Source organism: Callithrix jacchus, chromosome 20, assembly GCF_049354715.1.
Source record: "Callithrix jacchus isolate 240 chromosome 20, calJac240_pri, whole genome shotgun sequence".
Lineage (NCBI taxonomy): Eukaryota > Metazoa > Chordata > Mammalia > Primates > Cebidae > Callithrix > Callithrix jacchus.
Window position 1 is genome coordinate 16,131,245 of NC_133521.1, and position 105,617 is coordinate 16,236,861.

Genomic DNA, 105,617 nt, shown 5'->3' on the forward strand with positions numbered 1-105,617 from the left:
AGGTTTTCTTAAACTGGAGTTAACACGCCGCCAAGGACACAGTAAGCACTGAGAAACAGCAGCTGCTATTATTACTATCAATTTAAGAGTTATTGTTAAAGAAGTGAAAGTGAGCGCGCTCAGGTGTGCGCTCGAGGCCAGCAACCTGGCTGGGTCCGCGGGGAAACCTGCGGGGCAGCACAGGGCAGGTTCGTCGGAAGCCCCACCTCTTTCCTCGCGTCCGGTCGCCCGGGCAACGCACCGCCGCGTCGCAGCCAGAGTGACGTGTAGGCGCTGGCAGCCGGAGTTCCTGGGCACAGTCGGCTTTGGCGGGGACCGCTACGGCAGTGATGACTGATGATGACTCCGAGAGCGTCCTCTCCGAGTCCCATGAAGGGTCGGAGCAGGAGCTGCCTGTTATCCAGCTGTGTGGGCTGGTGGAGGAGCTCAGGTACCGCGGGCGTGCCTGGGGGCCGCCCCTTCTCCTCCTGCGCCCTCCTCCCCGGGCGGCCTCGTACCTGGGGACCAGCATGGAGAGTATACAAGCCTTCACTGGGGAGACTTTTCCTCTTTACCTCTGCGTCTCCGCTACCTGAGCCAACAAGCCATTGATGGAGCTAGAATGGGGTGGTGTGAAGAGGGGGTGCGGCCGGTGGTAGGAAGCCCAGAGGGTAATTAGGGAAGTGAGAGTTTCAACCGGATTAGTCTCTGTTGTGCCAGACGGTGTGCTTAGCAGATCCACAATTCTGCAGCGGCAGGTTTTTCTGATGTTAAGATTCTATGATAAGGCCGGGCGCTGGGGATCCCGCCTGTAATCCCTGCACTTTAAGAGGCGGAGGCTTGCGGATCACTGGAGGTCAGGAGTTCGAGACCAGCCTAGCCAAAATGGTGAAACCCCGTCTCTACTAAAAATATAAAAATTAGCCAGGCATGGTGGCGGTCGCCTGTAATCCCAGCTAGTCAAGAGGCTGAGGCAGGAAAATCACTTGAACTCGGAATCCGGAGGTTGCAGTGAGCCGAGATCGCACCACTGCACTCCAGCCTGGGCGACAGAAAGAGACTACTGTCTCAAAAAAAAAAAAAAAAAAAAAAAATTCTGTGGTAAAACTAATACGGCAGCAGAATAGAAAGCACGCTATTGAGATGGTTTTAATATGCGGCAACATGTGCTGAACCTAGGTAAACAGACAGTAAAGAATGAGTGGCCCAATATTCTACATTTATTTTATTTTGACAGTTTGCTTTATATCTACTACTATAGCAAGTAAATTGGCTATTAAGATTCCATGATGTAGTTAAGATTAGTTGTACAGCATACTGGTCTTGCACAGAATATCCTAGCTTTAGCAGCTGAAGTACATCTACGAGTACCTTAGTTCAGAACTGAGGTATATTACTAAAAGCTATCATTTGTTAGTGCTTCTGTGTACCATGCCTTTACATATATGACCTTATATAATGACACTGCAACCCTAGGAGGTGGGTAAGGAAACAAAGACACAGAGGTTAAGTCCCTGCACTAAGTTTACACAGCAAGTCAGTGGTAGTGCTGGGCATCAAACTCAGGTGCATCTCCGCAGACTACATACACCTCGAAAAAGCAAGATACTTTGATGTATTGTGCTTTACATTCAACCAGTTTTTTTGTTTTTTTTTTTTTTTAGACAGAGTCTCACTCTGTTGCCCAGGCTGGAGTGCAGTGGTGTGTTATCAGCTCACTGCAACCTCCACCTCCCAGGTTCAAGCGATTCTCCTACCTCAGCCTCCTGAGTAGCTGGGATTACAGACACCCACCACCACACCCAGCTAATTTTTGTATTTTTAGTAAAGACAGGGTTTCACCATGTTGATCAGGCTGGTCTCAAACTCCTGACTTCAGGTGATCCCCCTGCCTTGGCCTCCCAAAGTGCTGGGATTACGGGCATGAGCCATCGCTCCTGGCTTCACTAGTCTTAAAATTCAGCCAAACAGGAATATTAAAAGTAATAACAAAAACTGCAGTTACTTTCTGACCAACCTAATAGATCAATAACACATGAAAACATCAAAGTTGTTCTTTCTCTCTTGTATACATACATATACATACTTGTATGTAACACACACATACATATGAGAAGTTAAAAAGTTGGCTGGGTGTGGTGGCTCATGCCTGTAATCCAAGCACTTTGGAGGCCAAGGCGGGCGGTTCACCTGAGGTGGGGAGTTCAAGACCAGTCTGACCAACATGGTGAAACCCCGTCTTTAAAAAAAAAAATTAAAAATTTTTTAAAAATACAAAAAGTTAAAAAGGTTATAACCTTGGCATATACAGGATAAACTAGGTATGTTATCTGTTGCTCAGTTCAAAGTTTTCCACAGTTTATGATAAACTTCCAGTTAATTATTTTTATCTATTGGGTGCTGGAAATTAAAAAAACTGAAAGACACAAACCAAAGGAAACATCTGAAGATTGTGAGTGTGTATAACTTCAAGAATATAGTCATTCAGGTTGGGCACAGTGGCTATTGCCTGTACTCTCAGCACTTTGGGAGACCAAGGTGGAAGGATCACTTTAGGCCAGGAGTTCGAGACTAGCCTTGACAACATAGCAAGATACCACCTCTACAAAAAAAATTTTAAATTAGCCAGGCATGACGTTGTGCACCTGTTGTCGTAGCTACTCAGAAGGCTGAGGCAGGAGGATTGCTTGATCTAGGAGTTCAAGGTTACAGTGAGTCCAATAGAGTGAAAACCTGTCTCTCTCTATATATCTATATCTATATCTATATACATATATGTGTGTGTATGTATATATATATTTTTTCATACTATATATATATTCATACATATATATTCATACTACATATATGTATATATATGTATAGTAATTCAGAAAGAATTTCCCAAATGGGTTCAATGATCTTTCTTTCTTTCTTTCTTTCTTTTTTTTGAGACGGAGTTTCACTCTTGTTACCCAGGCTGGAGTGCAATGGCGTGATCTCGGCTCACTGCAACCTCCACCTCCTGGGTTCAGGCAATTCTCCTGCCTCAGCCTCCCGTGTAGCTGGGATTACAGGCATACGCCACCATGCCCAGCTAATTTTTTTTGTATCTTTAGCAGAGACGGGGTTTCACCATGTTGACCAGGATGGTCTTGATATCTTGACCTCATGATCCACCCGCCTCGGCCTCCCAAAGTGCTGGGATTACAGGCTTGAGCCACCGTGCCCGGCCGGGTTCAATGATATTTGACAATTTTCAATGTAATACTAGTGTTCTGCATTTTGTAGCTCATTAAACAGATTAGTAAAAATATCAAATATATAGCACTTACTGTGTGTCAGGCCCTGTCCTAAAGGCTTTGTCTTCCTTATTGGATGTACCCTAAAATTTAGGTGCTATTCATATACCCATTTTATAGGTGAGGAAACTAAGGCACCAAGAGGCTAAGGGGTCTTGCAGGTCCTCTAGTTATTAAACACTAGTTACTTGGGGTTTAAACTCTTATTACTGGAACTTACTCAGGTACCCTGTCTTGCAGCTATTTAAACTCTGCTCTCAAAACTGAGACAGAGATGTTTGAGAAATATTACATTAAGCTGGAGCCCAGGGATCACCAACTTCCACAATCATCAGAAATTAAAATGTCAGCAGCAGATTATGCACAGGTACGCAATGGAGATCTAGAACGTTCTTTTATTTGTCCCCTTAAATGCAAGTGGTATTTGTATATCTGCCTTTGGTGTGCCCTCTGTGGCCAGTTGACCATGGGACCTTCTTCTCCCTGTTTTACTTTTGATTCTTCTTTGCCGCTCTAGGTTTCTCTTTCAAGTGAGTGTGAAGGGAATCGGGTTCAGTTAATAGTGGATTGACTCTCCCAGCATATCTTGGTTTACTTGAAAGAATTCCCTTTGGCTAGGTGCAGTGGTTCAGGCCTGTAATCCCAGCGCTTTGGAAGGCTGTGGTGGGAGGATCATGTGAGGCCAGGAGTTTGAAACCTGCCTGGACAATATCGCAAGACCCCATCTGTACAAAAGGAAATTCTTACATTAGCCAGCTGTGGTGACATGCATCTGTAGTTTTAGCTACTTGGGAGGCTGAGATGGGAGGATTGCTGGAGCCCAGGAGTTTGAGGCTGCAGTGAGCTATGATCACATCACTGCACTGCAGCCTGGGCAGCAGAGCAAGACCTTGTTTCAAGATCTTGTTTCAAACAAACAAGAATTCACTTAAATTGAGGGACTCAACTGTTTACAAGAGCCAGCCAACCACCAAAAGAAGGGAAGCAGTCCCGGCATGGGCCCTTGTCTCAAAGGGCTTTCTGTGTAGGCTTATCCTTTGACGGCCAAGCAAACCTGTATGTACCCTGGACCACCCACTTCCAACCTTTGCCTTAAATGCATAGAAAATCCAAGATGTTTATTTGTCTGTTTTGCTGAACACAACCCCCGCCCCCTGACCCAGATGCAGTTTCTTTTCTGTGTTCAGCTCAGCAAGCACCTCTGAGCTTCCCCTAACTTTGACTTGAATGCTAGGCTATAATGGATTCACAGCCTTCCCACCCTCAAGATGTTTACCCTTATTTATTTTCAGTTCATTGTCAAACCTAGGCCTTTGAAGTATTTAGTGCAAGGGCTTAGGATGGCTTGAGAAATAAACATCACCTTGGGTCTTTGTTCTCCCTGGCTGTCACTCTGGGGAACTTCCAGCAGGTCAGAGGATCATGCTGACGCCCACCTTGGGCTGTTTCATTACTAATTCCTCTTTGACAGTGACTGTTTCTCTTGGGTTGCAGTTTCGAGGCAGGCGTAGAACCAAATCCCGGACAGGTGTGGATCATGGGGTGGGCCTGACTGTCGACCAAAAACTCGAGCTAGTACAAAAGGAGCTGGAAGACACAAAGGATGACCTACAGCACATGCGGGCAAATGCAGAACGCGACCTGCAGCATCATGAGGTACACCTTCCTCCGGGTGCAGCCCGAGATGCCCAGGCTCCCCACCTCCGCCCTGGTGAGACGTACCTAGAGTGCGTGTATGTGATTGTTGGGGCTTTGGAAGAAACACTAGTAGAATGAGGAGAATCCAGAGCCTACCTTTGAGGAACTTACCACCTGCTTGAGGGGACAACACATTTTTAAACTTTTTTAATGGGAAATTTAAAAAATACACAAATGTAGAGAGGCTAGCACAACAAACCCCTATGTACTCAACACCCGGGTGCAGTGATCATCAGCATAGGGCCTCTCTTGGTTGATCAACTTTCCCTTCATCTGGCTGGGTTACTAGGAAGTGAATTCTAGACATCCTATTTCTCTGTACATATTTCAGTATATATCTTTAATATATGAATTCTTTTAGAAGACATAATCATGATAACCCTAAATGCTCTTAAATTTTTACAAAAATGTCTTAATAATACAGGCGGTTTGAGGTTTAAGTCAGCGTATTAGGGTTCTCGAGAGGGACAGAACCAATAGCATACATGTCTGTATGAAAGGGAGTTGGTTAGGGAGAAGTGGCTCACATGATTGCAAGACAAAGTCTCAGCTGTCTGCAGGCTGGGAAAAGAGAGAAGCTGGTAGTGGCTCAGTCCAAGTCTGAATGCTTCAAAACCAGGGAAGCCACAGTACAGCCTTCAGTCTGCAGCTGAACTTCCTAGAGACCCAGAGAAGCTGCTGGTACAAGTCCCAGGGTCTCAAGGCAAAGAACCTGGAGTCTGATGTCTGAGGGCAGCAGGAACATAAGCTATTGTCAAGCGTGGGAAGAAGAGGGAGAGCCAGAAGACTCAGCACACAAGCTTATCCACCTTCTTCTGCCTGTTTTGCTCTATCTGCTCTGGCAGCCAATTCGATAGTGTCCACCCACACTGAGGGTGGATCTTCTCCCAGTCCACCGACTCGAATATCAATCTCTTCTGGCAACACCCTCACAGATACAGCTGGAAACAATACTTTGCCACCTATCTAGGCATCCCTGAATCCAGTCAAATTGACACCTGATATTAACCATCACAGTCAGTGAATGGAGTGAAAAGTCCCTAGGTCAGCATTTCTATACAGCACACGTGCCCATGGTTCATGTCCTGTTACAGACCAATATAGTGCCTCTTAGTCCAATACGGTTTCCTTCAGAGAAGAAACATCACTGTTAATTCGATTGCCCATAGGATGACGTTGTTGGCTTGCATTTGAGAGCCATGTTGCGTGAAAAATAGATACTTCGGTTCTATTTTTAAAGTTTTTCTATTTTTCTGTTTCTAAATGTGGACATTCACAGAATCACACTCGTCTCAAGAGGGACCAGTCTGTAGACTCATGTCTCCCACTGATAAAACCATCTGTATCACATCAACTGATCCCGCTCTCTCATCCCTCTCTCTTTCCAAACATGCATGGTTGAATTCTAGCAAGTTAAAGGAGCTTGGGATGTGGCAGCATTATCCTGACCTGCTACATTGTGCAGTGTAAGCATCAAGTGCAGGGAGAGAGATCAGTGTGGGCTAGAGTGGTCAAAATGAATTTGTTGAGGAGGTAGGGCTTAACAGGGACTTGGCATGATCTTGAAGAATGATGGCATCTGTTTAAGGCACAGGGAAAGAAGGGCACCCCAAGTAAGAAGAATGACATGAGCAACGCAGCAGAGGTGGGCACCAGCATGGCGAGCTCATGACGTTGAGGAAGACGGTGCAATTAGAGAAGAGGATGCTTTGGAGGCTGCGTTAGGAATTCAGGTTGAGTAAGGCAGCAATTTCTTGACAGCCATGCCAAGGAGTTTATCTTCAATGTCTTAGAAAGCTGGATACTTGAGTAGGAGAGCAACATGTTGAAAGCAGCATTTCAGGTGGATTAATGTTCTACATGGAGATGATGGGGCTGGGAAGAGGCTGGTGCCTGAGGCTGGCCAGTGAAAATGGTTTTGCTCCTTGGTGCCCAGAAAAAAAGCCTGATTTAAGATGATTTGCAGTCTGGCTACAGGTATCATTCCATTTTACTATTTAAAGTAACTATGTGGCTGGGCATGGTGGCTCATGCCCATAGTCCCAGCACTTTGGGAGGCCAAGGCAGGCGGATCACGAGGTCAACAGATCGAGACCATCCATGCCAACATGGTGAAAAAAAAAGTTATAATTGTGTGTGTGTATGTGTGTGTGTTCTTATTTCAAGTCAATCTATGTTGTAGAATATTGAAAAATACAGTTAAGCTAAAAGAACATTTGAAAAAATTCACAATTTACCACTCAGAGGTAATTTCTGTTGATTTTCCATTTACCTCCTATAGATAATTTTCTATGCATATATGAATTTCTTTTAAAAAATAGTAGCACATGATTTTGTAAACTGTATTTTTCATTTAACATCTGTTTATGTCAATACAGATGTTTATTTTGTAAAATCCTTTTTTTTAGTTTTCAGAGATGGGGCCTCGATGTATTGCTCAGGCTGGAGTGCAGTGGCCATTCATGGTCGTGATCATAGCACGTGACGGCCTTGAACTTCTGGCCTCAAGTAATCCTCCTGCCTATGCTGGGACTACAGGCACCATATCTGGCTTTATAGTATCTTCTTTATTTTTTTTCGATTCCCACCCCCACCCCCAAATACTCAGGCTTGGAAATATAACGTCTTTTTAAAAAAGTAACAGGAGTTTGGGAGGCCGAGGCAGGTGGATCACGAGGTCAAGAGATCGAGACCATCCTGGTCAACATGGTGAAATCTTGTCTCTACTAAAAATACAAAAAATTAGCTGGGCATGGTGGCACGTGCTTGTAATCCCAGCTACTTGGGAGGCTGAGGCAGGAGAATTGCTTGAACCCAGGAGGCGGAGGTTGCGGTGAGCCGAGATCGCGCCATTGCACTCCAGCCTGGGTAACAAGAGAGAAACTCCATCTCAAAAACAAAAGTAACAGAAGTATCTAGTAAGAGTGCCTCTTTATTTCCCCACTAATCCATCTCTCTGGATGTAACTATGGTTCCTGTTTTGATGTATATCCTTTCAGATATTTTAATGGATAAATAATTTCAAATATGGAAATGCATATTTAGATAGATAACTTGGCCAGGCATGATGGCTCATGCCTGTAATCCCAGCACTTTGGGAGGCTTAGGTGAGTGTATCACCTGAGATCAAGAGTTCAAGACCAGCCTAGTCAACATGGTGAAATCCCTTCTCTACTAAAAATACAAAAACTGGCCTGGCGTGGTGGCAGGTACCTGTAGTCACAGCTGCTCGGGAGGTTGAGGCAGGAGAATTGCCTGAACCCAGGAGGTGGAGGTTACAGTGAGCTGAATTTGTGTTATTGCACTCCAACCTGGGCAACAGAGCAATGGATTGAGACTGTCTCAAAAAAAAGAAAAAAAAAGATAGATACCTGACACCCTGTTTTTGTTTGCTCTGTTTTTATGGATTCTATTTTTTGACGAATACTTTTAACTAATACCATTGAAATAGTCAAGTTTGTATCTTAAGGATATGTTCCTAAGACTAAGAAGAAACATAATATTTTGGGACACAAAGAGGCCTGGGAACTTAGGTTTCTCAGAGGACACATCCTTGAAGAGTTTTGGAAACGCTCTTCTCTCTTTGTGCTGACTCCTCCAGGAGATCATGGAGGAGGCTGAAATTCGATGGAATGAAGTTGAGAGAGCAGTGCATGAGTTTGAAAAAGATATTCTAAAATCCATATCTAAGAAGAAAGGGAGTATTTTGGCCACTCAGAAAGTGATGAAGTACATCGAGGACATGAACCGCCGGAGGGTGAGTTGGCAGACGAGTTTGCAGACAGAGCTTGGAAAGGGAAAACATTCTTCCAGGGTTATTATGGAAATCATCCATGTGAAGCAGCCTAGCTCCATTTGGTCCACCATAAATATTGCCCACATATGCAGATTTTTTTGCATCCCCTAAAGTGTATGAGTATATGCATGTTTTAAAATGTATGTTTGTGGCTGGGCACATTGGCTCACGCCTGTAATCTCAGAACTTTGGTAGGCTGAGGCAGGCGATCATCTGAACTCGAGGACCAGTGTGGCCAACATGGTGAAACCCCATCTCTACAAAAAATACAAAAATTAGCTGGACATAGTGGCACATGCCTGTAATCCCAGCTACTCGGGAGGCTGAGGCAGGAGAACTGATTCAACCTGGGAGGCGGAGGTTGCAGTGAGCCAAGATTGCATAACTGCACTCCAGCCTAGGTGACAGAGCAAGACTCCTTCTCAAAAAATAATAATAATAATAAAAATAAATGCATGATTATCAAGGCTAACACCAATAGTACTTCAGATTGATTTCTGTTTGTTTGTTTTGTTATTCGTTTCAAGATCTGATGTATTTTCTTGAGAAAGGTATGAGGCTGGGCTGGTCCAACCTGTCTAGAGAGGTGACTTGGGAGTAGGACAGGTAAATCTCTTTTTCAAATTTTTTTTAAAACTTTGAAAAAATTGTTATAGAGATGTGTTGCCAAGGCTGGTGTCGAACTCTAGGGCTTAAGCAGTGAACCCGCCTTGGCCTCCCAAAGTGCTGGGATTACAGGGTAAATCTCAAGCTCTTTGAGTTCCTTTGTTATCAGGAAATGGACGTTGGGCTGTTATGAGAAAAAAGGAGAATTTGGGGGTTACTCCTTCATTTCCAGAGACTTTACAACATGTCAAGCTACAGATCCTGGAGACAAAGTAGGGTTACTAACCCTAACATGTTAAGAGTGATAAGGGCCGGGCGCGGTGGCTCACGCCTGTAATCCCTGCACTTTGGGAGGCCGAGGCGGGCAGATCAGGAGGTCAAGAGATGGAGACCATCCTGGCCAACAAGGTGAAACCCCGTCTCTACTAAAAATACAAAAATTAGCTGGGCATTGTGATGCACACCTGTAGTCCCAGCTACTTGGGAGGCTGAGGCAGGAGAATTGCTTGAACCCAGGAGGCAGAAGTTGTGGTGAGCCAAGATCATGCCACTGCACTCCAGCCTGGTGACAGAGCGGGACTCCATCTCAAAAAAAAAAAAAGTAATAAAAATTATATAAACTACCGTGGGAATACAAGACCAAGAAATCATAAGATAATTTTGTCAGGAAAGGCCCCTACAGTAGCATAGACTCAAATAATCTTGAATTTGAAAGCAGTATAAAATTTGCATGGTGCAAAACCAGTGTCCTCTGCTTCTTGGTCATGAAATGTCATAGCAGCCCCAGCCTGAATAGAAGTAAAAGGACCTAAAATAAATGGCAGAATGTTAGGGCTCAAGGTTCGGTTTGCAGCCCCAGAACCGTCCACTTTTCAAACCAATAGGAAAGAGGAGAGAAATGGATTAAATGCATTAAAATGTGCCTTTATTTTTTAGGACAATATGAAGGAGAAATTATGTTTGAAAAATGTTTCTCTCAAAGTTCAGAGGAAAAAAATGGTTTTACAATTGAGGCAGGTATGTGATTCTTTCTCTCTCTCTCTCTCTCTCTCTCTTTCTTTCTCTCTCTCTCTCTCTCTCTCTCTCTCTCTCTCTCTCTCTCTCTCTCTCTCTCTCTCTTTCTTTTTAAGGTTACCGTGGTAGGCTGAATAAGGTTCTCACCCCCACTCCAAACTGTCCATATCCTAATCCCTGGAATCTGTGAATACATTAACTTATGTGGCAAAAAGGATTTTGCAGATGTGATTAATTTCAGGATCTTGAGATGGGGAGATGATCTTGAATTAACTGGGTGGCCCTATATAATCTCCCTCTTTACCAAAGGGAAGCAGGAGGGTGAGAGAAGCTATGATAACAGAAGCAGAGATCAGAGCGATGAGCATTCACGATAGGGAAAAGGGGCCAGGAATCAAGGACTGCAGACAGCTTCTAGAAGCTGGAAATGACAAGGAAACAGATTCTACCATAGAGCCTTGGGGAGAAATGCAGCCCTGTTGATTTGAGCCTCCAAACCCATGTCAGACTCCTGAACTCCAGAACTGTAAGGTAATAAATTTGCATTAAAGCCAGTAGGTTTGTGGTGATTTGTTACAGCAGCAACAGGAAACTCATACAATGACTGTGCAGGCAAATCAAAGCTTTTCTGTAGACAGAGTTGGCTTGAATTTAAAAGACCCTCAAGACATGCTGGTTGGCCCTTTCTGCAAAGTGGCCTGGGTGGCACAGTGGCATGCGCTTTGGTTGGCATGGCATCGCTACCAGCTGACCCTAATGGCTCCTAATGAAAGGCAGTAAGGCAGACATGGCTCCATCCTTTCCTAGCTCAATATTTTTATCACTAACTCGAACTTGGGCACTGATGGCATGCTCATCAAAGGGGGCTCGTGACAAGGACACAAAACTGGGTAGGAGAATTAACATGTCGGGAGCCTATTGCTTGGGTGACTTGGGATCCAGAAAGACCTCAGCAAGCTGGGACAGATTTAACAGCAGGACGTGACAAAGGACAAGCATAAGACCCTGTACTTTTGATCCCTCAAAATATCTGCTCAGGTACAGGATGGCTTAGTCATAGAGTACGTGATAAAGTCAGCTCGGCTGGTGGTGATGCTGTGGCCTAGGCTACGCTCATAGAAACACAATGCCCAGACCAAGGAAGGGGTAGCCTTGCTCTCCTCTGTGTACACATCCCCCACCTGGAGTGTCATGTCACAGGGTGAGCTCCACCCTTGAAAGAATTGGCAAACTAGAGTTCACACAGAGAGCAGGCCAGTTGTCGAAAATAGAAACCATGTCCAAGAGCCTGAGACTGATGCGGAGAGAGGGCTCAGGAAGGCCACAGCCACTGTCTCCAAGTGCTCAGGGCTGCAGCAGGAAGGGAGAGCAGAGCTGGGGCTGTGGATGGAGGTGTCAGGGAAGGAGATTTGAGTTCAGTGCAAGAAACAGTTCTGCAGTGAGTGGTCCCAGTGGAGCCGTCTGCAGATCGTCAGTTCCTGGTACTTGGGGATTCGTGCAAGCACAGGCATCTTGAAGAAGGGTTTTAAGCTAGAGATGGAGAAGAGATGGATGATCTTTAACTTTAAGGCTGCTGCTGCTACATAGAAATAACACAGACACGGGCCCTGCCCTTGAGAGCTCATAGACTAGTGGGCAGCAGTGTATGAGAAAAGGTGTGTATGTATAATTGTGTATACAGAAGCTACATACCAAGGACCACAGAGTTAAAGCTTCCAGGGGCTCAGCAGAGAGAGGGGTCACCCTCTGGTGTGGAAAACAGGTTGGGAGCATTGGAGTTAGAGGAATGATTGTATTGGGGCTTAAGGAAGTTGTGTTGTTTTGGGAAGGGGAAGAAGATGAATCCCCGGAGGAAGGATAGACAGCATGAGTGAGGCGTGGGAGTGAGGACAGCAGTTCCCAAGTTGGGCTATTGTCTACCACAAATATAAAATGGCTTAGGCCTGGCAGGGCTGGTAAGGGGGCCAGGTCAGGGAGGGAACCTTATACACGCAGGCACTGCAGGGCAGAAATAGCAGATGATCAAAGGAGGGAGAATCTATGGGCTGCTTTTCTAGGGTTTTTCATGTTAAAAACAACCTTTAAATGGCCTGATTCTTACTCTTCCTTCATGGCCCTGTTTAGGCACCACCCGCTGTGGGATGCCCTCTGTGCATGACTCAGTCTTTCATTGTCCCATGGCCTGGCTCAGGGACTTCTGTGTGCCCTCTGCCCCACTCCCCAACGTTCCCCCCGAACAACACATCCCACTGCACCATGCTGTTGAGTCAATGGCTTGCCTGTAAACCCTCAGATGCACTCCATGGGGCCAGGGAACATTGTGTTTACTGAAATCTCTATTCCCAGATGCCTAGTATGTGTTTGTTGAATGACTGAAAGATGACTGAGCTTCAAAGTCTTATCAAGAGTTGCAAGATATGAGCCATATATTCAAAATCACAACTGATGTATTGTCTTTTCTTTCATCTTTCTGAGCTGTAGAAGGAAGAGGTGGGTGAAGCCCTTCATGAGGTTGATTTTCAGCAGTTGAAGATAGAGAATGCTCAATTTCTAGAGACAATTGAAGCAAGGAATCAAGAACTGACCCAGCTAAAGCTGTCATCTGGAAACACTCTACAGGTCCTCAGTGCCTACAAAGTAAGGCCATTCCTGATGCCTCCCTGCCTCCTGCCACAAGGCTTTCCACACCCATCTTTCTGGCCAGAGGGAGGTACTTGTGCATTGCAGTTTCATACAGCGCTTAGGTGCCCCCTCGCTGTCAAGCCATGTGTCCTAAAATTCCCTGAATGCTCCCACAACCCTGGCTGTGCATGAGAACCAGAGTTTTTCTTAAAAAAAAAAAACAAACCCTATAGATAGGTAGATAGATAGATGATTCATGGATAGATAGATAGACGATAGGTAGATGATAGATAGATAGACGACAGGTAGATAGATGATAGATAGATCTAGATAGATAATAGATGATAGTGATAGATGATAGATAGATGACTGATAGATAGACAGACAGACAGACAGATAGATAGATAGATAGATAGATGCCCGAGTCCCACCCTGACTAATTGAATTGGGGGGGCATAGATAGCTAATAGATGATAGATAGTGATAGATGATAGATAGATGACTGGATAGTTAGATAGACAGATAGATAGATAGATAGATAGATAGATAGATAGATAGATAGATAGATAGATGCCCGAGTCCCACCCCGACTAATTGAATTGGGGGGGGGGTGTATCTTATTTATTTTGTTTTGTTTTTTTGTTGTCATTGTTAATTCTCCAAGTGATTTTTATTCATGGTGAGTTTTGAGAACTAACCACATTCAGAGTCCTGTTTAATTTGACTCTAAATGTGGTTAGTTCTCAACTCACCATGAGTAAGAATTGCATTATAAGCACTTTCCTGTAAATCTGCTATAAATCAGAAAACTACTAAATAATTTGTCATCCAAACAGAACCCTTTTGGGAGGGAAAAGAGGCACTATTAATAACTAAGCAGAGACTATAGACACACACAGGGCCTGGCCCCAGCAGACCAGGCCATCTGGGCACCCAGCTAGAGACCATCTAACGCAATATTCAGCAACTGCAGGCCGGTGTATCCCACCCACTGCCCTGTAAGCTGAGAATGGTATTACAGAAGAACCTTTATAATTGATTTGATGATAGAAAACACTAACTTGAAATCAAATGAAGCAAAATTGGTTTCTTCCCCAGAAATTCCGTTTCTTTCATTAGTAGACCTGTAGTCTAAAATATTGTACTCAATGATTATCTTTTGAATTGAATCAATAAAACATTGGTAGGATTTTTTTCCTATTGTTAATATAAGTACATAATACCCACAGTTTTGCTTCTGGGTTTGCAAAGCCTAAAATATGTACTGTCTGGTCCTTTACGGAAAGGTTTTGCTGACCCCTCGCATAGTGCCCAGGTGGCAATGGTGGCTGTGGCTTAGGTAGCTTGCAGGTGGGCTCTATTTGGCCCACACAGTTTAAAAATGTAAATGTGAATGTGTATAGACCAGGTTTATGTTTGTTCAACATTTTCCTTTTACAAATGAAAAATCTGAGGGCCAAAGATACAGAATAGACAGGACGCAGTGGCTCTTACCTGCAATCCCAGCACTTTGGGAGGCCTAGGCAGGCTATCACCTGAGGCCAGGAGTTTGAGACTAGCCTGGCTAACATGGCAAAACCCTGTCTCTACTGAAAATAACAAAAAATTATCTGGGCATGTTGGTATACACTGTAATCTCAGCTACTTGAGAGGCTGAGGCACAAGGATGGTTTGTACCCCTGGGGGCAGAGGTTGCAGTGAGCCAAGATCATGCCACTGCACTCCAGCCTGGACAACAGAGCAAGACTCAGGCTCAAAAAAAAAAAAAAATGCAGAGTATTAGCCAAATTCAAGCAACAAGTTACTGACAAAGCTGGGACTCCCAGTCTAGCATGCATCCCACCTAACTCAGTGTGTATCCCACCCAACTTCCTTTCCCAGCAAAAAGTATGTAGAAAACAGTGTGTCAGCATTCTGAAATTTATGTTTCATAAACATCCAACAATTTTCCACTTTTAGCTTCTCTTATCAGTTTTTAGCTTATCTGATCACTGTTATTTCTAGAGGAGGCCAATTCCTGTGACTTCCAGGCGCTTGTTGCCTGGAGAGCGAATTGTACTTGGTTAGATTACATTGGACCTTGATCTCGTCCTTCAGAATCAATTAAGTAGCACAGGCCTGCCTGGTCTTGTGCAGGGAAAGCCAAGGGTTTTGGAAATGGAGCTACTGATTTTTAAAATCAAACTCCCAGGCTGCGGGATCTGACCTCTTGAGGATGGGTCTAAACGCACAGTGCAGATTGCTTGCAGTACCCGAGATCAGCAGCACAGGCCACAGTGGGCAGAGTGAGTCATTCCTGGGGGAAATGGAGGCAGCACAACTGACTTGTGGAGTCAGACCTTGCCTGTGCTTGAATAGGGGCTCCTCCTCCTGAGGGAGGTGCTTCATCTGGGCAAGATTCTTCCCCTCTTATTTTATTTTTTTTGAGACGGAGTCTTGCTCTGTTGCCAGGCTGGAGTGCAGTGACACAATCTCGGCTCATTGCAACCTCTGCCTCCCGGGTTCAAGTGATTCCCCTGCCTAAGCCTCCCAAGTAGCTGGGACTACAGGCCTGCGCTACCACACTCAGCTGATTTTGTATTTTTAGTAAAGATGGAGTTTCACCATGTTGGCCAGGATGGCCTCAATCTTTTGACCTTGTGATCCACCTGCCTCAGCCTCCCAAAGTGCTGGGATTACAGGCGTGAGCCACCATGCACAGCCCAATTCTTTACCTCTTAGAGGCAAGTTTTGTGCCACCAGGATGGTGCTCTGTCTAGTATATCTTGTGTCCCCAGCATCAAGGACAGTGCCTGGATAAACCAGGTACTTGGCCAATATTGTTGAATGAACTGCTCACAGTATAGGTGCGTACTTAGTAGGCATGAGAGAGTGACAGGAGGGGCCACTTTGATATAAATATCAAATATTCATTCTCCCAGCAATCAAAAAATGAAAATAAAGAAAGAAATATCAAACACCCAAGTGTGAAACCTTGTTAAAGGCATGCAGAAGAACTTTTCTCTATACTAAAAGTACCAATACCTCCAGTAGGGTAGGCACTGGGCTAAGTGCTAAGGGTACAGCATTTAGACAGCACCATGCAGAAATGGGCTCTTCTCGTCTGTGAATTTTATGTGTGAGCCTGAGTCAAGGTGGTAGCTTTTTCTCTGACTTTATGCCCTCAAGCCCTGCCTGGTGGAGTCTGGTGGAATATAAGCATGTGACTACCGCTGTGCTGAGTCACTCTGGACTGACTATAAACTAGTGATTTAGGGCCTTGTAGATAGAATTCTAAGACGTCCCCAAGACTCCCCACCCACTGGGGTCTACACCTTGTATAATCTCCAGCCAGGACTGTGAATATGATGGGTTCAGTTATTAAGTTCTGTTCTGTTCTATGATTCAGTTACACTGTATGGCACAGTTGACCTAAAGATAGGGTGATCACCTGCTTGGGCCTGACCTAATCACACTAGTCCTTTGAAAGTACAGATTCCCCCCAGGTGCATTGGCTCACGCCTGTAATCCCAGCACTTTGGGAGGTCGAGGTAAGTGGATCACCTGAGGTTGGGAGTTGGAGACCAGCCTGACCAACATAGAGAAAGGCCGTCTCTACTAAAAATACAAAAAATTAGCCGGTGTGGTGGTGCATGCCTGTAATCCCAGCTAGTCAGAAGGCTGAGGCAGGAGAATCACTTGAAGAAGTGGAGGTTGTAGTGAGCTGAGTTTGCACCATAGCACTCCAGTCTGGGCAACAAGAGCATAACTCCATCTAAAAAAAAAAAAAAAAAAATTCTCAGCTGGGTGTGGTGGCTCACCCCTATGATCCCAGCACTTTGGGAGGCCAAGGCGGGTAGATGATGAAGTCAGGACATCGAGACCATCCTGGGCAACATGGTGAAACCCTGTTTCTACTAAAAATACAAAAACTAGTCAGGCGTGGTGGCATGCACCTGTAGTCCCAGCTACTTCAGGAGCTGAGGCAGGAAAATCACTTGAACCCAGGAGATGGAGGTTGCAGTGAGCCGAGATCTTACCACTGCACTCCAGCCTGGCGACAGAGTGAGACTCCATCTCAAAAAAAAAAGATAGTACAGAGTTTCTCTAGAAGAGGACATCATAGATGCAAAGCATGAGAGGAAATTGCTGGAGGAAGTGTTCTCCATTGTGGACTTGAAGACAGAGGAGCTACATGGAAGGGATCTAAGAGGGGCCTCTGGGAGCTGAGAGTGACCTCCTGCTGACAGCCCAAAAGAAAACAAGGGCCTTGATCCTGCAGCTTCAAGGAAGTGCCCTTCTGCCAACAATAATGAGCTTGGAAGAGGACCCTAAGCCCCTGACAAGAACCACAGCCCTGGCGAACACCTTGATTTCAGCCTGAGGGGACCAAGGGGGAGAATCCAGCCACACTGTGCCCAGACTTCTGACCTATGGAAGCTATGATGGGTGTTGCTCTAAGCCACAAAAGTTTGTGGTAATTTGTTACATAGCAATAGAAAGTGCATATGGTTGTTTTCAGAAGTGGCCTCCTCATATCTTGACTCAGCGTCACCAATTCCGTTCTCATCAACCTTCGTGAAGACCTGCCCCAGCAGAGCCAGTCATGGCCTCACTGTCCCCTGGAAGTTCCATCCTTCCTGCCCTGCCGCTGTAAATTGTTGACCGCTCGTCTTCCCTCTGCTCTCCTTCCTCCCACCTGAATTGCTGGTTTGCAATAAAGTTTTGCCCCATCTCCCCAGCCCCACAGCTGACCCCATCAGTCTGGTCTCATTCACTTTTGCTTTCCTTAGCAGAGCAATTTTCATGCAGGACATGGAACAGGAAATGAGCCTTAAAGAAGTGAGGCCTGGAAATAGGAGTGCCAAAGAGAATGGTCCCTGGGTGCCAGAAGGTCCCCCACGCAGGTGGTTCTGGGCTCCCCTGTTTTGACACCCTGGGGCAATGCCCTTGCCCCCTCCTCCTGCCTTCACTTTGACTGTGGCCCTGCTGTTCTCCACCCACTCTCCCAGCTCTTATTAGATCCTCCTCTCCTCAGTTCTTTCCTTATCTTGGAATGTTCTCTTCTCTCTTCATCTTAACATACTGACTCAACCTTTCAGCTTTCTTTCTAGCATTTTTTTTTTTCCAGGAAAACCTTGTCCAGCCACTGCCCTGGTATTCTCACAGGGTGGCACAATTGCAGTCTTACATTTCTTCTTGAAATTATTTGACTGCATCTCCCCCACTGTGCAGGCCTTGAGCCAACTTCCTGATGGCAGAGCCTAGTTTGCTTCACTAGCCAGTGCTTGGTGCAGGGACTGGCACCTGGTGGCTGGGTTTTCAGGGTTTGTTGAGCGAGCTCCCCCAGATCACTGTGTCTCTCCCTTGGCCCACTCCTCTGCCTAGCAGAGCACATCCCAGCTCCTCTGGACTGACTCTTCCCTACTGGGAGAGAGTGGCCAAGAGAGGGCCAGTCTAAGAAGCAGGGGCCAGCAGGAGTTGGTGAAGGGCAGATGATGCCCTGGAAATCTGCAAGGCTGCTCTTTCAGGACTCCTCTAAAACTAGTAGGCCCAGCTTCATTCGGAGATGAGACAGTGGTGGAGCTTGTGGGCTGTGGAATTTTACTGTCTGGGCTCAATTCCTGTCCCCCCCCTTGTCTCTGTGACCTTAGGGAAATGGTTTTTACCTCCCTAAAGGTCAGTTTTCTCACCTATAAATGGAAATACAGTAGCACCCACCTCATGGGAGAACTCCCCACTCTCCATCCACATGAGATAGTCATAGCAGCTGTTTGTTGAATGTTCTCCATGTGCCAGGCACTGTGCTCAGCACTCTACAGCAGTAGTGCCCACCTCATGGGGAGTACTTCCCACTCTCCATCCACATGAGATAGTCATAGCAGCTGTTTGTTGAATGTTCTCCATGTACCAGGCACTGTGCTCAGTGCTCTACCAGGCCATCTCCTGTAAGCCTCTCCACAACCCTATGTGGTGACTGGACCCAAGTTTAGAGAGGTTCTGGGACCTCCCCAGAGATCTCCTTAGTGAGTAGTGGGGCAGGATTTAGGTCCCCATATGCCTGATGTCTCTGCCTCTCCTGCTGAGGACAAGACCCTAAGGTCCTCTCCTCTCAGACATCAGGATTTGGAAAATCTGGGCAACGGTGAGAAGGGCAATTTGGACTTCCTGGATGGTCCTGCTTTTCTGTTTATTAACCAAGAGCTGTCTCCCCTTCACGCGGTTCTGAGAGGTCACCTTAGCTCAAGACTTGCCATGTTGTTATATTCCAGAGCAAGCTTCACAAGGCAGTGGACATGTGCATCAGTCTGGACAAGGAGATCTTGCTGAGGAAAGAGCTACTTGAAAAAATTGAAAAAGAAACGCTACAAGTAGAGGAGGTAGGAGAGGTCCAAATGTGGTATTTCTGATGTTTGTCTCCTTGTGTTTATAAGCGCTTGAGTCAAGGTCCGCCAAGATCTAAGCCACCTTGCTGGTTTATCTAGAAAAGCTTAGACCATAAAAATCAAAACAGCTCTGGGCCATCAAAGCACAGAGTAGCACCTGGAGACCTACAGTTCAGGTGTGTCACATTTTACTGCTGGGTTAGGTTCTAGAGTCAGCTCAGAAAACAAAAATTTCATAGAGTCCAAATAACGTTTGGGAATTCCTTAAGTGACCCATAAAGTACAGTATTCAAAGTGTTGTGTCCACAACCCCATGAAAAATGTTCAATGCATATAGTAATGTATCTGATGGGAAAAAAAATACACATGACAAAATAGAACGTTTGATGTAAAGGAGAGACAGAGAGAGGTCATAACCATATGACATCTCACCCGGTACCCAGGCTGGATGCTCACAGCCTGAGTAGCCTGTAGCAGAGACCATCTGAAGAACCGCAGACCTGTGGCCTCTGTCCTGGGCTCACTCCAAGGCCTGTGGTCACTGTGTGAAGAGGTGGGTGGAGGAGTCTGAGCTCCCTGCCTATCTGAATTGCTGTGTACCTCTCATTACTTTGCTGAGCATTGCTAGCTGAATTTCCATATGGAATGAAATTCCATTCCATAAATGTACATAGGATGTAATGCAAAGAGAACTTTTTGGGGAGGGCGCAGGAGAAAGAGTGCTGGACTCATGATCAGAAGGCCTGGCATCAGGTTTGGTGCTGCCAATTTCTAGTCTTGAACAAACTTTTAAATAGATGGGACCGTTTCCACGTCTGTGAAATAGATCTATTGCCCTTAGTGTAGTGGCTAGAGAGGACCACATATAATGACGCTTTGTCAACCCCTAAAACTGTTTGTATGATTATTAATGTCATTGTCTTGTGTGGGCCTAAAGTGTCTCCCTTAGTGTGTGTGGCCCCAAATTTGCCTACAGTGGCCCCAAAGCTACAGGATTATTAACGTCTAAGTTTTGTCACAGCATACACATTATATTCTTGATGGAGAACTAACACCTTCTGGGAAAAAAAAAAGAACACCCCGTCTCAATACAGAGTGGCAAGTAACAAAGTTAAAGCAAAAACCCGTAAACTCTCTTAATGCAGAATTGCTGTGGTTCTTGTTTTTCCCTTGGGCTGATAGTTATTAGATTACAAGTAAAACTTAAAATTGATTTTGTTAAAGCCTGGCATTTACTCTTTAGTATATTGTAGCTTTCTTATTAACATCTTGCAAATAGCTTTATTGGGATTCAGTTTATATACCATATAATCACCCATTTAAAGTGTATGTTTCAGTGGATTATGATATATTTAGAGTCGTGTAACCATCAGCACAGTAATTCTCGAACATTTTTATCACCCCAGAAAGAAACCCTGCACCCATTAGAAATCCTTCCTCATAGGACAGGTGCGGTGGCTCCTCCTGTAATCCCAGTACTTTGGGAGGCTGAGGTGGGCAGATCATTTGAGGTCAGGAGTTCAAGACCAGCTCGGCCAACATGGTGAGACCCCCGCCTTTACTAAAAATACAAAGATTAGCCAGGCATGGTGGTGGGCACTTGTAGGGAGGCTGAGGCAGGAGGATTGCTTGAGCCTGGAAGGTGGAGGTTGCAGTGAGCTGAGATCGCACCACTACACTTCAGCCTGAGTGATCGAGGGAGACTCCGTCTTGGGGGTGGGGGAGAAGAAAGAAAGAAATTCTTCTCCATTCCCCACCACAGCCCACTCCTGCCCTCCAGCTCTCAGTGGCCACTAACCTACTTTCTACCTCTGTGGATTTGTCTGTTCTGGACATTTTATGTAAAAGAGATTATACAATATGTGGTCTTTTATGAGTGGCTAATCATGTGTTTCTTTTTATGGCTGAATAATATTTCATTGTGTGGACAGACCGCATTTTATTTAGCCCCTCATCAGTTGGTGGACATTTGGGTTTCCACTTTGGGACTATCACGAGCAATCCTGATATGAACATTCTGGTACAAGTTTTTGTGTGGATACGTGTTTTCTTTTCTCTTGGCGTGTTTTCTTTTCTCTTTGACATATACCTAAAAGTGGAATTGTGGTTATACATGGTAATTCCATATCTAACACCTAGAAAAACTACCAATCTGTTTTTGAAAGTGGCTCTACCATTTTGCATTCCCACAGTGTATGAGGTATCCGGTTTCCGTGCATCTCTGTTATTCTCAGGTTTTCTTTCATGGCCATCCTACTTGCCATGAAGTGATATCTCATTATGGTTTTTATTTGAATTTGCCTAATGACATGAAGCATCTTTTCATGTGCTTACTGGCCACTTGTCTCTTTCTTTGAGAAATGTCTAGTCAAGTCCTTTGCTCAGTTTATAAGTGGGTTATTTATCTTTTTAACTTACCTATTGTAAGTTGAAAATACCATAAGTCAAAAATGCATTTAACATATCTGACCTAAACATTATAGCTTAGCCTAGCCTATCTTAATTGTGCTTAGAACACTTACATTAGCCTACAACTGGGAAAAATCTTCAAACACAAAGTCTGTTTTATATAGGGTGTTGACTGTCTCATGTAATTTATTGGATACTGTACTGAAAGTGAAAAACAGAAGGGTTATACCAGCACTCGAAGTGTGGTTTATACTACACGTGTATTGCTTTTGCACCATCTTAAAGTAAAAAAACTTAAATTGACCCATTGTAAGTCAAAGATCACCTGTATAAGGTTCACAAATATTTTCTTCCATTTTATGGATTTTCTTTCACTTTCTTAATACTTTTTTCTGTAACGCAAATGTTTTTAATTTTGATAGAATTCCAGTTTATCCATTTTTTTATTTTGAGCTTGTGCTTTTGGTGTCATGTATAAGAAACCATTGTTTTACCCCATATCATGAAGATTTACTCCTCTGTCTTCTTCTAAGAGTTTTATAATTTTAGCTCTTATGTTTAGGTTTATAATCGATTTTGAGTTGATTTTTTTTTTTTTTTAAGACAGAGTCTCACTCTGTCACCCAGGCTGGAGTGCAGTGGCATGATCTCAGCTCACTGAAACCTCCTCCTCCCAAGTTCAAGCAATTCTCCTGCCTCAGCCTCCCCAGTAGCTGGGATTACAGGCGCCCGCCACCACACCAGGCTAATTTTTTTGTATTTTTAGTAGAGACGGTGTTTTACCATGTTGGCCAGGCTGTTCTCAAACTATTGACCTCGAGTGACTCCCAAAGTGCTGGGATTACAGGCATGAGCCACTGTGCCCAGCTGATGTTACTTTTTAAAAAATGCTTTCTATTAAAAGGGCTAATTAATTTTACCATATGATAATTTTTTAAATAAATATTTAAGAGACAAAGATTACTCAAAAAATGGAATTACCATTAGTTCTAGCAATTCTGCATCTGAGAATATACCCAAAAGAATTGAGAAGGGAATTGAACAGATATTTGTACACCCATGTTGACAGCGCTGTTCTTCATAATAGCCGAGAAGTGGAAACAACCCAAGTTTATCCAATCAATGGATGAATGGATAAACAAATCAAACGAGGTGTATCCATACCTTGGAAAACCACTCCACCTGAGTAAGGAAGGACATTCTGACACATACTACCATGTGTAGGAAACTTAAGGACATTATGTTAAGTGAAACAAGCCAGAAATAAAAGGACAAATACTGTATGATTCCACTTATATGAGGTAGTCAGAGCAGTCAAATTCATAGAGACAGAAAGTGGAATGGTGGTTGCCAGAGGCTGGGAGAGGAGGGATGGAGGAGTTACTGTATAATGGGTACAGAATTTCAGTTTTACAAGACAAAAAGAGTTCTGGAGATGGATGGTGGCGATGGTTGCCCAAGAATGTGAATGTACTTAACGCTGCAGAACTGTATAGTTAGAAAGGGTTAAGATGGTACATTTTATGTCATATAAATCTTATAATTAAAAAAAGACATGGAAATGAATTGAGCCTGATCAAAGTATACTTAAGTACACAATTTTTCACACACAGGAAAACCCTAAGTCATCAAAATAAGTACAACATATTCCTTAATAAAGAAGAAGAGGAAGGAGGGAAGGGAAGGAAAGGGAAGGAGAGAGGAAAGGAAAGAGAAAGGAATGGAAGAAACAACACTGTTTAGACTACACTAGGTGTTTCTGAACTGGATTAAAACATGTTTAGCAAAAAGTCAGAATCTTGTGATTCTCACCCCTCCCCAACCTCTTTGAAAATGTAAACATCGGCCCTGTGCAGTGGTTCACACCTGTAATCCCAGCACTTTGGGAAGCCTAAGCAGGTGGATCACCTGAGGTCAGGAGTTCGAGACCAGCCTGGCCAACCTGGTGAAACCTCACCTCCACTAAAAATACAGAAATTAGCTGCGTGTGGTGGCGGGCACCTATGATCCCAGCTACTCAGGAGGCTGAGGCAGGAGAATTGCATGAACCCAGAAGGTAAAGGTTGCAGTGAGCTGAGATCGGCCATTGCACTACAGCCTGGGCGACAGAGAAAGACTCCGTCCCGCCCCCCAAGAAAAATATTTTTGAAACTCTATTGGAACTGTGTGGAGAGATGGCAGGGCCAGTGAGTTCTCAAAGCAGGAGCTGCTGGGGCCCCCTGGGTGTAACTGCTCCTTTCCAACCCAGGACCGGGCCAAAGCCGAGGCAGTGAACAAGAGGCTCCGGAAGCAGCTGGCCGAGTTCCGGGCACCACAGGTGATGACTTATGTCTGGGAGAAGATCTCAAATGAGGACCTGGAGAAGAGCATCAAGATGTGGGAAAGGAAAGTGGAGATAGCAGAGGTGAGCCACGGGGAGCCCCAGGATGGGCAGTCTTTTATGTCCTCAATGTTTTCATTTAGGATTTTGATCTTTGGGCTAAGAATACAGATGTTTGGATGTATAATTTCTGAAAGAAATCTCAGCAGTTGCTTTAACTATTAAACCAAGATGAAGGATGATTTTTTTTTTAAAGTTCCCCCTTTTGTATTGTTAGGGGCAAGGTCTTCTCAGTTTTCAGGGAGAAACTCTGTAGTAATCATGTGTTTTTAGTTGCCTGTTTTCTTAATGAATTCTAGAAGTCTCTGAATCCCTCTGCACTGGTAATTTAGTAATTGCTACTTTATACATGGAGAAGCCAGTTTTTTAAAAAATGAGATAATGATGGATTTTTAAATATCACTCAGCCTCATTCCCTGCATGTACATAGTTGCCGTGGGTCTTTCTGCTTTTGAACGAATCCTGCAGACTTTGAATATTGTACTGTGTGACAGAAAGCACGCTTGCTCGTGTGAGCTGTGGAGATAAATGGGCAATGGGAAAACATATGCTGGTGTCAGAAGAAAGACAAACACCCAGGCTGCTGTGGCCAGGCTGCAAACTGAGGTCACTCACACCATCATTAGAGTCGCTTAGAAAGCCAGTCAGGTCACTTGGGAAACTGGGACCTTGGTGTTTTCACATCTAGCCCCTGGCTCCCATTTCCTGTGTTACTTTCTCCCATGTCTCCTGTGGCCATTTTGTAGCAGAGAGTAAATTAGGATCCAAACTTGAGCCCCTCAGATCTGGAGCTGAGAAATAGCAGAATCGTGGCAGGAACATGCAATTTCTCACTTCACTGAACAGAAACATGCTCTACAGAAGGATCTTCCGGGTGGGTGCTGCCCTTTGGTGGCCCCTGCACTACATTGTGCATGGAGGGCACACTGCCCCACACAGAGTCACCTGCACCATCACGGGGCTGGACGAGGGTTGCATTCTGAATAGCCACAATCAGTTTTTCCCAAGTGACCTTCTCCCCCGGCTCCTTTATCTTTTTTTTTTTTTTTTTTTGGCAGATGTCCTTAAAAGGCTACCGTAAGGCTTGGAGTCGAATGAAAACAACCAATGAACAGTTGCAGGCAGATTACCCTCATGAGAAGTAGCCAGAGGCAGGCCACTGCTTACAGACCCAGACATCAGCTATTAAAGTAATCAGCTCCTTTCTAGTCACAGGCTCCTCTCACTGTTCTGTGTCTGCCTGGTGTTCCCAACTTCCTGGCCAGGCTGAGCATCACCTCTTGGGCCACATCTGCTCATGGGGAGCGTTTTCACAACCTGGTCCCTGGAACTGTTACCACTGAAAGAACCACAGCGTACTCTAATGGTTTGACACTTGTTAGCCTGCATTTAGTTCACAAGCACAATGAAAGTGACCTTCCCACACATGGAAGTGGGACAGAGGAGGGAGAGCCAGCCCAGTGTGCACCATGGGTGTATCCGTGGCAGCTCTGGTGTGCCACTATCAAAAACAGACACCAAAACAGCATGGTGAATGCCTGGCACCCAGCGTTCTGAGCTTACTCTTCAGTTTGGTGGGGTAGCCCCTGGACTAGATATTACTGCAAAAGAAAACAAGCACGAAGGAAACCAAGATGATTTCTTCTGGCTGATGCAGCCTGTTCTGACCTGCAGAAGACCCACCTTCCCCTTCCTCTCCACCGTAATAGTCATAGTATAAGGGTTGTACAGATGGCTCAGGAGACCTGCCTGATTCCCTTACACCCTTCTCCCTAACATCTAGATCATCTCTAGATGCTAGCTGTGAATGCATGGTGGTCCTTCTTTGTCCCTGGAAGTATGATCCAATGTGGCTCAGTTCAGAATCAGAATATGTCTTCTGTGTCATGGCATTTGGTCCATGGTGGGAGAAAGAAATCAACTTTTCCCAGTGGTGAAGTGAAGATAGGGGAGGGCCGGCCATCTCAGCCGTGGACGTGATCCAGTTGCTGTAGTCTTCCACCTTGGTGTACAGAAACAGGCCGGGGCATGGCTCACCACCGAAGTTCAGGACTCCTCTCAGAACCCACATGTCGAACTGCTGTAGCTGGCACATCACTGGGCTTCCTGGCTCCCCCTGTGACAAAAGACAGAAGGCTTCAGGGCTTAGAAAAACTAGGTTTTGTTGTAAGTCCATCTTGGTGCAATATACTTTTTGTCCTAGAAATGTTTATACTGGTTCTCACTGGAAATGGGGCAAATGATAGGATGCGATTTCAAATCTAGGCAGCCACCCACCATGGATTCCAACAAGATGACTTTTCCTTTTATTATGCAAATTAGCTGTGACTTCTTCGGGTTGCCGATACCTTCCTGGTTCATATTTCATTTTCTTGCCCCTTTCCAGTCCTTTGGCCAAACCCTCCCTCTCTTCTGGCTTCTCATTCCTGAAATGTTGGTATTTGTTTCCGTTCTGGCCTGAAATGCTCACCTTTCCCCTTCTCCTCTCTGCCTTGCTTCGACCCTTAGTTTAAGCCACTTCCTGCCACCTGGCAGCTGCTCACCAGCTGGCTGGCTGTGCTCTTGGTTTTCACCATTCCCAAGGGAGCAGGCCTCTGGGACCTGGGAATTCTGCCACACACACTTTACCTAACTCAAGGTGAGGGAATAGAAGCTTGGCATCCTTAGCTAGATATGGGACCTTGGCAAGTGACCAAATCCTCTCTGAGCCAAAGTGAGAACACAGTTATATGATCCCACTGTAATACCTGGCACAGCACACACTAAATAGAATATTAGCTACCATCCTCTTGATGTCTCTACAAAAGCCATCGTCTTTCTGAAAAGCTGGGGAAAATGGAAAGGCAACAAGGCAATTACTAGGCATCCTTTACCTCACCCACCGCGACCCCACACCCCTAGGTCTCCTCTCAAAGGAATTCCTGCCCCTCCCGTGGCCCATCTTGGTCGGGGAAGAGGGTGGTCATCCCCAGGTTAGCCAGCTGGCTCTGACCTATGTGGCCTGCCTGGCTGGAAGGCCTGGGCAATGAAACGTTGTTCTCATTGTTTAGAGTGGGGCTGCAATTGACCACAGGAAGCAATCTGAACAGACTCAACCACAAGCAGCAGAAAGGCAGAAAAGTGGCCGCCTCAACGGCCCCAGCCCCGGCATTTGTTTTGAGATGGAGTCTCTCTCTGTATCCCAGGCTGAAGTGCAGTGGTGCAATCTCGGCTCACTGCAACCTCCACTTCCCAGTTTCAAGTGATTCTCCCACCTCAGCCTCTTGAGTAGCTGGGGCTACAGGCATGTGCCACCACACTCAGCTAATTTTTTTTGTTTTGTTTTTGAGATGGAGTCTTGCTCCGTCACCCATGCTGGAGTGCAGTAGAGAGATCTCGGCTCACTGCAACCTCCTCCTCCTGGGTTCAAGCAATCCTCCTACCTCAGCCTCCCCAGTAGCTGGGATTACAGGCACCCACCACCATGCCCAGCTAATTTTTGGATTTTTCACCATGTTGGCCAGGCTTGTCTCAAACTCCTGACCTCAAATGATCTGCCCACCTCGGCCTCCCAAAGTGCTGGGATTACAAGCATAAGCCACCATGCCCAGTGGGGTATTCTATTTCAATAAAGCTCCCTTTTTTCCTCGGGATTCACACCAGAACAGAGATGAAGATGAGTGAGAAAAGAAGGGAGCAACTCCATGAGCAGGGCGGCAGGAAGGCCGAGCTCTAAAAGCTGCCGTGATTCCCTGGTGGTTTCTCAGCAGGCCAAAGCCAGACGCATGAGGAAGGCCTTGTGGACTTCATTCTGTGCCTCTCCTTGGACGGAAGCGTGTGCTTTAGTGCGGAACTCTTGACTTTTCAGTTGACTGGTGAACAAGCCCTTATGTGCACCTCACTGTGTCTGTCTAGGACATGGGGGCTCCCTGGCTAAGAATGCCCCCTTCATCAGTCCCATTTGCAGTTTGTCTTAACTGTAGTGATATAGCCAGAGCAAGAAAAGAATGCAATTTAGGACAAATGATTGGATGAATGATTGGCAGATGTTCTGGGCTGTGACATGGTTTTGCAGGTCACTGTTCCACCTGGGCACAGCATATGCGCTTTTCTCTTCCCCATAATTCTGTAGGGGCTGTGACTTCTGAAGCATGAGTGGCAAAGGCAAACAGCTTCAGGTGCCCCTCTGGAGCTACCCTACCTCATCTCCCCAGGGAGCAATCACAGCCCAAAGTGGGGTCTTTGATTGTGTGATCTTTTCCCTTCATGTTCAGCAAAAACCCTAAAAGTGGTAGAATAAAGACCGGATGGGCAAGTGCAGAGCAATTCTGCTTCGTTGGGTTTCGGAGAAACCCACAGGCAGATTCTGAACCTGGTGGTTCATTCCACATGTGGGAACTGTGGCTTTGAAGACCTCTGCACATGAGAACATATTTCCAAGAGAGAGAATTCTAAGGGGACAGGTCACCATTAAATGGCATACAAGCATAATTCTGTTCAAAAATTAACACCTGTTTAGAGGTGTGCCACAGTTAAAAACCAACCTGAACTTTGCAGTTAGATTTTAAAAGATGATCACTTAGAACCTAAGTAGCTTAGGATCTTCCATTGAGTCAAACATACAGTTAGAAATCAACGTCTTTGAAATTAGGATGTGTGGTTTTTTTTTTTTTTGAGACGGAGTTTTGCTCGTTACCCAGGCTGCAGTGCAATGGCGCAATCTCAGCTCACCGCAACCTCCGCCTCCTGGGTTCAAGCAATTCTCCTGCCTCAGCCTCCTGAGTAGCTGGGACTACAGGCACACACCACTACGCCCAGCTAATTTTTTGTATTTTTAGTAGAGATGGGGTTTCACCATGTTGACCAGGATGGTCTCGATCTCTTGACCTCATGATCCACCCGCCTCGGCCTCCCAAAGTGCTGGGATCACGGGCGTGAAGGATGTGTCTTTGAATCAGTTGACTTCAGAGTTGAACTGGCAGCAGTTATTTCTTGAGATTACATAACATGATGGTGCATTCTATAATTGGCAGCATCTTAGATCTGATGAAGTATGACACTTGTTTGATGGAATGGTTGAGGGCAGAATTTTGTTAAAAAGCTGTATCTTCACTATATTTTAACACATTATCTAATTTAAGAAATTGTTAAAATCCCCAACCTGGCGGAGGACCCAGTACAGAGTAGGTACTCAATAGATGTTACACCAACTTTGGAAGGGCAAATTTATTTCTTAGTGAGAGGCAGTCCTTCATGCTTTTGCAATAAAAATGACTTTTAGAAAGAATTATCTGTATATATGTATTTTTTTCCCATTTTCTAAAAATCCTGCCCTTCTGGATTCTCTAGGAAAAAAAAAAATTCCCCATCAGGGTGTCCTGAAGGTTATTTAGAGGAGAGTGGGTGATAAGCCTCTTAGAAAAGCGATTCTAGAGTAGAGGAGAGAAGCTCTATCTGGATATTTATCTGGTAGGCCTAGGTTCTTGTCTTTGCTCTAACTTTTATTCACTGAGTGACCCTGCTAAGCCACACTTTCTCCAGATTTGGATATGAAGGAGCCTGAACCAGTTGTGTGTGACTTCTACACATTGCTTTGGAGGCAGTAAGATAGCCACGTCTGTATAGCCCTCATCTGGGTGGAGGGCAGGACTTCCCACAGAAGAAAAACCCAGTAACTGATAGCATCGGGGGGGAGCCTAGGTTCTGTCGAAGCTAGATACAGCAGCCGCACACTGTAAACCTGCTCAAAGTGTATCTGCCTGTGTGGTTTGGACTCAGACTTTCACACTTTAGCTAGTTAAAAGGCACCTGTGACTTACAAAGCTCCAACATTGAAAATCATGACTGGTTAGTTCATTCAGCAGATTTTTATTGAGGGTGTACTGTCTGCCGAGTGCTATTCACTCCAGAAACAGCCACTAATCCCAAGCCCTAGTCCCTGCCCTCACAGAGCTCCCCATCTAGGGAGGGGGAGTCCCGAGGCTCCCCTGGATGTGACCAAGGCTTACTCTCAACACTTAGCTTCTGCTCCATGATGTTCTTACCAAGCAGACAGTCTTCGTTTCCTCTTTCATGTGGCTGCCGCATTCTGTCTTCTGGAGTTTGTGTAGGGGACACTTGTCAACATCTTTCACGAAGATTTTCCTCAGGATACTCATCGTCATGTGATTTCCTGTCTAGACCATGCAACAGAGAGCCCAGGGATTATTAACGAGAAGGCAGTCTGCTAAGTCAACACAATTCCCAGTCACATAGCCAAATGAGAGTGAAATTTTTTTTTTTTTTTTTTTTTTTTTTTTTTTTTGAGATGGAATCTTGTCCTGTCACCCAGGCTGGAGTGCAGTGGTGTGATCTTGGCTCACTGCAACCTCTGCTTTCCAGCTTCAAGCAATTCTCCTGCCTCAGCCTCCCAAGTAGTGGAGATAATGGTGCACACCACAATGCCCAGCTAATTTTTGTATTTTTAAGAGACAATGTTTCACCACAGTGGCCAGGCTGGTCTCGAACTCCTGACCTCAAGTGATCCACCTGCCTTGGCCTTTCACACCTGGGATTTCAGGCATGAGCCACTGTGCCCGGCCTGAAATGTTCTTATATATCCCTTTTCTTCATAGAAATAAGAACCTGTGACTGAGTTTTTACTGAAAACTACCTCCACTTTGAACTTGAATGTATAAACAAGCAGAGAATACTCTTCCACCTCTTCTAGAGAGTATCCATTAAAGGTGGCTTAGACAAGAGGACAGTCAGCTGTAGTTCAGGGACTAATCCGCTCGCCCCTCCACAGCCTTGTACTCATTCCAGGCTGTCCATTGCCTCTGGACTTCCAATTTTGGTGTAGGGCTAACAGTTAAAGGACCAATGTGATATAAGAATGGCCACTGGCTGGGCACAGTGGCTCATGCCTGTAATCCCTACACTTTGGAAGGCCGAGGTGGGAGGCTTGCTTTAGCCCAGGAGTTAGAGACCAACGTGGGCAACATAGCGAGACCCCGTCTCCACAAAAAATAAATTTAAAACAATTAACCAGGCATGGCGATGTGCCTGTAGTCCCAGCTGCTCAGGAGGCTGAGGCAGGAGGATCACTTGAGCCCAGGAGCTCAAGGCTACAGTGAGCCATGATGGCACCACTGCAATGATAAAGACCCTGTCTCAAAAGAAAAAAAAAAGGAGTGGCCACAGAAAGGGCAAGCTCTCAGAGTCTTGACTGATTAGGTGAGGGTTTCAGCCAAACTCTAGAACCTCAAGCAAGCTCCTTTACTTATCTATTTATTGACAGAGTCTTGCTCTTGTCACCCAGGCTGGAGTACAATGGCTTGATCTCTGCTCACTACAACCTCCACCTCCTGGGTTCAAGTGATTCTCCTGCCTCAGCCTCCCAAGTAGCTGGTATTATAGATACCCGCCACCATACCCAGCTAATTTTTTTTGTATTTTCAGTAGAGATGGGGTTTCACCAGGTTGTTCAGGCTGGTCTTGAACTCTTGACTTTAGGGGTTCCACCCACCTTGGCCTCCCAAAGAGCTGGGATTACAGCCGTGAGCCACCGTGCTTGGCCGCAAGCTCCATTATTAAATAAGGATAGGCCCTAGATTGGATTATCCAGGTCACCCCCACTGCCAGCACACACGCAGCCTCCTCTGGGAGGAGGAATGCCTTAACTGCAGATGTGGGATTCCATCCTGATACCCAGCAGTTCTGCAAGACTGGTGGTGTATGCAGCTTTTTGCCAAGGAAGCAGATGGACCGGACCAGGTTGCTGAAATGCATCGCTGTGTCTGTCTTCAGGAGGGCTATGTTGTTGCTCATGGAGTTGTTATCAAAGTCCTCATGGATGATGATGGTATTAACTGGATACTCTGTGTGACCAATCTTCCTGGGATCCATGTTACTTATACCCACCATAACAACAATGTCCTTCCTAGAGAGAGCAAGGGAATCTTGAGAAGCCAAAACACCAAGGAAGCTTCACACTTCCATGTTTTCCTATTTATATTTGTTTTTAGCCTGGAACACTCATCCAGTTCATATTCCCTGTTAATTCTTCCTCACCCCTTTGGACTTAAGTTTCTAGGAAATCTCTTATGAGCCCCTAGGCTTGCGCCCTCTTTTTTGAGCCTGCAGAACCCTGGAGATTCTTCAATCTTAACACCATTTGCCCCCCGACCAAAGATAATCTGTTAACATGTTATTGCTGATGAACTGCTTTTCTATGAATAGGTTTTTGTTTGTTTGTTTGTTTGTTTTTACATATTGTAGTTTGCAAAAGTAGTAGTTGCTGTTCTACGAAAGATGTCATCTTGACTCCTGCTTTTAGTACTTGACATTTTAAAACAAGCATCTTTCCTTATATATTCTGTAAATATATTTTGGAGAAATTGAAGTTCTAATAACAATAGAATTGAATTGGGTGTTTTCCCTTTCCCCTCTTGGGAATCACTCAAGAAACAATGAGAATGAGGAGCAAATATAAGCACCATAAAACCAAGAGACACTGGAGAATCTCAATCTCAGAGTCAAAGGAAGGGCTGATGAAAGGAAGGATGGCAGGTGTGCAAGAGTTATAAATGACATTGACTGCCACAGAGCTCAGAAAAAGCTGGTCAAGCATGTTCTCAGCAAAAAAATGAAAAGAAAAGAATCAAGACCATCACCATAATGAAGGCCACATCAAAAGCAGCATAAAGAAAAATAGGGCCCACAGAAAACACAATTGGGTCATTGAGAAATGTGACCAAAATGAAATGAAAATTAACAAAGATTTTTAAAGGCTTGAGAGGAAAATGACAGATAAGGTAGTCACAGCAGAACCAGCCACCACGAAGATAGCAACCAAAATGATGAAACAGGAAAAATATTTCAAGATATAATATAAGAAGACTTTTCAGAACTAAGACTTGAATCTATAGTTTGGAGAAAGTTAACCTATCTCCAATAGTGTTGAGTGTCCACTATCATTATAGTTTGAAGTAGTTAACACTGAGACATAGTCCGATCAGGTCCCATTGGGAAATAAATGTTCTACTCAAATAAGGTAAATTGAGGTGAGTTTAATAAAGGGACTCTTTACAAAGAGGTCTAGGCAGAATGCACAAGGACAGCACTGGGCACTACATGCTATAGACAGTTCCTGCTGAGGTTACAACACTGTTTTGACACTGCCTCTGGGCTCTATGTGAGGGGAGGATGTGATCAGACAGAGCTGTGTAGAGTGGGTCACTGAGCTGGTAAAGCAATCAACAGCCAATATGCAGTAGCACTCAGAGGAATAAGGACCCTGACTTTACTCTCCACATTCCCTCTGATCTCTTGCCTCTTATGTGCATGTTGGCCAAAACCAACTAGAGTCCAGAAGGCAAGAGACACCACTGGTATAATCCATACAGGTGAGCTTCCTGGGGCCTGGCAGGGTAGAAGAGTAGAGTGAATCTTAAGGGGCAGGTGGGGGAGATCCAGCGCAACTAATAAAGTTGCTGGACTTGAGTGACAAAGAAGGAATCCTTGGACATCTAGACCAACAAAGATGAAGCCACCTTAATTAAGTTTGGGTCTGATCAAAGTACTGGGATTATAGGTGTGAGTTACTGCGCCTAACTGTTAGGCGATTTTAATTCACCTCTGACAGTCTAGGACAGACCAAGTAGACTTCCTCGTCCAATTTTATATATTAAATTATACACCAAGCACGGAGAATGAACTTTTTAATTTACCTGTGAAAAAATATTCACGTAGACCACCCATAGTAGTAGACAGGACAATCTCAACAAATCCAAATAGATCACCACATTGTATGATTCAATAATGTTAGAAAACAAACAAAAAACCCTAACACCTGGACATTTGAAAACTCTGTCTTGGCCAGGCGTGGTGGCTCACATCTATAATCCCAGCAATTTAGGAGGTCGAGGCAGGCAGATCATGACATCAGAAGTTCAAGACCAGCCTGGCCAATACGGCAAAACCCTGTCTCTACTAAAAATAAAGAAATTAGCTGGGCATGGTGACATGCACCTGTAGTCCCAGCTATTTGGGAGGCTGAGTCAAGAGGATTGCTTGAATCTGGGAGACAGAAGTTTCAGTGAGCCGAGATCACACTGCTACACTGCAGTCTGGGTAACAGAGCAAGACTAAAAGAAAATAAAATTAAATAAAGCTCTGTCTTTAATAAAAGCCTTGAGTCAAAGAGAAAATTTTTAAAAAAAAGGAGAAGACTAGATAGAAAATAGCCATAAAGAAAACACTACATAGAAAACAATTTCTATGAAGGGCTAGTTGGCAGTAGCATCAGGATTTTAAATGCATGTCTTTTTTTAGCCCCATCTTTCTGCTCCTGGGTTGTCTACACTACAGTATACTTGCATGTGTGTGAAATAATGTGTGTACAGGTATGTCTGTTGCAGTATTTTTGGCAGTAGTAAAAGACTGGAAACAGCCCAAAGTTCCATTAATAAAGGAGCGTATAGTTACGATAATTCCATGACAGGCTGCCATGCAGCTGATGAAAAGAATGCATTCGCTCTTTATGTACCAATAAGAAAAGGTCTCCAAAATTTATGATAAAGTGAAAAAAATCTGTGAATGAACTAAGGTGTATGGTGTGCTATCAGTTGCATTGTGGGTGTGTCGGGGGTGTGTTATGAACTCAATTGCATCCTCTTGAAAATTTGTAGGTTGAAGTCCTAACCCTCAATTTGACCATATATTTGGAGATAGGGCCTTTAAGGGGGTAATTAAGATTAAATGAAGTATAAGGCTGGGGCTGTAATCCAACAGGACTGGTGTCCCTATAAGAAGAGGAAGAGAGACACCAAGAGTGCACAGGCACAAAGGGAAGGCCATGTAAGGACACAGTGAGAAAGTGGCTGTCTGCAAGCCAAGAAGAGAGGCCTCAGGAGAAACCAAATCTACTGACACCTAGATCTCAGATGTCCAGCTTCCAGAACTGTGAGAAATACATTTCTGTTGTTTAAGCCACCCAGTCTATGATATTTTGTTATGGAAGCCTAAGTAGACTAATACAAGGGGAAAGAAAATTCTCTGTCAATAGATATAAGAATCAATATAGCCAGACCTATAGTACATAGATATCCATTGAGTATTTAAGAAGAAATAGCCAAGAAATCGGTGACAGAATGTGGCTCAAGGGAAGAAAACTAGTGACTGAGGGGTGGGGGAGGGAAGGAGCCACTTTTCATTGTACATCCTTTGGTTTCTCACGAATATTTTACTACACACATGTATTTCTTTTTTTTGAGACAGAATCTTAACTCTGTCACCCAGGCTGGAATGCAGTGATACAATCTCTGCTCACTGCAACCTCCACCTCCCAGGTTCAAGCAGTTCTCCTGTCTCAGCCTTCCAGTTAGCTAGGATTACAGGTGTGTGCCACCATACCTGGCTCATTTTTGTATTTTTAGTAGAGATGGGGTTTCGCCATGTTGACCAGGCTGGTCTCAAACTGTTGACCTCAAGTGATCCTCCTGCCTTGGCCTCCCAAAGTGCTGGGATTACAGGTGTGAGCTACTGCACAGCCACACATGTATTTTTGAATTTTTTTATTCTTTTTTATCTCTTATTTATTTATTTACTTGTTTACCTGTACATGTCAAGGAACGTACATGTATTAAAAATACAAATCCTATGTTAAACTATTCACCAGCTGCATAATATTCCATGAAGGATTTATATTATAATTTATTTAGCCAATTCGTTATTATACTCTCTCCCCCAATACTCTGTGCCTATATGTAATTATATATTACGTACTATATATTACATATAATATTGTATGCATATATATTACATATACATATATTACAATATACATGTATATTACATTTTAATAGAGCATATAATTACATATTTAATACACTATATATTATGTATAAAATATATTTATATGTATAGTGCATATGCAAATTATAATTTCATTGCAATAGTTGGACAGTAGGTTTCTTTTCAGTGTTTTCTGTGTAAATAACCATCCTGGGAACAACTTTGTACATAAAAATTTTCCAGTGGTTGAAATTATTTCCTTAATGTTGATTCCCAAAAATGAAGCTATTGGGTTAAAAAGTGAGAAATATTTACCAAAAACATTATTTTAATAACATTTATGATTCTCTGGTTTAAAAGAATGAAGATTTGTTGTACAGAATTTGCAGAATACAGAGAAGCTAAAAGAAGAAAACAGAAATTGTGAGTTCTGAGCATTGAGAGATAAGCACTCTTAAAAGCACTTCTGTATTTTCTTCGAGGCTTTTCTCTGTGTACATGTATTTATGGCAGTAACGTTTGCACAAGAGTTTTAGGGTAAGGGCTCCTATGGACTGGCTAAACAGGATGAGCGTTGGGGACTCTGGTGTGAAGAGCCAGTGCCTCTGTGATGGCAGTAAAATCAGAGTGAGTATCCCACCTGCATTGAATGGAGGACTCATCATTTCATGTTTCATTGCAAGGCCAGCAGTCCTCACAGCAGAGATCAGCCTTGGCAACTGGTGATTTTAGGGCTCACAGCAGAGCAAGCACTGAACTGGTAAAAAGCCCTGTCCCCCAGAAGCCACCTTTCAGGGCCTCCCCAGGCTGAGCAGGAAACAGAGCCATCCCCACCCTCACCCCCGGGGATGCCGCGGGCCCCAAAAGCAGGGGCACTGGCCTGTTCTGAACAGCAGATGCGATGCTGAGGACCCAGAACTCGCTGAGGATGCAGCCGAAAGCCAGATGTGTGTACTGGGAGTCCTGCAGCGACACCACCCATGGGAACTCCATGCTGTTGACCAAGGCCTCCTCAGGGTCAGGACCATAGAAAACGGAGGCTTCCTGGACGCCACAACCTGCGAAGTGGGTGCAGGGCCTCACTGCTGGGGCAAGGAGACCTCAGGACCCTCTGTCCTGCCAGCAGGCTGTCTTGATCATCACTAACACTACCTGAAGCCCCCATTTCTTTCTTTTTCTCAGTGTGTCTTCTTCACTGTAAAAGATGCTTGGTGGCATCTTTGAATCCCCTCCCTGGACAGTAAGGACCACTTCATTTTCCTGGATAATCCCCTTCTGTGCCACACGTGCAGCTAAAGTCAGAGGGAGGAAAGCAGCACACTCACTGGTAGAAGAGTGGAGAAGGCCGAGCAGCACCAGCAGCATCCCTCGCATCTCTGCCATCCCGAGACCCACAGCGGGCACTGTGGGCAGCTGGGGAAACAAAACGCACTGACTCCATCTTCTTCCAAACACATGCGGGCTTTTCCGAGACTCTTTTCTATCCTCTTCCCACACACATGCGTTCCCTCCCCAACATCAGAGGGTCTCCCTCTTTCTACCAACAAAGGTTCCAGGATGTAGGGCTCTGACCTATCACATCCCTAGTGCTTGGTTCTGTGCAGTCAAGAGGCGGGACCAGTTGGCCCGCACCGCGCTTTGTAAGATGGCCTGAGGAGAAAAGGCAGCTTACTCTTGTCAGTTTCCTTCTCAATCCAGCCCAAGACCCTGTGCGCCCCAGAGAGTTGGGTCTCTGAAAAGGGCTGCTTTTTGACTCGTGGAATTCAACCCTTGCCTTAACTCTGTAGCCATAAAGTGCTGCTGAAAGAAAAGTAGAATTTTAGTGGGAGCCCACCCTGGGGTTAACACTTCTGCTGTGGTTTTACCATTCCTACTAAACCCTGCTGACTAAAAGAACACCAGGGCTTCTGATCACTGTTAACAGCCTGTTTTTGTTGTTATTTGTTTATTTATTTATTTATTTGAGACAGAGTCTCGCTCTGTTGCCCAGGCTGGAGTGCAGTGGCGTGATCTCAGCTCACTGCAACCTCTGACTCCTGGATTCAAGTGATTCTCCTGCCTCAGCCTCCTGAGTAGCTGGGATTACAGGCATGTGGCACCATGCCCGGCTAATTTTTGTATTTTTAGTAGAGAGAGGGTTTCACCATGTTGGCCAGGCTGGTCTCGAACTCCTGACCTCAGGTGATCTGCCCACCTCGGCCTCCCAATGTGCTGGGATTACAGGTGTGAGCCACCACACCCAGCCAACAGCCTGTGTCTTTACATAGGAACAGGCCCAGCATTAAGCTCAGTTCATTGGCACAACTGCAGTAGGAAGTAGACACTCTCATTATTGCCATTTTACAGATTCAGAAACTGATACTCAGAGACATGGAGTAGCTGGCCCAAGGTCACACAGCTGTCAAGCAATGCACAGAAGCCCAAGGAACCCATGTGCACGGTTCTAAGTCACCATGTTCTACTCATGACACTGGATGCTTTTCGTCCTCAGAATGATCCTCAGAGTTCTTCCATGAACTGATACTGCTCAAGGAGAAATGAACTCACGCTGGCCTTACACAGTAGAGTTCAACAAAGGGATTTCTTCTACCACCTTGGGAAGAATGTTCCATTGTGGCATCATGGTTACTATGGCAACGCCAAGCCTATGTCTGGACATAGGGACTTAGGAGGAGCTAGGATGAAAGGCCTCCTTGTTGCCTAACCTCGGAAGGGCTCTCCTGGAAGCCAGGCTCTTTCCTAGTCTGTCTGAGAAGATCCTTTTTGCTAGATCACAAAGTCCTCTCTGGTCATAGCCACGGTCTGTCTACCCCACTCAGTGCCCACCCTGTGTCCACACACGCTTGTCAGACTGGACTGAGGAAGCCCACAGCTGTGGCGGGTTTGGAATTTCCAGCCCCCATCAGCATCTTACACTCCCAGTGTGGTTTCTTTCAAACAGCCGAGTTTTCTTTAGCCTCTCAGTTTCCGGGTCCAGTCGAAGCTACCAGACCGGCTCTGCCAAACCAGAGGCCCAGATGGGATCTGCCACCCCAGCCACTGCGACTGGCTTTGGTTTCAGCCCAAATGCCAGGACTAGAGAAGTGACGACAAGGTTGAGGTAAGATGTAAGTCCACGGAGCCGCAGTGGAAGGGTGGACGCTCAGGCCGCTGGTGCAGATGCTCAGCAGATCCTTACTGGATGGGTAGATGAACGACTGATGGATGGCAGGGAGGCTGGTGAGAAAGTGAAGGCTGGCCGGGCGCAGTGGCTCATGCTTACCATCTCAGCACTTTGGGAGGCCGAGGTGTGTGAATTGCTTGAGCTCTGGAGTTTGAGGTCAGCCTGGGCAACATGGTGAGACCCTGTCTTTACCAGAAACACAAAAATGTAACCAGGTGTGGTGGTACACGCCTATAGTCCCAGGTACTCAGGAAGGTGAGGTGGAGGTTGCAGTGAGCTGAGATTGCACCACTGCACTCCAGCCTGGGTGACAGAGTGAGACCCCCATCTCAAAAAATAAAAAAAGAGGTCCAAGGGGAGTACCTACCTCATTCCCCCGTGGTTCCCCTGATGTCCTGCCAGCTTCACCACCCTCCCTTACCTTTAACCCTGTGCAGGGTCACGGGTTGGGAGGGACGGGTTGGCTTCTGCTACAAGAACAGAAAATTTTTGGCAGTGGGAGAAGTGGAAGTTGATTCTTCAGTTTGTTCCACATCACACTTCTCAAAGAGCTGTATTTTTAATTTTTATTTTTTATTGTTTTTAGAGACAGGATCTTGCTCCATTGCCCAGGCTGGAGTGCAGTGGTGCAATCATAGCTCACTGCAGCCTCAAACTCCTGGGCTCAAGTGATCCTCCAGCCTTGGCCTCCCAAGTAGCTGGAACTACAGGCTTGTACCACTAGGTCTGGCTAATTTTTCATACTATGTTTTTTTGAAGAGACAGGGTCTTGCTGTGTTGCCCAGGCTGGTCTCGAACTCTTGGTCTCAAGTGATCCTCCCACCTAAACCTCCCAAAGCATTAGCAATTATATAGTTATGTGCCACTACACCCGGCCCTCAAAGAGCTTTTATTACCATACATTTCCTCACTCGCAATCCCCAGTCATCCTGGTAGGATGAAGCGTTTCCTGAACTTTCCAGGTGAGAACATGGTGGCTCAGAATGTGTTTGTCATTCCTTTGTTCTTTGCTTAGTACCTGTATCCATATGGATGTATGCCTAAGCTCTATATTAAGTATGTGTGCAGTTTCTCTAGGAGTAGGATTGCTAGGTCACAGGACATGTTAAGATATGCCTAACGTTATAAAAGAATGCTGAGTAGTTTTCTAATGTGATTGCTCAGATTTGCACTCCTACCAGCAATGTATGTGGACTTCCATTTATTCACCCTCTCTCCAACTTGTTATGTCAGCCTTATTTTTTGGCCAACCAATTGGGTACAAAATGATATCGTGTTGCTAATTTGCCTTTCCCTGGTTTCTAATAAGGTTTAGGATATGTCCCCATGTTTATTGGGTGTACAAGTTGATCTTTGTGTCTTTTATTTTTTTTTCTCTGTTGGGTTGCTTGCCTTTTACTTATTGATATGTAGAAATTCTTAATGCAGTTTGCACGTTGTTTTTTCTTCTTGTCAGTGTGGAGCTGCTCATGCAGTCTGCATGTTATTCATAATATGCATTGTGATTATCTTTCGAATAGCTCACAATTTGTGGCCTGTACTTTTTCTTTCCCTCCCTTCCCTCCTTCCTTCCCTCCTTCCCTCCCTCCTTCCTTCCCCCCTTCCTTCCTTCCCTCCTTCCTTTCTTCCCCCTTTCCTTTCTTCCTTTCCTCCTTCCTTCCCTCCTTTCCTCCTTCCTTCCCTCTTTCCCTCCCTCCTTCCCTCCCTATTTTCCTCCTTCCCTCCCTCCTTCCTTCCCTTCCCTTCTCATTCTCTCCCTCCCTTCATCCCTCTCTCTCTCTCTCTTTTTTCTTTCTTTCCTTCTTCCTTTTTTTGACAGGGTCTCACTCTGTTGCTGTCTGGAGTACAGGTGGTGCCATCAAGACTCACTGCAGCCTCAACTACCTAGGCTAAAACCATCCTCCCACTTCAGCCTCCTGAGAAGCTGGGACTGCAGGTGCATGCCACCACACTTGGATAATTTTTTATTTTTTGGAGAGGCAGGATATCATTTTGTTACCCAAGCTGGTCTCCTGGACTCAAGCAATCTCCTGCCTCAGCCTCCCAAAGTACAGGCATGAGCCATCACACCCAGGCCTGATCTCTTTACGGTGCTTTTGAATAAGCAGAGTCTTAATTTTCATGAACTCACATGTATTCATCTTATTCAGTTAGGGCTCTTTGTGTCTTAAGTAATTCTTTCCGCAGCCATAAAAAACAACGAGTTTGTATCCTTTGTAGGGACATGGATGAATCTGAAAACCATTATTCTCAGCAAACTGACACAAGAACAAAAAATCAAATACCACATGTTCTCATTCATAGGCGAGTGTTGAACAATGAGAACACATGGACACAGGGAGGGGAGCATCACACATTAGGGTCTGTTCCGGGGGACTAGGAGAGGGACAGTGGGGGTTAGGGAGGTTGGGGAAGGAGAAATGCCGGATATAGGTGACGGGGGATGGAGGCAGCAAACCACATTGCCATGTATGTACCTGTGCAACAATCCTGCATGATCTGCACATGTACCCCAGAACCTAAAGTACAATTAAAAAATATATATAGGCCGGACGCGGTGGCTCATGCCTGTAATCCCAGAACTTTGGGAGGCCGAGGTGGGAATATCACGAGGTCAAGAGATCAAGACCATTCTGGCCAACATAGTGAAACTCCGTCTCTACTAAAATATAAAAATTAGCTGGGTGTGGTGGCACGCATCTGTAGTCCCAGCTACTCAGGAGGCTGAGGCAGAAGAATTGCTTGAACCTGGGAGGTGGAGGTTGCAGTGAACCGAGATCGCGCCACTGCACTCCACCTGGTATCTGGCGACAGAGCAAAACTCTGTCTCAAAAAAAAAATTATATATATATAAAGAAATCTTCCAAGTGTGTAAGTGAATAAATGTCAGCGCTTGCATTCAAAGTCAGGTGGGTCGCACTTTCAGTCATGGCTTTTGCCTACAGGACTGTGCTGCCTTCAGATCACTTACATTTTATAATGGTGACTGTAAATGAAAACATGATAGTAATTTTTTATTTCTCCAATATTTATTTGGTAAGTAAAATGTGATGAGCACAAAAAAAAAAAAGAAAGAAATTCTTCCCTAGCTCAGCATCAGAGGTCTATTCTACTGTATCTTCTCCTCAAACCTTGAAGTCTTGTTTTTCACATGGAAGTCCTCAGTGTGTATGGAATCGTTTTTTGGTGGGTAGTGTGGACACCCAGTCGTGCCAGCATCATTTGTCTCGCGTCTCCAGTGTGATCCCAGCACTTGTCAAAGTATACATTTCTTTGTTGAACTCCTCTTTGTACTTAGTTTTCTAGTTTATTATTTTCTGCCCTTATCTTTTATTGTCTGTTTTCTTCTACCTTCTTTGAGTTTATGTTATTTTCCTAAAATTTTTAGCTGGCATTTAGTGTGTTAACTTTAGCCCCCATTTCTAATATAAGCGTTTAAGGGATTGTATGTTCCCTAAGTACCATTTCTCTTATGTCGTAACTTTTGATACATGGTGATTTCCTTATCATTCAGTTCTATTTTTCCATTTCCATTGTGATTCTTGTTTGACTCTTGAGCTACTTGCAAATGTGTTCTTAAACTTCCAAACATCTAACGGGTTTTATTTGCCTTTTTAAATATAGACTTCTAACCCAGTTGGTTGAGAATGTGATCTGTGTAATATAAATCTTCAAAATCTCTGAGACATGCTTTGTGGCCAATATGTGATAAGAATTGTTATACCTGTACCATGTTTGCCTGGGGAAAATATATACTCTCTATATCTGCCAATTATCCTCAAGCTTGTTGACTGTGCTATTCATATTTTCTGAATTATTCCTGAATTTTTGTCTACTTGACCTATCAATCATTCAGAAAAGTGCCTCCTACTATGTGAATTTGCCATTTCTCCCTATAGTTATAGCAATTTTTGCTTTACGTGTTTTGAAGCTATTTTTGCCCAAATACGTAGGTTTAGAATTGTTAACTATTCCTGGTAAATTGAACTACTGTTGATTCTCATTATTCGCTGTAGCTATGTTTTATAAAGTCCTGACAAACACTGAGCTAATTAATTAACCTTTGTTCCTTGGAAAAATAACAAGATTAGGTTCCTGAAAGCCTTTGGTCACAACATTTTAATGAAATGGAGTACAGTGATACAATCTCAGCCCACTGCAACCTCAGCCTCCTGGGCTCAAGTGATCCTCCTGGATAATTTTATTTATTTATTTATTTATTTATTTATTTATTATTTTTGTAGAGACAGGGTTTTGCCATGTTGTCCAGGCTGATCTTGAACTCTTAAGCTCAAGTGATCCACCTGCCTCAGGCTCCCACAGTGCTGGGATTACAGGCGTGAGCCACTGTGCTGGGCCTCTGTCTTTTTAATTGATATGTATACTTCTCTTATGTTTATTAGGATTATTGATTTATTTTTTTCTGCTCCTTTCCTTCCTCCCACCCCTCACCCTCAAAAAGGCCCCAGTATCTGTTGCCTCCTCTTGGTGTCCATGTGTTCTCATCACTTAGCTCCCGTTTATAAATGAGAACATGTAGTATTTGGTTTTCTGTTTCTGCATTGGTTTGCTAAGGATAATGGCCTCCAGCTCCATCCATGCTTGTTTCTGCAAAGGACATGGTATCATTCTTTTTTTGGTTGCATGGTATTCCATGGTATATATGTACCACATTTTTAAAATCCAGTCTATCATTGGTGGGCATTTAGGTTGATTCCATGTCTTTGCTACTATTGTGAATAGTGCTGGAATGAACATTCAAAATGCACATTCAACTTAATCACCTGTAACATTAATTACTATCTTAACTCTTCGATGATAATACTACAACCTTAAAATACTTTAAACTTCTGCTATGATTTACCTACTATTCTTGTTCCATATTTTAGTTCCATATATTATACTTTATTATTTTATTCAATTTTATTTTATTGAATAAAATTAATTATTAGATGTGAATATTTTTTCCATGAATAGTCTTTAGAAATTTTAGTATAAGTTTAGATTATTATTATTAAATTTGAATATTTTTTCCATGAATAGTCTTTAGAAATTTTAGTATAAGTTTCTTGATGACAAATGTTTTGTTTGTACTAAAGTAAAAATGTCTTTTTTGTATACCTTTCTTTGAAAAATAGTTTTATGGATATACAACTCTGGGTTAAGAGTTATTTTCTCTCGGTTCTCTGGAGATGTTTTTTCTCTGTCTTCTGAGTACCATTATTTGAGGTCTCCCTGAAATCCAATTGTTTTTCCATTATAGATGCTCTGTCCTTTTTCTCTGGCCTGTTAAGAATTTCTCTCACTATGGCTTTACTTTGATACTTTAAAGCATTAATTTATTTTTAATTTATTATTTTTAGGATATGTTATGCTATCTAGCTTTTTGTATTTATATTGTTTCGTAAGTTCTGAAACAATCTCAGTCATTATCTTTTCAAATACTGCCTCTTCTTCAGGCTTATTATTCTTTACTTTTGGGACTTCAAATAGTTATATGTTAGACTTTCTCATTCTATCCTTCATATGTCTCATCAAACTCTTCATATTTTATTTTTTTATCACTTGTGTTGCATTTTAGGAGATAACTGTAGACATGTCTTCCAGTTTATTAATTCTCTCTTCATCTATATTTGATTTTCGGTTCAACCATCCTCTGGAGGTTTTTAAAAATGCAGCAGATAAATTTTTTTTATTTCTAGAAGACCCGTTCTTAAGTCTCCCTGTTTGTTTCTGGTTGCATCTTGTCAGGCACTCATCTGTATCATTGCATCCATTATTTCTGCAACCATTAAATATATATATATATATATATATATATATATATATATATATATATATATATATCTGCTCTATATTTGGTATTTGACAGTTCCAACATCTGCTGTTTGAGGGAGAGTGGGATTCTAAATGGTTTTTGGTTCATCTACGCTCACACAATGTGGCTTGCCTTTCCTGTGTGCCTTCCTAATAATGGTGAGTTCATTTTGTGTTCCTAATCTAGAGCTCTAACTTGGATACATTTTCTTCCGGACAGAAGTTGCTTCTGCTGCTACTGATCACCAGAGGGTGCCACTCACTTGAGACTGTGGCTTGTCTAACTACCCTCTCCACTGATAAAGTGTTTTGTTTTGTTTGGTTTGGTTTGGTTTATTTGTTTTTTGGTTTTGGTGTTTTTTGTTTTTTTTTGTTTTTTTTTAGATGGAGTTTCACTCTTGTTGCCCAGGCTAGAGTACAATGGCCCAATCTCAGCCCACTGCAACCTCCGCCTCCCAGGTTCAAGCGATTCTCCTGCCTTGGCCTCCTGAGTAGTTGGAATGGCAGGTGTGGGCCACCATGCCTGGCTAGCTTTTGCATTTTTAGTAAAGACAGGGTTTCACCATGTTGGCCAGGATGGTCTTAAACTCCTGACCTCAGGTGATCCACTGGCCTCAGTCTCCCAAAGTGCTAGGATTACAGATGTGATCCACCACACCCAGTCTATTTATTTATTTGTTTATTCGAGATGGAGTTTTGTTCTTGTTGCCCAGGCTGGAGTGCAATGGCATGATCTCAGCTCATCTGCCGCCCAGGTTCAGGCGATTCTCCTGCCTCAGCCTCCCAAGTAGCTGGGATTACAGACATGCACCACCATGACGAGGTAATTTTTTTGTATTCTTTTTTTTTTAGTAGAGACAGGGTTTCTCCATGTTGGTCAGGCTGGTCTCAAACTCCCAACCTCAGGTGATCTGCCCGCCTTGGCCTCCCAAAGTGCTGGGATTACAGGCATGAGCCACCATGTTCAGCCTGGTAAAGTGTTTTAACAGCTGCGCTGCTGCCCTAAGGCAACCCCTCCTCTCCCAGATGTCAGCAACTCATTTCTCTTGGAATCTCCTCCTAAAGTTAGTGGTAGCAGAGATAACTTAAAGGGTGTGCCTTCTGCACTGTTTTGCAGTGCGAGGTTGTCTCAGATCACCTAGTCTGCAGTGATGCTCAGAGCCAAAGGAGCTTCACAACACAGCACACACTCAGAGATGGACGAATGGATGCCCAGCCAAGCAAAACATCATTTCCAGGTAGTCATTGTACTTCTTGTTTTACTTTTGGATTTTTGGTTTCTATTGTTTGGCTTTATTCACTCAAGTTTTTGGCTCCTTGCTTGAATTCATCCTATTTTCAGATTCGTATGTCCCAGTGAAAGTGATTTACACTTGACTTTCAGCTACTCTTTTCCTGAGTTATGGTATTTACACTTTTGTTTTTCATCACTGTTTTTGCTCTTTCCTGAACCTCTTTTAGCCTTCCCCTCATTTTTGTGAATTGGGGCTATAATGCCATGCAGGCCTGATAGCCCCGCTGGCCTGGGGTGAACCTGCAACTAGCCCTGCCAGATTCCCTCATCCCTGGAATTTGAGTCTTGAGCCAGGGGACAGAAAGAGTATAACAGCTGGAGTTGCCAAGCTAGGCTAACAGCAGGTTATTTTGGCTCTGCTGCCACACTGGGAGCTCTTCCCTGTCCTGTACTCCCTGAGAGTTGGAGATTCTATGTTGTATCTCAAATTCCACCAGCATGCTTCTTTTCTGCATGTTAGTCAGAGACAGGTTCTCTTGCTTCTGACTGAAAAAAAAACCCGTTACTGATCCACAGGTCTTGTGCTTGGAGCATCTTTCATGCGTAAGCATTTTAATTCCAAGTCTGATCAATGACTAGTGCCAATAAGGTCTCTTCAACAGCAGTCACTGGAAAACAATTATTTGTTAGAGTAAACTTGAGTTTCATCATGGTTAATGTTTGTAGAGTTTTTATAAAAGCACATTGTAAAACATTTTGTATATACATAAGAGTAAATTTAATGTATATGCATTAACAGCATAAACACAAAACCAACAACATTCTGAGGTACCTGAAACCCAGTTTACAAATTAGATTAGAATGTCACCACGGAGTACATATGATGCCTCTTGTTTACCCTTCCCCAGTCATGTTCCTCTTCTCCAAGGAGAACACCACAGGTTTCTTTCATACATCATCATCTAGTAGGATTTACCACTGGAATGCAAGGATGGTTTATCAGCCATAAGTCTATAAATCTGACCGCATCAATAGAACGAAGCATAGAAATCGTAATCATTTTGATACATGGAGAAAAGCGTTTAACAAAATTCAATATTCTTTCATGATTTAAAAAAAAACTCTCAACAAATTAAGTATAGAAGAAATGTGGCTCAACATAATAAAAGTCATATTATGACATCATTTTATTATCAAGCCCCAGCTAATATTATACTCAACAGTGAAAATCTGAAAGCTTTTCCTCTAGGATCAGGAACAAGACACGGATGCCCACTTTTACCACTTCAATTAAATATATTAATAGTACTGGAGGTCCTAGCCAGAATAACTAGGCAAGAAAAAGAAATAAAAAGCGTCCAGATCAGAAAGGAAGAAGTAAAGTTGTCTCTGTTTGAAAATGGCATGACTTTATAGATATAGAAAATCCTAAAGATTCTACCAAACAAAAAAAAACTGTTAGGTTTGAGCCTCAGGAAGGGAGAAAAGAAAAACCTGTTAGGACTAATAGACAAATTCGGTAAAGTGGCAGGATACAAAATGAACGTACAAAAACCAGTAGCATTTCTCTCCACTAACAATAAACCGTCTAAAAGAGAAATCAAGAAAACAATCCTATTTATAACAGCATAAAAATTACTTAGGAATAAATTTAACCAAGGAGGTGAAAGATCTGTACACTAAAAACTATAAATCATTGCTGAAAAAATTGAAGAAGACACAACTAAATAGAAAAATACCCCATATTCATGGATTGAAAGAATTAATATTGTTTTCTTTTTTGCCTTATAGAGAATTAATATTGTTAAAAGGTTCATTTAATCTGCAGATTAAATGCAATCCCTATCAAAAGTCCAATGACATTTTTCTTTTTTTTAAATTTATAAACAAAAGAAGTTTAACTCACAGTTCTGCATGGCTGAGGATGCCTCAGGAAGCTTACAATCATGGTGGAGGGCCAAGGAGAAGCAAGGCATGTCTTACCTGGCAGCAGGAGAGAGCTCCAATGACATTTTTTACACAAATAGAAAAAAAATTCTAAAATTGATATGGAACCACAAATGACCCTGAATAGCCAAAGCAGTCTTAAACAAAAAGAACAAAGCTGGAGATATCACACTATCTGACTTCAAAATATACTATAAAGCTATAGTAATCAAAACAGTATAGTACCATAAAAATAGACATATAGACCAATGGGACAGAATGGAGTGCCCAGGAATAAATCTCTATATTTATGGCCAATTTATCTTCAACAAAGGTGGCAAGAGCATGCAATGGGAAAATAATAGTCTTTTCAATAAATGGTCTTGGGAAAATTGGATGTCCACATGCAGAAAAATAAAATTAAGCCCTTATCTCATATCACAAAAAGAAACTCAAAATGGATTAGAGACTTAAACTTAAGACCTGAGACTGCAAAACTATTAGACAAAAATATAGGGAAAAGCTTCTTGACATTGCTCTGGGTGATGATTTTTTGGATTTGACTCAAAAACACAGGCAACGAAAGCCAAATAGACGAATGAGACTGCATCAAACTAAAAAGTATTTGTTTTTCCACAATAAAGAAAACATATCAGAGTAAAGAGACAACTCTGGAATGGGAAAACATATTTTCAAACCACACATATGATAAGAGGTTAATATCCAAAATGTATAAGGAACTCAAATAACTCAATAGCAAGAAAATAAATAACCCAATTACAAAATTGACAAAGGATCTGAAATAGACATTTCTCAAAAGAAGAGACACAAATGGCCCACAGGTATATGGAAAAAAATGTTCGACATTGCTAATCATCAGGGAAATGCAAATCAAAACTGTAAATCACCTCACACCTGTTATTATTAAACTAAAAAGCTAATAATAATAATTATCAAAAAGACAAAACTAACAAGTGTTGGCAAGGATGTGGAAAAAAGGAAATCTTGTACATTATTGGTAGGAATATAAAACCCAATATGGAAGGGAATATGGAAGTTCCTCCAAATATTAAAAATAAAACTACCCTATGATCCAGCAGTCCCACTTCTGGGTGTGTATACAAATGAAATCACTATCAATGAAATATCTGCACACCAGTGTTCGTTGCAGCATTGTTCACAATAGCCAGGATATGAAAGCAATGTAAGTGTTCATCAGTGGATGAATGGATTAAAAAAAATAGCACATATACACACAATAGAATACTATTCAGCCTTAAGAAAGAAGAAAATTCATTTTCCTTTTCTATAAACATGGATATGTTCTTTAGTGATTTCTGAGATTTTGATGCACCCATCACCCAAGCAGTACACACTGTACCCAATGTGTCATCTTTTACCCCTCACCCCTCCCTTTTCCCTGAGTCCCCAAAGTCCATTGTATCATTCTTATGCCTTTTCGTCCACATAGAGAGCTACTTCACTTAGAATAGTGGTCCCTAATTCTATCCAGTTTGCTGCAAATGCCATTGTTTCCTTCCTTTTTATGGCTGAGTAGTATTGCATGGTGTGTGTGTGTGTGTGTGTGTGTGTGCACATGCACATACACACACATATATGTAATTATATACATATACCATATATATATAACATTTTCTTTATCCACTTATTGATTGATGGAGATTTGGGCTGGTTTCATATTTTTGCAATTATAAATTGTGCTGCTATAAACATGCATGTGTAAGTATCTTTTTTGTATAATGGCTTCTTTTCCTCTGGATAGATACCCAGTAGTGGGATTGCTGGATCAAATGGTAGATCTACTTTTAGTTCTTTAAGGAATCTTCACTCTGCTTTCCATTGTGGAAAGTTTACATTCACACCAAGAGTGTAAAAGTGTTCCCTTTTTACCACATCCACGCCAACATCTATTATTTTTTATTTTTTTATTATGGCCATTCTTGCAGACGTAAGGTAGTATTGCATTGTGATTTTGGTTTGCATTTCCCTGATAATTAGTGGTGTTGAGTATTTTTTCATATGTTTGGTGGCTGTTTGTATATGTTCTTTTGAGAATTATCTGTTCATGTTCTTAGCCTACTTTTTGATGGGATTGTTTTTTTCTTGCTGATTTATTTGACTTCCTTGTAGATTCTGGATATTAGTCCTTTGTCAGAGGCATAGTTTGCAAATATTTTCTCTCACTCTGTGGGTTTTCTCTTTACTCTGCTGATTATTATTATTGTTATTATTATTAGCTTTTTAGTTTAATTAAGTCCTATCTATTTATCTTTGTTTTTGTTGCATTTGCTTTTGGGTCCTTGGTCAAGAAGTCTTTGCCTAAGACAATGTCCAGAAGGGCTTTTCTGATGTTATCTTTTAGGATTTTTATGGTTTCAGGTCTTATATTTAAGTGTTTGATCCATATTGAGTTGACTTTTGTATAAGGTGAAAGATGAGGATCCAGTTTCATTCTTCTATATGTAGCTTGCCAATTATCCCAGCACCATTTGTTGAGTAGGAGGATGTCCTTGCTCCACTTTATGTTTTCATTTGTTTTGTTGAAGATCAGTTGGCTGTAAGTATTTGGTGCTTTGTTTCTGGGTTCTTTATTTTGTTCCATTAGTCTGTGTACCTATTTTTATACCAGTACCATGCTGTTTTGGTGGCTATAGCCTGATAGTATAGTTTGAAGCTGGGTAATGTGATGCCTCCAGATTTGTTCTTTTTATTTAGTCTTGTTTTGGCTATGTGGACTCTTTTTTCGTTCCCTATGAGTTTTAGGATTGTTTTTTCTACTTCTGTGAAGAATCATGGTGGCATTTTGCTGGGAATTGCATTGAATTTGTAGAACCCATCCATGTGTATGGGATATGTTTTCATTTGCGTCATCTATTATTTCTTTCAGCAGTGTTTTGTTGTTTCCTTGTAGAGGTCTTTCACCTCCTGGTTAGGTATATTCCTAAGTATTTTAATTTTTCGCAGCTATTGTAAAAGGGGTTGAGTTCTTAATTTGATTTTTGGTTTGGTCACTGTTGGCGTATAGTAGTGCTACTAACTTGTTTACATTAATTTTGTATCCTGAAACTTTAATGAATTCATTGATCAGTTCTAGAAGCTTTTTAGATGAGTCTTTAGGTTTTTCTAGATATACAATCATATTATCAGCAAACAGTAACAGTCTGACTTCCACTTTACTGATTTAAAATGAAGAGAAATAAAGAAGTAAATATCTCCTTTAAAGAAATAAAGGCTGCCCTTTATTTCTTTCTCTTGTCTGATTGTTCTGCCTAGAACTTCCAGTACTGTGTTGAGTATAAGTGGTGAAAGTGTGCATCCTTGTCTTATTCCAGTTCTCATGGGTAATACTCTCAACTTTTTCCCATTAAGTATAATGTTGGCCATGGGTTTAGAAAATTCATTTTCAACTGCATGAATGAATCTATAGGATATTATGCTAAATGAAATAAGCCAGGCACAGAAAGACAAATGCTGCATGATTTTGCTTATATGTGGAATCTAAAAAAAAAAAAATTCAAGAGCAGAGAACAGAATGGTGGTTGTCAGGGGCTGGGGGTGGGGGCCTGGGGAGATGTTGCTCAAAGAATACAAAATTTCAGTTAGGTAGGATGAATATCTGGAGATATATTGTATAGTGTGGTCACTATAGTTAATAATAATGTATTACATTATTGAAAATTACTAAGAGAGGAGATACTGAATGTTCTCACCACACACAAAGATAACTGTGAGGTCATAGAGATGTTAATTAACTTAATTGTGGTATAATCATTTCATAACATGTAGTATATTTAAAGATCACCTTGTACACTGTAAATATCACTTTTTTTTTTTAGATGGAGTCTCAGTCTGTCACCAGGCTGGAGTGCAGTGGCACAATCTCCCAACTCACTGCAACTTCCACCTCCCAGGTTGAAGTGGTTCTCCTGCCTCAGCCTCCCCAGTAGTTGAGATTACAGGCATGTACCACCATGCCTGGCTAATTTTTGTACTTTTAGTAGAGGTGGGGTTTCACCATGTTGGCCAGGCTGGTCTCAAACTCCTGACCTCAGGTGATCTGTGTGCTTTGGCCTCCCAAAGAGCTGGGATTACAGGCATGAGCTACTGCACCTGGCCAAATATATACAATTTTTATTTGTCAATTATACCTCAATAAAGCTGGGAAAAAAAATAAAGGTCAGAAAAGGAGACTCTAATAAATAATATAATAAATTCCTCTAACATTTCAAAAAAAGAAATAAATTGACATTATTGGTAAAGGTGAAATCTCCAGCATGGCCCAGGCAGGCAGCCTTTTCCCCTTCTCCCTTCCTAAGGTCATCATTATGACAAAAGTGTTTTTACACTTTTACTATAAATTACATGTATCCATAAACAATATGCTGCATTTTGTGTTTTTAAAATGGACTCATACCTTACTTATCATTCTGCTGCTCGTTTTTTTTTTTTTTTTTTTGAGATGAAATCTCACTCTGTCACCCAGGCTGGGGTGCAGTGGCACAGATTGGCTCACTGCAATCTCTACCTCCCAGGTTCAAGCAATTCTTCTGTCTCAGCCTCCAAAGTAGCTGGGATTACAGGTGCCTGCCACCACACCTGGCTAATTTTTTGTTTTTAATAGAGATGAGATTTCACCATGTTGGTCAGGCTAGTCTCAAACTCCTAATCTCAAATGATCCTCCTGCCCCGGCCTCCCAAAGTTCTGGGATTACAGTTGTGAGCCACCACGTCCAGCCTACTGCTTGCTCTTCCATCATTATTTCAAGATCTAGTCCATTCATTTTTATTGCTGTCAAGTATTCTATCCCATAAACACACATCAATTTATTTATTTATTCCCCTGCCCATGGACATTTGCATTGTTGCCAATTTTTAAAATATTAACAAATAATATTTGTTATTATATTATAATGGTTGTGCCATTATCCGTATGCAAATGTAAAGGATGTAAACCAAAAATAAAATTCTAAGCTTGCTAACTATCTGAATGGACCCCTCCTCTCAGCCAAGGGCATTCCAAAGTTAACCTGAAAAACAAGCTCAGGCAATGATGGGAAGTGGGAGTCAGACAGGCCTCATTATACCTCTCCCTCTTGGTATTCAGACCCAGCTGACCGGTATTGGTATCAACACAGACCTTAAAACTGATAGAACAGACTCTTTTTTTTTTAATTATTTTATTTTATTTTATTTTTTAATTTATTTATTTTACTTTAGGTGCATACTATATCTGGTATTTCTCTCCATGTTATCCCTCCCCACCTTCTCCTCCCTCCCCACCCCCCATTGTCTTTCCCCTACCCTCCCCAACTGTCCCCTGTGTGTGATGCTCTTCTCCCTGAGTCCACCTGTTCTCGTTGTTCAACACCCACCTATGAGTGAGAACATATGGTGCTTGGCTTTCTGTTCTTGGGTCAGTTTGCTGAGAATGATGGTTTCCAGATTCATCCAAGTCCCTACAAAGGATGTGAACTCCTCATTTTTTATGGCTGCATAGTATTCCATGGTGTATATGTACCACATTTTCTTTGTCCAGTCTATCACTGATGGTCATTTGGGTTGGTTCCAGGTCTTTGCTATTTGTACAAAGGGCAGCAGTGAACATACGTGTGCATGTGTCTTTATAGTGGAATGATTTATAGTTCTTTGGGTATATACCCAATAATGGGATTGCTGGGTCAAATGGAATTTCTATTTCTAGATCCTTGAGAAATCGCCACACTGTCTTCCACAATGGTTGAACTAATTTACACTCCCACCAACTGTGTAAGAGTGTTCCTATTCCTCCACATCCTCTCCAGCATCTGTTGTCTCCCTATTTTTTAATGATCACCATTCTAACTGGCGTGAGATGATATCTCAGTGTGACTTTGATTTGCATTTCTCAATGACCAGTGATGATGAGCATTTTTTCATATGTTTGTTGGCCTCATATATGTCCTCTTTTGAAAAGTGTCTGTTCATATCCTTCACCCACTTTTGAATTGGGTTGTTTGTTTGTTTTTTTCTCGTATATCTGTTTTAGTTCTTTGTAGATTCTGGATATTAGCCCTTTGTCAGATGTGTAGATTGCAAAAATTTTTTCCCATTCTGTTGGTTGCAGATTCACTCTAATGATTGTTTCTTTTGCTGTACAGAGCTCTAGAGTTTAATTAGATCCCATTTGTCTATCTTGGCTTTTGTTGCCATTGCTTTTGGTGTTTTAGTCATGAAGTCCTTGCCTATGCCTATGTCCTGGATGATTTAGCCAATGTTTTCTTCTAGTGTTTTTATGGTGTTAGGTTTTATGTTTAAATCTTTGATCCATCTGGAGTTAATTTTAGTGTAAGGTGACAGATAGGGGTCCAGTTTCTGCTTTCTGCACATTGCTAGCCAGGTTTCCCAACACCATTTATTAAACATAGAGTCCTTTCCCCATTGCTTGTTTTTGCTGGGGTTGTCAAAGATCAGATGGTTGTAGATGTGTGGTGTTTCTTCTGGGGTCTCTAGAACAGACTCTTTAAGTCTGACAAGAAACGTTTGCAATCTGTTACTTCTGAAGCCTGCTACCAGGAGTCTTCATCTGCCTAAAACCTTGGTCTCCACAACCCCTGTTATAACCCAGACACTACTTCCTATTGATTCCAGGTCTTTAGATAATAACTCTTTCAACCAATTGCTAATCAGAAAATCTTTGAATCTGCCTGTGACCTTGAAGCTTTGAAATTATTGGTAAAGTAATATTCGGAATGTCTTAAGAATTGTCAGCATTTTTGTTTGCACTTATTAAGCAGTTTCATACTTATCTCTGTTAAACACTATACTGTATCAAAATTTGACATAAGGGCTAGAAAACTATAAAGCCAGCCAAAGACAGAATGATTCTTTGCTTGTGTAATTTTTTTTTTTTTTTTTTTTGAGATGGAGTCTCACTCTGTTGCTCAAGCTGGAGTGCAGTGGTGCGATCCTGGCTCACTGCAACCTCCATCTCCCGAGTTCAAGCAATTCTCCTGCCTCAGCCTCCTGAGTAGCTGAGACTACAGGCACATGCCAACACACCTGCTAATTTTTGTAGTTTTAGTAGAGACAGGGTTTTGCCATGTCGGCCAGGCTGGTCTCAAACTCCTGACCTCAGGTGATTCACCTGCCTCAGCCTCCCAAAGTGCTGGGATTACAGGTGTGAGCCACTGCACCCACCCTGCTTATATAATTTTTGATAAGTAAGACATTTAATATCACTGGTTCAATGAAAATGGCTAAATCCTATGTTATTGGTAAAATTCCCATATATTCAACCTTAAATTTCTTACTTAGAGAAACGTGAAATTCACAGACCATGAAAGTTGTTAACTTTAAATTATGACTATCACAGTTTTCTTAAATAGTCTAGGTAAACTATTAAAAATAAATTAAGTAATCAGGTAAATGTAATGGAATAAATGCTTGTAAATAAACTTACCATATAATATAGACTCTAAGATTATAATAAAAATAAATATTAATTAAATATTTTAGTAATTTCCAATTTAAAAGATTATAGGAAAACCTTTTTCTAAAAACAAGTATTCTTATTAAAAGGTAAATAATTTCTAATTCAAAGGTCATTTAAAGGTTATATATAAAACAAAGTAAAAGGAACCAGGAAAATAAGATACTTAAAGAAAGTTATAGATATAAAGAGATATTTTTGGTAAGAAAAGTTAAAAGAAAAATAACGTTGTATGACAGAGAATTGTATATGGCAAATTTTTTTCTTAAAATAAAATGACTGATTGCTTTAAAAGATGGATGTTGGCCAAGCATGGTGGCTGATGCCTGTAATACCAGCACTCTGGGGTGCTGAGGCAGGCAGATCATCTGAGGTCAGGAGTTCAAGACCAGCCTTGCCAACATGGTGAAACCCCATCTCAATAAAAATACAAAAATTAGCCAGGCTTGGTGGTGGGCACCTGTAATCCCAGCTACTCAGGAGGATGAGGCACAAGAATCACTTGAACGAGGCTTGAGATCACTTGAACCCAGGAGGCAGAGGTTGCAGCAAGCCAAGGTTATGCCACTGCCCTCCAGCCTGGGTGATGGAGCCAAACTCTGCCCCAAAAAAGGAAGAAAAGGAAAAAAAGAGATTTAGGTTTAGGATAAACCAGACAGGTCAAGCATGTTATGAATGATCTAAGTTGTAATAAAGTAACTAAAAGAGGAATTTATTTTTAAAATGTTATGATTAAGTTGGCTATAATAAAAAGAGAAAAATAATGCTCTTTCTAGAAATTGGACTTTGATATCAAAAATACACCAATACAAAAACTAAAGGATTGGTTAAAACAAGACTTTTAAAAAATATTGACTTATTATTAATGCAAGAGGTTTTTAATTTTTAAGTTCTATAATCTGTTTCTATTTTTAAATTCTTCAGATTGATATCTCACAAGTTCAACTTTTGCTGTACTCCATTGCCTCAGCACTTCCTCTCTTTTAGGAAGTCCTGGGATGGGAGGGAACTCTCTTTTGTTGGATCCTATAATTGTTTTTAAGTCTAATGTAAGAGAGATAAGTTTTGGAAACAGGCAAATGAAAAAATCTTATGGGATCTACCTTTGTGTGTCTGCTATGTCTGTATGCTTCTATGTGTCATGTGGAAGTGATATTTCATTACCAAACTATAAAAAGAGCTCTAATCAGTTGGCTTAAAGTAAGTGCTTGTCAGACTAATAAAAGCTAGTTCAGATGCCTTTTAGTTCACATGACTTCAGTGATATTTGGTAAGATTAATTTCGTCAATTTAATCTCAAAAATTTTCTTCAGCAGTTTAAAATCTTAAAGTCATGTTATATTAAATTAATCCTCTTTTTTCTCATTGGGAATTTGGGTTACTAAGAGTTAAAATCATAGAAAAATAAAGTGTGTTTTGGGTGAAGTTCATTAACATACAGGATGTAGTTTTTGTTAAAGAAAATGTAATTTTTTTTTTTTACTTTCAAGGCTATTTAAGTAAAGGGAAAATTATACACATAAAACTAAATGAATAAGGAGAAATTTTAATTTAATTTTATTTTTTTTCTGCTGTGCCAGTACATGGAGAAAATTTTAAAGGTGAGATATGAGAACCTTTGACTCTTGGGCGGCCACGTGGTAGACCCATCTTAAGGAGCGGCAGGTGGGCTGCATTCAGCTACTAAAGGTAAAAGTTGCTTTGGAATTTAGAGAATTTACAGATTGATCCTACTCCCAAGGATTTAGTTTGCCAGATGTATAAGAAAATGCAGGCTAATAAGGAAAAAACAAAATATTCCACTGGTTATTGTTATCTGTAATAGCCAAAATGAAAGTAAAAGAGTGCTGAATTGGGCCTCAAGGCTGGACCAAGCTCAGATGTGGGTCTGTCTCAGGCCACTAGCCTCATAGCTACCCACAAAAGTTAAGATTAAGCCAGGGCAACAAAAGTTACCTCTGAGACCTGTAGTTATTATACCAAGATGATAGTCAGGATGAGGGAAGGGCAAAACCAAGTAACTATTAAAATTGGAGGGTATAATGTAAAAGAATTGTTCCACTTTGTAGTTTGGTATCACCAGCTTCCCGAGAAACCTTTATTGTAATGGATTATAAAACCACTTTGTAGTTTGGTATCACCAGCTTCCCGAGAAACCTTTATTGTAATGGATTATAAAAATAACTACTTTAAGGACCATGTCTATAATTTCAAATGCTGCAGAATGAAAGAGCATGTTTGGGTTGATGCAGGACCCACAGCTCACTATTGAACAATCTCTGATGAATGCATGTGATTCAGACTCACAGGAGGTTATTCCTGAGAGAATGACCAGCCTAGTAGACTGGATAAATGTCACTGTAAAGTCTGTTTACCCTGAGACGTGGACTTCTCAACTTTCAGTATAAAATGCCAAGTGAGCACGCCAGATAAAGTAACTGGTATGCTCCGTATGCAAACCATGCAGGCCTGGCTTTATGATAACCAGGATATTCTCCCAGCGACTGTGCCTTACCCGGGTCGTGGTAAATGCTGTGGTTAAGGGGGCCCCCTTCTACATGGGAACCCCAGGTGACATTAGTCCTGCACAAACAACCGACTGAGAAGCCTTATCAAATTTGCTGTCCCTCATGGGTCTTACAAGTGCTAATAAAACAGAGTAATTAACAAAAAAAAAAAATGGGAAAGGCAAAACAGAGTCAAAAGACTAATTCCAGAGGGGTGGAAATCTTTAGATGGTCCTTAAGAAATGAAATAAATAAAATGCAAATTGATGGGGGTTAAAACAAAGGTTTTAACAATGCTTATCAAAGCTTGTGTGGACCAACGGGAGCCACTCTGGTCTCCCAATGTTACTGGAAAGGGATCTGGATCCAGATCCCAAGAGAGGGGGTTCTTGGATCTCACGCAAGAAAGAAGTCAAGGCGAGTCCATGGTATAAAGTGAAAGCAAGTGAAGGAATAAAGAATGGCTACTCCATAGACGGAGCAGATCCAAGGGCTGCTGGTTGCCCATTTTGTGGTTATTTCTTGATGATATGCTAAACAAGGTGGATTATTCATGCCTCCACTTTTTAGATCATATAGGGTAACTTCCTGACATTGCCATGGCATTTGTAACTCCTATGGTGCTAGTGGGAGTGTAGCAGTGAAGAGGACTTGGTCACTCTCGTCGCCATCTTCATTTTGGTGAATTTTAACCAGCTTCTTTACCGCAACCTGTTTTATCAGCAAGGTCTTTATGACCTGTGTCTTATGCTGACCTATCTCATCCTGTGACTAAGAATGCCTTAAACTCCTAAGAATGCAGCCAAGCACGTCTCAGCCTCATTTTACCCAGCCCCCATTTAAGATGGAGTAGCTCTGGTTCAAATGCTGATGATGCCAATGGTAAAGGGGCCCACACTAGTTTTCTGCATTTGCCCCAGATTGAGGAGATTTAAGAAAAATCAAAAGGCGAAGGTTATAACGAGAAAGCTGACAGTGCCTGGGGCAATACTGACAGAAATTAAGATAAAACATTGACAAAAGGATCTGAGTCCCTTGGCTCAACTCCCTGCTGGGAATCCAAATCTTTTTTTGCCAGAAAAGGTAAAATGGTTTGAGGGTGGAGAAGAAAAGTCCCTGGGACCAGAACATAAGAATGTAAAGATTTATAGGATTATGAAATTTGAGATGTTTAAACAGGTTTTATTTAAGGTAATTGCAACTCTCTTCCCTAAACATCTTATGAAAATGGGTATCGTATCTGACTGGGGGATGTTTCCCCTACCTAGTACTATAAAACTGAAGGCACGCAAATCTGCCTGTAGTAATCTGTTCTCATGCTGCTAATAAAGACATACCTGAGACTGTGAAATTTATAAAGGAAAGAGGTTTAATGAACTCATAGTTCCACATGGCTGGGGAGGACTCAAAATCATGGCAGAAGGCAAAGGAGGAGCAAAGTCACGTCTTACACGGCAGCAGGCAAAGAGAGCATTTGTAGGAGAACTCCTCTTTATAAAACCATCTCTTGAGATTTATTCACTATCATGAGAACAGCACAGGAAAGACCCACCACTGTAATTCAGTTACCTCCCACTGGGTCCCTCCCATGACATGGGAATTATGGGGGCTACAATTCAAGATGAGATTTGGGTGGGGACACAGCCAAACCATATCTCTGCCCTTTGAGAAATGTTAATTGGACTTGCTAAATGGAAATAGTAGGATTGCCTGAGCCCACAGAATATTGGGTAAACACTGAAGTGCTGGTTGCAACAAATCCTCCACTTGATAGCTCTTTGTGGAGTGTTCATTGGGGCTTATGGCAAAAGCTGTGAGCATCTCCCAATGACAACTACTGAGACTCTGGACTAGAGAATTTCCCCTTGGGAACATTTACTGCCTTGCTATGGGATGTTAACCAAAACTTCCCCTATGCTAATGGAAATAATGGTGCCCAAAATAATTCTGTGATAAAAAATGGTTTATATAAAATCTTGCTACCTAGGGAGGCAAGGTGGAGGTACTCATGAGCAGGGAGCCTCTTTTCTCCTAGGACTGATCTAACTATGTAAGCAGCTGCTAGATTTTACAATGCCTGATAAACAGCTCTTATCTGACAAGAGCTGCTTGCCTTGTGAACGGCAGTTCCAAGGTGAACAAATGACATCTTGTTTGGAAACCTGCTGCTCTGGTTAAAGACGAGGCAAGGAAGTCTTTTTCTTCTGAGTTATTTATAGTTTAGAGCAATTGGGTAAAGAATATTTTTGTGAGCAATTTTACCTTTCTCTCTGAGTTCTCCAAAGTTTGGAAACTGTTCTTGAGTATTCTGATTTTATATCAATATCGTTATTTGCATAAGTTTAGTAAGAGTCTTTTCTTTTAAAATAAAATAATTGGAGACATTGGTTATTCTACCAACCTTTGCCTAGAATAACATATTTTTAGCTAAAGTTTCAGCAAAGTCAACCTAAAAAGGCCAATCAATCATTGCTGCACTTTATGTAAATAATCAGGCCAAGTATAATAAGCCTAAAACTTATTTTGCACACAAATTGGTCTTACTATAATTTCTCTTTAGAGGGATTATAGGCATGCACCACCACACCCAGCTAATTTTCAGTTAAACATTATAAAAAGATATGCATAGAAAACGTCTGTCAGGCTACAGCCATGAAAACTGCCATTTCACCATGTTGGCCAGGTTGATGTCAAACTCCTGGTCTCAAGTAGTCTGCCCACCTTGGCCTCCCAAAATGCTGGGATTACAGGTGTGAGCCACCGTGCCTGGCCCTAGATAGTAAGTCTTTTGACCAATTACCAATCAGAAAATCTTTGAATCCACTTATGACATGGAAACCCCCCTGCTTCCAGTTGTCCTGCTTCGAAAGGACAAAAATCTGCCTTTCTGGACCAAACTCATGTACATCTTACATGTATTAATTAATGTCTTATATCTCACAAAAATGCATAAAACCAAGCCTGACCACTTTGGGCACATGTTAGCAGAAAAGGAGAGCCAGAGAAAGATAGTGTTTCAAAGAAACAGTATAACACCTGTTACTAGATTTCACCCCTGACATTTGTTTTTGAGTGAAGATTGAATCACGCGTGATTTCTTGGCTCCAGTCATCCTTTAGAGAGTACCAGGATATAATTTTCTAAATGCTTTTAGTTGGCACCCTAATGAAATATGTTTCTTTTTTCTGGTCTGACACACAGATTCTCTTTTTATTAATTTTCTCAAATTATTAATGTTATTTATCTCTCATAGTTGTACTTCTTCCCAGAAAGCCAGAATCATGATATTCTGAAGACCAGAGGTGATTGGACAAAGCCTGTAAATCTCCCTTATTTGGAATCCCCTTGGGCCCCATGTGTTTTTCACTGCTAATGTCCTGCTGCTAAAACTATGCCAGCACCCCACCTCTGGGCCCAGGGATTATCGTGGAAGAGGTGTTCCACTGAAACAGAGAACAGGGTGCAATTCAATGCCTGGACCTCCAAAAACATGAGATTGTAAGGGCTGGTTTTGAAGGATAGAGTTAGTTCAGACCCTCCGAATCAAGGTTGGGTACACAGGTGCCTAAACAGCAGGCAAAATATGGGACTCTGCCTCCTGGGTTACTAGATTCGTGGCACCTTTTCATTCCTCCCAATCATAAACAATGTCCTGCTTCCCATAGAATTAACAAAAAATTATTACTAAAAGGATATAAAGATACCTTATGACAACTGGGTGTCATAAGGTGTATATGTATACATATATATATATATACACAAACACACACACCCCTTATATATATCATAAGGTATATATATTTTATATTTTAAATATACATGTAAAGTATATAGATTTTATATTTTAAATATATATGTAAAAATATATATTTAAATATGTATCTATCTGCATAAATTCATAGCTGGGTGTATTATACCCAGTAGAGATGGGGTTTCACCATGTTGGCCAGATTGATCTTGAACTCCTGGCCTCAAGTGATCCACCCGCCTCGGCCTCCCAAAGTGCTGGGATTACAGGCATGAGCCACCGCACCCAGCCTGAAGAGATTTATTCTGAGCCAAATATGAGTTACCCTGAGGTTAAGAGATCGAGACCATCTGGTCAGCATGATGAAACCCCGTCTCTACTAAAAATACAAAAACTTAGCTGGGCACGGTGGTGCGTGCCTGTAATCCCAGCTACTTAGGAGGCTGAGGCAGGAGAATTGCCTGAATCCAGGAGGCGGAGGTTGCGGTGAGCCGAGATCGCGCCATTGCACTCCAGCCTGGGTAACAAGCGAAACTCCATCTCAAATAAATAAATAAATAAACAAACAAACAAATAAATAAATCTCTTCAAATATTCCACAGACTTTGACTCTTTTTGTCAACAAGGATTTTCTTTGTATTCCACAAGCTAACCTATTACACCAAAGAAACATCTCTGCTAGAGCCTGCTGAGTGAATGACACAATGAGTTTTCCTGGGAGGAACTTTTCCTTGACATAAATCAACTTACCATTGTGTTTCTCAATGTCAATGACAAAAGCCCTGGAGGAAGTGGAAAACGTGTCTACCTATGTTCTCTTTGGGCTCTGGGGATCTCCTACAGTAAGAATCTGATCTAGTCACAAACCCCATTTCTGCTCTCTGGGGCTGGCCATTGCCCAGTTCCTCCTGGGACCCCCTTGCTGCCTGGGGATGTTTGGTGTTTCCATGAGTTCCAGGCATATAGCCAGCCACAGGCTGATGCGCTACAAAGGACAAAAGCTGCCCTTTTTCCAAGGATCCCCTTGCAAATTAAGTTGGTGGATTTGGAGTCTGCTTTTTCTATTAAAGATGGCTGGGCTCAAGGCCACCCTTCCCTATAAGAAAAACCTCTGCATAGAGAGGACTCTTCTGCCAGAATGTAGAATGGGGTACGGTTCAATGCCTGGACCTCCAAAAGGCCATCTATTGTTGAAGAGAAAAGCAAGCTGCAAAACAGGATATAGATGTGAGCTCATTTCTGTTTTTTTAAAACTACATTATAAAAAGATACACATAGAAAATGCCTGTCGGGCTACAGCCACCCCTCTGAGTGGTGGGTTAAGAATGCAGGGATGATGGGGAGGAGATAGAGATCTTTTACTTTTGACTCCATTTAATTGTGTGCTTTTTCTTTCATAAGCATGTCTTACTTTTATACAATAAGGAATGTTTGCGGAAGGCAGGCTGTAATGCTTCTGGCCTTTCTGTGGAGCTCAGAGGAGCACAGTTAATTTTAAGAACATTCTATTATAAATAGTCACAAAGATTATTGTGTTTCAAACAATAGATGATATCTTTAATATTTATCAGCCAATAAGCACTTACTGAATAAAAGTTAGAAGGAGATCTTTTTTTTTAGAACCAAGTATAATGTGTCTAAACCAACCAACTAAGGAAGGACTCCACGTGTCCCTCCCTGTAAAATAAAGCAACATGAAGAGACCGGGGACCCATCTGTCAGACTGGCTGTTAAAATATTCTGCCTCGTTGCAGAAATAGACATCCTCGATTATCGGTATCATCTTTCTGAGATAGATAGGAGGGACAGGCACTTACAGGCGACAAATGCAGTAGCCGCCCCCCACCGCACCTTATCCATGGTTTCAGTTACCCATAGTCAACAACGGTCCAAAAATATTAAGTGAAAAATTTCAGAAATAAACAATTTGTTAAGTTTGAAATGGTGCATCCTTCTCAGTAGGAACGAAATCTCACACCACCCTGCTTCATCCCTTCTGAATCACAAGAAAAAGGGTAAGTCCAGGACCTTAAGATATTTTAATAGAGAGACCACATTCACATAACGTTTATTACAGTATGTTGTTATAATATTATTTATTTATTTGTTTGTTTGAGACGGTGTCACCCAGGCTGGAGTGCAGTGGTGTGATCTCGGCTCACTGCAACCTTCACCTCCCGGGTTCAAGCGATTCTCCTGCTTCAGCCTCCTGAGTAGCTTGGATTACAGGTATGTGCCACACACCCAGCTAATTTTTGTATTTTTAGTAGAGACAGGGTTTCACCATGCTGGCCAGGCTGGTCTCGAACTCCTAACCTCAAGTGATCTGCCCGTGTTGGCTTCTCAAAGTGCTGGGCTTACAGGCATGAGCCTCTGCACCAGGCCAATTGTTCTATTTTATTATGTTGTTAATCTCTTACTGTGTCTAATTTATAAATTTAACTTTATCAACACTACCTATGTATAGGAAAAATATGTCATATATGTGGAGTTTGGTACTATTCATGGTTTCAGGCATCCACTGGGGGGCTTGGAGCTTACCCCTGGGTACCTTAACTGACAGTTCAAGCAGGAAGAGTGTCCCAGTTCTCACCATGGTGCTTGAGTTTTTTTCCAATGCTGTTTTCTTCCCCAGCCTCCTTGTCTGCCAGCCCCACCCCTGCCACCCCCATGACATCCTGTGGTCCTGACCCTCCCTGGCCTCCCTGCCTCCTCCAATCCACCCCCAACCTTGCTGCCAGACATCTGGCTCCAGGCAGCTTTGCCTCGGTCTCCCCTCCCTGCCTGCTGGCAAGAAGCTCCCTAGGCCTGATCCCCAGCTCCTGCCAACCCATCGAGTGCCATCCCAGTCCCTCCAGACCTCAGCCACTCACCACACTACATTTCACCAAGTCAGCAAGACCCCAGACATGGGCCCATGTGCCTTGCTCCCATAGGCTCCCCTACCCTGTCTCCACCCCTGCACCCGCCTCTCTGGTGAATTCTCTGGGTGTGTTTTTAAGTCCTCAGTCAGGCCTGGTGGCTCACACTTGTAATCCCAGTACTTTGAGAGGCCAAAGCAGGCAGATCACTTGAGGTCAGGAGTTTGAGACTAGCCTGGCCAAAATGAATGAAACCCCATCTTCTCCAAAAATGAGCCTCCAAAAATCAGCCAGGCATTGTGGTGCATGCCTGTAATCCCAGCTACTCAGGAGGCTAAGGCAGGAGAGTAGCTTGAGCCCAGGAAGCAGAGGTTGCAGTGAGCCAAGATTGCACCACCGCACTTGCAACCTGGGCAACAGAGCAAGACTCCGTCTCAAAAGAAAACAAAGAGAAAGCAAAGCAAAATAATAGACTTTAATGTAAGAGAATACAAAAAAAGTCATTGATGTGGCTTCAGAGTCCACATGCAGCTAACCTATAAGATAAACCATCAATTGTTAAGTTTGGGCATGGTTGGGCTGGGATCACACCTGTAATCCCAGCACTTTGGGAGGCTCAGATACCTGAGGTCAGGCGTTCAAGACCAGTCTAGCCAACATGATAAAACCTTGTCTCTGCTAAAAAATACAAAAATCAGCAGGGCATGGTGGTGCGCACCTGTAATCCCAGCTACTTAGGAGGCTGAGGCATGATAAACACTTGAGCCTGGGAGGTGGAGGTTGCGGTGAGCTGACATCGCACCACTGCACTCCAGCCTGGGCAACAGAGGGAGACCCTGTCTCAAAAAAAGAAAAAAAAAAAAAATCTAGTCCTCAAGACATAGATTCTACCGTCACCACTTAAAAATAGCTACCATTAATAATCAATATGCAAAACATCTAATTATGTTATCTCATTCAATTTTCACAACAAACTATTATTACCATATTACAGATGAGGGAACTGAGGCTCAGAAAGGTTAAGACCCAGGCTCCAAAGCCAGGTCTCTGCCACTTCAAGTCCTGGGCTTTTATCCATTGAACCACATCAGAATAGCCTGTGGTTCAGTGAAGAAAATTGGTTCTGTCCTCTGCACTGAAACAGGAGGTTCCTGAAGGGAGGGGCTGTGTGTTTTATTTGCCTTTATATTCCCAAGTCAAGCACCAGACCTGTCCCGAAAGCACAAAGATGGAGGGAGAGAGGAAGAGCAAGAGGAAAGGCGTCTTTTTCCCATTTAGTTAGGGGAGTTGTCGCTGGGAACTGGCACTCTTGGGAATTCTTTTTCATTCATCCAACAATGTTTATTGAGCAACTACTAGGTGCTGGACATGGCTCTAGACAGATGCACCAAACAAAGTCCTTCCTGAGGGAGCTCACCTTCTACAGTGCTAGGAAGAAAAATAAAGCCAGACTGGGGGTGGTGTGTGTGTGCTATCTTGGAGAGGGTGTTCAGGGGAGGAGGTTACTGCGTGGAGAATAGCTTGGAATCGGCTGCAGTGGTGGAGGGGGGACTTCTGTCTGAGAGCCTCTGCAGCAATCCAAGGAGATGGTGGAGGCTCAGGCCTGGGGGTAAAAGTGGTTTTTAGTGAGAAGTGGTCAGATTCAAGGTATATTTTGAAAGTAAATCAGACAGGACAGGAATCCAAAGATGAACTTGGCCTGTTTTTTCACCCCCATACACCTCATGGTGAGAGGAAAAGCCAGTTTCACTTAAAAATGCCTGTGATGGGCCGGGCATGGCGGCTCGCGCCTGTAATCCCAGCACTTTGGGAGGCCGAGGCAGGTGAATCACGAGGTCAAGAGATCGAGACCATCCTGGTCAACATGGTGAAACCCCGTCTCTACTAAAAATGCAAAAAATTAGCTGGGCATGGTGGTGCATGCCTGTAATCCCAGCTACTCAGGAGGCTGAGGCAGGAGAATTGCCTGAACCCAGGAGGCAGAGGTTGCGGCGAGCCGAGATTGCACCATTGCACTCCAGCCTGGGTAACAAGAGCGAAACTCTGACTCAAAAAAAAAAAAAAAAAAATGCCTATGATGAAATCATTGAGATTATTAATTCTATGACAGCTTGACTTTGGAGTGCATGATTTTTTAATATTCTGTGTGATGAATTAAAAGGCTCTTCTGCAAACCAAAGGACAATGGTCACCTCCAGGCCACATATTCTGTGCCTGAGCTGCCAGCCTACCAGCCCCTTGATGATAGAACTTGATTTCTACTTAAAAGAATGATTGTCAGAAAAACCATGGTTACTCAGATTTGAGTATTTGGTCGATATTTTCTTGAAAATAAAAGGAATGAGCTGTCACTTCAAGGAGAAAAACTGAAATATTTGTTGGCAATGATAAAAGTTGAGCTTTCAAATGAAAATTAGCATTTGGGAAACCTGTGTCCACCACTGTAAGCATGGGCAGTTTCCAATACTTGACATACTTTTCTGATGAGATTGGTGGTGACATTGCCACACGTGGTTTTTAAACTGTGTATAACATTTGGAAAACCTGCATTACTCCACAAACCAGTATTTCCCAAATGACCAAAACACAATGTGACAAAACCATGCATAAGTCAAGATCCATCAAAAAAGCAAGTGCAAGCTGGGCACGGCAGCTCACACCTGTAATCCCAGCTCACACCTGTAATCCCAGAGGCGGGCGGATAACCTGAGGTCGGGAGTTCGAGACTAACCTGGTCAACATGGCGAAACCCCGTCTCTACTAAAAACAGAAGAGTTAGCTGGGCATAGTGGTGCAGGCCTGTAATCCCAGCTACTCAGGAGGCTGAGGCAGGAGAGTAGCTTAAGCCAGGGAGGCAGAAGTTGCAGTGAGCTGAGATTGCACTACTGCGCTTCCAGCCTGGGCCACAGAATGAGACTCCCTCTCGGCCGGGCACAGTGGCTCACGCCTGTAATCCCAGCACTTTGGGAGGCCAAGGCGGGTGGATCACAAGGTCAAGAGATCAAGACCATCCTGGTCAACATGGTGAAACCCCGTCTCTACTAAGAATACAAAAAATAGCTCGGCATGGAGAGTGAAACTCCGTCTCAAAAAAAAAAAAAAAAAAAGAATGAGACTCCCTCTCAAAAGAAAAAAAAAGAAAGCAAAGCAAAATAATGGATTTTAATATAAGAGAATATGAAATAGTCATTGATGTCGCTTCAGAGTCCACGTGCAGCTAACCTATAAGATAAACCATCAGTTGTCAAGTCTGCATACTTGGGCCGGGCACAGTGGCTTGCACTTGCAATCCCAGCAGTTTGGGAGGCCAAGGTGGGAGGATCACCTGATGTCAGGGGTTCAAGACCAGCCTGGCTAACATGGTGAAATCTCATTTCTGCTAAAAATACAAAAATTAGCCCAGCATGCTAGCACACAGCTATAATCCCAGCTACTCAGGAAGCTGAGGCAGGAGAATTGCTTGAACCCAGGAGGCAGAAGTTGCGGTGAGCTGAGATTGTGCCACTGCATTCCAGCCTGGACAGTAGAGCAAGACCCTGTCTCAAAAAAAAAAAAATTTGGGTATAGTCAAAGAAGGCTATCTACAATGATCCAAAAAAGCCTTAAACATCTGAAATTTTGTAACTATACCTATCTGTATGAGGCCAGACTCTCTTCATATATATATTAGCCTGATAGGGCTGCCTGAACAAAGTATCACAGACCAAGTAGCTTCACGAGCAGAAATTTATTTTCTCACAACTCTAAAGGCTGAAAGTTCCAAGATTAGGGTATCCACAGGGCTGATTTCTCCTGAGACCTCCCTCCTTGGCTTGTGATGGCTGCATGCTTCTGGCATTTTTGTTTTGTTTTGTTTTGTTTTTTGTTGTTGTTTTTTGAGACAGAGTCTCGCTGTGTCACCCAGGCTGAAGTGCAGTGGCACGATCTTGGCTCACTATAACCCCCGCCTCCCGGGTTCAAGCAATTCTCCTGCCTCAGCCTCCCAAGTAGCTGGGACTATAGGCGCTTGCCTTCACGTCCCACTTATCTTTGTATTTTTAGTAGAGACCATTTCACCATGTTGGCCAGGATGGTCTCGATCTCTTGACTTCGTGATCCACCTGCCTCAGCCTCCCAAACTGCTGGGATTACAAGCATAAGCCACCACACCCAGCTGCTTCTAGTGTCTTTATGTGGTCTTCGCTCTATGCCTGTGTCCAAATATCCTCCTCTGATAAGGACACCTGTTAGTAGATTAGGGTCCACCTTGATATTTTCATTTTCAACTTAATTATACCTGTAAAGACGCTGTCCAAATATAGTCACATTCCAAGGTAGTGGGGACATAATTCAGACTCTAACAATATATGTCAACTAAATGACAGCATATTACAAGAGGTTGAATGCAGAGGCTGATTTAAGAATTCAGCTGTCTTCTATTAAGCCAGATATTTAGAATATTGATAAAAATGTAAAATAATGCCACACCTTGCCCAAATTGTTTTTGTTCCAGAAAATATATTTTCCACAAAAATATGCTGTATTAATATGTAATTGGTTTATTATTTTTAGAAGAATGAATAACTAATGGTTTTTAAGCTTTCTCAGTTTGTTTTTTCCTTGAGATAGAGTCTTGCTCTGCAGCCCATGCTGGAGTCCAGCAGCTCACAGTTGCCTCTGCCTCCCGGGCTCAAGCGATCTCACCTCAGCTTCCCAAGTAACTGGGGCCACACCCAGCTAATTTTTTTGTGTATTTTGGAGAGACAGGGTCTCACTATGTTGCCAAGACTAGTCTTGAACTCCTGGGCTTCAGTGATCTGTCTCCAAAAGTCCTGGGATTACAGGCATGAGCCACTGCGCCCAACTTTTTTTTTTTCCACAAAGTGTCTCACTCTGTCCCACCAAGCTGCAGCACAGTGGTACAATCATAGGTCATTGCAGCCTCCACCACTGGGCACCAGCAATTCTCCTGCCTCGGCCTCCTCCTCCCAAAGTGTTGGGATTATAGGCGTAAGCCACCACACCTGGCCTCAGTTTTAATTTCTAAGGGGGAATTTATTTTTGGTAGATATAGTCTGTATAAATGAAAGCTCTTTAGAGTTCTCAATAATTTTTATAGAGTAAAGGGGTCCTGAGACCAAGAAGAATCACTGGTTTACAATGATGATAATTTGTGTTTGTATATATATATATTTTTTTTTGAGATGGAGTCTCACTGTCACCCAGGCTGGAGTACAATGGCATGATCTTGGCTCACTGCAACCTCCATCTCCTGGGTGTAAGCGATTCTCCTGCCTTAGCCTCCCAAGTGTTTGGGACTACAGGCACCCGCCACCACGCCTGGCTAATTTTTGCATTTGTAATAGAGATGGGGTTTCACCATGTTAGTTAGGCTGGTCTTGAACTCATGACCTTGTGATCTGCCCACCTCAGGCTCCCAAAGTGCTGGGATTACGGGGGTGAGCCACTGTGCCCTGCCTGTGTTTAGATCTTTTATCCAAATATCCCACTAGGAGACTGACCTCAGGGCATTTTGCACTTGCTCTTTGAATACCTTATTTGTCATGCCCAATACTGTGATAAAGGCGCGATAAAGGAGGGGAGCTTATCCATCACCTTCCTTTCCTGACAGCAATTGCTATTTTCTCAAAGACATATAGCTTCAGTCCCTTTCATCTACTCTGATTACTGTCCCAAATCATCTCCTGTACAGAAATTCTGGAGTGCCACTGTTCAGGTCTTAATTGAAATGTCACTTCCTTGGAGAGGCTGCGTAAAACCCATGCCATAGATCAGAAATAGGTTCTTGGCCAGACACGGTGGCTCTCGACGGTAATCCCAGCACTTTGGGAGGCTGAGGAGGGCAGATCAGCTGAGGTCAGGAGTTCAAGACCAGCCTGGCCAACGTGGTGAAACCTAGTCTCTACTAAAAATACAAAAATTAGCTGGGCGTGATGGTGGACGCCTGAAATCCCAGCTACTTGGGAGGCTGAAGCAGGAGAATCGCTTGAACCCAGAAGGCAGAGGTTGCAATGAGCCGAGATTGTGCCACTGCACTTCAGCCTGGGTGACAAAGTAAGACTCTGTCGAGAAAGAGAGAGAGAGAGAGAGGAGGGAGGGAAGAAGGAAGGAAGGAAGGAAGGAAGGAAGGAAGGAAGGAAGGAAGGAAGGAAGGAAGGAAGGAAGGAAGGAAGGAAGGAAGGAAGGGAGGGAAGGAGAAAGGTTCTTAATGGCACCCTGTGTTTTTTCCTCATAGCACCTAACACCAGGGGGATTGTAGAGTTGCTTCTGAGGGTATTAGTTCAGCCTCCCCCATTCCAAGTAGATCCATAAAGCTAATGTCTCTCTTGTTCACTGCTGTATCCACAGTTTCTAGGACATTTGTTCAAAGAATGAATGAATGAAGATGTGCATTCAACTGCTGTGGACGTGCAGAAGCTACTGGTGGAGCGAGGGGCTCTGCAGCTGTGCACATGGGCATGCGTTGTGGGAACATGGCTGGTGCATCGCCTGACTTCTGAGGATGCTTAACATTTCAAACTACAGCGAACTTCATTATAGAACCTGTTTTCCAAAGCACATATACAACAAGATAGTGCTGTGTTGAGGAAGAAGAGGGGTGCACCTCGGATAATCACAATCTTCACTCCACCCCCAACCTCCCACCCCCACATTTTTGCCCCCAACAAGTAAGCCCACTGGAAATAAGCCAGTAAGTATTCCTCAGACTTCATTTAGCTCCCTCTTCTCCAGGGAAAAGGGGGGATGCAAATACAGTTTTTTGTCTTGTCTGAAAATGTGCAGTTTAGCGAGGCCCCATGTGTTATTTCATGGCAGATCCAGAAAATAAAGTTTAATGATTAGAAAAGAAGGAAATGATTGTCAAAATATGACTTCATAAGGCACAGTCCCTGGGGGCCTATTTTGGCAGTAAAGATAATTAAGCTTAGATTTTTAAAGGTCAGTTTTAACCAGCTCATAAGGCAAATGGCAACAGTAACATCATCCTAGCCCTGCGTATCTATGGCAACTGAGTTTCTCAGCTGTAATTAAACGTAAAACTACAACTACTGCACTGGTCCCAGCACCAGCTGCAAGTAAATACAGGAGAACAAAGTGGGCAAACTTGACACATCCTTATGGAATATTCTGGCCATTTACTGGGAAAACAAGCGACCGAAGCTGCTGTGAAAGGTGCTGCTAATGAGGCCAGGTTGCTGGCCCACCCACCTGCCTCTGGGGCCTCGTTTAAGAGGAAGACTGATCCCAAATCAATTGTTTTTCATTCATACAGTGGTTGTAAATTGGAGAGCAAAGATATCAAAGAAAGGTGATTATTTGGATATTTGAATTATCTTTTTAAAAGTATTTTTTCTAACCTCAAAAATGATTAAAAATGGCCAGGCATGGTGGCTCATGCCTGTAATTCCAACACTTTGGGAGGCTGAGGCAGGCAGATCACTTGAGGCCAGGAATTTGAAACCAGCCTGGCCAACATGATGAAACCCCGTCTCTACTAAAAATACAAAAATTAGCCAGGAGTGGTGACATATGCCTGTAGTCCCAGCTACTTGGGGGGCTGAGGCAGGAGAATCACTTGAACCCCGGAAGCGGAGGTTGCAGGGAACCGAGATCGTGCCACTGCACTCCAGCGTGGGTGACAGAGCAAGACTCCATCTCAAATAAAAAAAGAAAGAAAGAAACCAACACATATCTATTGTAGAAAATTTCTAAAATTCAGACAAATGTCAAGAAGAAAAGTAAAAGTAGCTGAAGTCCCAATTAGGTTATTCGTTTCCTGTCTTTTTTCTGTGCGTGTATTTCATACAATTAGGATTAAGCATATAGTTTTGTGTCCTGTGCTTTTTTTCCATTAATAGTAGGTTATGATCTCTTTTGCATACTATTGTTCTTCAAAAGCACAGCTTTTAACAATGGCATAAAATTATACCATAGAAATCTCCTATAAATTCTCTTTGTACTTTATCTCATTTACTGCTCATTGTGGGATTAGTCATTTTTACAGGTTGCCAGCATGTCCTACATAGGCAATCCATCTCCCCAGTTTAGGAGGGAGAGTTCTTGGCGTCTGTTGCACTGATCTCACTCCACTTTGGAGTCTCAGCTGAAGCCAAAATGGGAGTCCCATTTTAGCATCCTGTTCCATGTGTAAAATTGGAGGGAATAACGAAGACAAATTAATAAAAATACAACAGTGGTGGTAGACTTTCACCCACTGGTTTCAGTCTTCTTTGGACTAAATAGAGAAAGTAAGGATATTACAGAGGAGGAGAACATAATGACTAAACGTTCTGAACTCTATCCTTTGAAAAGAGTAGACTTCTTTTCAGTTACATGGAGAAAGGTATAACGATGTCCATTGATGAATGGGTAAACAAAATGTGGTATATACATACCATGGAGGCCAGAGTGGTGGCTCACAACTGTCATCCCAGCACTTTGGGAGGCCGAGGCGGGCGGATCACGAGGTCAAGAGATCCCATCCTGGCCAACATGGTGCAACTCCATCTCTACTAAAAAATACAAAAATTAGCCAGGTGTGGTGGCATGTGCCTGTAGTCAGTCCCAGCTACTCAGGAAGCTGAGGCAGGAGAATTGCTTGAACCCGGGAGGTTGCAGTGAGCCGAGACTGCACCACTGCACTCTAGCCAGGTGCCTGGCAACAAAGCAAGACTCTGTCTCAAAAAAAAAAAAAAAAAAAAAATTTAAAATGGGAAAGCCCATTGTATATAACAAATTGGAAATTGTACAGTCATATTCCTGATCATAAGGCAAGAACCCAAGAAATAAGTTAAAAGTAGATGCATTGGACATCTTTTGTAGTTGGCAACAAAAAATAAAATAAAAAGCAGATGCAGAAAGACATTTGAGAATGTCAAGCCTTTCTATCAAACTACTCTAGAACAAAAATAAGTTTATTTTTATTGGGAAATAATGCTAATGAAAACACTACCTATAAAAATCTCATGGATAACACTAGAGCTATACTCAGAGGAAAATGCCTAGTCTGCTGAGTAAGAAAAATGAAACACAGCAGTCAGGTCTGCCCACAAAGTAGGGATGAGGAGCTCTGTTTTCCCTGGGAGAGCCGCCTGAAGCCAGGTGCCCATTTTGTTAAATTCCCCAGAGTCCAATGCTTTAGCTATGTAGAATGCTTAAAGACAAAAAGCAGTAAGTATCACCACTCCAAGGCTTATTTGGAGCTCAATACATTTGACATAAAGCGTTTTGTTGGTTTTTGTTAAAAGGCAGATATATTGATATATAATTCACATCCCACCATACAATTTACCCACTTAAGGTGCAAAATGAGTGGCTTTTACCGTGTTCACAAGTGGGTGCATCCATCACCATGACCAGTCTTACAACATTTTTATTACCATTGAAAAAAACCCCATTCCTTGGCCAGGTGGTGGCTCACAACTTCAATCCCACCACTTAGAAAGGGAGGTCAGGAGTTTGAGACCAGCCTGGACAACTTGGTGAAATCCCGTCTCTACTAAAAATACAAAAATTAGTCAGACATGCTTGTGCACACCTGTAGTCCTGGCTACTTGGGAGGCTGAGGTGGGAGGATTGCTTGAGCCCAGCAGGTGGAGGTTGCAGCAAGCTGAGATCGCACCACTGCACTCCAGCCTGGGTGACAGCAAGAGACTCTGTCTAAAAAAGAAAAGAAAGGAAAAGAAAAGAAAAGACCCCATCACCATTCCCTATTTCTCCCCATCCCCACCCAACCGGCAACCACTAATCTGCTTTCTGCATCTGTGGATTTGCCTACTCTGGAAATTTTATATAAATGGAATCCTGCAGAGAGAGAGAGTAGAAAATGAGGGGTAGAGGGGTGATGAAAAAGTTCTGGAGCGAGATAGTGCTGATGGTGGCAAAATATTGAGAATGTACTTAACGTGTCTAAATCATACACTTTAAAATGGGTAACCAGGCTGGGCAACATGGTGAAACCTTGTCTCTACAAAAAATATACACACACACAAAAATTAGCCAGGCATGGTGGTCCCAGCTACTCAGGAGGCTGAGGTGAGAGGATCGCTTGAGTCCAGGAGGTTGAGGCCACAGTCAGCTGAGACAGCTCCACTGCACTCCAGCCTGGGTGATAGAGTGAGACTCTGTCTCAAAAAAATTTTTAATAAATAAAAAAATCTATAATAAAGAGGTCGATTTTCTGTTATGGTCGATTTTATGTAATGTGTTTTTTAGTATAATAATTTTAAAAATCCAAACTAAGGAAAGCTAGTATTTGTGAAGTCATTGGACAGACCATATATAATTTAAGAATTAGTCATGAGGCTGGGCGCGGTGGCTCACACCTATAATCCCAGCACTTTGGGAGGCCAAGACGGGTGGATCATGAGGTCAAGAGATCAAGACCATCCTGGTCAACATGGTGAAACCCCGTCTCTACTAAAAATACAAAAATTAGCTGGGCATGGTGGCGCGTGCCTGTAGTCCCAGCTACTTGGGAGGCTGAGGCAGGAGAATTGCTTGAACCCAGGAGGCGGAGGTTGTGGTGAGCCGAGAACGTGCCATTGCACTCCAGTCTGGGTAACGACAGTGAAAATCCATCTCAAAAAAAAAAAAGAATTAGTCATGAATATAGAAGTGGATTTTTTTTACACATTGTACTAAGAGAAACAACAAATATTGCCAACAAAATATCATCCAAAACAACAAATATTTAAGCTTATTTAACCAAAACATGGAGGTTAGACATTTTGTTTCTTCAAAAGCAAGGTATAATAATTTTAACAAAACAAATAGATGGAGGTAAGAAAGATGTTTTAGCTATAAATATAAAATGTGTTGTTGCATTTTTTTTTTTTGAGACCCAATTTCACTCTTTTTGCCCACTGATCTGGGCTCACTGCAACCTCCACCTCCCGGGTTCAAGAGAGTCTCCTGCCTCAGCCTCCTGAGTAGCTGGGATTACAGGCATGCACCACCATGCCCAGCTAATTTTGTATTTTCAGTAGAGATGGGGTTTCTCCATGTTGGTCAGGCTGGTCTCAAACTCCCAACCTCTGGTGATCTGCCTGCCTTGGCCTCCCAAAGTACTGGGATTACAGGTGTGAGCCACGCTGTTGCATTTTAATAGACTGTTATCTAAGTGACTATGAAAAGCTTGGAAAGTCACATTATGATGCTGGCTTCACCTTGCTCTATCTGTTTATTACAGACTAGGAAAGAAACTTTCTGAAAGATAAGCATCCAGCTTTATCAAGCCCCTAAAATTTTCTCACTTTGGCAGCATTAAACTATTTTGCAAGAGCAAGTGGGGTCAGGTGCTGTGACTCACGCCTATTATCCCAACAAGCTACCAGCTTTCAGGTCCCAAAGATAGTAAGACTCAAAGCAATGGCATCAAATTCTAGAGCAAAATCAAGGTGTCTACCACCATTGTACTAAACATCCTTCTATTTCCATGTAAGGGAATATTAGAGTGAGCTTCTGAATGGCTCAGGACTTTAAAAATAAAACTAGCCAGGCATAGTGGCACACACCAGTAGTCCCAGCTACTCTGCAGGCTGAGGTGGGAGAATTGCTTGAGCCCAGGAGATCAAGGCTGCCGTGAGCATGATTGTGCCACTGCACTCTAGCCTGAGTGACAGCGAGTCCCAGTCCCTATTTTTAAAAAAACTATGTAAAAAAACTTCGACCAAGCATTAATGCAGTGGTTTGTGATCTTGGCTGCCCATTAGAATCATCTGGGGGCCTTTTAGAATCTTCCATTCACACCCAAGACCAATTTTTTAAAAGTTTATTTTCAGTTCCAGGATACATGTGCAGAACATGTAGGCTTTTTATGTAGGTAAACATGTGTCATGGTGGTTTGCTGCACCTATCGACCCATTACATAGGTATTAAGCCCTGCATGCATTAGCTATTAGTCCAGATGCTCTCCCTCCCCTGCCCTCTCAACAGGCCCCAGTGTGTGATGTTCCCCTCCCTGTATCCATGTGTTCTCATTGTTCATCTCCCACTTATCAGTGAGAACATGCGGTGTTTGGTTTTCTGTTCCTGTGTTAGTTTGCTGAAAATGATGGCTTCCAGCTTCATCTATGTTTCTGCAAAGAACATGATCTCATTCCTTTTTTATGGCTGCATAGTATTCCATGGTTTATGTACCACATTTGCTTTATCCAATCTATCATTGATGGGCATTTGGGTTGGTTCCAAGTCTTTGCTCTTGCGAATAGTGCTGCAGTAAACATATGTGTGCATGTACCTTTATAATAGAATGATTTCTATTCCTTTGGGTATATAGCCAGTAAAGGGATGGCTGGGTCAATAGTTCTGGTTCTAGATCCTTAAGGAATTGCCACACTGCCTTCCACAGTGGTTGAATTAATTTACATTCCCACCAGCAGTGTAAAAGCATTCCTATTTCTCCGCAGCCTTGCCAGCATCTATTGTTTCTTGACTTTTTAATAATCGCCATCTGACTACTCCACACTAATTGACTCAGACATTGCGTGTGGGACCCAGGCATCAGTATGGTGTTAAATCCCCCCAGGTGAATCCAGTGTGCAGAGCCTAGATGTCCTGCCAAGAGACGCTTGACAATTAAGAAATTGGGAACACCTTCTATCTGCCAGCAGTAAAGCTACTCAACTTTGCAGAAATAAACATATAAGAGAAATCAAAGTCCTGCTCCCAAAAGAACCTTTCAGAAGTTGTTAAGTTGTTTTGAAAGCTCTGGACAAGCTACATGGATGAAAGAAATGCTACAAGGGACCTGTGAACTTCGCTTCCATTCACTCACTCATCCACACCGATTCACTCACAAAGTCGTTTATCACTGTCTTTTATTCCTTCACGCATTCACGCATTCATTCCACATTTTCGTAGGCTCCCCTCTGTGTCAAGTCCTGGAGAAACTGAAATAAAAGGAAGAATGGTGCCTGCCCCAAGAAAGCTGGTGATCTGGGGTGAGGGTGAGGGGTAACAGATGGTGGCAATTGAGTTGAGGGTACTCTGGAAGAAGACTGTTCTGGGTGTGATGAAGTGTGGGGGGAAGGGGTGTGTCACTCACTGAGTGGGGAGTGGGGGAGGAGGGGGCTCCCTTGAAGACAACTTTCTGAAGGAAAAGACATCTGAATGAGACCTGAAGAAGGACCAGATGGGAGCCAATCCACAGCAAATCGCCTGTGAGTGTGCCTCTCAGCCTGGCCGCCCTGGGAGATTCCTTCATGTCTGGCCCCACCCCTAGAGGCTCAGGTTTCACTGGGCTGCAGTGGGGCCTGGGCATTCATATGTTTTTAAAATATCGTTATGATTTTTTTAAAATTGAAGTGAAATTCACATACCATAAAATTAACACTTTAAAGTGAATAGTGCAGTGGCATTTCCCACATTCACACTGTCATCCAACCGCCCCCTCTACTTGGTTTCAAAACATTTTCATCACCCCCAAAATAAGACCCTGTGAACCCATTCCACAGCACTGCCCATTCCACCTTCCCTCAGTCCCTGATGAACACGAATCTGCTTTCTCTCTTTATGGGTTTTACTACTCTGGACATTTCATAGAATAGGAATCATACGAAATGTGACCTTTTCCACCACTTCTTTCACTTGGGTGAATGCTCTGAGCTTCTGTCGTGTTCATTCCTTTTTACAGCTGAATAGTATTGGGTACAGAACAATTTTTTATTCATTCAATCACTGATGGACCCTGGGGTTGTTTTCACCTTTTTTCGCTATTGGGAGTAGTGCTGCTATGAATGTCAGTGTACACGTGTTTGTTTAGTATGTTTTCTATCCTTTGAAGTGTATACTGGGCATCTGTAGTTTTTTTGTTTTGTTTTGTTTTTTGAGACGGAGTCTCACTCTGTTGACCAGGCTGGAGTGCAGTGGTGTGATCTCTGCTGCTCACTACAACCTCCATTTCCCGGGTTCAAGCGATTCTCCTGTCTCAGCCTCCTGAGTAGCTGAAGACTTCAGGCATGCAACACCACATCCAGCTAATTTTTGTATTTTTAGTAGAGACAGGAATCTCACCATGTTGTGCATGCTGGTCTTGAACTCCTGACCTCAAGTATCTGCCTGCCTCGGCCTCCCAAAGTCATGGGATTGCAGGCATGAACCACAGTGTCTGGTTGCATCTGTGTTATTTAAAGCTCCCCTAAAGATTCTAGAATGTAGCCAAGGCTGTGAAGCACCCAGTTCAAGCAATGCCCCACCCTGTGGCTCTAGTTTGAGAAATCAGGTTCTTGGGTCATGGCTCCGGAGAATCTGATTGTGGATTCAAGGGTCTCTCTCTCCTTGAGTCTCTCTCTCCACTGATTGACAGGTCAGCCTACCCATCAGCCACAGGAGTGCCTCAGACAATGCCCGCCTTGTGAAGGCCAAGAATAGCCCCTTCCCCTCCAGAGAGAGGTCCCTCATTCCTGGCTCAGGGCCCCTAGGGCCCCCTGCCTGGTTCCACTCCCCTATTCTCCTTGTTTGGGTCAGCCTCTGCTCCTGATCTGTGAGTGAGACTTGGGCACCCAAATCCCCCAAGCACAAATCACCCTGTTTAGAGACAGGGCAGCTTGAATGGATCTTTAAGGCCCAGCGCCTCTAATGCTGTAAGAACACAGTGGGGCTAAAGATGCCTCCACCATTCTTGTGGCTTGACAGGATATCTTGGTCTGAAGCATGGGTATTCTGGTTACAAGCCATGACACAGTTGTCACCAAAATCTCTTACATCTGTGTAACTAATGGGCCTATCCTGTAAATTTTCCCCAAGCAAAGGAAGCTACTTCACAACTGATCACAACATGAACAGTGGCTCATGCCTGTAACCCCAGCACTTTGGAAGGCTGAGGTGGGCAGATCACTGAGATCAGGAGTTTGAGACCAGCCTGGCCAACATGACAAAACCCCATCTCCACTAAAAATACAAAAATTAACCAGGCGTGGTGGTGCACGCTACTCAGGAGGCTAAGGAAAGAGAATAGCTTGAACCTGAGAAGAGGCGGAGGCTGCAGTGAGCCGAGATCATACCACTGCACTCCAGCCTGGGTGACACAGAAAATACTCCATCACACACACACACACACACACACACACACACACACACACACACACGGATCCCTTAACCTCCAGAAACAGAACTATGCCAACAACTTTCAAATAGCCCTTCTCCAGCCTCAGAAAAATTAGAGCCTATGGAGCTCTTTGGTTATTTAGATAAACCAAAAAATTGTACAGACTCTGGCACCTGTGTCAAATTCAAGGATATCGTGGGGCCTCTATGAATGGATCTGTAAGGCCCAGCCTGGTGTGACCTCTCCAAGAGCGAGGCAGCCACTTCCCTCACCTGAGAACCAGAAAACCGGGACGAAGCAGACGTGTTTGCCTGAGTAGGAGAGGTCAACGTGGCTATAAAAAGCTTGCACAATAAAAGGCAAAACTTCTGGAAATACTCTTGTGACAACCAAGTCCCACTCTACTGATCAGAGAACAAAGCCAGTTTAATATATTTAATCTGGGCAGGTGTGGTGGCTCATATCTATAATCCCAGCACTTTGGGAGGCCAAGACAGAAGGAGCCCATGAGCTCAGGGGTTCAAAACCAGCCTGGGCAACATAGTGAGACCCTGCTATCTCTACAAAAGAAATTTTTAAAATAGGCATAGGCCAGGCATGGTGTCTCACGCCTGTAATCCCAGCACTTTGGGAGGCCGAGGCAGGTGGATCACTTGAGGTCAGGAGTTTGAGACCAGTCTGGCCAACATGGTGGAACCCCATCTCTGCTAAAAATACAGAAATTAGCTGGGCATGGTGGCACACACCTGTAGTCCCAGCTACTCGAGAGGCTGAGGCAGAGAATCACTTGAACCCAAGAGGTGGAGATTGCAGTGAGCCAAGATCTTACCACTGCATTCCAGCCTGAGTGACAGAGTAAAACTGTCTCAAAAAAAGAGAGAAAATTTAATAAACCATAAATCAATAAAATGTCTTTTTAGAGCTTCTATGTCACAAGAAGATGAGCTTAAAAATATATCATTTAAAACGTTTTCTATATTATTCAAAATATTATAGTAATATATGTTATATATAATATATTATTATTTATAATAAAATATTTTAATGTTTCCTTAAATATTAACATTTACTTTTATATTTTAAATTTAATTATAATAAAAATATATATATATATATATATATATATATATATTTTTTTTTTTTTTTTGAGACAGAGTTTCGCTTTTGTTACCCAGGCTAGAGTGCAATGACTCAATCTCGGCTCACCACAACCTCCGCCTCCTGGGTTCAGGCAATTCTCCTGCCTCAGCCTCCTGAGTAGCTGGGATTACAGGCACGCGTCACCATGCCCAGCTCATTTTTTGTATATTTTTAGTAGAGACAGGGTTTCACCATGTTGACCAGGATGGTCTCGATCTCTTGACCTCGTGATCCACCGGCCTCGGCCTCCCAAAGTGTTGGGATTACAGGCGTGAGCCACCACGCCCGACCTAAAAATATTATTATTTAAAGTAGTATTTACTGAACAACACAGAGAATTCCAGGACAGTTGCAGTAGACATGAGAACATTTTTTTCTCAACTGGGTGAGTGTGGAGCTCTCATTCGTTTCCTACGGTGACCACATAAACATTGTCACCCATGCATTGCCCGAGAAAGTTAAGTATTTCCCTCCTCCCCTAAGCAGTCCTGTCAACCAAGTGCCACACTGGTACTTCCGTGCGATGATCATTTCTGCCGGCAGGAGGCGATCTTGCTCGCCACATTCTACCTTGACGCTCCCTCAGGCCGCCTGAACGTGGCACTCAAGAAAATAGGGTAAAAGGTGTCTATGCTGACGATTCCTTGACAGAGAAACTACTTGCAAACAGCAAGAGAAACGTACTCAAAAGCGAAAGTGCTTTTCCTGGTTTCTGATCACTGTTTTTAGGAGTAACTGCTGTAGAAAGGAAAGAAACAGAAGGCTGCTTGTTTTTGTCAACTTGTTGCAAATGTTAAAACTTTAATTAGCACGTAAGCGGTTTTGTGCCTTTTCTTCATTGATGTCAGGTGGCTTTTTCATCGGAGGCCTTTCAAATGAGGCAAAGTGGCAAACTCATCCTTCCTGTGAAATGAGAGCTGCTGGGAGGTTGCCACCCTCACTGGGTGGCGGTCTTCGGAGGTTATTTCCTCATCTCTGAAACCTTCCAGCTTCCTTGCAGCCTCTGACAGACCTGAGTGAACCCAAGAGACTATACAGGGCTCTTTTCAGCCTTAGCGACTGTTTCGTATTGGAGCTCAAAGGTAAGATTTCATACGATGGAAACTCTCTGTTGCTTTAAAAGCAAACCAACCAGGTCAGACACCGTGGATCATACCCTGTAACCCCAACACTTTAGGAGGCCAAGGTGGGTGGATCACTTGAGGCCAGGAGTTCTAGACCAGCCTGGTCAACATGGTAAAACCCTGTCTCTACTAAAAATATAAAAATTCCAGCCTGGCCAACATGGTAAAACCCTGTGTCTACTACTACTAAAAAATAAATAAATAAATAAATAAAAATTAGCTTGGCACGGTGGTTGTCCCAGCTACTTGGGAGGCTGAGGCAGGAGAATAACTTGAACACAGGAGGTGGAGGTTGCAGTGAGCCAAGATTATGCCATTGCACTCCAGCCTGGGTGACAGAGTGAGATCTGGTATCAAAAAAAAAAAAAAAAAAAAGCTGGACAAGGTGGCTCACACCTGTAATCCCAGCACTTTGGGAGGCCGAGGCAGACAGATCACCTGAGGTCAGAAGTTCAAGACCAGCCTGAGCAACATGGAGAAACCATGTCACTACTAAAAATACAAAATTAGCCAGGTGAGGTGGTGCATGCCTGTGATCTTATCTACTCCGGAGTCTGAGGCAGGAAAAATCACTTGAACCCGGGAGGGGGAGGTTGCAGTGAGCCAAGATCATGCCTTTGCACTCTAGCCTGGGCAACAAGAGTGATACGTCATCTCAAAAAAAAAGGCAAACCAACCACTATGTTACAGAGGCCCAGAGGTGTCAGGTGGCATGGAGAGGTAGCTGGCATTTACATTCCAAATCTCTTGACTCAAAAAACAATTCAAGCTGACAACGATAAAGGGACATAGATGGCATTTAAGCCTTGTCGATCCATTTGAAAATGTTCTCAGAAATTTGTGTTGGTAAGCTTGAATTCTAAATGGAAGTCCAAGAAATCCAAGCTTCGGAGTGGAAAACTGTAATCATAATTATTTATTCATTTTTTTTAAGAGACAGGTTCTTGCTTTGTTGCCCAGCTGGAATGCAGTGGTACAATCTTGGCTCACAGCAGCCTTGAACTCCTACCTCAAGCAATCCTCCCGCCTCAGCCTCCCAAGGAGTTAGGACTACAGGTGTGTGCCACCACACCCAGCTACTTTTATTTTTAATTTTTGTAGAGATGGGTCTCAAACTCCTGGGCTCAAGCAATCCTCCTACCTTGGGCTCCCAACGAGCTGGGATTACAGGTGTGAGTCACTGTTCCCAGCCCACAACTATTTTTGAAAGACGACCAACACACAACGCTAAACTCTTTGGTTTGGGAAGATGAAAATAGGCCTCACTATTTCATTTCAGCTAATATACAAAAATTAGCTGAGTGTGGTGGCGGGCACAGACGAGCTTTCAGGAGCACACCTGGCAATGTGATCGTGTGACATCCAGAAAGTCACAGAACAGTTTTGAGCTGGAGGAAACACCTGGATGGGGAAGGATTTCCATGTGAACAGACAATGGCCATCTGCTGTCTCATTCAGACTTTTCTCCTGGAGGAGAATTCTGTCCTTCCCTAACGGGCAGGGTGGGGCTGCTCCCCACTGCAGACGGCTCCTTCTTTTTTAAAAAAAAAAAAATTGTTTTTATTTTCATAGGTTTTTGGGGAACAGGTGGTATTTGGTTACATGAGTAAGTTCTTTAGTGGTGATTTGTGAGATTTTGGTGCACGCCTCACCCAAGCAGTAAACCCAGTTTGTAGTCTTTTATCCCTCACCCGTTTCCCACCCTTTCTCCACTTCCAGAGTCCCCAAAGTCCACTGTGTCATCCTTATGCCTTTGCATCCTCATAGCTTAGCTCCCACTTATGAGTGAGAACATAGGATGTTTAGTTTTCCATTTCTGAGTTATTTCACCTAGAATAATAGTCTGGAGGCTGGCATAGTGGCTCATGCCTGTAATCCCAGAATTGTGGGAGGCTGAGGTGGGCATATCACATGAGGTCAGATGTTCGAGACCAGCCTGGAAAACATGGTAAAACCCTGTCTCTACTAAAAATACAAACAAAAACAAAAACAGCCAGGTGTGGTGGCAGGTGCCGGTAATCCCAGCTACTTGCGAGGCTGAGGCAGGAGAATCTCTTGAACCCAGGAGGTGGAGGTTGCAGTGAGCCAAGATAGTGCCATTGCACTTCAGCCTAGGCAACAAGAGCAAAACTCTGTCCCAAAAAAAAAAAAAAAACAAGGAAGAAAGAATAATAGTCTGCAAACTGGGCACATGGTGGCTCATGCCTGTAATCCCAACACTTTGGGAGGCCATAGTGGGAGGATCACTTGAGGTCGAGAGTTTGAGACCAGCCTGGCCAACATGGTGAAATCCCCTCTCCACTAAAAGTACAAAAAATCAACTAGATGTGGTGACATACACCTGTAATCCCAGCTACTTGGGAGGCTGAGGCACAAGAATTGCTTGAACCTGGGAGATGGAGGTTGCAGTGAGCCAAGATTGCACCACAGCCTGGGTGACAGAGAGAGACTGTCTCAAAAAAAAAAAAAATAATAGTCTGTAGAGGGTTCCTTCTCGCCTTCCCTTCCCTTTCCTCAAACCTGGATTGCACGCCATATTGTTGCCTCCAGGGAAACTACAGTTACTGTTTCTATTCTAGCCCTGACTACAGGTGGTCAAGACCAGTCTGGATAATTTTGGCGTTGGAAAGGACAGAGCTCAGATGGTCCAGTTCCCTCAGTTTGCAGAAGCGGGGGTTGGTGAGTCAACTGGGCCACCTTTGGTAGCACCGTTGTGGCTAGAGGCAGCTGATCTGGTATTGAGGTAGGAATTTTTCCCATTGCATCCCAAGGGATCAAGACTGGAGGGACCGTGCACATTGGAAATTTCCTTGCAAACTGCTTATGACCAAGACCCCAGAGAGTTCTTATTTTGGCTGCTGACCGAACTTAGTTCCTGTGATCTGAAAGCCAAAAGAATGGTGAGATTTCAGAATATTCTGTTGTTTTCATGTCCCTTCTCTGCTTAGTAAAGGAGCTTTTCAGTCTCCCAGAGTGATTCAGTCATTGAAGATGTAGAATTTAGGCCAGGCATGGTGGCTCATGCCTGTAATCCTGGCACTTTGGGAGGCCAAGACGGGCGGATCACCTGAGGTCAGGATTTCAAGACCAGCCTGGCCAACATGGTGAAACCCTGACTCTACTAAAAATACAAAAATTAACTGAATTGTGGTATCAGGCACCTGTAATCCCAGCTACTCATGAGGCGGAGGCAGAAGAATCGCTTGAACCCGGGAGGCAGAGGTTGCAGTGAGCCGAGATTGCACCACCGCACTCTAGCCTGGGTGACAGGGCAAGACAGTCTCAGAAAAAAAAAAAAAAGGAAAGGAAAGGAAAAAAATGTAGAATTTAAGTTAGACATTGTTTCAAACTCAGAAGCCTCTTCCTCTCTTCTTCTCAAAACCTCCTCATTTTCCCCAGCCCCGTTCTGTTTCCCCTGCAATACCCCTGCAAGATCCCCCTCAATCAACCCAAGTGAGGTGGCTGTCTTCCCTCCACACAGCATGGGAACTTCTCCCATTCAAAATCTCTCTTCCTCTCTCTCATATGAAAAATGGTATTAAAATTGCCTTTTTCCAGCCCTGAGCCCAAATTCACTGGTTTCTCCAATCAATGTATGAGCATCTGTCTCCCTTGTGCGTGTATCATTGACCTCTATCTTTGCCAGTCTGACACATCAAAAAATTAATGCTACTTTTTTCTTTCAGTAAGAGCTTATAAGCCTTTTTTTTTTTTTTCAGTCAGACATCATAAGCCATTTTCTTTTCTTTTCTTTTCTTGAGACGGAGTTTCTCTCTGTTGCCCAGGCTGAAGTGCACTGGCACCATCTCGGCTCACTGCAACCTCTGCCTCCTGGGTTCAAGCAATTCTTGTGCCTCAGCCTCCCAAGTCGCTGGAATTACAGGCACCCACTGCCATGCCTGGCTAAATTTTTGTATTTTTTAGTAGAGACAGGTTTTTGCCAAGTTGGCCAGGCTGGTCTTGAACTCCTGCCCTCAGGTGATCCACCCACCTCAGCTTCCGGAAGTGCTGGGATTACCCACTGCGCCCACCTGCCATTTTTGCTTCTTCTTCTGGGGCTGCTTATTCTTGTACTTTGTTCATTTTTCTATTGATTTGTTGAACTTATTAATAGGAACCGTTTATGCATTAAATAAACTATTTAAAATATGCCATTTAAAAAAATTTTGTTTATTTTTTGAGACAGGGTCTCACTCTATCGCCCAGGCTGGGGTGCAGTGGTGCAATCACAGCTCACTGCAGCCTCCACCTCCTGGACTCAAGCGAGCCTCCCACCTCAGCCTCCTAGGGTAGCTGGGACTACAGGCTTGTATCACCATACCTAGCTATTTTTTGTTTGTTTGTTTTTCATAGAGATGGGGTTTTGCCATGTTGCCCAGGCTAGTCTCAAACTTCTGGACTCAGGCAGTCTGCCCACCTTGGCCCCCGAAAATGATGGGATTACAGGCATGAACCACTGCACCCAGCCTAAAAAATACTTATGGCTCAGTTAAGGGGCTCATCCCTGTAATCTCAGGTGTTTGAGACCCTGCCTCTAAAATAAACATTTTAAAATTTTCAAAAATATTAGCCGAGTGTGGTGGCATGCACCTGTAGTCAAAGACACTGAAGAGGCTGGGGTGGGAGGATTGCTTGAGCTCAGGGGTTTGAGGCTGCAATGAGCTGAAATTCACTGCAGTGCATATGGCTACTAACCTGGGTGACAGAGTGAGACCCTGTCTCTATATATGAATATATAGTTTGTACCATATATCTGTGATATAAGCTTTCCCTGTGCATATGTTTTAACCTTTATATGGTAAAAATTTATTAGTCTTTTTCTTTAAGGCTCCTCGATTTTCAATCTAGCTTGAAAAACCATTCCTGACTTCAAGATTTTAAAAATACTCTTTTTTCTATCATTTTTTCAAATACTTTTAATGGTTTTACTGCATTGAAATTTTTGTTCCATTTGGAACATATCTGGGTGTGAAGAGTACATTGGAATTCAACATAAAAATGATCACAAGCTTTAGGCCAGGCTCAGTGGCTCATACCTGTAATCTCAGGTATGAGATTACTTTGGGAGGCCGAGGCAGGCAAATCACTTGAGGTCAGGATTTCAAGATCAGCCCGCCCAACATGGTGAAACCCTGTCTCTACTCAAAATACAAAAATCAGCCGGGTGTGGTGGCACACCTGTAGTCCCAGCTACTCAGGAGACTGAGGCATGAGAATCACTTGAACTCGGGAGGTGGAGGTTGCAGTGAGCTGAGATCACACCACTGCACTCCAGCCTGGGTGACAGAGTGAGACTCCATCTACAAAAACAAAAACCAACCAACCAACCAAAAAGAATGCTCACAAGCTTCAAGTTTGATATCCAGAACATTCTGCTTAACCCCAAAGTATTTTTTTTTTTTTTTGGTCACTTGTTTCTGGTATTCGTAAAGGAATCTTTGTCTACTGTATGTGATTTAAAGAAATTTCTCTTACATTTTCCCCAAATTTGAAAGCAGTAACTTTCTGTTCTGTGGACCTGTGTGAAAATGTCAAGTTCACATGGACATGAGACTTAAAATACAGATACGTTCTCAAGTCATCAAAAATAAGTAAAGGGTCAAAACTATATTTTTAAGTTATATTCTGGTTTGGAATTTTTAAACCTTTAAAAGTCACAAGTCATTCTTTTAAAAATCATGAGCCTTTACATTAAAATGTAATTTGACCTTTTTCAAACATGAATTTTACTGATATACAGAACAGAGATTATAATGAAATTTATGTGCATTGTACCTAGCAACTCATATTAATGGTGAGTTTTAAGAAAAGCATGGTAACAGTAATAACATTTCAGAGTTACTAGGTTAGAGATCAAGATTACAATAATTTTTTCCTTTTTTTTTTTTTTTGATGTTGCAGCCTATCCAAATCAAAAGAAAATATATTTTCCACCTGTAGATGGCAGTATTTGTACAATGAGTATATCTTTATTAAAGGAAGATTATTAGAAATAATCTTCATGTAAAAATCTTCAAAGCTTTTTATAATGGAAAATTTCAAGCATACCCCAAGATAGAGAGAGTAGCGTAATGAACCACCGTGCTCCCACTATCCATGTCAACAGTTATGGCCAGTCTTGTTTCATTAACCCACATCCCCCTCCCACAAACCCAACACTTTGGGACATCGAGGAGGGAGAATCTGGATGGATTTGAAGCAAATCCCAGACTACTGCAAAACTAAAATAGAAAAATAAAGTTATGATACCACCTGTAAAACACCTTCAAGGAATTGCGTTGGTACCCATGGAATCCTAAAAATACATAATTGGTCAAATAAGAAACAAAACCAGCCCTGCTGCTATGAAGATGAAAAACACTGAATGCCATATCATTGCATGAGAAAACTTTATGTCTATCACACACGGTAAGAAGGTTTATATAAGTACAGTGTATGCAGACAAAACAAAAGATAATGCCTTAACCTTTTTTTTTTTTAAGGTGCAGTCTCGCTCTATCACCCAGGCTGGAATGCAGTGGTGCAATCTCAGCTCACTGCAACCTCCACCTCCCAGGTTAAAGCGATTCTCCTGCCTCAGCCTCCTGAGTAGCTGGGACTACAGGTGCACGCCACCATACCCGGCTAACTTTTTTGTATTTTTAGTAGAGATGGGGGTTTCACCATGTTAGCCAAGATGGTCTCAGTCTCCTGACCTTGTGATCCACCCACCTCAGCCTCCCAAAGTTCTGGGATTACAGGCGCGAGCCACCATGCCCGGCCAATACTTTTTAAAAGCAATTACTAGGCCTGGCACGGTAGATCATGCCTGTAAACTCAACACTTTGGGAAGTCAAGGAGGGAGAATCACTTGAGGTCAGGAGTTCGGGATCCACTTGGCCAACATGGCAAAACTCCATCTCTACTAACAATACAAAATAAAATAATAAAATAAAAGCAATTACTAACTCACAGAAATAACAAATGACAGAATATGTGACATACACATCCTTCTTTGGAGTAAAAAAAATGACAAGGTCTAATTATAAGTTTAAAAACTAACTGATAATAAAAATGTTTAAGTGAGAAGACCAAGTTAGAAGCCCCTGCAGAGTGAGTGATTAGATATAGAAAGGAAATCCAAGGAAGCAAGGGGAATGGAAAATTACTGACTTGTTAGAACAAAGCAGTGACAGCTGCTGGCTCTAAAATTAGGAACAGAGACGAGGAATTTTCAGAGCACCACCCAACAAATCACAAAGGCACAATTCACCCAGTACCTTTCAGAAAGATTTTTAACTCCTAGAGGAATACAAGGCAAATGACGGCCAGGTTGATCATTCAGGGGCGGTGTGCTTCCCCAGACCTTGCTGCTCACAGGGTCCAAGACTGTTTCTCCACAGAGGGCTGCCCTTGAATGACAGCTCACATAAAGACCAAGGGCAGAGAAGATGCACTTCTTTAAAGTCTTTTGTGTTTTCTATGCTGTTCTGAGACTTTGCTGATTTCACAGACAGTCTGGAAGTCTAGCATACACTACTTACATTTTCATCACACTCTTTGAGCTTTTCCAGGCCAAACTCTGGGAATAAAATGAGTACCCATAGACCTTTAGTTGCCCAGGTACCACACTTTCAGGCACCTGGGTGGTAGATTCTTTTACCCGTTGTTGGAAACAGGTTATAATGTCAGGAAGAATTCACATTGAGACAATGGATTGCTCAGCAAAGCTAGTTTACTTTCTGCAGAAAGGGTGCAACTCGCTGGCAGTCTTGCCACGAGGGCACACCTGAACAAAGGAACAGGGACATTTATAACTTTCGTAACCTGATGCAATTGCCCTAATGCTGTGTCCAGTTTTCATTGGCTGGAATGGGACCTCACATTCTATGCTTGACCCGATTGGCTAAAACCTTGAAAATTTCCTGAATAGATAAGGAGGAAAGAAGACAAGGGAGAAGAGGAAACTAGTCAGGAGGTCAGGAGGATTTTCAAATAAGGAATGGCATGCACCAGGGTTTGGAGATTGCCCAGTTCTGTTCAGACGTGCCAGAGCAAGTCAAGGTAGCCGATTTAAGATGTAGCTGATTAGAGAATATATATACATGGGTATGTGTTTATGCTAATAGCGGATAATGGCCATAGAGCAAGAGATTATAACTCCTTATAGTGTAGTCTAAGATACAAACTTTGAAGAACTGTCCCATCTTTCACACCCATCTGAGGCAGAAACTTAGCCAATTACACTTTTTTTTTTTGAGACGGAGTTTTGCTCTTGTTACCCAGGCTGGAGTGCAATGGCGCGATCTCGGCTCACTGGCCAATTATACTTTTTAAAAATCTCTATGTGATAAACTGTAAACAAAGCAGTTGTGCCCTCATGGTGAACAAAAGGCAATTTTAAGAGCCCAAGATCTAGCTTCTGTTTGGGCCTCTGTCTGGGCCTCTGTCCTGGAGTAACTGAGGACCTCAGACAGGACACTCAGGCCGTTAGTGTCCTCCCCTAAGAAGAGGGCATAGCCGTACTTGCCCTAAGTTCCAGGGTTACCAAGGAAACAAAACACCATAAAAACACTGAGGCTGGGCATGGTGGCTCATGCTGTAATCCAAGCACTCTGGGAGACCAAGGAGGGAGGATGTCCAGGAGTTCGAGACCAGCCTGGGCAACACAGGGAGACCCTGTCTCTAACAAAAAATTTAAAAATTACCTGGGCCTGGTGGCACATGCCTGTGGTCCCAGCTACTCAGGAGGCTGAGATGGGAAGATCACTTGAGCCTGGGAGGTGGAGTGAGCCATGATTTCACCACTGCATTCCAGCCTGGGTGACAGAAGGAGACCTTGTCTCAAGAAAAGAAAAAAAGAATTGATTGGTTAACATCACGTTACTTCCAGTTAGTTTTTGGAAGGGTTAAAGCAGAGGAAACTTTCTTATTACGCTAACTCAGATAGACTGGGATCCCATGTTTTCAGGAGAAACTGGTCTTTTTGGAATCTCTCTGCTTCCTTAAAGTTTCAGTTTAATTATTGGCATTTAGCATGAGTGATTCCATTTTGGTTTTGTCTGGTCTGTTGAGGACATAGTGTAGCTCAGTCCTAAACAATGGCCTCCTAGGATTTTTGTTTAATAATACAGAGAAGTTAACTACATCACTAGTTATCTAACTTAAACTCAAGGATTCATTTAGTAGCTAACTAGCTTACTAGATTCTGGGATTTCTCTTGATTGCTTCTAAATTAGACTGTTAAATAACATCTAACAAGCCTAGTTTCACTTCCTCTTCTGGGAAATCAGGGAAATACTAGTATTTGGAATTTTGAAGATTTCTTTTGCAAGACATTGGCTTCCAAGTAGACAATTATCTGGGCACTATATATTTTGGATTAATTGCCACATAGTGGTACTAATATGGAGACATTTGCTGCAAATAAATAAATTTGTGAATTATATTCATTTTCCAGACCCCTTGAGAGCCGAGAGTTTGAATCTTGCATAATAACTAAAAGAAGGAATTCTAACCAAAAAGTTCTCTCCAAAAAAAGTCGGATACTGGTACAATTTGTGGTTTCTGTCACAAAATGCCACAAATCTAAAGTAAGATGTAGGGAAAGGTTATAAAACTATCACCTAAAGTGAAGTTTTGGAATCGCTGATCAGGGAAAAGGGCCGTTGAGAAATGTTTTTGCTGGTTGTAGACTGAATCAGTTAAAACCTCCCCAGGTCTCTTTCTGGGACGAGCAGATGGTTTTCAGTTCTGTTATGTTCCCTCTGATCCCTTGACTGGAAAATCGTGGTCAGTGTGAAAGAGAAACATTGCTACTGTGTAGATCAGGATTTCTCAGCTGTGATACTGTGGACGTTGTGGCTGGGTAATTCCTAGTTGAGGAGGACTGCCAAGTGCACAGTGGGGTGTTCAGCAGCCCCATCCCCCAGTTATGATGGTCAAGAATGTCTTCTAACATTACTGGGTGTCCCCTGGGGGCAAATTGTCCTCCCTGAAGGACTGCTAGTGTACAGATCCAGCCACTGAAGCAGAGCTGTCAAGTTGAAACTGAGCTGGTTACATCCACACAGGACTCGGGGTACCATCCGCTACTGTCATTATGAAGATTAACGAAGAAGTTCTCTACCATGGCTCATTTGGAAGTTCCAAAAAGTAAAATATGGCTGATCATCCTACTGCAGTTAAATAATCAGACTATAATATATTCAGAGAATTTATAAACTGTAAGCAATTTCAGTTCAGTAGAGTTTCTTTTCTTTAAATCATTTTTTAGTGTAAATGAGAGCTACAAAACCATGGATTTTGTGTGACTGACTCATGCGAGGTACTTAGAGTAGTCAAATTCATAGAGACAAAAGGTAGAATGGTGGTTACTAGGGATTAGGGGAAGGGGAAGTGGGAAGGTGTTTAATGGGTACAGAGTTTCCATTTTGCAAGATGGAAAGCTTCTGGAAATTGTTTACATAGTCATGTGAAACTAACAGAACTTAGCACTACTGAATTATACCCCTAAAACGATTAAAGTGTTAATTTTATGTTACAAATAGATTTTCCTTTTCTTTTGTTTGTTTCCTTTTGTTTTGGTGGAAGGAGTGGAGTGAAGGGAGTGGAGTGAGTGAACATTCTCCACACATTTGAACATCCTTGTTAGCTCCAAGTTGACAGACCCAGAGATGTGCTCTGATTGGCCTGGCCTTGGACTTGTCCATGCCTGGACTAATCCAGGTGAATAGGGTGTGACTATCAGAATTTTCCCAGGGTGTAGAAGAGAAGAAAGAGCAAATATCCATTCCTGATCCAATTTAACCCTAGCCAAGAGTGTGGAGCTGCAATTGCCAGCTCCCATTCAAACCACATTGCTGGTGTGACAGAGAAGCATGTTTCACACAAAAGCAGTTCTAAATGGACTAAAGTGTTAAATATAAGATCAGGAACTACTAGAAGAAACTACTAGAACTTCTTCATGATATTGAACTGGGTGAGGCCTTTTTGAATAAAACCTTGAAAGCACAGGCAACAAAAACAGACAAATGAGATTATCTCAAACTGAAAAGCTTCTGCACAGCAAAGGAAACAATCAATAAAGTGAAGAGACAACGTACAGATTGGGAAAAAGTCTTTGCAAACTATGCATCTGACAAGGGGTTCATATGCAGAATATATAAGGAGCTCAAAGTAAAAATCCCCAAATACGTGATTTTTTAAGTGGACAAAAGATCTGAACAGACATTTCTCCAAAGAAGACATACAAATGGCCAACAGGTATGTGAAAAAATGCCCAACATAACTAATCATCAGAGAAGTGCAAATCAAAACCATGATGAGATATCCCTTCATCCCAGTTAAATGGCTATTATAAAAAAGACAAAAAATAGCAAATGCTGGTAAGGATGCAGAGAAAGGGGAATGCTTATACACTGTTGGTGGGAATGTAAATTAGTACAGCCATTATGGAAAACAGTATGGAACTTCCTCAAAAAATTAAAAATAGAACTACTATATGATCCAGTACTCCTGTTACTGCGAATTTATCCAAAGGAAAGGAAATCAGTATCTCAAAGGGATACCTGAACCCTCATGTTTATTGCAGTACTATTCACAAGAACCAAGATATGGAATCAACCTAAGAGTTTATCAATGGATGAATGGGTAGAGAAAATGTGACACACATACACAAACACACAAATACACACAGACACAGACACACAGTCACACACACAGTCACACACAAATACAGATAGACACACAGTCACACACAAACACACAAATACATACAGACACAGTCTCACACACAAACACACAGACACACACACAAAGACAAATACAGACACAGTCTCACCACACACACAAATACACACAGACACAGACACACAGACACAGACACACACACAGTCTCACACACACAAACACACAAATATACACAGACACAGTCACACACACAAACACACAAATACACACAGACACAGTCACACACACAAACACACAAATACACACAGACACACAAATACAGTCACACACACACACACACACACACACACACACACACTGGAATACTGTTCAGCCATTTGGAGCAGCATTGATGAAACTAGAGGTTGTTATGCTAAGTGAAATAAGCCAGGCACAGAAAGACGCATATTGCATGTTCTCACTCATATGCGGGTGCCAAAAAAGTTCATCTTATGGAGGTAAGAGAGTAGAATGATGGTTACCAGTGGCGGGAAGAGTTGTAGGGATGAAGACAGGATGAATAATTGGTATAAACATACAATTAGAAGGAAAAAATTTCGAGTGTTCAATAGCACAATATGGTGAGTATAGTTAATAACGTATTGAATATTTCCAAATAGCTAGAAGGTTGAAATGTTCCCAACACAAATAGTAAATGTTTGGCTGGGCGTGTCTGTGTCTCCTTGGTGCCCAACACAGTGGCTGGAGCAGAGCACATGGATGGTCTAAAGATAGAAGGCCAGGCATAGTGGCTAGTGCCTGTAATCCCAGCACTTTGGGAGGCCACAGCAGGCAGATCACTTGAGGTCAGGAGTTCAAGACCAGCCTGGCCAACATGGTGAAACCCCATCTCTACTAAAAATGCAAAAATTCGCCAGGCATGGTGGCAGGCACCTGTAATCCCAGCTACTTGGGAGGCTAAGGCAGGAGAATCACTTGAACCCAAGGGGTGGAGGTTGCAGTGAGCCAAGACTGTGCCATCATATTTCAGCCTGGACAACAGGTGTGAAACTCCAACACAAAAATTAAATAAAGTTAAGAGGAAATAGATGCTGAATGCCTACTATACAGGTGGGCATTGAGCTAGGTCAAGATGGTGCCTGTCCTAATCTCAGTGCCTCTCCTGGAAAACAGCTGTGCCCTAGTCCTGTGCAGAGGGGGCAGTCACTTTCTACACCATGAAACCCCACTCCTAGACCACAGATACCCAAACCAGGGATGAGAGTGGACTCCAGATCACCCCACCCCAGGGGTGCAAATGACAGGATTTCATTCTGTTTTGCGGCATAGTAGTATTCTATTGTGTGTGTACAGCTCATTTGCTTTATCCGTTCATTTGTTGATGGACACCCGGGTTGATTCCATATCACGGTCATTGTGAATAGTGTTATAAACCTCCTTTCTTTGAGGGATCCCCCACTGGAGAGTACTGTGTTCCTCTGCAGTGGTCATGTTTTTTGCCTTTTCATGTTTCTTATGTCCTTATGTTGATGTCTGTGCATCTGGTGTAATAGGTGTTTCATCCAATTTTATGAATTGACTGTCATAGGAAGACTTTTTCCTACAGATTTATCTCTAGTGTTGGTTGGGTAGAGTGACTTGGCTGTGATTCTGGGTGGACACAGTGGTGTAGTTTCCATGTGATTTTGTCAACTAGAACCAGCATCAGTGGTATCTGTGAGTTCTTCAGTGGCTTAGACCATGGTTGTTAGTAGAGGGCTTTTGGTGAGGCTTTGCTGGGAATAGAAACAGCCAGCAGGCCAGTTCTCAGGTGCCAGTTGTGGTGGTAGTGGGTAAGGGTGGGCCTGTCCTCAGGCTCCAGATGGCATACCTAGGCACCAGTGGAGTGGGCAGGGTGGGTTGATCCACAAGCTCCCAGACAACATGTGTGGATGCCAGTGGCAGGTGGAACATACCTATCTTCAGGTCCCCTGATGGTGTGTGCACATGCTGGTGGTGGTGGGTCGAGCAAATCTATCCCCAAGCCCCACACAATGCATACCAGTACCAGCAGCAACCGGTGGGGTGGGCATCTCCTCAGGACCCTGGATGCTGCACATGAGCACCAGCAGTGACAAGTGACTGGGTGAATCCCAAGGCTCCAGATGACATGCATGGGTGCTGGTGGCAGAAGGGGCATGCTGTCTTTAGGCCTCCCTGGTGATGTACAGGGGCACTGGTGGCATCCAGTGGACAATTGCACAGGCACCTGGTGGTGAGCAGGTGGCGTGGATTCCACATGCACTTTTTTTTTTTTAAGATGGAGTCTCTCTGTGTTGCCCAGGCTGAAGTGCAGTGGCACAATCTTGGCTCACTGCAACCTCCACCTCCCAGGTTCAAGCAACTCTTTTGCCTCAACCTCCCAAGTAGCTGGTATATAAGCACATACCACCACACCTGGCTAATTTTTTATATTTTTGGTAGAGACAGGGTTTCACCATGTTGGCCAGGCTGATCTTGCACTCCTGACCTCAAGTGGTCCACCCACCTGAGCCTCACAAAGTGTTTGGATTGTAGGCATGAGCCACCACACTTTCTGGAAAACAAAAATAGATTTTTGGTATACATCTTTGTCATCAACTTGTGTTTTTTTACTTAAGAGTATACCAATCACTTTAGCTTTTCAGGCCAGTGTATATCAATTTACCTTGTTATTTAAATTAATGTATAACAGGGAAAAAGGATTTGGTGCGGTAGTGTCTAGGATTAAGAATAGAACGTCTTTTGATGTTTTTCCAGATATGTAAGTAAAAATTGAAAGTATTTTAAATTACCTTTGGTCATTGGGATGTAGTTCTTTGAATGCCACATCAAACTCAGATGGGCAATGGGCACCCCAAGATTTATTTAGCTTACATGAGAAAGATCCCCAAGGCAGAAGGGTGGAGGATAAATTCATGGAAATGAGACTGATGGTGAGTTCAATTAAGAGACTCTTTATGAAGATAGTGCAATATTTCAGGTGAAACATGATCAATACTCAGAAAGGAGATGATGGCGTCCCCAGATGTTTAGGAATTAGAAGCAACAGGACATGGTAACTGGTTGGATGTGGAGGACAAAGTAGAAAACATCTCAAGGGACTTTTGGGTTTGTTGTGGATAATAAGGAGATGGCACCATTCATGGACACAAGAATAAAGGAAGGTAATACATTCCCTTATGGACCTGGTAGAGTTTAAGTGGCCATGGCCATCCATGTGGGGGTGACTGGAATGTTGGTGTGAATTCAGGAGGCATCAACCTGCGAGTCACCACCATGTAGGTCATATTGGAAGCCATGGCAGCTAATGAGATTATCTAAGGATGTGTGTAGACTAGAAAGAGAAAGGGGAGTAAGGAAACCATATTCTCATCAAAAGAAGAGAAAAAATGTGAGCAGCAAGAGAGACCAAAAACCAGCAGAAGGTAAGAGAAGTACCACGGTCAAATGGCATAGTGGAATGCAAGAGAAGAGAAAACATCAGCAAGACTAGAAAGGCAAGTAGCATCAAACTCTGCAGAGAAACCAAGTCAGGTAGGAGATCATGGGTAAGGGCAGTGACATGGAGGGAGCAGAAGCCAGAGTGCAGACTCAGGGGATGGAGAAGTAAGTGTGGAGCAAGAGGTGGACACAGCAAGGGGACACTACATGTTTGAGAAATTTAACTCAAAATGAAAAAAGGAGAGGAGTTAAGCAATAGTGTCATAGGGATAATTTTGAACTCCTACCATAGTTTTATATAGCGATGAAAAAACCCAGAGCTCAGAGAGTCCTCTTTGGCTTTGTAAGATCAAACTTGTCAAGTTAATGGAGCTTATTTAAGTGAGTCAGGCCCCATTAGAGCATATGTCACTTGACTGTTATAGGTACCCAGCCACGACTCAGAAACGCTGACACAAAGCCATGTGGTACAATATATTACTAAGCAGTGCTTATGCATTGTCAAACAGTGATTAAAGATTGCAGAGTGGTATATAGCTGGCAGAACAGCTCAAAACTATAGAAGTTACATTTCTCTTTGTGGAAATTTTGGAAACTTGTATTTGATTAGAAAATGCCTTAAAATTATAAATCCAATCAGTAGATACAGAAAACTTACAGCACAGCTTTCTTCATAGCAAAACTTCTGTAAGAAAAATGTATTAATTTAATTCCACAGAACTTTTTTTACTGGTTCAAGTGATTAATTTTTCTAAACAGATGCCAGATGTAAGTGATCAAGAGCATGAGCAATGAAATTCAACAGACTGGTGTTTTTAATCCAAGATCACCCACTTATGAGCTGTGAGATCTTGGGTAATGTTTCAGTGTATTTTGTGCTGCTATAACAGGGTACCACAGACTGGGCAATTTATAAAGAACAGAAATTTATTTTCTCACAATTCTGGAGGCTGGGAACTCCAAGATCAAGGTGCTGGCATCTGGTGAGGGCCTTCTTGCTGTGTCATCTCATGGTAGAAGGTGGAAGGGCAAAAGAGCACCCAGGCACAGAGGAAGAGGGCTGAACTTGCTTTTATAACAAACCCACTCTCCTGGGTTAATCCATTAATGAGGGCAGCATCTTCATGACCTAATCTTCTCTTAAAGTTTCTACCTCTCAACACTGTTGCACTGGGGATTAAGCTTCCAAGACATGAACTTGGTAGGACACTTTCAAATTGTAGCAGGTAAATTCCTAATTTGCAAAATGAGGAAAATAATAGTACCTACCACAAATAATTGTTATGCAGGTAAAAATGAGGTCATGCATATGCAGTCTTGGCACAGTCTGTGACACTTAGTAGAGGCTCAGTGAGCATGAGATGAAATTCAATTCCCTGGGCCCAACAGCCAGACCCTGCTGGGAAGGGAACCCCAGGCACAGAGGGCTGAAGGCAATTATGACTGTTCAGCTGCGAGAAAAGAGGATGTTGGGGGGAAAACGGACAGAAAATGAAGTAGGCAGAGTGGTAACAAGGTATGTGAATCTTTTGTTAGGGAAAAAAATTATGTAGCAAAGCTCCAAATAGTATCATTACCTTATATATGCATATATACATATATATATTGTATATCTACACATACATATACACTACATGTTACACCAGAGTCTTTTCTATGTTTTGCTAAACCTATGAGAGGGAAATTTTCTGAGCCACTGTATCTCTCTCTCTCTCTCTCTCTCACTCTCTCTCTCTCTTTTTTTTTTTTTTTTTTTATTTGGAGATGGGGTCTTACTCTGTCACCCAGTCTGGAGTGCAGTGGTGTGATCTTGGCTCACTACAACCTCCACCTCCTGGGTTCAAACAAGTCTCCTTCTTCAGCCTCCTGAGTAGCTGGATTACAGGCATGCACCACCACACCTGGCTAATTTTTGTATTTTTAGTAGAGACAGGGTTTCACCATGTTGGCCAGGCTGGTCTAAAACTCCTGACCTCAGGTGATCCACCTGCCTCAGCCTCCCAAAGTGCTGGGATTACAGGTGTGAGCCGCCACACCAGCCTGTTTCTGTTTCTCCACTCCAGTGTCCATACCGGCTGCAACTGTACTTTGTGTCAATTAGTACCAGTATTCAAGGAAGGATTCTGAGTGGTCCAGCTCATCCTTTCCAGCCAAGCCTATGAGTTGTGCTCTGCTTGGAACAAGGTTTTGCCCATCCAATCGGCTGTATCCAGGGTAAGAGGGAAAGTGGAATCCCATGCTTCAGAACCTGCCCTTTTGTATAACAGGGGCTGAGACCATGAAATCTGCCATGGATGGGACCACACTGAGTAAGCAGCATCCCAAGGTATATCTATCTGATGAAGAGATAGAGGAGAAAAGGCAGCAGGCAGGTGTAAGACATGAGTGGGCAACTGTCCCAGTTTGCCTAGGACCAGGTTTTATTGTTTTTGTTGTAAATTTTTAATAGTAGTGAAATGTACATGTCATAACATTGACCATTCTAATGGCTTTCAAGCATGCTGGTCTGTGGTGTCATTGTGCAACCATCACCACCCTCAATCTCTAGAGCTTTTCATCTTTCCAAACTAAATCATACCCTCTCCCAAGCCCCTGGCAACCTACACTCTACTGTCTACCTCTATGAATCTGATTACTCTAAGTACCTCCTATAGGTGGAATCACATAGCATTTGTCCTTCTGTGACTGGCTTATTTCATGTAGCATAATGTCCTCAAGCTTCCTCTGTGTGGTAGCATGTTTCAAAATTTCCTTGTTTTTGCAAGCTGTACAGTACTCCACATTTTGTTTGCTCATTTATTTACCAATGGACCCTTGAGTTAGTTCTGCCTTTTAGGCTGTAGTGGGTAGGAACAGGCTCAGTTTTAACACTAAAAGTCCTGTGTCCCAAGAAACCTCTCAGTCCTGGGCAAACTGGAACAGTCGGTCATCTCAGACATAGTCCCAGCTAGCATACCGGAAATCAGGACACCAGCAGGAGCAGCCATGGCCATCACCTCCAGAGGAACTCCACCTGCAAAGGGCATGATTTTGGTGTCCCAGGAAAGGTAACTCTTCCCACACAGCCTCTGAGAACTAAGCCGGCTGAAGAGGGATGGTTATCAGAGACCTTAATGGAGCAGCCAATTCTCAGTGACAGAATCCATTATTCAAATGGGACACTGAAGATAATACCCTCTCTCACACACATATGTCTTCACAGTCCACAGGATTCAGTTTTGCCTAAGCCTGGCCTTATTCTTATATACCAAAGTGCATCAATGATCGAACTCCTATGAAGCCGAGAGCATTTATCCATTCACAAGAAACCTTATAAAAATCATACGTTTTTCAGTAAATCAGAGATCTGTTTCTTCCCTCCTGTTTTTTGTTGTTTTGAGACAAGGCCTCACTCTGTTGCCTAGGCTGGAGTGCAGCGACATGATCACAGCTCACTGCAGCCTCAACTTCCCAAGATCAAGCAATCCTTCCATCTTTAGCCTCCCGACTTCTTTGCACTACAGGCATGTGCCATACACCCAGCTAATTTATTTTTTGAGATAGAGATGGGGTTTCAACATGTTGCTCAGGCTTGTCTCGAATTCCTGGGCTCAAGTTATCCACCCTCCTCCCCTTCCCAAAGTGCTGGGATTATTGGCATGAACCACCGTGCCCCATACTCCTGTTTTTTGTGTACTGTTTCTTAAATGTGCTAGCTGCCAAAGGTACCACTTTTCTGTATTTTTTTCACACTGCATTGCTTGCAAGAAAACAGAGTGCTCAGCTTCTGGTATCAAACACATTTTAATTAGTGTCAGTGCAATTGACAAGGCGTCTGTTTTTCATGGTCTGTAACGAGGTTTGTTATGTGGTAAGAATGGGAACAGTAGGTCTGGGGTAGGTGTAATGTTCTATTTGCATTGCTTTCCCAACAGCTAGTGCTGACAGATTTGAGCATCTCTCAGGTCTGAAATGTTTTAGATCCTTCATGACATTGGAGATGGGTGGAGGGAAAAGGTGTCTTTTTTCTAAAATACGTGCTTAATCTGTTTAGCATGGAATCAAACCATACTTTTTGTACTTTAAGTCTCACATTTTAAATTTCAACTGCATGATATTGTCTTGTGTTTACGGAGAGTGTGGGATGGAGGATTTTTTAAGTGTATTTTTATAGACCCTTTAGTTAATTTTTCTATTTTCATTGAATAAAAATCTTTATCTCCTAAAAAGAGGTTTCACCAACAAATCTTAGGTGAACAGGATAAGCTGTAAGGAAGTTGAAAGAACTCAGTAATAGTGATGTGATGTTGATCATCGTAAAGAAACAGGCGACCAGGCCTGTTTCTCAGGATCGGACCGCTGTAAGTAGCCTCACTTCAAGGGATCAGAATGTGAGGGGGCATTCCTGGTTCCTGCTGAAGCGTGAGGCTGCTTTACCTATGGCGCACCCTCCAGCTCACACGTTAATGTATAAGAACACCTATGTGGCTGGGACTGATTAATGATTTAAACATTTAAATGATGTGTAGTGATATTTCAGAAGATAAAAGCACCCCTTGGGCTCAGCCATGGTGGTTTATAGTGGAGTCACAAAGCCATCTACACATCCAGCAGCAGAATGTTGGGGAACAGTGCTTTGTCACTAATGAGGTCCAGTTACACCCCTCCCCACCCCAAACTTATTAATCAGGAGACTCAGGTGGCCTTCTAAGGTGGGTGCATATTGCTGGCACTAGCCTGGGTTCTGTTCCCCCTCCTACCAGTAAAAGCCATGATGACCCCAATGAAAGAAGTGTCAGCTCATTGTGGTACATAAACTGATGGTTTGTAAGTTCTCATCTTTGCATTCACTATTAAAAAATTTATATTTCATGTTTGCTTTATTTTAAAGTTTCTTCAATTTTTTAATGTAAAAACAACACATGCACAGGTTTAAAATGTGAAACCATGCAAAAAAAATATACAGTGAAAACTAAGTCTCCCTCCTCCCTTTACCCTCAGGCTCTTAGTTCTCTTCACTAGAGGAAACCACTGTTACCATTTTTATTAGTACATTTCTAGAAATAGAAAGTTGTAGTATGCTATGCTAATTGTTCTGTACCTTGATTTTTTAATTAAACTTTAAAGATATTTGTTGGTTTATGTGCAAATATAAGAAATACAGACACTCCTAGATAGGATGGGGTTACATCGCAGTAGACCCATCATAAGTTGAAAATATAATGTCAGAAATGCATTTAATACATCTAACCTACTAAATATCATATCTTAGCCTAGCCTACCTTAAACATGCTCAGAACACTTACATTAGCCTACAGTTGGGCAAAATCATCTGGCAACGTAAGACCCTGTAGAATATTGGTTGTTTATCCTCATGGTGGCACAGCTGACTGGGAGCTGCAGCTCACCCCCACTGCCTAGCATCAAAAGAGAGTATCATACTGCTTATCACTAGCCCGAGAAAGGATCAAGAGTCAACATTTGAAGTATGGGTTCTACTAAATAGGTATCACTTTCACAGCTCGGTAAAGTTGGAAAAATAGCTAAGTCAAACCACTGTAAGTCAGGAACTCACTGTAATATAGAAAGACCTGGGTACTCTTTGTACAGTTTCCCCCAATGGTAACATCTTGCAAAACTGTTGTACTACATGACAACCAGGATATCGACATTGATATAACCCATTGACCTTATTCAGATTTCCCCACTTTTACTGGTACTTTTTTATACATGTACTTACTTTTATACAGTTTCATCACATATGTAGGTTCAGGGATCCACCACCACAATGTTCAGAGCAGTTCCATCCCAATAAGCATCTCTCACGTTTCCCTTCTATAACCATACCCAACTTTTCCCTGTCCCTCCCCCGATCCTGAACCCCTGGATACTACTAATTATTCTCCATTTCCAAAATTTTGTCTTTTCGGAAATATTATATAAATGGAAATATGCAGTATATTATCTTTTGGGATTGGCTTTTTTTTCTCCCAACACAATTGCTTGGAGATTCATCCAAGTTGTTGCATAATAAACGTAGAACTATCAGTCATGCAATCGCTTATTCCTTTTTATTGATGAATAGTATTCCATGATATGAATGTGCTGCAGTTTGTTTAGCCATCAACTTGTTGAAGGACATCTAGATTGTTTTCAGATTTGGATCATTATGAATAAAATTGCTATGAGCATTTATGTACCAGTTTTTGCATGAACGTAAGTTCTCATTTCTCTGGGATTAATGCCCAAGAGTACAATTGCTAAGTTATACGGTAATTGCAAATTTAATTTTATAAGAAATTACCAATCTGTTTTCCAGAGTGATTGTACCGTTTTATGTTCCCACCAGCAATCCAGTTTCTTTGCATCCGCACTAGCATTTGGTATTGTCACTACTTCTTCTACAAATAGGAAGAGTTTCATTTCTTCTCAAACTGTACGCCTTCTATTTCTTTTTCTTGCTTATCACAGTGCTTTTTCTTACTTAATGTTTGACCTGGGGATCACATCAGATCAGTAACTTAGATCAACCTCATGTTTTTAATGCCTCTGTAGTGTTCCATAGTAAAAATCACCAAAATTTATTTTGCTAGTGTCCTATTGATAGGCCTTTAGTTGATTTCAATCTTTTGCTATTAGGAACAATGCTTCAGTGAATATCCTTATATATATATATCTTTTTACACATGTGTAGGGTATTACAGAAGAAAATTCTAGAAATAGAATTGCTGCATCAAAGAGTATATTCACTTAACATTTTGATAGCGATGAATTTCCCTCCAAAGAGTTTGACCCAATTTATAATCCTATCCAATATATCGTTTTCTCAAACTTTTAAGATTATTCCCAGCCTGAAAGGTGAAAAAAGGGTATCTTCTGGTTATAGTTGTGAAATTTTAAGATGAATTTAAACTTTACTTAAAATGAAACTAGATTTATGAAACTATAAAGTGCCTTTGTAAAAATAGAAGAGTACTATATTATCTTTTTATATATCAAAGTTAGATAATATTACTATTTTTTATTTAACCAAATTCTTCAGGCGGTATTTTTTTTTTTTTTTTTGAGATGGAGTTTCGCTCTCATTACCCAGGCTGGAGTGCAATGGCGCGATCTCGGCTCACTGCAACCTCCGCCTCCTGGGTTCAGGCAATTCTCCTGCCTCGGCCGCCTGAGTAGGTGGGATTACAGGCACGTGCCACCATGCCCAGCTAATTTTTTGCATTTTTAGTAGAGACGGGGTTTCACCATGTTGACCAGGATGGTCTCGATCTCTTGACCTCGTGATCCACCCGCCTCGGCCTCCCAAAGTGCTGGGATTACAGGCTTGAGCCACTGCGCCTGTCCCAGGCTGTATTTTTAAAACAACATTGGGCTCATTTCACATTTCCTTTAAATTTCTAGGGAGTGCTTTAGTTGAGGCATTTTAGCAAACAGTCCCCAAACACTAGTATTGCTCCTGTCTTCAAGGAGCTTGCAATGTAGCTAGAGTCGAAATAACTTCGTTATATTGCGGTAAGTACTTGGATAACTATATAAAGCAGATGCTATATCTACAGTACAGAGAGAAGAGGAATTTAGCTGAAGCTGGAGGTTAGAGAACGCTTTGAGGAGGAGAGAATATCTGAACTGAAGAGTAAAGGCACTCCAGGCAGAGGGGACTGCATGAACGAACTTGAGGAGTGAGAATGCCAGAAATTCAGCATTTCCAGAGGGGCAGGCAGAGGATTAGGCCAAAGCTGCAGTCAGGAGCCCAGGTAGAAGCAAAGAGTTTGGCTCTCTCCTGCAGGCTGCAGGGACCATTGAAGATTTTAAGGAGAAAATAGTCAGGTTTGCATTTCAATTGCTTACTCTTCGTGTCTTGTGCAGACCTGGATATATAGGCATTCAGATAACTGTGCTTTTTTGGTGTGCCTGAAATTGTTTAAAATAATAAAAACTGAATGTTGTTACATGTAAAAACTTTTTCTAATCACATCATTGCCATTGGTATCCATTTCCTATTATTGCAAAAACAAATGATCACACACTTAGTGGTTTACAGCTACATAAATTTATTGTCTTACAGTTCTAGGGGGCAGAAGTCTGAGATGAGTCTCACTGAGCTAAAATCATGGTGTCAGCAAAGCTGTGTTATTCTGGATAATCCACTTCCTTGCTGTTTCCAGCTTCTAGAGACCGCCTGCATTCCTTGAGTCATGCCCTTTCCTCTGTCTTCAAAGCCAGCAGTGTAGCAGCTCCAAACCCCTGACTTTTGCTCTTGCCTCCCTCTTTCACTTTGAAGAATCAATGTGAGTCCATCAGGCTGACCCAAAAGATCCAGCCTAATCTCTTCGTCTCAAACTCAACTGATTAGTAACCTGAATACCATCTGCAACCTTAATTATCCTTTGACAGGTAACATAATAGATTTCCAGGTTGCAGGAACTATGACTTGGGCATCTTTGAGGGAAACTGTTATTCTGCCTGTCACACCATTCATTCAACATTAAAAACAATTTAATGGTGGCAAAAAGATGCATAACATAAAATGTACTATTTTAA

The 105,617-nt window shown here is 42.8% G+C and overlaps 2 protein-coding genes and 2 long non-coding RNA genes across 12 annotated transcripts; 3 read left to right on the top strand and 1 right to left on the bottom strand.

The window, feature by feature from the left end:
• Positions 1-283: 283 nt before the first annotated feature.
• Positions 284-35,286, top strand: CFAP263 (cilia and flagella associated protein 263). Of its 3 annotated transcripts, none has more exons than XM_078357841.1 (9): positions 284-430; positions 3,501-3,627; positions 4,755-4,916; positions 8,560-8,715; positions 10,297-10,377; positions 12,856-13,011; positions 19,248-19,355; positions 24,019-24,174; positions 34,903-35,286. In XM_078357841.1, exons 1-9 carry the CDS (start codon positions 330-332, stop codon positions 34,981-34,983), a joined length of 1,128 nt encoding a protein of 375 aa, XP_078213967.1. In that variant the 5' UTR covers positions 284-329; the 3' UTR covers positions 34,984-35,286. The 3 variants fall into 3 exon arrangements, with proteins under 3 accessions (XP_078213967.1, XP_002761026.4, XP_078213968.1); XM_002760980.5 differs by lacking the exon at positions 34,903-35,286 and adding an exon at positions 25,209-29,416; XM_078357842.1 differs by lacking the exons at positions 8,560-8,715; positions 34,903-35,286 and adding an exon at positions 25,209-29,416.
• On the bottom strand, positions 25,518-38,477 carry PRSS54 (serine protease 54). Of its 2 annotated transcripts, none has more exons than XM_078357840.1 (7): positions 38,357-38,477; positions 37,577-37,701; positions 37,230-37,317; positions 36,785-36,962; positions 31,792-32,050; positions 30,174-30,305; positions 25,518-26,266 (listed from the first exon to the last, which is right to left on the bottom strand). In XM_078357840.1, exons 3-7 carry the CDS (start codon positions 37,285-37,287, stop codon positions 25,742-25,744), a joined length of 1,152 nt encoding a protein of 383 aa, XP_078213966.1. In that variant the 5' UTR covers positions 37,288-37,317; positions 37,577-37,701; positions 38,357-38,477; the 3' UTR covers positions 25,518-25,741. The 2 variants fall into 2 exon arrangements, with proteins under 2 accessions (XP_078213966.1, XP_017822247.5); XM_017966758.5 differs by having other exon boundaries at positions 37,577-37,704.
• An 80-nt stretch (positions 38,478-38,557) lies between these two features.
• Positions 38,558-77,666, top strand: LOC128928100 (uncharacterized). 6 transcript variants are annotated; one of them, XR_013530231.1, is made up of 7 exons: positions 38,558-39,004; positions 45,598-45,707; positions 46,002-46,122; positions 57,114-57,222; positions 63,906-64,017; positions 70,998-71,340; positions 77,179-77,666. It is a non-coding gene; the product is annotated as an uncharacterized LOC128928100 (long non-coding RNA). The 6 variants fall into 6 exon arrangements; XR_013530228.1 differs by lacking the exon at positions 77,179-77,666 and having other exon boundaries at positions 70,998-74,747; XR_013530232.1 differs by lacking the exons at positions 63,906-64,017; positions 77,179-77,666 and having other exon boundaries at positions 70,998-74,747.
• A 3,807-nt stretch (positions 77,667-81,473) lies between these two features.
• Positions 81,474-85,627, top strand: LOC108589345 (uncharacterized). Its single transcript, XR_004737272.3, has 3 exons — positions 81,474-81,920; positions 84,542-84,641; positions 84,734-85,627. It is a non-coding gene; the product is annotated as an uncharacterized LOC108589345 (long non-coding RNA).
• The last annotated feature ends 19,990 nt before the right edge of the window (positions 85,628-105,617 follow it).

Coding starts and splice junctions, on each gene's coding strand:
- CFAP263 (XM_002760980.5), top strand. CDS start 330: ATGACTGATGATGACTCCGAGAGCGTCCTCTCCGAGTCCCATGAAGGG. Junction 431..3,500: donor GGGCTGGTGGAGGAGCTCAG/GTACCGCGGGCG, acceptor CCTGTCTTGCAG/CTATTTAAACTCTGCTCTCA. Junction 24,175..25,208: donor GGAAAGTGGAGATAGCAGAG/GTGAGCCACGGG, acceptor TTTTTTTGGCAG/ATGTCCTTAAAAGGCTACCG.
- PRSS54 (XM_078357840.1), bottom strand. CDS start 37,287: ATGGCAGAGATGCGAGGGATGCTGCTGGTGCTGCTCGGCCTTCTCCAC. Junction 32,051..36,784: donor GCATCTGCTGTTCAGAACAG/GCCAGTGCCCCT, acceptor TGCTCTCTCTAG/GAAGGACATTGTTGTTATGG. Junction 30,306..31,791: donor GATGGAATCCCACATCTGCA/GTTAAGGCATTC, acceptor TGCATGGTCTAG/ACAGGAAATCACATGACGAT.